The sequence below is a fragment of the Bufo bufo genome, chromosome 5 (genome assembly GCF_905171765.1).
Source record: "Bufo bufo chromosome 5, aBufBuf1.1, whole genome shotgun sequence".
Classification (NCBI taxonomy): Eukaryota; Metazoa; Chordata; class Amphibia; order Anura; family Bufonidae; genus Bufo; species Bufo bufo.
The window spans coordinates 446929145-447073323 of NC_053393.1; the positions used below are offsets into that span (position 1 = coordinate 446929145).

Below are 144179 nucleotides of genomic sequence, written 5' to 3' on the forward strand. Positions count from 1 at the left end.
ACAAGCTAAGGAAAAAAGAATTGAATATAGAGAAAGCATGGGCAGTTATGTACAGGAGCTGATTCAACTGAGGGATAAACTAAGGAGAGACATAGTCTACATTAAACAACTTCCCCTTCAGGATGTCTTTCCCGTCATATATGATCAAGAGGACCCAGATGATACAGACCTTCCTAGTGAGGAACAGATAGATGAATTAAAGGGCATTTTGGGAGGAGAGTGTGGCAGAACCAGAGCTGCAACTAACAAAAAAAAAAACAGCTGCTGACCGAGATAGGAAAACTAAGACAGGAGTACTGGAGGGTGAAGAAGGACTGGGAAACCAGGGCTCAGGAAGAGTACGATAGGAGGACAACAGGAATTGAAACACAGATAGAAGCGGACAGTTTAGAACAGGGAATTCCCCTGGCAACCTCCAGTCCTAGAATACCTGGAATAATCCAACCCCTAGCAGATGAATTTTCCAAACTCACTCTAATACCTGAGGAAGGGGATAGAGAAGTCACACAACTGCGGCTTCCCATGATTACTGTGGGTAGCACAGAAGTCCATATCCCTCTTCCTTTAGGATTAATGAAGGAACTGAAAGATATGTGCCCCAATCCAAAAAATGACCCTAGAGCAGTAGCTATGTTTCTGCAGAAATATACCGCAGGGAGCCATTTAACTTTGGAGGATATTCAGATAATACTCTCAGCCATAGACCCAGACACTGGCTCTCAAATTGATCCAGGAAAGATAATGAAGGCATCAGAAAAAGAAGTTAGGGATGCAGGAGACAGAGATAGCCCCAAGGTTTGGAAGAAGTTTTGGGATAAGATAGGAGTAGAATGGATGAAAAGATACAAAGGGGATTCAGGTTTACACACAATGCTAAATACAAAACAAGAGCCGAAAGAGGATTTTTATAGTTTCTGTAAGAGACTGTTGGATCTCTACAGTAGTACAGGAATGAATTCACCTGAATTGTTCAAGACTACATGTATGACAAATGGGGACCCTAAGACGACACAGCTAATAAAATTAGTCAATAACGAATGGCTTACTCAAACAGTGACAGAATTTATGGATGACATAGCAAAACGCTCGGCTTCTGGTGTTTTCAATCAAAAGGGAGGAGTATTTCCATTGTTAGTGCAGCAGGACATACAACAGGAGTCTATATTATCAGGTGGGGAAAGCAATTACATGATGATGTCAAGTTTCCCCCGGGGAAGGAATAATAGAAGAGGTCCGAGAAGTAGGGGCCAGGCAGATTACCTGGGAAGAGTAGAAAGAAATCAGAGACAGGGCTGTTTCATTTGTGGGAGTCTAGGTCACTGGAGGCGAGAATGTCCAAAGGTAAGAGATGAAGATAGGAGAGAATACAGAGGGAGAGGCGCCTCTGACTACCGAGGGGAGCCCAGACAACAGGAAAGACAGCAAGATATGACAAGAAGACAATCCCAGGGAGATCGTGTTAACATACACTGGCCAGCAAAGGATGGGGGGAGTAGACAACCCAATTTGCAATCAGACTTACAGAGGTGGTCTGAGCATGAACAGTACCCGTCCCCACGGGGGAACAATTACTACTAGGGGTGCCCAGAACAAGTCCCATCCTTCATTATGCATTTTGTTCCAACTGATTGGCAAGTCTTACCACAAGTACTACTGCAAATTGATGGTATTAAAGTTAAGTTATTGCTTGACACCGGAGCAACGACTTCAAGTGTAAACAAAATAGACTTCATTAATGATAAATGCACCGAAGGAAGTTCTATGGGTATAAATGGGACGACAGTGATACATAAGGTGACAGCACCGCTCCCGGTTTGTACTCTTACGGGGGAACTAGTGACGCACATGTCTTTTGCAGTCCTACTAGAGTGCCCCATTTGCCTATTAGGAAGGGATTTAATGGCAGCATTACAGATTTCATTGGTCTTTGACAAAAAGGGCAGACTGACAGCAACCTCAATGAAATGTGACCTGACAAACCCAAAGAGACGTGACATGAATGGGTTCTTTTTAAGCATACCAATGTCCCTGGAAAATCATCCAATTTGGGCAAAATGTAAAGACTCGGCAGGGAGGATTAACTGTGAGCCCTACCGGCCCTGTTTGAAGGAGGGGGTCATGCCAACCTTTCAAAAACAATACCCATTGAGTGAGGAAAAGTTAGAGGGTATAAAGCCACAAATTGAGAAATACTTGCAGATGGGAATTCTTAGGAAAATTGTCAGTCCCTGGAATTCCCCGATAAATCCCGTAAAAAAGGCTAATGGCACATGGCGGCTGGTACAGGATCTAAGGAAGGTAAACAAGGCAATTATCCCACTTCCCCCCTTGGTGGCAGATCTTACAGCTGTGTTCGGGGCCATTCCTGCGGGATCCAGATATTACACTGTAGTTGACCTCAGTAATGCGTTCTTTTCCATACCAGTGGCTTGGGATGCACAAAATCTTTTTGCTTTTCAGTGGGCTGATAATGGTCAGGTGACGTGGACCCGTCTCCCTCAAGGTTTTGGGGATAGCCCAGCAGCCTTTTCTATTGTATTAAAGGCTACATTGGAAGATTGGGAACCAAAGAGGGGATCCACCTTAATACAGTACACAGACGACCTTTTACTCTCCAATTCGGAGTTAGAAGCCTGCGAAAAAGATTCAGGGAGTTTATTAGACCACTTGGCAAGCAAAGGACACCTGGCCTCGAAGAAGAAAATCCAATATGCAAGTACCCAGGTAGAGTATCTGGGGTGCATAATAGAGGCAGGAGAGAGAAAGATCTCACCCGCTAGAGTCAAGGCAGTGACCTCCCTAAGCAGGCCAAGGGACAAAGCTACAATGCTGTCCTTTTTAGGGTCAATAGTGTATTGTAGGCAGTGGATTCCCGATTGCTCCCATTGGGATTCGATCCTAAGAAAAACTACACTCACAGAAGCACCAAAGATAGTGGAGTGGACAGAGGACAGAGTAGAAGCCTTTGAGAGATTGATTCGGTCCCTGACCCAAGCCCCAGCCTTGGCCCTGGCAGATTATGGAAAGCCATTCCAATTATATTGCGTGGTATCTGGAGAAACCTATGCAGCGGTTTTGACACAGACACATGGGGGGAGAAACAGGCCAGTTTCATACTTATCGAAAAAATTACCTCCTGTAGTTCTTGGAATGCCTCACTGTCTCCAAGCATTAGCAGCCGCGGCTATGTCAGTAAAGGATGCTACTAAGATGGTCCATGGAAATACAATGGAACTTTTCACCACTCATACAGTCTTGTCCCTCCTTCAAAACATGACCACACAACACATGACAGCTCAGAGACTGTCCGGATATGAGACCATATTACTCAGTACGGCAAACCTGTTGATAAAGACATGTCCAGACACCTCACCAGTGATAAGATTGTTGCATACACTTTTGAGACTTAAGCGTGAAGGTTCTGACGAACAAGTAGACCCAATACCTGAACACAGATGTGATGAAATAATCTTGTCATGCACAACACCTAGGGAGGATTTAAAGGACACACCACAGACTGGCAGTATAGATGTTTTTGTGGATGGATCATGCACAAGACCAGATGACAGGACATACCAAACAGGTTACGCAGTAGTCATGCTCCCAAATCAAGTGATAGAAGCTGAACCAATTGTCACAACTTCAGCACAACAAGCTGAGTTGGTAGCGCTCACAAGAGCCTGTGAAATATTCGCAGGACACAAGGTGAATATTTATACTGATAGTAGCTATGCATTTGGAACAGTGCATGATTATGCATTAATATGGAAAAATAGGGGGTATATCTCAGCAGACGGGAAGAAGGTAGCAAATCAGAAATACATAGATCACTTGCTACATGCAATTCAATTACCGGAAGCCATAAGTGTGATAAAAGTGAAAGGACACTCTGCAAAGGGAGATTATCAAGCTATGGGAAACAACCTAGCAGACAGAGCAGCAAAAATGGCAGCCAAGAGAGACACGAGAAGGGAAAGTAAGTTATTATTCATGACAGACTTTGAAAGTGAAAACTGGGAGTCAGTAGTATATCAACTTCAGAAACAGTCTACCAGTGAGGACATCAAGTACTGGAGATCTCAGGGACTGCAGACGACAGGTACAGATATGTGGATGAGGATACTGACAGTAACATTTTTGCCTTGCAGGAACAGTACGTGAAACACTTGGTAAGTATACTTTCAGAAAACTATGATAAGGTTGCTGTCACCTTTCCTCCTCTTTCCACAGATCCAACTCATCCATTCTTGCCCGGAGACAAAGTTCTGGTGAAACAACTAGCTGCCCGCCACAAGACTGGTCCAATTTACCAAGGTCCATTTGAGGTTCTAAGAGTGGCTCGAACGGCTGTCCTTACTGACCAGAGTCCACAGTGGATACACGCCAGCCGGCTCAAGAAGACGCCAGAAGGAGTCCTCAGGAATTCCCCGGACAAACATGAGTCCTTCGGACAAGATGCCTACAAAGGAAATGTCTTTGATCATACCCCCAAGCCTGCAAAGTAGATATGAGCGATGGCTAAGAGGCTATCCAAAACCACTTAGTCCAAAGGATCCAAAGACTATGCAGGACTTGTATGAGGAAGAATTTATGTTCAGGGAGTATACCAATGAACTAGAAACTGAGGACTTGAAAGATCAAAACTTTCCTGAACCGTTTAGTAAGCAGAAGATTCAGGTGAATATGTCACCCTTAAAAAAGGAAGTACTCTGAGAAAAATACCGAGAATTGGTGTGTGGTATAAGGAGTGATCACATGGAATGGGAATTCCATATGATCAAAGAGGGGATTGTAAGGAAATTATGTCTATATCCACACACGTTCACATATATATGGAATAATTCAGCCTTATATGCTTGTATTAAATATGCAAAGTTCTTCTTTAAAGGAAATATTTTATACTCTTATAACAGCAAAGTCTAGCAACACAGCTAACAGGAAATAGAGGTCGGTAGCTTAAAACCGCATGGCTAGAAAGAGATATGCAGGCTTTAGCAAACAGATAGATTTTACATTGATACCGGTTATGTATATAAGCAGTTTTGTATCTTGACGTTCACCTCTGGTTTAGATTAGTGAAGGACATTTTTTTATCAGGTATATGTTGGTACAAAATAAACGAAGATAATTCCGCGAAATATCTGAACAAAGCTAAAGTCAACAAAGATTATGGTTAGATATCTTAATTCCAAGAATTATAAATGCATCACATATGTATCTTGTTTCTAGGAAATTATCATGACTTTTTCACTAAGGTTGTATAGAGGTGAGATTAATAAATTCGTTACCTGATTGGATTAAGCTTAGGGGAGGTATATGATAATCTTGTGGTTTACATCTATAAATTGTCCACGATGTCTAATAAACAGACAACCATTTTAAACCTATCAACGTGTATTGGTCTTTAGTGGTTGCCCGGCCGGAGGTTCACCCACAGACAAACCAGGGGCCCTTTCAGGTATATGTAAAAAGACACCCCAAAACACATTCCTCAACTTCTCCTGAATACAGAGATACCAGATGTGTGACACTTTTTTGCAGCCTAGGTGGGCAAAGGGGCCCATATTCCAAACAGCACCTTTCGGATTTCACAGGTCATTTTTTACAGAATTTGATTTCAAACTCCTTACCACACATTTGGGCCCCTAGAATGCCAGGGCAGTATAACTACCCCACAATTGACCCCATTTTGGAAAGAAGACACCCCAAGGTATTCCGTGAGGGGCATGGCGAGTTCCTAGAATTTTTTATTTTTTGTCGCAAGTTAGTGGAAAATGCTGATTTATTTTTTATTTTATTTTTTTCATACAAAGTCTCATATTCCACTAACTTATGACAAAAAATAAAAACTTCCATGAACTCACTATGCCCATCAGCGAATACCTTGGGGTCTCTTCTTTCCAAAATGGGGTCACTTGTGGGGTAGTTATACTGCCCTGGCATTCTAGGGGCCCAAATGTGTGGTAAGGAGTTTGAAATCAAATTCTGTAAAAAATGACGAGTGAAATCCGAAAGGTGCTCTTTGGAATGTGGGCCCCTTTGCCCACCTAGGCTGCAAAAAAGTGTCACACATCTGGTATCTCCGTATTCAGTAGAAGTTGGGGAATGTGTTTTGGGGTGTCTTTTTACATATACCCATGCTGGGTGAGATAAATATCTTGGTCAAATGCCAACTTTGTATAAAAAAATGGGAAAAGTTGTCTTTTGCCAAGATATTTCTCTCACCCAGCATGGGTATATGTAAAATGACACCCCAAAACACATTCCCCACCTTCTCCTGAGTACGGAGATACCAGATGTGTGACACTTTTTTGCAGCCTAGGTGGGCAAAGGGGCCCATATTCCAAAGAGCACCTTTCGGATTTCACTCGTCATTTTTTACAGAATTTGATTTCAAACTCCTTACCACACATTTGGGCCCCTAGAATGCCAGGGCAGTATAACTACCCCACAAGTGACCCCATTTTGGAAAGAAGAGACCCCAAGGTATTCGCTGATGGGCATAGTGAGTTCATGGAAGTTTTTATTTTTTGTCACAAGTTAGTGGAATATGAGACTTTGTATGAAAAAAAAAAAAAAAAAAAAAATCATCATTTTCCACTAACTTGTGACAAAAAATAAAAAATTCTAGGAACTCGCCATGCCCCTCACGGAATACCTTGGGGTGTCTTCTTTCCAAAATGGGGTCACTTGTGGGGTAGTTATACTGCCCTGGCATTTTCCAGGGGCCCTAATGTGTGGTAAGTAGGTAAATGACCAGTGAAATCCGAAAGGTGCTCTTTGGAATGTGGGCCCCTTTGCCCACCTAGGCTGCAAAAAAGTGTCACACATCTGGTATCGCCGTATTCAGGAGACGTTGGGGAATGTGTTTTGGGGTGTCTTTTTACATATACCCATGCTGGGTGAGAGAAATATCTTGGCAAAAGACAACTTTTTCCATTTTTTTTATACAAAGTTGGCATTTGACCAAGATATTTATCTCACCCAGCATGGGTATATGTAAAATGACACCCCAAAACACATTGCCCAACTTCTCCTGAGTACGGCGATACCAGATGTGTGACACTTTTTTGCAGCCTAGATGCGCAAAGGGGCCCAAATTCCTTTTAGGAGGGCATTTTTAGACATTTGGATACCAGACTTCTTCTCACGCTTTGGGGCCCCTAGAATGCCAGGGCAGTATAAATACCCCACATGTGACCCCATTTTGGAAAGAAGACACCCCAAGGTATTCAATGAGGGGCATGGCGAGTTCATAGAAATTATTTTTTTTTGGCACAAGTTAGCGGAAATTGATATTTTTTATTTTTTTCTCACAAAGTCTCCCGTTCCGCTAACTTGGGACAAAAATTTCAATCTTTCATGGACTCAATATGCCCCTCACGGAATACCTGGGGGTGTCTTCTTTCCGAAATGGGGTCACATGTGGGGTATTTATACTGCCCTGGCATTCTAGGGGCCCTAAAGCGTGAGAAGAAGTCTGGAATATAAATGTCTAAAAAATTTTACGCATTTGGATTCCGTGAGGGGTATGGTGAGTTCATGTGAGATTTTATTTTTTGTCACAAGTTAGTGGAATATGTGACTTTGTAAGAAAAAAAAAAAAATTCCGCTAACTTGGGCCAAAAAAAAGACTGAATGCAGCCTTACAGGGGGGGGGGGGGATCAATGACAGGGGGGTGATCAATGACAGGGGGGTGATCAGGGAGTCTATATGGGGTGATCACCTCCGTCATTGATCACTCCCCTGTAAGGCTCTATTCAGACGTCCGTATGATTTTTACGGATCCGATCAGTCTATCAGTGGATCCGTAAAAATCATGCGGACATCTGAATGGAGCTTTACAGGGGGGTAATCAATGACAGAGGGGTAATCAATGACAGGGGGGTGATCAGGGAGTCTATATGGGGTGATCACCACAGTCATTGATCATGCCCCTGTAAGGCTTCATTCAGACGTCCGGATGATTTTTACGGATCCGATCAGTCTATCAGTGGATCCGTAAAAATCATGCGGACATCTGAATGGAGCTTTACAGGGGTGTGATCAATGACAGGGGGGTAATCAATGACAGGGGGGTGATCAATGACAGGGGTGTGATCAGGGAGTCTATATGGGGTGATCACCACAGTCATTGATCACTCCCCTGTAAGGCTGCATTCAGACGTCCGTATGATTTTTACGGATCCGATCAGTCTATCAGTGGATCCGTAAAAATCATGCGGACATCTGAATGGAGCTTTACAGGGGGGTGATCAATGACAGAGGGGTAATCAATGACAGGGGGGTGATCAGGGAGTCTATATGGGGTGATCACCACAGTCATTGATCACGCCCCTGTAAGGCTGCATTCAGACGTCCGTATGATTTTTACGGATCCGATCAGTCTATCAGTGGATCCGTAAAAATCATGCGGACATCTGAATGGAGCTTTACAGGGGGGTGATCAATGACAGAGGGGTAATCAATGACAGGGGGGTGATCAGGGAGTCTATATGGGGTGATCACCACAGTCATTGATCACTCCCCTGTAAGGCTGCATTCAGACGTCCGTATGATTTTTACGGATCCGATCAGTCTATCAGTGGATCCGTAAAAATCATGCGGATGTCTGAATGGAGCTTTACAGGGGGTTGATCAATGACAGGGGTGTAATCAATGACAGGGGGGTGATCAGGGAGTCTATATGGGGTGATCACCACAGTCATTGATCACTCCCCTGTAAGGCTGCATTCAGACGTCCGTATGATTTTTACGGAACCGATCAGTCTATCAGTGGATCCGTAAAAATCATGCGGACATCTGAATGGAGCTTTACAGGGGGGTGATCAATGACAGGGGGGTAATCAATGACAGGGGGGTGATCAGGGAGTCTATATGGGGTGATCAGGGGTGATCAAGGGCTAATAAGGGGTTAATAAGTGACAGGGGGGGGTGTAGTGTAGTGGTGCTTGGTGCAACATATTACTGAGCTGCCTGTGTCCTCTGGTGGTCGATCCAAACAAAGGGGACCACCAGAGGACCAGGTAGCAGGTATATTAGACGCTGTTATCAAAACAGCGTCTAATATACCTGTTAGGGGTTAAAAAAATCACATCTCCAGCCTGCCAGCGAACGATCGCCGCTGGCAGGCTGGAGATCCACTCGCTTACCTTCCGATCCTGTGAACGCGCGCGCCTGTGTGCGCGCGTTCACAGGAAATCTCACGTCTCGCGAGAGGACGCACCGGCGCGTCCACCCAGAACAACAGGACCGCCGCAAAGACGCAATCCTGCGTACGGCGGTCCTGAGGAGGTTAAAGAGACAGCGCACCTTAAATCAAAATGGCCGAAAAGGACCTCGTACAGTTCCCCAGTGATGAAACAAAACAAATGCTACCTGATACTGATCATTATGAAGAGCTGGAGGTAGAACCCACACTTCCAGCAGACCAAGTCACGCGACCAAGGCGCTCTCTCAAACCAACTATAAAGGTCACGGAAAACTATCACACCAGGAAAGATGAGCTATGTGACAACCTGGAAGAGCTATGGGAACGAGTTTCCTCCCTCATATCAGGACTTAAGTCCTCCTCAGGCGATGCCACCAGCTTACAAGTTGCTGTCGGGCGGCTGAACGCAGCCCATGAAAGATACAAGAGACTGTCCACAAGGTACAGTCATGTGAAAAAATTAGGACACCCTTTGAAAGCATGTGGTTTTTTGTAACATTTTTAATAAATGGTTATTTCATCTCCGTTTCAACAATACAGAGAGATTAAAGTAATCCAACTAAACAAAGAAAACTGAAGAAAAGTCTTTTCAAGATCTTCTGTAAATGTCATTCTACAAAAATGCCTATTCTAACTGAGGAAAAAGATAGGACACCCTCACATGTATTCCCTCTTAAATTGGCTCAGATCTCACACAGGTATATCACACCAGGTGCACATTATTAGTAGATCGTTACTCTGCATGTTGAATGAGGCTTGCCCTATTTAAACCTCAGACATTTAGTTTGGTGTGCTCCTGACTGTTGAAGTGAGAGTGAGCACCATGGTGAGAGCAAAAGAGCTGTCAGAGGACTTCAGAAAAAAGATTGTAGCAGCCTATGAGTCTGGGAAGGGATTTAAAAAGATCTCAAAAGATTTTGAAATCAGCCATTCCACTGTCCGGAAGATAGTCTACAAGTGGAGGGCTTTCAAAACAACTGCCAACATGCCCAGGACTGGTCGCCCCAGCAAGTTCACCCCAAGAGCAGACCGCAAGATGCTAAAAGAGGTATCCAAAAACCCTAAAGTGTCATCTCGAGAACTACAGCAGGCTCTGGCTACTGTTGATGTAGAAGTACATGCCTCTACAATCAGAAAGAGACTGTACAAGTTTAACTTGCATGGGAGGTGTGCAAGGAGGAAACCTTTGCTTTCCAAGAGAAACATCAAGGCCAGACTGACATTTCCCAGCGATAAAGTTGACAAAGACCAGGACTTCTGGAATAATGTTCTTTGGACAGATGAGTCCAAAATTGAATTATTTGGACACAACAGCAGAGGACATGTTTGGCGTAAACCAAACACAGCATTCCAAGAAAAGAACCTCATACCAACTGTGAAGCATGGAGGTGGAAGTGTCATGGTTTGGGGCTGCTTTGCTGCAGCAGGACCTGGTCAGCTCACCATCATAGAATCCACGATGAATTCTACTGTGTATCAGAAGGTGTTTGAAGAACATGTGAGACCATCAGTTAGAAAATTAAAGCTGAAGCGGAACTGGACCATGCAACATGACAATGACCCAAAACATACTAGTAAATCAACCAAAGATTGGCTGAAAAAGAAGAAATGGAGAGTCCTGGAATGGCCAAGTCAAAGTCCAGATTTGAATCCCATTGAGATGCTGTGGGGTGACTTGAAAAGGGCTGTACGTGCAAGAAACCCCTCAAACATCTCACAGCTGAAAAAGTTCTGCATTGAGGAGTGGGGTAAAATTTCCTCAGACCGATGTCGAAGACTGGTAGATGGCTACAAGAACCGTCTCACTGCAGTTATTTCAGCCAAAGGAGGTAACACTCGCTATTAGGGGCAAGGGTGTCCTATCTTTTTCCTCAGTTAGAATAGGCATTTTTGTAGAATGACATTTACAGAAGATCTTGAAAAGACTTTTCTTCAGTTTTCTTTGTTTAGTCGGATTACTTTAATCTCTCTGTATTGTTGAAACGGAGATGAAATAACCATTTATTAAAAATGTTACAAAAAACCACATGCTTTCAAAGGGTGTCCTAATTTTTTCACAAGACTGTATATAACCTTTCTAAAAGACTCTAATATTGAAGAAGCCCCGTCAGAATTGTGCAAGGCAGAATCAATAGACAGACAAAGAGACGCCATGGTGCTGGATGGTAAAGATAAAGTGGAACTCCGCATCTCTCATTTGCAAGAAACTAGATCACACAGATCACATTCGTCTAAACATTCCTCACGGTCCTACAGATCATCATGCTCTAGAAGCTCCAACCTGAGCGACAGATTACTAGAGGCCCGCATAAATGCAAAGCTATCCAAAGTAAGGCGTTCCTTCACCGAAAAAGAAGTCCTTGCGAGAACAGAAGCACAGACGGCGGCGGCCAAGAGGGCAGAAGCGGAGGCAGAAGCCAAGAGGGCAGAAGCGGAGGCAGAAGCCAAGAGGGCGGAGGCAGAAGCCAAGAGGGCAGAAGCAGAGGCTCGAATAAAGATCCTTGAATCAGAGAGGGAAGAGGAAATCGCATTAGCAAGAGTAAGACTACTTGAGCAAGCATTGAGCCAAGGCCTTGATTCAGTCTGCTTACCACCAGAGGAGATAGACGATCCAGTTGATCGCACCAGCGACTACGTACTGAAACAGTTATCTGCAACACCCCCAGTGTGCAGTACTGTCCAAGCCAACAACACTGAAACCTCCAAGTCAGCTCTACCTGCAGTGGCAGCGATACCCACAGCACCCGAGCAATCCAATAACAGTTGCCCAGACGCGCCCTCTCAAGGACAGTTATTACAGCAAGATGGCTACCAGGTGTTTCCTAGCCTACCTCCACAGCTCAAGCAGCATTCATCAGAATCTACAGAGGCTAGACCACAGCTCAACCCTGCAGCAACATCATTCTACCCGGAAGCATCTCACCCTTTCACGCCACGCAGCCTATACGCCCCAGGGGCATCACAAGTTGTCATGGCAACAAGCAGTGAGAAATCAGATATGTCTGAGTTTGCCAGGTTTATGGTGAGCAGAGAGCTAATTAACACCAGTCTCTCAAAATTTGATGACCGTGCGGAGAGCTACAGAGCCTGGAAGGCAACCTTCAAAGCTGCCATCGCCAACCTCAACCTAACCGCAGAGCAGGAGCTCGACCTCTTGATCAAATGGCTGGGCCCAGGCTCCACAAATCGCATCAAGAGCCTTAGAACTGTCTATGTGGGACAAGCAGAAGCAGGTCTCGCTGCAGCCTGGCAGAGACTCGAACGCACCTTTGGCAGTGCAGAAGCAATAGAGAAGGCACTATTCAGGAGACTGCAGAACGTCCCCAAGATCAGTCTCAAGGATGTCCACAAGCTTCAGGATTTAAGTGATTTGCTCATGGAACTGGAGCTCGCCAAAAGAGACCCTCGTCTGTCCGGGCTGTGCTACCTGGATACAGCCCATGGGGTGAACCCAATCGTCGTGAAGTTACCATACAGCCTGCAAGAGAAGTGGGCGGCATCAGTCTCAAGGTACAAAAGAGTGCATGACGTCACTTTTCCCCCATTTATTCATTTCTGCAGATTCATCGATGAACAGTCCCAGATGAGGAATGACCCCAGCCTTGACTTCCTGGAGTTCAATACTACAGCCTCAGTGACACCATCATCAAGGTATGAAAGTATTGTACATAAACACAGAGACTTTAAGAGCAGCGTGAATGTTAGAAAGACTAACCTACCATCATCTGCAGTACCCACTGGTAGACAGTACACTACCTCATCAGGAGACAAGGCCTTCAATCGTGAATGTCCCATTCATAAAAAACCACACTCACTGAACAAATGCAGAGGATTTAGATCCAAAACCATACAGGAGCGCAAGAAAGTCCTCACCGAGCTTGGGGTATGTTTCAAGTGCTGCGCTTCATTGGAGCACATGGCTAAGGACTGTAAATCCATTATCAAATGTGAGGAGTGTCATAGTGATAGACATGCCTCAGCTATGCACCCAACTCCACTCACAAGGGATTCACCGGCTGCTGTCACCACCAGTCCTGCTCAAAGTCATGGCGGGGAGCCCCAGAACCACGCTAACACAGCCACTGCTGTTTCCTGCTCATGCTTGGACGTATGTGGGGAGGGCCAGAGTGAGAAATGTTGTGCCCGCATATGCCTAATCAAGGTCTACCCGGAGGGGCTACCAGAAAAGGCAGTAAAAATGTATGCCATCATTGACGACCAAAGCAACCGCTCCCTAGCAGGACCTAAATTCTTTGAAGCCTTTGGAATAAAGGGACCATCAGAACCCTACATCTTAAACACCTGCTCGGGTCGCATAGAGACTAGCGGCAGGAGGGCACAAGGATTCATTGCTTGTTCCGTCAGTGGAGATACGGAAATACCTCTACCGACGCTGATCGAATGCGATCAAATACCCAACCATAGGGATGAAATTCCTACCCCGGAAGCTGCATTTCACCATCCACACCTAAGGCACCTAGCCAACGTTATCCCACCTATGGACAACAACGCTGAGATTCTACTCCTGCTTGGCAGAGACAATCTAAGGGTACACAAGGTGCGTCAACAGTGTAATGGTCCCGACTATGCACCATATGCCCAGAGACTGGACTTGGGATGGGTAGTCATAGGAAATGTATGCTTGGATCAACCAAGAATCCGCTCTTTCAAAACGTACGTGCGTGGAGATGGACGCACAACTTGCATTAAGCCTTGCCCTCATCACCAATAGGTGAAAGAGAAGCCTCCAGACCTCATACAACCACCTGACGACATTCCTCCCTTTGCCGACAACTTGGGAAGATCAGTCTTTCATACCAGCAAGGACGATGATAAAGTAGCTTTGTCAGTAAAGGACAGAGAATTTATCAAGATAATGGACAATGAGTTCCTTAAAGACGAAACCAATCACTGGGTTTCTCCATTACCCTTCCGAGCTACCAGGGTGAGACTCCCAAACAATAGGGAACAAGCTCTGTCTAGATTTAACTCTCTTCAGCGTACCATGAACAGTAAGCCTGAGATGAGAGAACACATCGTTGCCTTTATCGACAAAATATTCCGCAACAACCATGCAGAACCAGCTCCATCCTTAGGGAAGAACGACGAGTGCTGGTACTTGCCTTCATTTGGAGTGTATCACCCACGGAAACCTAATCAAATTAGGGTTGTTTTCGACTCAAGTGCCAAACATCAAGGTGTATCGCTTAATGATGTCCTTCTCACAGGTCCTAATCTGACGAATAACCTAGTTGGAGTGCTGATGAGGTTCAGAAAAGAGCTCGTTGCCATCACCGCCGACATTGAACAGATGTTCCACTGTTTCGTAGTCAGAGAGGACCACCGGAATTTCCTCAGGTTTCTGTGGTACAAGAATAATGACACCAACGCAGAGATGGCAGAATATCGTATGAGGGTACACGTATTTGGAAACAGCCCTTCACCTGCCGTGGCAACTTACGGCTTTCGGCACACTGCATTAGAGGGAGAATCCAAGTACGGTAAAGATGCCAGAGACTTTGTAGAAAAGGACTTCTACGTAGACGATGGACTCAAATCACTACCGACTGAAGAAGCGGCTATCGATCTGCTCAAAAGGACTCAAAGTATGTTGTACCAAGCTAAACTTGGACTACACAAAATTGCTTCAAACAGCCTGGCCGTTATGAGGGCCTTCGAATTAGGCGATCATGCACCAGGATTCAAGGACATTAACTTGGGACTGGACAGTCCACCTGTGCAGAGGAGCTTGGGCCTCAGATGGGATCTCTCAGCTGACTCCTTCGGTTTTCAGATAAGTTGTGCAGACAAGCCATTCACAAAGCGAGGCGTCCTATCAGTGGTAAACAGCCTATTTGATCCGCTGGGATTTGTAGCGCCCATTACCATACAAGGTAAATCTTTACTGAGACAGTTTTCTGAAACAGTCAAGGATTGGGATACCCCACTTCCCCCCGAGAAAGAGCAAAAATGGGAAACCTGGAAGCGATCCTTGTGTGTCTTGGATGAGATCCACATCCCGAGATGCTATATTAAAACTTCACTTTCCTCTAGCATAAAGAAAGAACTCCACGTGTTCTCGGACGCCTCCACGGAGGCCATCGCAGCGGTTGCCTATCTGAAAGTCACAGAACCCAACAACCAAAATCACGTTGGATTCGTCTTTGGTAAGGCTAAGTTAGCCCCCAAGCCAGATCATACTATTCCCAGACTGGAACTCTGTGGGACTGTGTTGGCAGTGGAGATTGCGGATTTCGTACAACAAGAACTGGGTGTCGACATCGCCGAAGTCCAGTATTACAGTAAGGTCGTTTTAGGATACATCCACAATCGGACCAAGCAAATTTATGTGTACGTTAGTAACCGCATAGAGAGGATCAGGAGGTCCTCCAAACCTGTACCATCCGAACTTAATCCAGCAGATCATGCCACTAGACCTATGTCTATAGGTTCCCTTACTAACTCTACTTGGCTTACAGGTCCAGAGTTTCTACTTGGAGAGGCGGACGAATGTGTACAGGAAGTTTTCAGCATCCAGGATCCGGATAATGATCCAGAAATCCGCACTGAAGTTAGTGCACTAGTCACTGGAACTACGCAAACCGCCAGTTTCGGTTGTCAGCGCTTTGAACGTTTCTCCAGTTGGATGAGACCCATCGAGAACGTCCCTGATGGGTGAACAGGACTGTATCTAGCTTCGCAGATCTTCTCCATTTCAAGTTGGAAAACAGGACTATCTATGTTTGCATTCTAACATGTTTTCTTTTACAGGTTGTTTATATTTTATGGACATTCGTCATAGTGAAATCCCCAAAGTGAATTTCAGACGGGGAGTGTGCTGTTCCTTTCATATTGAATTTCTGCACTGTATTATTTCTTGTTTTACCTATGTTGTTTAAGTCTACTGTTCTCTGCTGCCATCTGCTGGCCGGAATTTGTATGCTGCACGCCTTCGTTCTTGTTAAATAAAGTTTTATCTCTGGGCGTGGTTTTAGCAGCCTTGGGCCTGGTCACTTCCTGTAGCCTTTTTCAGTGCTGCATCCTTTGTGACTGGAGACACGCACCTCGGCTTGTGAAGGCATCAGTTTTTGACCAGCAGTTGCCTCAGCAGTTAGCCTCAGAAAAGACATCCACATGACAGCATCTACTGTATTCCATCACTGTATGTCACTGCTCTGGATCAAATAAACCCACGTTTGATTGCATCCTCATGTCTATGTCTGGATCCATCTAACCTGAGCATCTGCCGGTCCGGTCTGCTCCACTGCTTGGATACGAAGGTAGGCCAGTCACAAAGCCATTATCAGTTACACCTTCATTCGCCTTCATGTGGGGACAGAACAGGTTATGATATACCTGCTTCAACTAACAACTGATTGAGGCCTGCAATATATCAGCTTCCACAAATACTGCTCTTCTCTAGGGACTTTGTCACAGGGTCATTTTGAAAATGACAGGCAGAGGAAGAGGCAGGCCGTTCCGCAGGGGTGGTAGGGGTTGGGCAGGTGCGCCAGGCCGGAGCCTAAGTTGGAAGTTGGAGAAGGAGCGTTCGATTATGTCAAAGGACGCACCAGAGTTGGCTGAGTGGCTCACTCAGCCTTCCGCTTCTGCACCCTCCTCATCCTCTGTATCTGCACCCTCCTCACTCTCCGCTGTGTGCACCCCCAAAGACACCACCACTACCACCATAGCCCCTCCACTCGAGTCAGAGGAATTATTTTCCCATCCATACCCAGACCTTACCGATGCGCAGCCATTCTTGGTAACGGCCGCCACCCAGATCAGCCCAAGTAGGGTGGTCCCCGCTGTTGCTGCCTACTCCTAGATCTGGTGGTGAAGGTGATGATGATGACGTGTTGATGGATGTCACATGGGTGCCCACAAGAGAGGAAGAGGAGGGGAGTTCAGAGGGAGAGACGGAGCACCAGATAGGGAAGAGAAGCAGGCAGAACTCGCAGTGCAGAGGAGGCAAAAAGCAGACTGCAAAAGTATGTGGAGCGAGCCATCCACCATGCACGGTCACATCTTGCGCTCCCAGGACGCCGGCACATGGCTCCACAGTGTGGGCTTTTTTTAACGTGTCAGCTGCTGACAATAGTGTTGCCATCTGCAGCCCGTGCTGTCAACGCATAAGTCATGGTAAGCCCAACACTCACCTAGGGACGACTGCCTTAAGAAGGCACCTGGCCTCCCATCACCGAGCACAGTGGGAGCAACGCCGTCAGAACCCACAAAGCCACACTCCCGGCGATCCGCGTCCTGCCTCTTCTCCTTCTCCTCTCTCCTCCCATTTGTCCTCCACCTTCCACCATTGCGTTCATCTGGCACAAGCCAGGCTTCCGTGGCCCAAATGTTTGTGAGACGTTGCCATGCTGTGCTGCGGCTGTTGTGCCTTGAAGCCAAGAGCCACACCGATCCTGCACTGCTTTCAGCTCTGCGGTCACAGGCCTATCAGTGGCTAACCCTGCTTAATTTGACAGTTGGTAAAGTGGTGTACGACAACGGTGACAATCTGCTGAGCGCGCTGAAACAGGGCAAAATTACACACGTGCCGTGCATGGCACACCTCCTGAACATAGTCGTGCAGCCATTCGTTGCCAAATACCCCGGGGTCCAGCATGTATTGCGGCAGGCCAGGAAAATCTCTGGCCATTTTAGAAGATCTTACACGGCCATGGACCACCTTGCTGACGTTCAGCAGCGACACCACTTGCCAGTCAGACGTCTGATTTGTGACTGCCCAACGCGCTGGAACTCCACCTTGTATATGCTTGATAGGCTGCTCCAGTAGCAATGTGCCGTTAACGACTACCTGTACGAACTCTGCAGCAGAACAGGTTCTGGGGAGCTTGGTTTCTTTTCACCGCACCAGTGTCTGCTCATGTGCGACGCATGCAGACTTCTGCAGCCATTTGATAAGATCACCAAACTGGTCAGTCGCAGCCAGGGCGCCATTAGTGACATCGTACCTTACTCCTTCTGTCTGGAGCGTGCATTGCATTGTGTCATTGATCAAGCCGTCAAGGAGCAGGAGCTGGAAGATGAGGAAGTCGCAATGCTGAATGAATTCCCAGGGGGGGTTACTCCATCTGAGACAAGTCAACAGGAGTCTGAAGAGGAGTCAGAGGAGGATGGTGGCTGGGGGGAGGAGGAGCAAGAAGAGCAGGCTTTAAACTTTTCGGGGATCCCTGGTGTTGTTCGTGGCTGGGGGGAGGAGACCGAGGATGACATTCTCCTGGGCGATAAGCAGAAGCCAGGGTCGCTCCACCACTTCCAATTTAGTGCAAATGGGAGCCTTCATGCTCCAGTGTTTAAAGAGGGACCCCTATATAAAAAGCATAAAGGTCAAGGACCTGTACTGGGTGGTAACGTACTTAGACCCCGGTACAAACACAAAATGGCGGACATGTTACCAGCGTCACAGAGGGCTGTCAGAATGCAGAATTTCCAGGCCTTGCTGCGAGAGATGCTGCATTCTGCTGTTGCGGGCACTGGCAGAGGAATTTCCACCCATAGCGAAACAGGTGCGGGTACCAATCCTACCACACCTGCAAAAAGAGGGCGGTTTGAAGATGTGTTGGTCACTTTGGATATGAGATAATTCTTGCAGCCAACCCATCGACAGCCGCCCGCCGGATCCAGCCTCAGGGAATGCCTAGACCGACAGGTGTCCAACTACATTGGGTTAATGGCCGATGTGGACGCTCTGAGAAGCCAGGAACCCTATGACTACTGGGTGTGCGGGCTTGACCTGTGCCTAGAGCTGGCACAATTTGCCATGGAACTCTTGGCTTGCCCCTCATCGAGTGTCCTGTCCGAAAGGACATTCAGAACAGCAGGGGGGATTGTGACCAATAAGCGCACTCGCCTAGCTGACGACAGTGTGGACTACCTCACATGAAAATTAATGAGGGATGGATCTCGGAGGAATTCAACACCTGTGATGACCACGTGTAATTGAATTTCCTCATGCCAGCCCACACATATCCACCACCACACAGAACAAAGAATGGTCCTTGCCTTATGTACTGTATATACAGCAGCATAAAAGGCCTTTTATGTCAGGTGAATGCCTAATTTGTGGGGCTTGTACTGGCCGACAGTTACATATTTATCCTGTGACCGCTTAATGTACCTCCAGCCACAGAATCCAAAGTTCTTTGCTATCAGGTGAATGCCTTTTGCCTAATTTTTGGGGCCTGTACTGGCCAACAGTAACATTTTTTATCTCTAGCCACATAATCACACCCTTGTCTCACTCCTCTGCCTCTCATTATGGTGTCGTATGAACCGCATTCACCATAAGGACCTTCTAATGTCACAGGGTCATGTGACTGTGCCCCCCACCCCGTACTGTGCCCCCTTAAACCCTGCATTGTGCCCTCTTACCACACCCTGTGCAGTGCCCCTAGTCATTCCCTGTACTGTGCCCTCTTATACCCTTTTATCCGGTCACAGTATGGCGGTGTTATCCGGTCACTGTACAGAGGTGTTATCCGGTCAATGTATGACGGTGGTATCCAATAACTGGATGGCAATAACTGTATCCCTTTCCCTGCCCACACCATCCTTTTTTAGACCTGGCATGGGCGTGAAAAATATGCAGATTGCGGTGCTAAGGACCTTTGCGCCACAATCTGTGTCAGAAATACGCCTAATTTTCCTTTAAGATGCATAAAAATGGCCCCTGATTAAAATACATATTTTTTGTGGGAGTTTTTACCAATGATCCCCCTCTGATATTATCACTGTCCATGTTGTGGGACTATTTGTCTACTTTCAATATGTGTGTTTGCTAGCTGCAAATATGACCTGAAGGTTTTTCAGGTTCGCCTGCCATATTAAAGTGAATGTGGTCCGCCGCAAACGCGCGGTTCACGAACATTTGATCGCAAACGTGCATTCGTGAATTGTCCCGGCCGATGTTCGTCCATCACTACTGGCTGCCCTTATGACCATCTAGATGAACTGATGATTGCTGCACCCTGGGTGAACTTTTTTAGTTTTTTGTTTTGGATGAACTGTTTTGTTTTGATTCTTATTCCTTCTCCTGGCAACTAGTATAAATAAGATAAAAGAGGAGGGAGAGGAGAAATCCAGAAATTAAAGAGAGAAAAGAAAGATAAGGGGGGAACAGAAAAGAAAAAAAAGGGGGGAAAAAATATTTAAAAATAAATAAATAAATAAAATATATATATATATATATGAGAAATAAATACACCGCAGCACATCCGTATGGTGAAAAAATGGTGGGATCCTTTATTCACCCAAGCAGCGACGTTTCGGTCCGCTTGCTGGGACCATTTTCAAGCCTTGAAAATGTTCCCAGCAAGCGGACCGAAACATCGCTGCTTGGGTGAATAAAGGATCCCACCATTTTTTCACCATGCGGATGTGCTGCGGTGTGTTTATTTCTCCTGTTATTTGACACTTTGGTCGAGTGTCGACATCGCTGGCACCCATCACTTGCTACAAGGTGTGCTGCCCTGAACTTCCATCATTTATATATATATATATATATATATATATATATATATATTGTATGTATATATATATATATATTATATATTATAAAATTTAAAAAAGGGGAAAGTACAAAGGGAAAAAAGAGGAGGAGTGGAAAGCAGGGGAAAAAATGGCCCCCAAGCAAAATAGGCGTTCTGCTGAGCATACAGGCCAAAAAACTACAGAATCGCCTAAAATTGATCCGTTTTTGAAATCCCCAAAGGTTGTCACCACAAGAGCAGGACATAAAGGGTCGCAAGATGCAGATGTAGTTTAAAAAAAGTGGAACCAATATCGATGAAGCCTCTTATTACTACATTAAGGAGGTGGGGGTGGAGAGAGATGATTATACTGTCTGTCCATTAAATTAAATTTTAGGTGTGGTCAAAAAAAATTGAGAATTAATTAAAGGCATCTCTATTCAACTTGGGTTAATTCAGATCGATGTGGCCCTGATAAGAGATGAGGTTTCTAAAATACGAGACAGAGTATCCACCATAGAAAAATCCGTAGAGGTCCTGGAGAAGGAAGTGAAAATGGCCAAAATGGAAATCCCTATGTTGAGATCCAAAGCCAACACTCTTAAAATAAAGATAGTGGATCTCGAAGACAGCTCTAGGCGAAGCAATGTGAAAATAATGGGCCTACCAGAAGGTATGGAGGGGGACAATCCGGCTGATATGATTCAAAACGTAATTTTGGAAATGTTTGGAAAAGACCACTTCTCTCCACTGTTTTTAGTGGAGAGGGCCCATGGAGTCCCAGAAGGCAAATCAATTCCGGGAAGGCAACCGCAGATGCTTCTTGCGAAGATACTTGTCTCATGAGATAGGGACATGATCCTTAGAAGGGCAAGGGAGTGTCTTCCTATTTTCTACAATGGAAGCAGACTGTCTTTTTTTCCTGATTTTTCTAAGGATATCCAAGATAAAAAACGTAGCTACATCGAGGTTAAGAGACGGCTTCGTGAAAATAACATTAAATATTCATTTGTGTACCCGGCTAAACTGCGGATAATTTTCAACAGTGGGACTCTTATTTTTTTACACTCCTGACCTTGTGGTGGATTGGCTTGAGCAGAATAATATCTGAACCATTTCCTTATTTTTTTTATCATGGTGGCGGATGGGGGGGGGGGGGGGGGTGAGAGGTGGTCTTAGTGGAGAGATCTGTCCAGGATGGTGGCGGATTAAAAGATGGAGGGGGGTAGTTTGTAGGTTCTGGGGTGGGTCGCGATGCGTCTCCCAGGATGGGGGGAGGAGATGTAGGAATTGGGTACTTTTTATTTTTTATTTTTTTTATTGATGTTGGTTAGAATCTTAACCTGGAATGTTTGTAGGCTTGGTAATAAAGTAAAAATACAGGCAGTTTGTGATCAGGTTCGAAGACACCTTCCAGCTATTGTTAGCTTAGTAGAGACCCACTTTGCTGAGGGGGAGATCCCTAGACTCGGTGGGAGATGGGCCACACAGACTTATCACTCAACTTTTTCAAGTTATTCAAGAGGAGTAACAGTATTAATTCATAAACGGATTGATTTTGTCTGCCGGGCCTCCTCCATAGACCAACCGGAGGAGATTTGTTTTTCTCCATGGGAATCTATTTGGAAAAGTATGCATTCTGGCTTTTATTTATATTCCTCTCCCCTTTTCTCTTCATGTACTTAATTGTCTATTAACCTTTATGGATCGGTGGCCTGAATGCCCTGTCATAGTTATGGGGGATTTTAACTGTGTTATTGATCCAGAAAAGGATGGGGTCTCGACGGATAGAGATTCGTACTGTATGTAGCACGTCAAGGGTCTCCCTTGGCCTGCTCTTGCCAAGAATCCGGCTTTGTGGATATATGGGGATATTTAGGAAAGGGGAAACGAGTATATTCTTGTGTTAGTAAATCTGGGAGGTCGATGTCCAGAATAGATCTGGCTTTGAAAAATAAAAATTACTTGAAGTACATAAAACATATAAAATATGAAGATAGGTCCCTGTCCGACCATTTACCTCTTGTTGTTGAATTATGCTTGGTCCAGAATAAATATAATGCTAGGCCTCCATTTAGATTGAATCCTCATTGGATCTCTATAATGGATAACCATGATTTGATCAAACAGAAGATAGAACTCTTTTGGGATACTAATTATAATTCAGCAGGGACTCACTTGGTGTGGGACGCATTTAAAGGGATTCTGTCATCAGAAATTACTCCTATAACCTAAACATATGGCGATGTCCCTAGTAATTCAGTGAATCCTAAAGTGACTTTATCAAATGATCCTGTGGCTCTATAATCATAAAAAAGACGTTTATATCACCTGTCATTTACTTCAAAATGTGTCCAAGGGGACGTCTCATGCTGAAAGGTGCCCAGCTGCAGCCATCTCGTTTATGTGCCCAGCGCCGCCTCCTCAAGTGAAATCGCCGTACTCCCTTTTATTATATCCGCCTACTTCAGTTTGTGGCCGCCTCTGTAACCTCCGCTCGCTTCAGCCAGATCCCGCGCGTGCGCACTAGGTATAACCTGATGCACTCGTGCGGACAACTGGCATCGGCCTCGTTTAGCGAAGTGCGCATGCGCCGGCCGGCGCACTTCGCTCGAACCTCCACAGACCGCCCTATTACAGCCCATCCCAGCCATCCAACCTCCTATAGCCGGCTTCAAAGGTGTTCGGAGGTTTGGATCGCACAGGCTGGATTTTTGAGAGGCTCCCTTTAGATTCTATTCAATAATATAAGGTATATAGGAAAAAATATATAGAACATTGTTGAATAGGAGTTCAGGAGATTGTCTTGACCAGGACCACCCCCCTAAATGCATTGAAGCAACTGCCATGTGATTGGTTGACTAGATAATTGCATTAATGAGAAATAGAACAGGTGTTCCTAATAATTCTTTAGGTGAGTGTATATGTATAGGCTTCCTTATAATTACTATGCCCCTGGTGAACTGAATATAATAATATAAATTGATAGAATATATAATACAAATTGTCCCCTTGGTGCTGTGTTTATACATATTTATAGTTGTGCCAATATCTTTTTAACCTCCACTATTCCTTATTGTGAATAGCCTCCCCATTGTGTCCATTATATTTATATAACTATCTTTGTAATTTTGATAGTATTGCCATCCTAACTAGATATATATATATAGATAGATATTTATAAAGTATAATTATTCAACAATGTTCTATATATTTTTTCCTATATACCTTATATTATTGAATAGAATCTAAAGGGAGCCTCTCAAAAATCCAGCCTGTGCGATCCAAACCTCCGAACACCTTTGAAGCCGGCTATAGGAGGTTGGATGGCTGGGATGGGCTGTAATAGGGCGGTCTGTGGAGGTTCGAGCGAAGTGCGCCGGCCGGCGCATGCGCACTTCGCTAAACGAGGCCGATGCCAATAGTCCGCACGGACGCATCAGGTTATACCTAGTGCGCACGCGCGGGATCTGGCTGAAGCGAGCGGAGGTTACAGAGGCGGCCACAAACTGAAGTAGGCGGATATAACAAAAGGGAGGGCGGCGATTTCACTTGAGGAGGCGGCGCTGGGCACATAAACGAGATGGCTGCAGCTGGGCACCTTTCAGCATGAGACGTCCCCTTGGACACATTTTGAATTGATTGACAGGTGATATAAACGTCTTTTTTATGATTATAGAGCCACAGGATCATTTGATAAAGTCACTTTAGGATTCACTGAATTACTAGGGACATCGCCATATGTTTAGGTTATAGGAGTAATTTCTGATGACAGAATCCCTTTAAGGCCTACATGAGAGGGGTGTTTTTTAGTAATATATCTAACCTGAGAAAGAGATATGCTAAGAAAGAGAGAAAGCTGCAAGAAGCAGTGACTGCTGCTATGGATGACTTTTCCACTAAGAATACAGAACAAGCTAGGGAAAATATGCAGAGGAAAAGTCAGGCCTTTTCCGATTTTCTTTTGGATAAGGCTCAGCAAAGGCTTTTTTTCAAGGGACAGATATTTTTCTCTGAATCAGGTCCCCCAGGGAAGATGTTGGCTAGAGTGATCTCTAATCAGGATCCAAAAAAAGAGATAGGTTACATCTCCTGATGGCATAAGTATCCGGGATCAAGAATCCATTAAAGAAGCATTTGGGAAATATTTTTCGGAATTATATAAATCAGAAAATAGTCTCCCATATGAAATGATTGATTCATATTTGGACTCTATCTCTCTCCCAGTTCTTACAGATGCTCAAAGAGAATCCCTAGACGCGAACCTTTCCCTCCTAGAACTAGAGGCTGCTCTGAAGGCCTGCGCGGGAAACTCTTCTCCGGGATCTGATGGACTCCCATATGAATTTTATCGTAAATATAGCGAGGTGGTTTTTCCCCGTCTTCTGAAGGTATTTACTGAGGCAATAGAGGATGGTAGTCTACCGGAATCAATGACAGAGGCTGTAGTAGTATTAATATTGAAAAAAGGTAAAGATCCCTTAGATATGGGCTCATATAGGCCGATCTCTTTATTAAATACTGATGTGAAGCTTCTCTCAAGGATTCTTTCTACTAGGCTGTCTAGGGTTATTTCACATATTATACATCCCGACCAAAATAGGTTTATTCCTAATAAGGGTACTCATTATAACTTGCACCACCTTTTTACCAACGTTTAGTCCTCGGGGAAGGGGGTGTTCTCGCTCCATCCTGTCTTTGGATGCCTCTAAAGCCTTTGACAGGGTGGAGTGGAGATTCCTCTGGAGGTTTTTAGAGAGGTGGAATATCAATAAGATGCTTACAAGGTGTATCCTTTTGGGGAGGGGCACTCGTCAAGGATGTCCACTATCTCCCTTACGTTTTGATATTTATATCGAGCCCCTTGCTGCTAGAGTCAGACAAGACCCTATAATTGAAGGCTTTGGGATAATGGGAATAGAAGATCGTATTTCCCTATATGCTGATGATGTTTTATTTTATCTACGACAAACTATAACTACACTTCTGAGGCTAATTCGAGTTACTAATTCCTTTGGTGAAGTTTCTGGTCTTGATATCATTGGTGAAGATGGTTGTGGCAAAACCAACCTTGCCACTGGGTGCTGGAGAAGCCTGGTTGCCAGCCTCTTGCCCCAGGATTATGGGCCTTCTCATCAGCCCATGCTAAACTTAAACTCTATGGCAATTGAACTGTATTCGGGTAGTCTGAGTGCCATTCACCTAATAATTGAATGCACTCAGACCGAAGCTATCTGGGGATATGTTAAATGTCTATGTTTACTGTAATGGTTGTGACATTGTATATTTAAATAGCGATTTCTGTCCTATTGTCCCCACGTGTGTATTGGCGATTTCCCTTTGTCCTGAGAGATAATTTAATTACTCCCAATTGTCTCCAGGACAGAAGACATTGTGTAACACTGTGTATTCTCCTGCCTGTGATAATTACATTAACCCATTGTGTAAGGTAATTGTATCACAGGCAGAGGGGAGGATTTTGTGTGGGAGTGTCTGAGTGTATTGTACGTGTTTACTGGTTGTTTTACAAAACCCTGTGGGTGGTACTAATGTGTAAGAATGTGTATAAGAACAATAAACACACAGCTCTGGTTGTCCACTGCTTTACCCTCAACACAGAGCTTGGTCTCGTTTTTGGGGGGATTCACTATATGCTGTTAGAGACTAATTGCTAGGAGTCTAAGCCACTTGGGTGTGTTTCCTATTCGTCTGCTAGCAGCTATTCGTGAGGTTCCGTTCGGGAGTTTGGAGCATTCCCTTGTATGCCGTTCGGGAGTTTGGTGTTCTGTAAGTAGCTGTGCCTGTAGCTCTGGAAGGGGAATATCGCCTAAACTGTTTTAACCCCTTTTATGCCTGGGGTGCCGTTACAATGGTGATATTACCCCAATTATTGTACACCTTTAGGAATTCTCCAGTGTGGACTGAAGATAAGTTTTTCAAGTTAATTGAGAGAATTATCAATGATCTACTCTGGGGGAGGAAGCGAGTCAGGCTTAAATTGGAGCATTTTTATAAGGCAATGGAACAGGGAGGATTAAATCTCCCCTATTTCAAAGGCTACTTTATAGCATCACAGCTATGGTTGTACCATGAATGGGATAAAAGTCCACTATGTAGAATTTGGGTGAACAGGTCGCTACATGATAATATCTTTTCTTTGCTGGAATCTGGTCAATTAATCAATTCTCAACAGGACTATATAGTCGCCTCGAAGCTACTGATTAAGTCCTGGAGTACTATCAGAGATTGGCCACTCTTGCATAATTATCATCTACAGGCCCTAAACGAACTTGTTGGGGATCAATATTGGCAAAAGAATAACATTCGGTATCTTACAAAGGTGGTTGGAAATGGATGTATTCTTTCTTTTCTAGAGTTAGCACAAAGTGAAATTATTTCTAACTTATCTTGGTTTCGGTATTTTCAGTTACGTTCGCCACTTTTTACTATAAAAGAAAAATCGCTGTTTGATATTGACACTTCCACATTTTTGCATGATTTGATAGTAAACCCGACACAGAGGATTAAGATTTCTCACTGTTATAGATATTTACTTAAGGCACGATTTATTAATTTGCAGTCCCCTGGGCAAAAAGCTTGGAGAAGGGACTGCCCAATGATTCAATTGGCTGATTGGGATAGTATACTGGAGAAAGTGGCATTAGTTTTTCACAATTTCAGTCACACATTGGTTCAATTTAATATTCTACACAGAATTTATATTACACCCTTTTGGCTTAATAAATGGGGTTTGAGAAACACTTCCAACTGTCTACGGTGTGATACACCTGAGGCTGATCATCTACATATGTTTTGGATCTGTAGAGAACTACAAGAATATTGGAGGGCAATACACAATCATATTACTCAAAAATAGAAAGTGGCGATTCCATTTATGGCAGAGACCTGTATCTTGAGTGATTTATCTAAAGTAGGTTACCATAAATATAAAAGGATCCTTTTGCTAAAGATAATGTTTTTAGCAAGACTCTTGATTGCACGGGCTTGGTTTTCATCTAATGCTCCTAGTATTGATACATGGATAGGTCCCATTAACAAGATTAAAAGTTATGAAAAAATCTTATATAAACAAAGAAATGCTGGGGCGAATGGAAATTTTAATGACTCCTGCCTCAACCTTCCTATTGTCCCCGTTCCGCCTTTGTCGGCGGGGATGAGAAAGGGAGGGGGGTGTGGGGTTTGGGAAGGATTTGGGGGAGTAAGATTTAAGAAATAAGAAAATGGAAATGATTATATTGATGTTTTATTTTTTGTATGATTATTCTTTAATAAAAAAATAATAATAATTACATGCAAATACAAAAGTATTCAGATCCAGGTGCTGGTTTGAAAACTGTAGAATATTTTTTGTGGGTTATACCCTTTAATTTAAACCTTAAAGAGGATGTCCAGGATTTTTTAAACTCCTCCCCCAGTGGTATCTGTAAATAGATCTATACTTACCCGCTCCCCACTGCTCCATTCCAGCTCCGTGGCTCCCGGGCTGTCTTTACTGCACTTCCAGTCCCCACCTGCCAACCCTCATGGACGGGATCACATGCACCACTGCAGCAAATGAATGGACTCAGCGGTAACGTTTCACCAAGTGCCACGTCACTGTTGGTTTGACCCCATCCATGTGGAAGTTGGCAGACAAGGACTGGAAAACCAGTCAAAAGAGGCAGGAACCTACGGAGCTGGACTTTATTACTTTTTAAGGATTACTTAGGCCATTTATTACCTCGAAAAGGCCATACAGTGAGAAATATCACTGTCTATGGGGCAAAAGTGGTGCACTACTGCTAATTTCTAGGAGATGTCAGCAGGAGGAAAGGTTGTGGTTTGGAAAAGGTAGGAAGGATTCTGGAAAAGTGAGGAGCCAAACATGTCTCTGTTGAAAACTCTGCAGACACAAGTCATAGATGATAGGAGCTGTCATGGTGGAAAAGATGGAAAAGATGGGAAAAGAGAACAAATCAACTCAAAGAATACATACGTCAACTGTAAGTCATTGACTTTTACTATACTGCGTTCATTTATATGGTCTGCAGAACAACTATGTAACGCAAATGTCTACCACTGTGTAAGGGTTTTATTGGTTTTTGTATAGTGGATTTTATTTAGTACCAGTATTGTGGTAACATTCAGTCATCACGTGGTGGTGGTTTAATAGTGATAGTATTGGTAACATTGGTCTTTGTACAGTTGTTGTTTTTGGGTATTGGTCCAACTGCGTGAGCCACACTTGCGGTAAGCTCTCAGGGAGACTGTTCTGGCAGAGAACAACCTGTTGGAGCTCTCTGGATCTGGCATTGCTGGATGTTACTGCAATGCCGGCCATCCCCATTGACTATATTGGGGTCCAGCGGAGATCCGGCTGCTACCCGCCAAATATTATCTCTGTTGGAACTATAACGTTAATGTAAAACTCGCCTTAGTAAATATTCCCCACTTTTCTCAAATGCAATGTCAGAATTGTTCATTTGAAGTTTCATGCAGAATTCCAAGCTCAAGCGCTTAATGCACAACACCCACGTACTTTCTGCGCAAGCTCTAAAAACAGTGGAGGAAGAATTGCTGTATGAGGCTGTTTTACATGGCTTCAAATTCACACTTTAGTTCCAGTCAAAGGAAATCTTAAATGGAACATACATTAATATGATAGAAATCTCTACAAATGACACTAATACAAATCACGTAAAAACAAGAGCTGCAGAGCGTATAACAGAGCCAGGATGTTACCAGAAATTCATATTCCCTGCAGCTGCCCTACTGCTTTATCAGCAGGCAGGATATTATTATTTTTTTACGGTATGGCCTGTTGCTATTAGAGTATATTCACACAGTGCTGTCAAATTTTGCAGTTTGCCACAATTCTGTCCTGCTCTTTTACCGTATGACTGATATCTGTACCGGGAACAGCTTTGATTATAAATACATGGTGGAGAATTGTGGTTCATGCATTTAAATGCGATTTGTAGGTTTACTGAAAGTTTTATTCTTTTACATCAATGCTGTGCTATTGTACGTGGAAAGAAAAAAAAAACTGTAATACTCTACAAGACAAGGAACAATAAGTTCACTCATTGGAAAAAAAAGCAAAAACATCATGAAAAGAAAAAAAAAAAGCTGTTTGTTAATGCAGGTAAAGCACTTTATTGACTTGTGGTATCTTTAATCATAAGACACAATGGAGGCTGCTCCTAGAGATCCCAGAGCAGAGACCTTTATAATTAATGCAATGTTAGGTTTAAATAGGCTTTACTACCTCTATGTCCTGGGAAACAGTATCTATGTGTATTCCACTACAGAGCCCTAGGGAAACAGTTTCCCGGACTACACACATGGTGTCAGAATAAGAATGTCAGCGGGAGGGAGAGCGTCTCTTTCACTGGTATGTCAGCCTCCAGATCATTAGTGTGCGTCTACAGGATAATGAGGGCAAGTGCTCTTTAAAGAGCAATCCCTAGTGAATATATGTATGTGTATTATGAACGTATTGTAGGGTGGTAGAAGCCTGCTCTAAGGGTGCAGGCACATAGCCACATTACATATGAGCGCTCCTTCAATGTTTGCATGCAAGGTCCGCCAGCATTGGAAAGAGGGAAGGAAATATTTGGAAAGCCTCTATGAATAGGAGGGCTAATGTATATAAAAGCATACAGCCCACAAAACCGCTATAAGAAACCGAACAGAACAGCAGTTCATCTGCTGGTGGTTTGTCTGCTCCATTTTAGATGAGAACAAACCAAGGCTAGTTGGAGGCCCCGTTCAAAAAGCAGGGTAAAAACGCAGCTTGCGTACTATTTTGTCTAATAAAACACCAGGTCATGGATTCCATTTTGCCTTAGATCTTGGTCTTCCTTTATTCTCGTTGTTTTGCTTCTATGAAACAGAAATATTTAGTGGAGATGTCAACGAAGTCTAAGGGCATTCGTGTTCGTTTTTTTCTATCTCCTACAGAAGACAGAAGGACGGGGAAGGTTGTTGCTGTAGCAAGTCACCATTTCAACACTGGTCTTTATTTTTCTTTCCTTTAAAACACCCTTTTCATCCCCAAAATCTGCTAAGAAACAGTCTAAACAGTATAAAACTGACCATGTTAACTACCATGGTAAACAAAGTAACCCCATACCACATGAGTTACAGCAGGTATAGTCATTCATAAATAAAGTGGTTGCCTCAGAAGACAAAGCTTTTTAGGGTAGAGGGGTTTTCCACGAAGAAATTTTTGTTTAAAAAAAAGGACATACAATATTAAAAATAGCAAAGACAACTCACTCAATCAACTCACGGATACCCTGCAGGTGCACTGCTTAGGTCCCTGCTGCTTTCCACTTTCTTACGTATCTCGGAAAGCCAGAATTACCTGTTCATCCAATCACTGGTGGTTAGGCCACCGATAAGGCCAGGGCACCAAAATTTGTGACTTTCTTCCAGCAGAATAATGGCACAAATGGAACAATTAATTCCTCGAAATGCCTCCTTATTATGGCATCTGATGGAAGCTGGAACACTGTTCTTTTTTTACTAAATCAAACAGAAAACAAACCTCTGTATTAGGCCTTATTCACATGTCTGTGTTCGTGATGAAATCCTTATGATGGTCGGGATTCATCCGTGAAGAATCTGTGGTTGGTCCGTGTGTCTTTATTTTTTGCTCTCCATGTGTCATCCTTGTTCCATAGACACCGCACAGCGGAAAATTTATTTTCAGAGCATCTACTGTAAATGGTCCGCGAAACACGGATGGCATTCGCGTTTTTCATGGAATCATAGACTATAATGAACACGAAGGGTCTGTAAACACAGACAAAATAGAGCATGCTTCCGTGATAAAACCACAGACCAACGGACCGAATACACCCATTAAAATGTGTAAGATGGGTATGTGTGCTGCCCGTTTAGAACTCAGACGGCACACGTCCATGAATCACCGACGTGTGAATAAGGTCTTACACATTTGGAGGTTCAGTACTGGCTGCATTGCAAATCTGTACCACTTAGAACTTGTACAGAGTCGTAATATGGCTGTATGCAGGAGACCTATATATTGTATGTGCTGCGTGTGTGTTATATGTGTGGTACATGTGCATCATGTGTGCTGCGTGTGTGCGCCATATGTCCTGCCTATGTGTGGTTTGTGTCCATTGTGTGAGACTTGAACAGAGCTAGTGGTTCATGTGTGCTCCCTGTGAATGGCACGTGTGCCAAATGTGTATGCAGCATGCACATTACATGTGCTGTTGTGACCTGACACATGTGCGGCATGTGTCCTATACATGTGTGACTTTAGTAATATGTAAATGGTGCATGTGCCATGTGTGTCCCTTGTGTGTATGGTGCATGTGCCATGCGTGTCCCTTGTGTGAGTGGTGCATGCGCCATATTTTTGGTGAAAAAGTCAAAAGTTAGCCCATGTGCTTTCAAATAGCAATGCTGAAATGTAGTCCTGGTCTGGCACTGAATGCACCGAGATGCATTGTCTCCTCACAGCTATGACATGTAATGCTATCTTGCAATCATCAAAGTTTCAGCAAGTGACAAATCAGACCAGTGTAGGCGTACAGTGCGGTAACCTGGAGCCTCTGCTGTTCTGTTGGTGTATGTTTCAGTAGGTGTTCCCAGCCTGGAAACAAATCTGATTACTATGTTCTTCTGAGGAACCTGCTGAAACATGAAGGATGGCAGTGCAGTGCGACCTATCTTATTACTACAGGCAGAATGAGGGTGCACAGGAGCTTTCCCCAACCCTACAGTCATCTGAACTGTGGACCCCCCAACAGATTCCTCAGCGCCCCACCACATCCCCAGAAAGGTAAGAACCACAATGCTGGGTGCAGGAATTTTCTTATATTCACATATAAAACTTTTTTGTGAAACCTTTAATTTGTATGATAAAAAGATAGATAGATAGATAGATAGACAGACATATTAGAGATGAATATTAGATAGATGACAGATAGATGATGGATAGATAGATGCCAAATAAAATAAAAAAATTCTGGACAGCCAACATTTTTACGGACAAACTGGAAAACCATAATAAATGATAAAGATGATAAGTGATACATGTCTATAGCTCAATATACTGATAGAAACTCATTACCACTTTACCAGCATTTACTGCGAGCTCTAGAATGATAATTACCACCAAAATAATCTAGTCAAGTATCTGCAGCCTCCAAAAAAATCACTGACACAGGAAAAAAAAAGTCACCTATTTTTATGGACTGTCCAGAAATTTCTGGACGGTTGCCAATCCCGATGTCTGTCTATCTATACACTCTGACAAAAGAAATTTTAAAATAATGCACCAAGAAGGAGATGTTGGAATCAAATGAAACTTTCTATGTGTGAATGTAATGAAGATTTATGTAAGTGATTACAATATTAGAGCAAAATGATGAGTTTATTGGGAAACTGTACAATAGAAAGGAGGCTCTGGGACCCTGCTGGGCCACCACTAGCCTGGATACAAGATGAGATACGGTTGGGCATGGAGGCATATAGGTTCTATATGGTATCCTGCCACAGATTTCCCACAGATGTTGTAGCTGGGCCTGTAGATCCTGCACACTACCATGAAAGGCAACGCATGTGGCCACAGGATGTCCTGCACATATCGCTGAGTTGAGTGTCCCATGACACCAAACTTCCTTGTGCTAAGTGCCTGGTCCGGACAGGGGTGTGTAATGAAGGTGTCACCTATGTCTGGATGGTGGACAACAAAACTGTGGGAACTGCTCGTGCTTGTTGGCAGATCAAACAATCTTCTACTGGTGATGTGTTTGGGCTGTCTGGTGCCCTCACACAACCACTGCTCCCAAAACCTCCTAACTAGGTAAGAACGATCTAGATGGCGTACAGTTTGTCAAAACAACCATCCTGCTTCCCTCATTCCAATGATGTGCTCCCGCTCAAAATGTGTCCGCTGGGCAAAATGTCTTCAACTGCATTGCAGAGGCATGTCTAGCAGTCAATGATATTTTACCAAGAGGTACGCTACCCAAAAGTAGCCTCTGAAAGCCTGCCTCTAATCAGACCACACCTGTAATTGTTTATTTATCTGCCTGAGACATAACTGCAAGCCAAATTTTGCATCAATCCAGCATTTCTATCTAGCTGTGTTATTGTTATCAACAATCTATGTATAAGACTCTCCAGTTAGGAGCGATTCAGGTAACGCTACTTTCTCACTCGCGTTTGATGCGGATCCGTCTTGTATCTGCACAGACGGATCCGCACCAATAATGCAAACGCTTGTATCCGTTAATAACAGATCCGTTTTCATTATTCATTCAAAAAAAAGTCTAAGTCAAAACGGATCCGTCTTGACTTACATTGAAAGTCAATGGGCGACGGATTCGTTTTCAATTGCACATTATTGTGTCAGTAAAAAAAACGGATCCGTCCCTATTGACTTACATTGTAAGTCAGGACGGATCCGTTTGGCTCCGCATAGTCAGACGGACATCAAAACGCTGCAAGCTTCGTTTTAGTGACCGTCTAAAAACGCAACGGAGACCAAACGCAGCCAAACTGATACATTCTGAACGTATCCTTATCCATTCAGAATGCATTGGGGCTGAACTGATCCGTTTTGGGCCGCTTGTGAGAGCTCTGAAACGGATCTCACAAGCGGACCCAGAAACGCCAGTGTGAAAATAGCCTAAAATAACAACTAATAAAAGCAAATGAACAAGGAATGAGTCCAAAGGTCCCTGTCTATAAGAGCTTACAATCTAAATTGAATGGAAGGATTGACACAACAGTTACAAGGTGCTAACTTTTGTCCAGGGGACCAGCATCTTGTGCTATCCTTCCCCACTATGAATATAAGTGCCCCTGGTAACCCTTGTATTCTTTCACTGGAGAAGGATGTAGGGGAGTCCATGACAAAAGTCCCTTTCCATAACCATGAGACAGGTTCTCCACACAAGGCATGTAGTCGATGTACCAGAGTCGATGGCATGTAGTCGATGTACCAGAGTCGATGGCATGTAGTCGATGTACCAGAGTCGATGGCATGTAGTCGATGTGCCCTTGGTCACGTAGTATTCTGGGAGGTTCAGATTACTGTACTGCACCTTTTCTAAGAAAATACCTAACAGACTGTACGTTGCAAGAGTAGTACAGATACTGAACAAGTAAGGAATGCTCCAGAATTGTGAGTGCAGCTCTGGATGGCCTATAAGACATAATGGATACTGTTGTGAACTGCACGAAAATCGGACAGAAATTGGCGCAACCTGCACGTCATTGGTGCAATTTGGCCTACTTGTTCTTGAGAGATCCTCTGTACCTAGCTCGAGAAGGGCTAGTGGCCTACCAGAAAGCAGCACGGCGTCATATGATGGGGATGTGGCCTAATATGCAACATTTAGCACCAAAATTGCACCATAATGCTAGAGTAAAATTAAGACAACCAATAGTTAGTAAAGCGTTAGGCAAATGTGTGTGGCCATGCACCAACTGTATCCTGCAGCCTGAGTGATAAATCTGGTGCAGGTCCAGACGGCCGGTCTAAGCTTACACCATCTGTAGGATTAGCAAATCTGCACCACTGTATTTTAGGGTCAAGAAAGGCAAAAATTTACCTGTAGGCACTCTGTGCTGCTGTGTAGTGGGAGAATATGCCATTTAATATGGTGCATCACAGAGCATGTCCTTTTTCTCTCACTACCTACATACGTACATTTTCCTTTAACGGGGTTGTCTCACTTCTGAAAATAGCATTTATTATGTAGAGAAAGTAAATACAAGGCACTTACTAATGTATTGTGACTGTCCATATTGCCTCCTTTGCTGGCTGGATGAATTTTTCCATCACATGATACGCTGCTTGTTTCCATGGTTACGACCACCATGAAATCCATCAGTGATGGTCGTTCTAGCACACTATAGGAAAAAGCACCAGCCTATGTGAGCTCCCACGGTCCCGGCCATCACAGAGGCTGACGCTTTTCCCTAAAGTGTGCAAGCACGACCACCGCTGCTGGATTGCAGGATGGTCATAACCATGGAAACCAGCAGTGTATCATGTGATGGAAACCTGAATCCAGCCAGCAAAGGAGGCAAAATGGATTAGACCAATACATTAGTAAGTGCCTTGTATTAACTTTCTCTACATGATAAATGCCACTTGCTGAAGTGACACTACCCCTTTAAGAAGGTTTTTGTTCTTCCCTGTGCTGGCAGCCTCCAGTAACACCAGAATGGATTCAGCCTGGAATCTGCAAAGTGTCTTTCTCCATTTGTTTGCCTCAATGATACAGTTTAAACCCCACATGGAAATCCCTAATCCAAGGATTACTGTGTCTGAGTAGCTGAGCAAATGAAAATCATGTAACCGAATCGATTATTATACTAGCGACTATTGTTATAATGATGGAGGCGTGGAGGGGATTAAGGGTCCTTTGAACCTCAGAGTCGTGACCACTTGCTCTTAGCCGAGGCATTGCACAGTCATTGAGCACAATGCCGGGGCCCGTCACTGTGAATGATTTATAAGTGAAGCCTGGCGGCTCAGTTGTCACCCAACAAACCTGTGATTTGATACGACTGGAAAACACATTAGTATTAGATGAAGCATGAATGCCGGTAACAACGCCGCTGTCTACAGCAGACATACCGCGCAGTGCAGTGTTACTGAATGCTAGTTCATGAATTCTTACTGAGGCTGGGTTCACATCTGCGCTGTGAACTCCGGTAGTCTGTCCCGGCGGAGGAACAGACCGCCAGAGTCCACCATATCCGGCATGATGCTTTAATCCATGCTTGAGGAAGACTAAGGTTTAGTCGAAACGTTGCACTTCTGGGTTGCTTGTACTGCTCTTCTTGGATTAAAGCATCATTTTCCATAGCATCATCACGACGGCATACAAGGAGATTGACCCCTGACCTCTGTAGGGGCAGGAACAGAGAAAGGTTAAATACCCTCCTCCCACCACCAACACCAGTGTTTCCTGTCCCTACAGAGGACAGGGCAGAGAAAGGTCTCCCTGTATGCAGGGAGATGAAGCTAAGGAAATGGAACCTGTTTATTTTTTATTTTCCGTTACCTTTGGAAAACGCCGGCATCCAGCATGGCGCCCCCCTGCCCTCCCGCGGTCCAAGTACTAACGCTGGGCAGGGGGTTCAGGGCTATCTCGTCCTGGTTATTCCGGGGCCTGTCCCTGGCGCAGACTCCCTCCTAGCCTAAGGAAAGGGCGATAGCTGGGTGCGCGCCGGCGCATGGAGCGCATGTTTCTGACGTCACGGCCGGCGACCCGGAAGTGACGTCGCGGCGGCAGCGTGGAGCCCAGTTTAAAACCGAGGCATAAACGCTGGTTACCGCCCGTGTCAGAACGCTCCCAGGATCGGTCCCCACTGGTGCGGAACCCTTGCCTACAGAGAGGAGGATGTCAGCATCTGAGCGATCCCCCAGAGCTGAGCCACCGGCGCTGCTACCAACTGTGAGTCCCCTTCGGTGGTATTGTTTGTGCAGGTCAGGGAGTCTGTTGATCCCCCTCTCCTGCTGTAATGGGTGGAAGGGGGAAAAAAGAGAGAGAGGAAGTTATTTCCAGGGGCAGCTAGCTCGCCTCTGCTGTCCCCCTCTTGCTCTCACTCTCTCTCCCTCTAGTGGTCATACCCTGATGCCCTGCCTTCTCCTCTCTTTTAGGCTAAAGAAGCCCCGAAAAAAATCAAAAAGACACTCAAATGTATCTCCTGCAATAGCAGACTTCCTGACTGCTACCCTAAAAAGTTGTGCAAGTCTTGTATTTCTAATATTGTACGGGATGAAGCACCCTCCTTAAAAGAGGAATTGAAAACCATGATTCAGGAAGAGATCCGTTCATCCCTGGCCCACCTGTCCACTAATCCCCCCGACTTGCCGCAACCTAAGAGGAAGCGGGCTAGGTCTCCGTCCCCTTCGGACCTAGAAGTTATGGCGGATGAAAGTGCCCACTCCGTTAAGTCATGGGAAGAGGGGGAGAGAGTCTCTGATACAGACTCAGTGGATGACAGTCGTAGATATTACTTTTCTACAGAAGAAATGTCCGACCTATTAAAGGCAGTAAGGTCGACCATGGGCGTGGAGGAAGTGCAACGTACCCATTCAGTACAAGAAGAAATGTTTGGGGGCCTAAGAGTCAAGAAAACTCGTGTGTTCCCCATTAACGAGAGTATTAGGGATATGGTCCTTGATGAGTGGGCAGATCCAGAAAGACGTCTGGGAGTCCCGGCTGCGTTCAAAAATAGGTTGCTTTTTGATCCAGAGGAATCTAAAATTTTCAATGAAATTCCCAAGATCGATGTACAGGTGGCCAAAGTGAACAAAAAAACATCTCTCCCATTTGAAGATACCTCCCAACTTAAAGATTCAATGGATCGTAAAGCGGACAGTCTTCTCAGGAAATCCTGGGAGGCGTCCATGTTCAATATTAAAACCAATATTGCGGCTACCTCAGTCGCCCGATCCATGTATCTTTGGTTGGGAGAATTGGAAACTCATATTAAGGATAGAACATCTAGGGAACAAATTCTTAGTTCTCTCCCTCTTTTAAAATCCGCCACGGCCTTCCTGGCGGATGCCTCTGCCGAATCAGTCCGATTCTCAGCCAGAGACGCGGCACTTTCCAATGCAGCCAGAAGAGCCCTCTGGATGAAGTGCTGGTCAGGGGACAAGACGTCTAAATTGAAGCTCTGTTCCATACCCTTTTCTGGAGAATATGTGTTTGGCCCGGTGCTAGATAAGATTCTAGAGAAGGCCGCGGACAGAAAGAAGGGGTTTCCGGAAAATCGCCCCTCCAGACGCCGGTATCCTTTTCGCCCCTCCTCGGGTCAAGAAAAAAGCTACAGGGGGAAAGGGAAATCAGGACGTTGGAGCTATCCAAAAGGGGGAAGAGGAAGAGGCCAATCCTTCTCCCACCCAAAATCCTCCGATAAGCAATGACGTCGGGGTGGGGGGAAGACTCTCAAGATTCCTGGGGTCATGGGAATCCATCTCCCAGAACCCCTGGATTTCCAAGGTAGTCGGGGCAGGCTACCAAATAGAGTGGTCTTCAAGACCCCCAAACAAATTTTCACTGACACGGTTCCAAATGAACCTTTGGCAAGGAGTCCAGAAACTTCACTTAATGAATGTAATCTCACCGGTCCCGCCTCCAGAAAGAGGCAGGGGTTTCTATTCAACCCTATTTCTAATCAGGAAGAAAGAAGGCGCTTTTCGGACTATCATAAACCTGAAACCACTAAACAGATTCATCCGTTATCAAAAATTCAGGATGGAGACCCTAGCATCTACAATCCCTCTGCTAAGCAAAGACGTCTTCATGTGCACAATAGACCTACAAGACGCTTATTACCACATTCCCATTCACACCGACTCACAAAAGTTTCTCCGGTTTGCAATCCAGGATATATCAGGAAACGTCCATCACTACCAGTTCAGGGCCCTTCCCTTCGGGATTTCATCTGCGCCAAGAATATTTACCAAAGTAGTGGTAGAGATGGTCGCCTTTGCCCGAAGACAGGGACTTATGATAATCCCTTATTTGGACGATTTCCTTCTAGTCAGCGAAAGTCTCAGCCAAATCAGTTCGAACCTGAAGCTTTTTCTCTCCATCCTAGACGATCTGGGGTGGATCGTGAACAAAGGAAAGTCCGTCCTCACCCCCTCAAGGGAAGTTCGTTTCTTAGGGATGATCCTAGACTCCCGAAGGCAAGCGGTATTCCTACCTCGAGACAAAATATCAGTTCTCCAACAAAAGATCAGGTCCTTTCAAAAAAGAAGATCCTGCTCTATCAGAGAGGCGATGAGTCTGCTGGGCCTGCTAACATCCTGTATTCAGGCAGTTCCCTGGTGTCAAATACACTTCAGACCCCTACAGTCCTGGATCCTGAGTGTCTGGGACAAGTGCCAATCCTCTCTAGATCATCAAGTAAGTCCACCAACTCAGATTCTGCAGTCCCTAAATTGGTGGAAAGACCACGGAAACTTATCTCGGGGAAATCCGTGGCAGAAAACTCCCCAGGTCCAGGTAATAACAGACGCAAGTCTGTCCGGCTGGGGTGCAAAGGTGGGGGATCGTATGTTCCAGGGCACTTGGCCAGATTCGATCAGATCCCAGTCATCGAACTTCAGGGAACTGAGAGCAGTCTGGGAGGTGTTAAAGGTAGCAGAGGAAATGTTGTGTCATCATCACATAAAAGTGCTGTCGGACAACACTACGGCCATTGCCTACCTCTCCCATCTAGGGGGAACGCGGTCCGTAACCCTACAAGCACTGTCAACAAAAATCTTTGCTTGGGCAGAACAGAATGTGGCCTCGATATCGGCAGTTCATCTGAAGGGAATACTAAATCAGGAAGCGGATTTTCTCAGTCGCCACAGAATCGACCATACAGAATGGTCTCTAAGTCCAGACATATTCGGGCTAGTAGTAAGGAAATGGGGTATGCCCGACGTGGATCTGTTTGCCACCAGGGCAAACTCAAAGGTGGAAACATTCTGTTCCCTAAACCCCAGGGACAGACCTCATGCCTTAGACGCCTTCGCCATTCGTTGGCATTGGAATCTGTGCTATGCCTTCCCTCCACTTCCTCTAATTCCGAAGGTGGTACAAAAAATTCTTCAAGACAAGGCCACGGTGATTGTGATCGCTCCCCTATGGCCAAAGAGAAGCTGGTTCTCATCCCTCCAAAAATTTTCCCTACAAGATCCATGGCTCCTTCCTGTGCGGGGGAATCTACTCCAGCAGGGTCCAGTTCTACACCCAAACCCACAGTTTCTGAAATTGGCGGCTTGGATCCTGAGTCCCAAACCCTGAAGCTTCAGGGCCTGTCAGACGGAGTTATTGCTACTTTGAAAGCCTCCAGAAAGAAGGTAACGTCAGCAATTTACCTTAAGATATGGAAACGTTTTTGTTCCTGGAGTGGGGACAAATCGCCACATTTGCGTAAACCCAACATCCAAAGAATACTGGATTTCCTACAGCAGGGTCTGGACCTGGGACTTAGACCCTCTACCTTGAAAGTCCAAATTTCAGCCCTAGGTTGTTTCTTTGACCAAGATATAGCCGGCCATCGTTGGATCAAAAGATTCATTAAGGCGGCGACGAGGCTCCGCCCAACGATCACCGCCCGTGTCCCTTCCTGGGATCTGAACGTCGTTCTTACAGGCCTTACTTTACCACCCTTTGAACCCATGTCTGACTGTCCAATAAAATTATGGTCCTTGAAAACGGCCTTCTTAATTGCGATAACTTCGGCCCGCAGAGTAGGGGAATTACAAGCCCTATCAATCAGGGAACCCTACCTCCGTATTCTAGATGATAGGATTATTCTCCGTTTGGATCCTGGATTTCTCCCCAAAGTCGTATCCAATTTTCATCGGAGCCAGGAGGTTACCCTACCTTCTTTTTGCCAGCACCCCTCTAATGATAAAGAATCGGCGTTTCACTCTCTGGACGTTAGACGGGCAGTCCTAAACTATATCACGGTGACTGAGAAGTTTAGAAAATCTGACAATCTTCTAGTCCTGTTTGGAGGAAGATTTAAGGGCCAAAAAGCCTCCCGGTCCTCTATAGCTAGATGGCTCAAAGAAGCCATTTGTCTTTGTTACCAGATACAAAACCTTACATGTCCAGTCAACATTAGGGCCCATTCCACTCGAGCCATGTCTTCCTCTCAGGCGGAGAGAGCTGGGGCTTCTCTGGAGGAAATCTGTCGTGCTGCCACTTGGTCCAGCATTCATACATTTATAAAGCACTATCGCCTGGATCTTTCCAGATCTTCTGATCTGTCCTTCGGGCGGAAAGTCCTCCAGGCTGTAGCCCCCCCTTAACTGATATATTTTTTATATCTCCTTGTATGCCGTCGTGATGATGCTATGGAAAAACCGGAATTAGTCTTACCGGTAATTCTGTTTCCATGAGATCATCACGACGGCACGTTATTCCCTCCCTATGATTTTAATCATTTTGACCTAGTAGGTCTCTAGAAGGTATGAAGTAATACCTTTGTTTCACTATTTTCCACCACCGGGTTGCTCTGTGTGATTTTGGAAACACTGGTGTTGGTGGTGGGAGGAGGGTATTTAACCTTTCTCTGTTCCTGCCCCTACAGAGGTCAGGGGTCAATCTCCTTGTATGCCGTTGTGATGATCTCATGGAAACAGAATTACCGGTAAGACTAATTCCGGTTTTTTCAAATTGCTGGATGCTGCCTCTTCTTCTATATTGGAATTAATGGAGAAGCTTTTGGATACAGCTCTGGAGACGCGCATTTAGATTTCAGGACTTCATCTGTTGGCGGGGGCTGTATTTATTTTCTTTCTACCTGAATGGTAGGGCTACAGTCAGACGACCCACTAATCATTGCTACCCAAGCACTGTGGTTATGGCTGCGTCTGGTATTGGGAATCAGTCCCATTCACCTGACTAGGACTGAGCTGCAGCACCAGGCAAAGCCATAACCAAATATATAGCACTCTATCTGGGTTAAGGGCTCATTCACACGACCGTGTAGGGACCCTTTCATTTTAATGCGGCCGCAAAAGATGCGGACAGCACTCCGTGTGCTGTTCGCATCCATTGCTCCGTTCCATGGCCCCGCAAAAAGAGATAGAACATGTCCTATTCTTGTCCGTTTTGCAGACAAGAATAGGCATTTCTATAATGGCCCCCCCCCCCCCCCCCCCGATCCGTTCCGCAATTTACGGACCGGAAAACATGGCGTGGTCGTCTGAATGCGCCCTAAGCAATGGAGGGTCCTGGCCTGTTTATTCAGCTGGTGTGGGTGTCGGGAGTCAGACCAAATCTAATCGTCCTATCCTAAGGATACCCCATCGATAATACAGTGTCCAAAAACTCAGAAGACAACCGATGTTTAAAAAGAAGTCAGGTTTGGTTTCTCTAAGCCCCATCTATCACTAAGCCCCATGGCTCACTTCCAAAACCATTGGCCTTAAAGGATTCCCCCGGCAATGGCCTTAATGCAGGATTAAGACTTTTGAATTCGGTAAGGATCCCTCTAAAATTTTGACATTTCCTTTCATGGTGAGCAATATGTGAGGGAGAACTTGAAATACAAGAACTACATGAATGGTTTGTCCCCGAGAGGAGTGCATCAATGTCAAGCATGGAACACTTCCTGCTACAGGCGGGCAAAGGGGCGTCCATCACTATGGGCAGGCCTAGACTCTCCAGGTGAAGTTATCCAGAATAGGTATATGGATCAGAAACATTGGTCAGATGTTACATAGGGGTGATAGGTAGTGGTATGGTGTAGTTGTGTGTATACGACGATGAGGGGAAGGCTCCTGTGTCATAAAGTGGTGTGGGGTAGTGACACGGGGTAGTAGTGTGCATAGGGTATATTGATAAGGTGCAGGTATGAGATATGAATAGGTGGGGAGTAAGGAGACAGTTCGGAAGCTTGTACTGTACATTATACAGTAGCTGAATGATGAAAGGTTAAGCTTTGTCATATGTGTCTGTAGGAAATGAAGATTTGGGATACCGATACCTTTCTATTGTGGATGCACTACTGCCTGGGACTCTATGTCTATTCACCAAGGAACTTACTTAGGCTTCTTTCACAACTGCAATAGGTCTCCAGCAGTCTGTTCTGGCCGAGAACAGCTTACCGGAGCTCTCTGGATCTGGCATTGACTATAATGGGATCCTATGGTGATCTGGCCTCTACCCAGACAAAAAAGCACTGTGTGCAACACTTTTTATCAGGCTGGATCTCCACCAGATACCGTTATACCGTAGTTGATGGGGTCGGCGGGCATTGCAGTAACATCCAGCTATGCCAAATCCAGAGAGCTACGGCAGGCTGATCTTAACTCTAGTGTGAAACTAGCTTTATTCTTTCGAGGATGGGCGTGATAATCCTATACTGCTTGTCTATTATTAAATCTGGAGGCATATTTCATTTTTAGTTTCTTAGGCCCCTTTCACACAAGCATGACGGATTAGGTCCGGATGCGTTCAGGGTGCGTTCAGTGAAACTCGCACCATTTTGAAAGCAAGTTCAGTCAGTTTTGTCTGCAATTTCGTTCAGTTGTCCGGTTTTTTCCACGCGGGTGCAACGCGTTTTGATGCGTTTTTCAGGCGCGTGATAAAAAACTGAAGGTTTACAAACATATTCTAGCAACCATCAGTGAAAAACGCATTGCATCTGACTTCCGGATGCAATGCGTTTTTCACTGAAGCCCCATTCACTTCTATGGGGCCTGTGTTTTCACGCAACACAGAACTGATACGTGAAAAAAAATGCTCATGTACACAGACCTATTGAAATGAATGGGTCAGGATTCAGTGCGGAAAACCCGCTCGTGTGAAAGGGGCCTCAAAAAATTACATGTACATGTAAATCATGTACTTAGCAAACCTCGTAGCTACCATTTGTGCATTTGCAGCTTTTCTCAACCAAGCTCGATGCCCAGACTAATGGCCCTTTTACACTGACCGATTTCCAGGCAACTATCGGTAACAAACCGTTCATTCCCTAAGGTCCCTTTCACCTGAGCGAGTTTTCCGTGCGGGTGCAATGCGTGACGTGAACGCATTGCACCCGCACTGAATCCTGACCCATTCATTTCAATGGGGCTGTGTACATGAGCGTTGTTTTTCACGCATCAGTTCTGCGTTGCGTGAAAATCGCAGCATGTTCTATATTCTGCGTTTTTCACTAGAAGTGAATGGGGCTGTGTGAAAAACGCATTGCATCCGCAAGCAAGTGCGGGTGCGATGCGTTTTTCACTGATGGTTGCTAAGAGATGTTGTTTGTAAACATTCAGTTTTTTATCACGCGGGTGCAAAACACATCAAAACGCATTGCACCCGTGCGGAAAAAATGAACAACAAAAACTGGCTGAACTTGCTTGCAAAATAGTGCGAGTTTCACTGAACGCACCCTGAACGCATCCGGACCTAATCCGTCACGCTCGTGTGAAAGGGGCCTAATTGGTTTATCGGTGAGCAGAGGGGAGAGCTGCCTTTACATGAGGCAATCATGCCCTCTATATGGGGGATAAGTGATCACTACTGCTATCGCTCATCTCCGCGCAGATTCTTTTCAATTTTCTTTTTATTGATTTTTATAGTAAAGTCCGTAACAAATTCAGAAAAAACAATTGAACAATTGTGATACAAGATACAGAGTCAGAGATAGACTATGATCTCCGCACAGATTCATTGTTTGTGGGTAACAGATCGCAGTTTACACAGGGCGATGTGCCACACACAAACAATGATCACCTAAAGGAAGAGCTCTTGCTTGTTCGTCAGGTGATCAGTGGAGCCTCTACACAGGACAATTATCGGGAATTAGTGTTTCTACAAATGCACAAATTGTCTTGATGATTAGTCCATTTAAAAGAACCTTAAAGGGACACTGACAGGCGAAATCAGCATATATAGTTAGATATATCACATTACAGGTCTTATAGAGTCTTTTAAAAGCATATAACTATCCCCCCTGTCCACCTTATAAAGAGCGAAATATAAAGTTTTATAACCTGCATCTGCGGTCAGCAATCTGCCCAAGGGGCGGCGTTTCATGTGAAAATGCGCCCAGCCAGCCTTCCCAACTGCCGTTCTTAAGCCCCGCCCAGCTCATCATTATTCACTTCGCTGGGCGGGGCTAGAACTCTCCCCAGTCCCGATCCTGCGCCTGCGCAATTCAATCCTCCCGGCATCGCTCATGCCCAATCTTCTGCGCCTGCGCCCCGCCGTGCCGTCGGACGCACTATAATTAACCCCTTATATGATGTGAGTGAGCAGCGCTCTGAAGCGCTGCTCTGAACAGTGCATGGCTGAGGCTGCAGCTGCCTCAGCCATGCACTGTTCAGAGCAGCGCTTCAGAGCGCTGCTCACTCACATCATATAAGGGGTTAATTATAGTGCGTCCGACGGCACGGCGGGGCGCAGAATATTGGGCATGAACGATGCCCGGAGGATTGAATTGCGCAGGCGCAGGATCGGGACTGGGGAGAGTTCTAGCCCCGCCCAGCGAAGTGAATAATGATGAGCTGGGCGGGGCTTAAGAACGGCAGTTGGGAAGGCTGGCTGGGCGCATTTTCACATGAAACGTCGTCCCTTGGGCAGATTGCTGACCGCAGATGCAGGTTATAAAACTTTATATTTCGCTCTTTATAAGGTGGACAGGGGGGATAGTTATATGCTTTTAAAAGACTCTATAAGACCTGTAATGTGATATATCTAACTATATATGCTGATTTCGCCTGTCAGTGTCCCTTTAAAGGGACCTGTTATCATGAAAATACAATGCAATCGGTAGACAGCATGTTGTAAAGCAGAAGGAGCTGAGCAGATTACTGTATTGTTTTATGGGAAAAGATTCAGTAGAATTATTCATAAAAATCTCTTCTCTTTCTGAGTTCAGTTGTACACAAGGGGTGTCTTATCAGTGACCTACAGTTATTTATGTCTACAGACCGATTGTAATAAACGTACCTGTCCGGGCTCCAGCAGCGTGATCATCAGCCTCGGCACGGCTGCATCAGGAGAGACGCCCCCTGGTGACACGACTGCATCCTTAGTAACAGGACGCCATGGTCTGTTTCTCCCGGGAGCGGGCCTGGGCTGGGAGAGATTAGCAGTCGGCTGTTTAGCTCAGCTTCTCTATTTCTGTATACTAGTGTGTCTGACTAATGGAGCGCCGAGTCATAGACCTATGAGGTTCTGATCCAGGGACTCATTTCTATTAAAATCCCTTCCTGGCTATACACAATTGCCAGTGATAGTCTTGTTTGGCTCACTAGCTAAGTTTTTGTTCCTCGTTCCTGTTTTGCTTTCTGATATCCTGTGTTTCTGACCTCAGCTTGTGTTCTGACCACTCTCCGGCTCGCGCTCTAGTACTCTATAGCCCGTCTGTTTCAGACCCATTTCTGACAACTCTGGTATTGTGTTTGTCTGTTTGTGTTTGTTTGTCTGTCTCTGCACTTAAGTAACGTAGGGACCATCGACCAGTTGTGGTCTCGCCGTCTAGGGACAGTGGGGGGTTGCAGTCCAGGGCCTCACTGTCCTTGTCCATATCTACTCTACTGACGTGACACTGATATAGGTTATACTATCAATCACTGATAAGATGTCTCCTCAGCGGCAGAATGGCAGCAGCAGGGGATTGGTGAGGGTGAGTATGGCTAATGGTTTTTTTTTTACTTTTAAGTACATGTATGACAGTTTTTTTTTTTTTTTATAAAACTAAAGCCTGCTTTACATGGCAATAATATAGTCACAATACTTAAGTTTTATAGTGATATAAATTCTGGTCAGTAGAACTATGAAGAGCCAGGTAAAAATGTGGCTTTATTAAAGGGGTTGAACGGTTTCTGGCTGCTTTTGATAAATGTGTATGTTAGATGATTATATGGCATTTACTAATATAGTCTTTGTTGATATTCTGCACAATTTTCTATATTTCATAAGGTATTCTCCCTTGTTGGTAGAGTCTATTGGCCTGAGGTTCTGTCCATAAAATGGCTGCTAATGGAGCGTCATGTGACAAGGCAAATCACCCAGCCTCCTCCATTAAAATACCCACATGAACTAAACTCTCAACATTGCAAGTGCAGATGGCAGATGTGGTGTATGTGAGTGACGTGTCTGGAGTTACTTCTGCCTGGTCACATGACCCTCCTTCAGCCACCATTTTATGGACAGGACACTATGTGGACAGCACAAAAGATTTGCCCAACAAGGGAACATGACTTTTGCACATATAGTAATTTTTTCTATACATTGGTCAAAAGTAACCAGAAAGTGGCCAACCCCTTTAAGGCAATGTAAAATAGACCCAAGGGAAGGGATGGGAATGTTCCAGAAAAAAAACAATATGTTCTGGTTGTATACATTTGGCCTGTGCTAAGGCTGAGTACAAAACTAGACAGAGCCACAGACATGGGGTAACTGAAAACCTTTTTTTTTTTCAGCTGACCACTAAAATCAGTGTTTCTCCTATGTGCATATATTTCTTTGAAGTCTAAGACCCCTAGCAACAGTTATCTCTGGAAAAAATAATATATGCATTTTGTGGTCCGCAAACCGCAGATACGCAAAAGTATGGATACCGGACATGTGCATGCCGCACTTTGCTGGGCCCTCATTGTAGAAATACCTATTCTTGTCCAAAAAACTGACAAGAATAGGACATGTTCTATAGTTTGCGGCATCCGTGTGCTGTCCACACTATTTGCATCCAGGAAAAAATGTGGATCAGACGCGGACCAAAGGACCAAGTCTTTTGACGGCGGGAGGTGCAGGTCCTCAGTCAGCAGCAAATTTAATTATCAGCTTATTTTGTGTGAAACACGAACAGTGTAAGAAACAAAGAAGAAGAAAAAAATGCCCAAAATCTTTTTTTTACTATTTTTTTCTGCAGCAAAGTAACAATAATAATAATAATAATTGCACAGTAATTTATATGTACCCCAAAACAAAACCAAAATATGATAACATTTCTCCCGCATAAAACAAGACATGCACCGTAACTGAAAAAATAAAAATGTTATGGCTGCTGAAAGGCAGAGAGGAAAAAAAATGATTCTGCTGGTCATTAAAGAGTCACTAACATTTCAAAAAAACGTATGCTATATCATAGATTTTGGATCGGTGGAGGTCTGAGTGCTGAGAACCCCACCTATCTCTAGAATGAGAGGAGAGAAGTGCAATGCACGAGACAGGCTTCATAGAAGTCTATGGGCCCATCTCAGTTCCGTTCTCTGCAGCAAGGAGAGAGCGTGATATGCGTGCTTTCTTATCTCATTCTGGACATTGGTGGAGGTCTCAGCAATCAGACCCCCACTGATCTAAACATTTGATATGTCTCTAGTACATATCAAAAGTTTTTTGAAAAGTTAGTGATGGGTTAAGGTCAAGCCTGGTCTCTAAGGGGTTAAGCTTTGAAATCAGTAACATTTGTAATTGGGTAGTTTAGTAACTAGGCTGCAGAATGTACATAACTTTACAATATATCCTGAAAAATAGCCAGTAGCTTTACAGATAAATATGCTGAACTGACGTATTTTTTTATGAAAGTTCCTGACTCCCCGTTTTATTGGTACGTTCCTTCACGCTTTCCTGCATGCTGGAATGCTACTCCCCATATGTAGAAGAGTTAAGTTTGCATATCTGTTGCTAGACCTTTAGCAACTCATAGAAACAGCTATGGTATAGAACTCATGACTGCTCAAGTCTATAAATGTAGGAAAATTGATATTAACATTTTGAGCCACTTAAAGAGACAGAACTACATCAAAATTAAAATGGTCATTGGTTTAAATTCAGAACAATCAACTTTACAAATTAAAGATAACAATGCATTAAAGGTTACTTGCTGCAATGTGCAGATCTTGGGGTCTACCTCTTGCTTGATTTTCCCCAAATCATGATACCCCCGGGCCTCTGTATAAATAAATACTTCTGCAGTGAGCAGAAGGAGAGAATGGGAGTGGTAATGGCCCTGATGTCACGGCATACTTCCTCAGGCCGTTGCTCCCTTGGGTTGGTGCAGTGGCGGAGGTCACCTTGTGTCCCCTTGGGGCACAACCTGTAGCTAGGACTCCTGTCTGATAGTAGTTTGGAGGTTCCCTTGATTTTAATTGTCCATGTGGGTGCATAGCAGGGCTTGAAATGATGCAATGGCAAGCTTGTGGTGTTACGAGAGTCAGTAACCAGGCCAGATTAAACTTAACAAAAGTCTCTCTTTACTGTGTGCACAATAGGAGTTGTAGTATATCCAGCAATTATCTATACACAGTGAAAATTCCACCCAGATGTCCAAGCATGAGTTAAGCAAGTAGTTTACATCAATGGCCCTCTTCCACTTGCTACTAGTATCACTGGCTAACAACTGCAATCTGTCACAATGTCAGCAATTCGCACAGCGGCGTGCGGTTCCAATAATACAACTGAAAAAATGCTGTGCATTGATCGCCTTGCTGACTAGAACATTGTCGCCTCCTAACATGTTTCACCTTTGCAGCAGCAAAATCTGTAATGCTCTACACTGGTTACCTTGCTGACTCTCACACTGTAGACAATACTCCAATTATTCTCTCTCTATGGCCTCATGCACACGACCGTTGTTCTGGTCCGCATCAGAGCCGCAGTTTTATATGGCTCAGGTGCGGACCCATTCACTTCAATGGGGCCGCAAAAGATGCAGACAGCACTCCGTGTGCTGTCCACATCCGTTGCTTCGTTATGTAGCCCTGCAAAAAAAATATAACCTGTCCTATTCTTATCCGTTGTGCGGACAAGAATAGGCATTTCTAGAATGGGCCGCCTGTTCCGTTCCGCAAATTGCGGAAGGCACACAGGCGGCTTCCGTGTTTTGCCGTCCGCAAAAAACGGAACGGTCATGTGCATGAGGCCTATCTCTGTAGAAGTGGCGGAGGACACACAGGGATCTGTTAGCCACCAGAAGTGTTGTAGCTGAATACTTGGGGAAAGGTGCGCCTATTGTCTCCAGGCCCATCTTCACACAATGCCTACTCCTAGAACACTTGATTATTCTGGAACTAGGAGGAGGGACCAGCCCACACCCTGTGCTCCAGAGATGGCTGGGTCAGGACAGATACAGATGTAGCAGGGGTAACACACACACACTCTTAACTCAAATTTCTTAACTCATCGCGTTATCTTGAAACAAAAGCCATTTAAAAGCAATTGCTTAACGCATTTAGTTGCATTTAGTTTAGATAACATGTCTCATAAAGCATGTGTGTTAACCCTGCTACATCCGTAACTCTGATCATGCCTGACTCATGCTGGAACATGCTGAGTGTTTCATATACTATAGTAGTGTATCACATAACATTAAATGCAGAACATTACCTCAACAGCACATTATCAGACAACTGTAGATACTAGAGATGAGCAAATTTCTCATAAAGTTCAATTCGACTGGTTTGCCAAATTTCCCCCCAAAATTAACTTCATGACGAATTACTTTATCGCGGGGGTGCAATAACAGGGAGCTGCAATCGCGCCGCCACAGTCATTGTACCCCTCAGATGCCACGTTCATACATGATCACAGAATCTGAGTGTAAAATTACCAATAACATTTTTCTTTATCAAACTTACCGCCTCCATTTGCTCGCAACGGGCCAGCCACCGCCATCTTGCTTGAAGATCTCAGCCGAAATCCTGTGCGGCACGAGATTACATTGGAAGTTGGCGGCCCATCGCGAGCAAATGGAGGAGATAAGTTTTAATTTTTTTTTTTTATACTATTTCAGGTTAAAACGATTCGCTGACACGAAGCACGAGGAAATTCGGCTTTTAGGCTAATCGAATTTATCCTCAAATTCGGATCGGATTCCACTTTGTGGGATCCGATTCGCTCATCTGTAGTAGATACCCCATCTGGGATACTGCACTTCCCCTGCTGGGCCTTGAAATATCTTGCATAGGGAGCGTTCATTTATACCAGGGGTGGCCAACCCACGGCTCTCGAGCCGCATGCGGCTCTTTGCCTCTTCAAGTGCAGCTCTAGCGGTGGAGCTGGGAAGCAGCTGCGCAGCCTAGTATCAGTTAGAGAACATGGCACGCACCGCTCTCAGCGCGTGCCATGTTCTCTTCATTAGCACAGTGGAGAAGGAGGGAGTCCCTCCTTCCCTCTTCAGTGGGACACGGCTGCCGTTGCCACCAATGGGTAGATAGCAGGGAGGAGAAGGCGAGGGGCTGTGGCCACTGCGCCACCAATGATTATAATTAACATATTAATTCAAGTATAGGAGGCAGCGGGTGCCGGTGGCGGTATCACATACCTGGCACTCGGCCTCAATAACAGGGCATGCGATCCGCCGAACCACGGAAATTAACGCCTCAGGTGCCACACCTGAGGGGTTAATTGCCGCGGTTCGGCAGATCGCATGCCCTGTTATTGAGGCCGGTTATGTGATACCGCCTCCGGCACCCGCTGCCTCCTATACTTGAATTAATGCATTCATTACATTCATTGGTGGAGCAGTGCCCCCCAGTATTTTAAATTCTAACCATTGGTGGCGCAGTGCCCCCCCAGAATTAGTATCATTGGTGACAGGGCCCCTCCCCTCCTCTTCATTGGTGGCAGTTCCGATCGGAGCCCCAGCAGTGTAATTTCGGGGCTCCGATCTGTTACCATGGCAGGCAGGACGCTACTGAAGCCCTGGCTACCCTGGTAAGCTCCCTGCTGCCGTGTACACTATGCACACGGCAGCAGGGAGAGTGTGAAGTCCTATTCACCCTGATAGAGCTCTATTAGAGTGAATAAGACAAGGGTTCTAGCCCCTAAGGGGGCTAATAGTAAATAAAAAGTAAAAAAAAAATTTTTTAAAGTTTAAATCGCTCCCTTTCCCAATTTTACATATAAAATTTACAAACAATAAAAAATAAACATATTACATATCACCATGCCCGAAAAAGTGTGAACTACTAAAATATTTTAAAAAAATCACAACCAAGTGATTTGCCATTTTTAGTCACCTTGTCCCCCCCAAAAATAGGATAGGACCGCTCTGATATGGGCCGGACATTCCATAAAATATGGAATGAACACAGCTTTTTTGGCGTTTTATTTTTTTCGCGTGGTATCGAATGGCATCGAGTATCGCAATAATTTTTTATGATATCGAAATCGAATCAAAATTTTGGTATCGTGACAACCCTAATAGGTGGAGATGCGCACTATGACCTGACGCTGTCCGCATCAGGTCACAGTGGAGACCGTGTCAGACCTGCAGAGTGCCTGATCAGGAGAAGTAGGCGATTTCTTTAAATTATAGTACTGAGCATGGGGGTCTGATCTGAGCATGGGGGGGGTCCTGATCTCAGCATGGAGGGTCTGATCTGAGCATTGGGGGGATCTTATCTGAGCATGGGGCGGATCTTATCTGAGCAATGGGGGTCTGATCTGAGCATGGGGGGTCAAATTTGAGCATGGGGGGGTCTGATCCGAGCATGGGGGGGTCTGATCTGAGCATGGAAGGGGTCTGATCTGAGTACGGGGGGTCTGATCTGAGTACGGGGGGGTCTGATCTGAGTACGGGGGGGTCTGATCTGAGCACGGGGGGGTCTGATCTGAGCACGGGGGGGGTCTGATCTGAGCACGGGGGGTCTGATCTGAGCACAGGGGGGGGTCTGATCTGAGCACTGGGGGGGTCTGAGCTGAGCACAGGGGGGATCTGATCTGAGCACGGGGGGGGTCTGATCTGAGCACGCGGGGGTCTGATCTGAGCACAGGGGGTGTGATCTGAGCACGGGGGGTCTGACACTGGGAGTTTGATTTGTGTTGTCTGATCTGAGCATTGGGGGTCTTATTTTGGGGGTCTGATTTGGAGTTCTGATGAGGATTGGGGATCTTATCTTAGGTTAGATGAGCATTGGGGGTTTGATGAACAATAATTTTTTTCTTATTTTTCTCCGCTAAAACTTGTGCATCTTATAGGGCGAAAAATACGGTGACTTGTGTTTAAATGTATAGCCTGTGGCTCCTGGTAGTCATACGTTTTTTTTGTCTGGCTCTTTGTGTCTGTAAGGTTGGCCACCCTTGATTTATACACAGACGTATGTTCCTATAGTCTGGCACTGGCAGTGGCAGTGCTACATTTTCAGGAGGAATAACTGAGGAACAGAACAATGCAGAGTTATAAAAAGATGCTGGACAATTGTTGTTTTGTAAATAATACAAGCATTTACTTAGAGCACAAATGTCAAGATGAGAGATCTTCTTTAAATCAATGGGATCCATTGCAAAATGAATCAAAACTTATCTGTCATCCTTCATAGATCCTTTAAAACTGAACCAATGATGCCAGTGTGAACAGAGTCTAAGGCTACTTTCACACTTGCGGTAGCCTTTTCTGCCAGGCTGTTCCGGCGGGGGAACAGCCTGCCGGATCCATGCTATCACTAATCCACCATGCCGCCGGAAGCCCAATCCGGCCCCATTCACTGTAATGGGAGCGTGCCGACATGCTGAGAGGTGGCCGGATAAAAACTAAAACATGCTGCGGTTTTTGTCAGTCTGCCTCTCGGCTTGTTTGCCGTGCTGCGGCCGGACCTCTGGCCCGCCCCCATTATAGTGAATGGGGCTGGAGCAGACTTCTGGTGGCACAGTGGACTAATCTCAAATATTATAGGGGTTGGAATCATATCAAATATTTTACGTACTGAATTAAAAAAATATTACCGGAGATGGTTAGCAAAAATCCTCCTATAATTTCATGCCATTCTAATGCTTTCATGCACCTCAATTTAATCACTAGAAATGAGAAAATAATCCATGATTCTCTCTATCATACAGATATCATGAGTATCGCTCATCAACACCTGTTACCTTTCGGCTTCCATGGGGCAGGGAAAGAGAATATGGAGGAATAGGAGCCGTGTCTCTTCCAGCTGACCATCGACCAAAGACCGAACCTCCACCGCAAGAGGCAAAAGGACATAAGCACTATGGCTATGGAGGAGACCCCTGGCCCAGGTATGCTATGACGGCTCACTCTGTAGTGGCTTTGGCTAAAAACTTTAATCTTAGGAGGTCATCTATTAACCTGAAATACGCCTATTGTGTATTTCAGGCACAGATGCCCCGAAATTATGTAGAGGCTGGCACCTCTTCATAACATCGGCGATTCACCGACAGAGCAGGCGTCTAAAACGTCGGTCTTAATAAATGACCCCTAGTCTTTATTATTACTCTCTGGACATATATAGGCCATGTTCTTTGGTAGCTGCTGTGCCAATGAATTGCTAGCCATTCCCAGGCTCCGTTTTGCATGTAAACAGTACCAGTCCTATCTTCTATACCGGCTGCAGCACCATATCAACTAAAAGAAATCCAACCAACGTGCTGCATAATAATATATTGAAATTAAGTTTGTGGTGTTGACCACATGTGGAAATGAACAGCAAGTGCCATATGGCTCTGGTCACAATTCAGTTCAGCCGGGCTTTTATGCTGCCATGTTCCATCCACTGTAACACGTCAGTTTCTGCCCTACACAGTGCCTGAGTAGAGACTGAAGCTGGTTCAAACCATACCTCCCAATTATCTAAATGAACAAAGAGGGACACACTGTGCGGCAAATTTTTTCTTCACTAGGCCACGCCTCTAACTCCCAGTTATGTGCCCCCAGTAATATGGCCAGCTGTGCCCCCAGTAATATGCCCAGCTGTGCCCCCAGTAATATGCCCAGCTGTGCCCCCAGTAATATGCCCAGCTGTGCCCCCAGTAATATGCCCAGCTGTGCCCCCAGTAATATGTATAGCTGTGCCCCCAGTAATATGCCCAGCTATGTGCCCCCCAGTAATATGTCCAGCTGTGCCCCCCAGTAATATGTCCAGCTGTGCCCCCAGTAATATGCCCAGCTGTTCCCCCAGTAATATGTACAGCTGTGCCCCCAGTAATATGCCCAGCTATGTGCCCCCCCAGTAATATGTCCAGCTGTGCCCCCCAGTAATATGCCCAGCTGTGCCCCCAGTAATATGTACAGCTGAGCCCCCAGTAATATGCCCAGCTATGTGCCCCCCAGTAATATGTCCAGCTGTGCCCCGCAGTAATATGTCCAGCTGTGCCCCCAGTAATATGCCCAGCTGTGCCCCCCAGTAGTATGTCCGGTTATGTGCCCCCAGTAATATGCCCAGCGGTGCCCCCAGTAATATGTATAGCTGTGCCCCCAGTAATATGCCCAATTATGTGCCCCCCCAGTAATATATCCAGCTGTGCCCCCAAGTAGTATGTCCGGTTATGTGCCCCTCACAGAAAGTTTAAAAAAATAAGCACCACATACGTACCTCATTCCTAGCAGCAGAACATTGGCTGCTCTGGTCTGTGGAGGAGGCGGAGCCGAGGCTGACGGCCGGCCCCACCCCCTGCACAGACCAGAGGTACGGAGAGTCGGCAGGGGGGAGGAATGATGAAGCAGGGAGCCGATGCTTCATCATAATACACAGGCAACTGTCCAGAGACAGCTGCCAGAAAGCTAGACATATCGCCACTGAAATCCGGGACTGTCCCGCTGGATCTGGGACGGTTGGGAGGTATATTCAAACATCTGCAATTTTAATCTAGGCAGCCATTTAAAAAGTATCACGTTACCACAGTGTCTGACTGAGGTGCCTAGGGCCCACAAGTAAAATTCATTTTGGGGGTCCACTGTAAAACTACATGTAAATACTACCTGCTCACACAGTGGCAGCAGTAGCAAGACACTACAAGATGATGGATGATGGGGGTCCTTGTAGTGGCCTGCGTCTGTGCCTAGAAGTCTTCCCCACCACCGATGTAATAATAAGAGATGAGCAAAGTATTCAAAAAATCGATTCGACTGCTACGCCGAATTTTACAAAAGAAATTTGCTTTGTGACAAATTACTTCATCACGAAGCACATATCTTTTTAAGTAGCAGGTGCAATGACAGGTAGCCGCCATCTTGATTGAAGATCTAGTGAGAATCTCGTTGGCTGGCGTGGTGACGTCATACATCACCGCGCACAGGATTTCGTGTGAGATCTTCAATCAAGATGGCGGCGGCCAGCGCGAGCAAATTGATGAGGCAAGTATGATTTTTTTATTTTTTTTTACCACCATTAATGCAAAATCAATTCGCTACCACGAAGCACAAGAAAATTCGGCTTTGCAGCCAATCAAATTTTTCCTGAAATCCCACTAATAATAATAAACTGGCTAGTGTTAACTGGTATGTGTATGTAGTACAGTCAGTCTACTGTGCATGTGCCACTTGTGCAGGGTTGGCGGACTAAATGCCCACCTGGCTCAAGGGCCACCCGGGGGATTCAACAGTCCGAGCCTGCATGACCGCATTCCTTGTCTGTGAATAATAATTTCACATATGACCACAAGAGGTCAGTATTTCACAATTAAAAATCACTTTAATGACCATAGAAGGTAACCATGGTTGCTATATTCCAATTCTACCACTAGATGTCACTAGGTAGGAGGCATCTGGACTACACAAAGAAGTCATCATCCATATGATATACAGTAATACACACTGTATATTGCTGTGTATTTGCTGTTTCTCACATACTGTAAAATTCCACTCTGAAGCATCTAATAATGCAGAACACCTGAGACTGATTTATCATATGAAATCTTAGGGTACTTTCACACTAGCGTTTTTGTTTTCCGGTATTGAGTTCCGTCCTCGGGGCTCAATACCGGAAAAAAACTCAGTTTTATCCTAATACATTCTGAATGGAGAGCATTCTGTTCAGGATGCATCAGTTCAGTCCCTCTTACGTTTTTTGGACAGAGAAAATACCGCAGCATGCTGCAGTTTTCTCTCCGGCCAAAAATACTGATCACTTGCCGGAATGCCGGATCCGGCATTAATTTACATTGAAGTGTATTAGTGCCGACATTAGGTGTTCCGGGAAAAAAGGATCCGGCTTTCCGATCTGTGCATGCGCAGACCTTTAAAAATGCAAAAATAATAATACCGGATCTGTTTTTCCAGATGACACCGGAGAGACGGATCTGTCTGACAAATGCCAACAGTTTGCGCCCGGATTGCCGGATCCGGCGACGGAACTGCCTGCCGGAATCCTGTGCCGCAAGTGTGAAAGTAGCCTAAGGCCCCTTGCAGACGAGTGTGTCCGGATTAGGTCCGGATGCGTCCCAGTGCATTGCGGCAAACCCGCGCGAGTAGGTACGCAATTGCAGTCAGTTTTGACTGCGATTTCGTTCCGATGTTCAGTTTTTATCGCGCGGGTGCAATGCGTTTTGCACGCGCGTTATAAAAAACCGACTGTGGTACCCAGACCCGAACTTCTTCACAGAAGTTCAGGTTTGGGTTAGTTGTAGTGTAGATTGTATTATTTCCCCTTATAACATGGTTATAAGGGAAAATAATAGCATTCTGAATACAGAATGCATAGTAGAATAGGGCTGGAGGGGTTAAAAAAAAAATTATAATAATTTAACTCACTTGTTCGCGCAGCCGGCATCTCTTCTGTCTTCATCTGTGAGCAATAGGACCTTTGATGACGTAACTGCGTTCATCACATGGTCCATCACATGATCCATCACCATGGTGATGGATCATGTGATAAGCAGCAGTGACAAGTGGAATAAGGTGAGTTAAATTATTTTTAATTTTTTTTTAACCCCTCCAGCCCTATTTTACTAAGCATTCTGTATTCAGAATGCTATAATTTTCCCTTATAACCATGTTATAAGGGGAAATAATAATGATCGGGTCCCCATCCCGATCGTCTCTTAGCAACCGTGCGTGAAAATCGCACCGCATCCGCACTTGCTTGCGGATGCTTGCGATTTTCACGCAACCCCATTCATTTCTATGGGGCCTGCGTTACGTGAAAAACGCACAAAGAGGAGCATGCTGCGATTTTCACGCAACGCACAAGTGATGCGTGAAAATCACCGCTCGTGTGCACAGCCCCATAGAAATGAATGGGTTAGGATTCAGTGCGGGTGCAATGCGTTCAACTCACGCATCGCATCCGCGCGGAATACTCGCTCGTGTGAAAGGGGCCTTAGATTGTGAATCCATAACTTTCTAAAGTTGCTGAATAAAGCAAAGAGCGGTATATTATCCACATACTGTATGGTAGATAAGAACGCTTTATAGCGTATTCCTCCCTTCTTCGTTATCCATTTAAAAAATGCGGAGTCTGAACACACTTTGTACACATGGGAAAGATAAAGTGGAGCTCCGATCTCTGCACTGGTTGTAACTACTGGTGCTAGTTCACAGGCCGCCTAGGGCCCCAGCAGTTTAATTATTAGCAGCAGGATAGGCAGGATCTGGTTTCCAGCAGCGCTGACGACTCAGCAGAGAAAACCCAATGGCTGCGGAGTGCACCATGCTAGTTATGTGACTGCACTTGGATTGCTTGTTGCAGCATTTCTTCTAAGGAACACGATAAAAAGTGTTTCCTAGAAGAAATGCCTTCTGAGGCTGGAATAAAACACTGCCATATGTAGAATCCCCCTAACAGCGTTCTCTATCTTCCAGGGGGCTACCAATAGAGCAGTACTACGAGCTGACCAAGCTGAAGAAAAGCGCTGTCCGTGTGAGTGATGACCTGTGAGTATCTTAAGTTGTTTGATCCATTGATGAAGTAAAGCAGCGGACGCTATGTTGGGGTGTAGTACAGTAAACCATTCAGTCAAGCTTTAAAGGGCCCAGTGCTCACCTATTTCTAGAACTTCCATAAAGATAAATGGAGCAGAAGTGTGCAAGCCTGACCAGCCACTCCATTCATTTCAGGGGGTCCCTGAGGCATACAGTGTCCCTGTTTTCATGATTAGTGGGGGTCCCAGCGGTGGGCCCCCCACCAGACTGTAGATGGGGGATAACTAGTCACCACTCAAATACTCCTTTAAAGGGGTTGTGCACTTTTTACTATTGATGACCTATCCTCAATGACCTATGCTCACCAGAGTCGGACCCCCGCCGATCTGATATTGATGACCTATCCTCAATGACCTATGCTCACCAGGAGTCGGACCCCCGCCAATCTGATATTGATGACCTATCCTTAATGACCTATGCTCACCAGAAGTCGGACCCCCACCGATCTGATATTGATGACCTATTCTCAATGACCTATGCTTACCAGGAGTCGGACCCCCGCCGATCTGATATTGATGACCTATCCTCAATGACCTATGCTCACCAGGAGTCGAACCCCCGCTGATCTGATATTGATGACCTATCCTCAATGACCTATGCTCACCAGGAGTCGGACCCCCGCCGATCTGATATTGATGACCTATCCTCAATGACCTATGCTCAACAGGAGTCGGACCCCCGCCGATCTGATATTGATGACCTATCCTCAATGACCTATGCTCACCAGGAGTCGGACCCCCACCGATCTGATATTGATGACCTATCCTCAATGACCTATGCTCACCAGGAGTCGGACCCCCGCCGATCTGATATTGATGACCTATCCTCAATGACCTATGATCACCAGGAATCGGACCCCCAACGATCTGATATTGATGACCTATCCTCAATGACCTATGCTCACCAGGAGTCGGACCCCCGCCGATCTGATATTGATGACCTATCCTCAATGACGTATGCTCACCAGGAGTCGGACTCCCGCCGATCTGATATTGATGACCTATCCTCAATGACCTATGATCACCAGGAGTCAGACCCCCGCCGATCTGATATTGATGACCTATCCTCAATGACCTATGCTCACCAGGAGTCGGACCCCCGAAGATCTGATATTGATGACCTATCCTCAATGACCTATGCTCCCCAGGAGTCGGACCCCCGCCGATCTGATATTGATGATCTATCCTCAATGACCTATGCTCACCAGGAGTCGGACCCCCGCCGATCTGATATTGATGACCTATCCTCAATGACCTATGATCACCAGGAATCGGACCCCCACCGATCTGATATTGATGACCTATCCTCAATGACCTATGCTCACCAGGATTCAGACCCCCGCCGATCTGATATTGATGACCTATCCTCAATGACCTATGCTCACCAGGAGTCGGACCCCGCTGATCTGATATTGATGACCTATCCTCAATGACCTATGCTCCCCAGGAGTCGGACCCCCGCCGATCTGATATTGATGACGTATCCTCAATGACCTATGATCACCAGGAATCGGACCCCCGCCGATCTGATATTGATGACCTATCCTCAATGACCTATGCTCACCAGGAGTCGGACCCCCGCCGATCTGATATTGATGACCTATCCTCAATGACCTATGCTCACCAGGAGTCGGACCCCCGCCGATCTGATATTGATGACCTATCCTCAATGACCTATGCTCACCAGGAGTCGGACCCCCGCCGATCTGATATTGATGACCTATCCTCAATGACCTATGCTCCCTAGGAGTCGGACCCCCGCCGATCTGATATTGATGACCTATCCTCAATGACCTATGCTCACCAGGAGTCGGACCCCCGAAGATCTGATATTGATGACCTATCCTCAATGACCTATGCTCACCAGGAGTCGGACCCCCGCCGATCTGATATTGATGACCTATCCTCAATGACCTATGCTCACCAGGAGTCGGACCCCCGCCGATCTGATATTGATGACCTATCCTCAATGACCTATGCTCACCTATGCTCACCAGGAGTCGGACCCCCGCCGATCTGATATTGATGACCTATCCTCAATGACCTATGCTCAACACTGCAATTGCTGTGGCGAGCAGGTAAACTAAGCAGAGAAGGCAGTGCTACCTTCTCTTCAAACAGCTGATCGGCAGGGGTGCCAGGAGTCGGACCCCCGTCAATCTAAAATTGATAACCTATCTTGAGGATAGGTCATCAATATAGATAAAGCGGACAATCCCTTTAATGCCTTGTTCAGACATTTTGTCATGTCCCCATTTCTATACCCCATGGGCTGGGACTCCCAGCACCCCCCTCCACACACACACACACTCGTCATGAAGGAATGATGGTGAACGCCTTCTCCATTTATTGCTCACCAGGCTGGGCCTGTTATAGCAGCTCAGTCCTACTGAAGGGAATGAGAATGAGCTGTAATACCAGGCAAACAATGAAGGAGATGCAGGGCTTTTTTTAAGCACGGCAGTCGGGGGTCTCAAGAATCTGACCCCACTTATTCAAAATTGTGGGCCTATCCTAAGGAGGGGGACATAAATTTTATGGTCCCAAAGAATCTCTCTAAGGCTACTTTAACACCAGCATTTTTGCTGGATCCGTCATGGATCAGCAAAAAAGCTTCCGTTCTGGTAATACAACCTTCTGCATCCGTTCTGAACGGATCCGGTTGTATTATCTTTAAAATAGCCATGATGGATCCGTCATGAACTCCACTGAAAGTCAATGGGGGACGGATCCGTTTTCTTTTGTGTCCGAGAAAACTGATCCGTCCCCATTGACTTACATTGTGAGTCATGACTGATCCGCCTTGCTCCGCACCGCATCGCGGACAGAAAAACGCTGCTTGCAGTGTTATTCTGTCCGCGATGGGGACGCAACGTAACGGAATGTATTCTGGTTCATTCCATTTCGTTCAGTTCAGTTTTGTCCCCATTGACAATGAATGGGGACAAAATGGAAGCGTTTTCCCCCGCTATTGAGATCCTATGATGGATCTCATTAGCGGAATGGAAAAGTAGCCTCAGCTTTCACTGTCACATGTCAGCAAAGCAGTTGGACTGTATATTCACATGTGAGCTCTGCAGCACGGAGCGAGAGGCTGCTCTGTACAGATCACTATGTGCGGAATCCTATCTCCTTGTATTCTCATGTCCACACTTATCTTTCCAGTTCCTCACACCCCCATGACATAGAACTTTGTGTATATAATTTGAGAGTGATTTGTTGGATGGTTACATTGTTTTTAGTGGCGTTTTTCTGCACTTTTGTGTTTTGTTTTCTAGGTGATTTTTGCAGCCTTTTTTTGCTGTATAAATGGCAACTTTAGATTTCAGATAAAGATCTATGGTAAATATGCGATCAGCAGCAGGGGTGGTGTGGAGGATGGAAGTAGTTGTACTTACAGTCCCTGGGCAGGACAGTGATGAGACGGGCGCATCTTTTAATTCCTCTGAGGCACTCTCTGGTTTTTACGCTCTCCTGCCTGATGTAGGTTGAGTTGCCCTTGATGTTGATGTATTTAAAGGGCATCTGTCAGCAGATTTGTACCTATATAACTGGCATGTGCACTTGGCAGCTAAAGGCATCTGTGTTGGTCCCATGTTCATATGTGTCCGCATTGCTGAGAAAAATTATGTTTTAATATATGCAAATGAGCCTCTAGGAGCAACGGGGGAGTTGACGTTACTCCTAGAGGCTCTGCTCTCTCTGCAACTGCCGTGTCCTCTGCACTTTGATTAATAGGGCCAGGCAGTGTAAAAGTGATGCAGTTGCAGAGAGAGCAGAGCATCTAGGTGTAACATCAACGCCCCCGTTGCTCCTAGAGGCTCGTTTGTATAGATTAAAACATCATTTTTCTCAGCAATGGGCAACGGGCACATATGATCATGGGACCAAAACAGATGCCTTCAGTTGCCAAGCGCACATGCAACAGATCAGCCAGTTTCATAGGTACAGATCTGCTGACAGATGCCCTTCAAAGAGCAAGGCAGGGTCCCTTGATGTAGCTGCGGATGTCAGTGCAGTATAAGGGCTCGTTCACACGAACGTTTTATGCGTTCATTATACGGGCCGTTTTTTTAGGGGCCGTATACGGAACCATTTATTTAAAAAAAAAACTGAATGTACTCCGTATGCATTCCGTTTCCGTATTTCCGTTCAAGGATAGAACATGTCCTACTATCGCAAACCGCAAAAAAAACTGAACACATACGGAATGTACTCCGTATGTCTTCCGTATCCGTTCCGTTTTTGCGGAACCATCTATTGAAAATTTTATGCCCAGCCCAATTTTTTCTATGTTATTACTGTATGCTGTATATGCCATATGGAATAACGAAATGGAAAAACGGAATGGAACCGGAAACACTACTGAAACAAAAAACGGAACAAAAACTGATCCGTTAAAAATGGCCCGCAAAACACTGAAAAAGCCTAAGTTTGTGTGAACAAGCCCTAAAGGTGTAATATTTTTTAACTGTAGATTCAAGTTCAATCACATCAGTTACAGTTCTCAACATGCATGGACTGGCAGGTGTTACAGGAGTGCATTTTGCACAGTTCTTCCAGGTTGCATTGCTGAAGTTAGAGTTAACAGCCACAATTGTCGTCTTGAGTAACTTTCTTGAATCTACTACAAGCATCCAGGAACAAGCGATGCAACACTCTTTATGAAATGCAATGTCCTGCAACCACCAGACTAAGTTCTGCACCTTTCGGACATGTTGCTGTACTCGCAATATACACTTCCACAAATGTCCTCTGCGGGATGTAGATCATTTTCCTATACAGATGGCCAATCTGCTCCACTGAACTACTCTATACACCATCGGCTTGTTTATGGCATGCTCCTAGGATATATCTTTTGATCTGTATCCACATTGCTGTCTGTTTTGCTTGTCTCTTGCTGGTTCAATCCAGAGCTGCCATCAATGCCTACATTCAGACTCCCTCCAGAGTAATCTAACTGCTCCTCGGTATGGGGAGAGAATACGAACTCACCTCATAATAAAGACCTCTTAACTGCTAACTGCCTATTATACAGGAAAATGCATAAACACACAGTGAACACACATTTTTGACCTTCTGGTAGCATACATACAGGAAATATACATCAAAGCCCTTTTGCAGTGGGACACTGCTATATTTTTATTTTATTTTTTTCGACTGGCGTTTTAGGCCCCACAGAATTTACAATTTTCAGAATCTGTCAAGAGAATCTTGTGGCGGTTTGGCATCTGCACAAAGGGAAACTTACATAAACTCCATCAGTCCTGATGAGATTGGCTTGCTCTCTTCTCCTTATATACTTACCCCTGTATACATTCCTGCAACCAAATACAATGGACCACGTCCGTAGATATCCTGGACATCGGTGGGGCTGGACGCCTGTCAGCGGGACATATATATGTATCATTCCTTGAGTGGATCAATCCCACTACAGGTATATATGTATCCACCAGCCCCACATCTATTCACTAGCCCACTTTTGTGTTGTGTGTGAGCAACCGTCTTATGTGCCCCCTGATGAACCTTATGAATGGGGGAAACGCGTTGGGGTGACAGGGTACTTCTTTTAGGGCTAATTAGGGTAATCCAGGATAGGTACGGGGACGAAGGGTCACCACCATCAGGTGATGCCTCTGGGCTGAGGATTAATCAGGAACCTAACAGGGATAGTATTGTCCCTGGGCACGATTGACTCCCCATCATCTACCAAATCCTGGACCAATTTCTATCTCATCTAGGGTTATATGTGTATTGTTTGACCAGTATAGGTCTTTTTAAAGGTATTAATAAAATTCATAGTTTTAAGGGTTCTCGATTATTTTTCTAAATATTTTTGCTTAAAGAACGGGACCCATTTATTGACTTATATCTGTACGCAGCTTTGTCACATTCTTTACCAGTCTTAACTTCATATGTCCGTGAGGATGTGCACATTTAGAAAGCCATAACCTGAATATCCCTGATATTGCATTTCTGGATCTTTGGAATCCATTCACGGACGAAAACATTCTTGAAGGACATATTGTAGGGTAATATATGTTTGGTCACCATGGGAATGTCTACATGTTCTTCCTAAGCAATCTTGCTTCCGTTTCCTTCCACACCACAAAAAAGTACTTGTAAATTATTTGGCTTCCTTTGAAACTGGTATTTGTGTGAACTCATGAACACGTCAGAGTGCTGCTCAAGGACCCATAGGCACTTTATGTGGTGCTGTATGGCACTTTCATTTAAAGGTATAGTTCTCCACATATAGTGTAATATGAAAGCCTTTATTGTCTAACTTCTACAAAAAGTTAGAGACTGGTAAGACTTAAATGGGTTCTCTGGTTTCATAATTGAATTTTTATCTGTCTAGCGTACACTGCATCTTTTTGTCCCATATACCTATTTTTTCATGTCACCGCTTTCCTTCCCCTGCACCAAGACTGGGAGATACAGCACAGACACAAGATCACAGGCTTCGGCTCTAGGAGAGCAGTAAGAGACCCACTGGGCAAGCACCGAGACAGGTCTCAGCGCTTGGAGAGCAGCAGGCACAAAGACAGGACTAGATGTCTAGCCCTGTCAATCCAGGAGAGGAGGGAGGAGCTAAAGCTGAAAGGGTGTAAAATAACTGGTGCTCTGAGGGCTCTGGCCAGCTCCTAGGTGCTCCAGTAAGGTCATTTGCATATGAATAAATATGCAGGTTTCTCTGCAATGGGGCCACAGATAGTCATAGGGTATTGTTTTTATCAGCATGACCAACCCTACCACACAGTATGCCTGGTTTAATAGGGTTGATCATGCTGACAGATGTTCTTTAGATTCAGTCTTTTTCCACCACTGACTTCATATCAAGGCATATTACGAGTTAACCCTTCAGAATCTAGTAATTACATAATATGTTCAGTTAATATTTTCCTAGTACTGACAAATATGCAAGTGATTTTGTATCCACCTGACAACTATATATAAATACAACTATAATTTAAGCCAGACTGAATTTTAACTGCAATAGTACGTTATGTAAAACCTTGTATCACTATAGTAACGTATAGCAGGTCTCTTTGTACAACAGTGGAAGATCATACAATATGAACACATTTTATTCCTACAGGTATCCAAAACCGCCGGCTGCTTCTATTAGGTAAGCAAAAAATATAATATAAGCCAGTCTGTAAAGTTTTATAAAAATGACTGAGAACTGAGCTTATGTAATGTCTTATAACACAGTGACAAACAAATCTGTGAGGACTTCCCAGCAGAACATCCATATCATTCCCACATATCCAAGTATGCTGTGTTCCCCAGCTGCACACCATCAGAAGAACCTTCACGGTGTCCCACTCCACTGCATCCACAAACGGCAGCAAGTGGTTACCCCACCGTCGTCTTGCGTAAAACTAAAGGTACTGTATGTTCAACCAGTGCTGGATACATTGGACCTTATACAAGAAAAATGGTGCAAAGACTGGTGGCCCATAGCAACCACCAGTCTGACTACTGGTTGAATTTTCAGATCTGCTTTCACTCAGGAGCGTAACTAAAGGCTTACTGGCCTCAGTGCAAAAGTTCATCTTGGGCCCCCTCCCCTCCATGAAACTTCTCCTCATGTTTGCCAGCAGCAGCCCATCCATACCTTTTCAGCAGTATCGCTGTGTCTCTTAATTGACCATTGATGCAGCACTAGTAGCCAGGATCGTACTGTACTCCTTTGGAGGTTGCATAGAGAATGAATGGAGCAGCAGGGCACATACTTGGCCTGCCACACCATCAGAACGGGAACATGGGATCCCCATTCATGGGATATGTGGGGGTCCCTGCAGTCAGAACCCACATGATCAGTTAGTTATCCCTTATTCTGTAGACAGGGGATGACTTCACCAGTTTCCCCAGCCTCCATCTCTAATTGTAAATTTTCCCAGACTTCTATGGGATGCATAAAACCTGATCCCTCAGTCAGCAATAGTCCATTTCTCAAGATGGATTTTAGCAGTGAATTGAGAGAGCATTGTCAGTGCAGGAGGGGAGAAGAAGTTGGAGAAAAGGGCATCTTTTTGTGATAAGATATATTACAAAGTTTCTTATATTCACTTGTACCATTGATTTATACAAAGTTTGTTGAAACAATATTAGTTATTCAAATGGGATCTCCAAGCGTCCGATATTTATGACCTATCCTCAGGGTAAGTCATTTATATTTGATTGGTGAGGGTCCAGCGCCCTGCATCCTTACAATCAGCTGTTCTTTGCAGCCTCTGGCACTGGAACTAGCACTTTGAACAGAGCTGTGCTCCCTGCTCCACTCAAAGTGTAGTAGCTGCTGTAGTGCCAGGTTACTGCACGTCGTTCAAAATGCAAGCTCCAGCACCACAGGCTGCAGGGAACAGCTAGTCGGTGCGGTGTTGAACCTTCACTGACCAGATAGTAATGACATATCCTGAGGATAGGTTGTCAATATCAGAAGCCTTGAAAACCCCTTGAAAGCCTCATACACAGGACCATATGTAATTTGTGGTCTGCAAAACACAGAAATAATTAATCCAACAAAATACATATGGCTGTGTGCATAAGAAGCAATCCCATAACAAGCAGCCGAACCTTCTTGTGCTGCAAAAAACACAAGAACTGTTTACTGCAGACTCTATATCATTTCCATGTCAATCAAGCTGTAGACTACACATGGATACAGAGGAAAACCACAGGGATTGTGGATTTTATGGCATAAAGAACAGTATATACAGCCAGGTCCATAAATATTGGGACATTGACACAATTCTAACATTTTGGCTCTATACACCACCACAATGGATTTGAAATGAAACGAACAAGATGTGCTTTAACTGCAGACTGTCAGCTTTAATTTGAGGGTATTTACATCCAAATCAGGTGAACGGTGTAGGAATTACAACAGTTTGCATATGTGCCGCCCATTTGTTAAGGGACCAAAAGTAATGGGACAATTGGCTTCTCAGCTGTTCCATGGCCAGGTGTGTGTTATTCCCTTATTATCCCAATCATTTGAGGTGTGCTATTTGCATTTGGAATCTGTTGCGGTCAACTCTCAAGATGAGATCCAAATTGCTGTCACTATCAGTGAAGCAAGCCATCATTAGGCTGAAAAAACAAAACAAACCCATCAGAGAGATAGCAAAAACATTAGTCGTGGCCAAAACAACTGTTTGGAACATTCTTAAAAAGAAGGAACGCATCGGTGAGCTTAGCAACACCAAAAGACCCGGAAGACCACGGAAAACAACTGTGGTGGATGACCGAAGAATTCTTTCCCTGGTGAAGAAAACACCCTTCACAACAGTTGGCCAGATCAAGAACACTCTCCAGGAGTTAGGTGTATGTGTGTCAAAGTCAACAATCAAGAGAATACTTCACCAGAGTGAATACAGAGGGTTCACCATAAGATGTAAACCATTGGTGAGCCTCAAAAACAGGAAGGCCAGATTAGAGTTTGCCAAACGACATCTAAAAAAAGCTTCACAGTTTTGGAACAACATCCTATGGACAGATGAGACCAAGATCAACTTGTACCAGAGTGATGGGAAGAGAAGAGTATGGAGAAGGAAAGGAACTGCTCATGATCCTAAGCATACCACCTCATCAGTGAAGCATGGTGGTGGTAGTGTCATGGCGTGGGCATGTATGGCTGCCAATGGAACAGGTTCTATTGTATTTATTGATGATGTAACTGCTGACAAAAGCAGCAGGATGAATTCTGAAGTGTTTCGGGCAATATTATCTGCTCATATTCAGCCAAATGCTTCAGAACTCATTGGACGACTCTTCACAGTGCAGATGGACAATGACCCAAAGCATACTGCAAAAGCAACCGAAGAGTTTTTTTAAGGGAAAGAAGTGGAATGTTATGCAATGGCCAAGTCAATCACCTGACCTGAATCCGATTGAGCATGCATTTCACTTGCTGAAGACAAAACTGAAGGGGAAATGCCCCAAGAACAAGCAGGAACTGAAGACAGTTGCAGTAGAGGCCTGGCAGAGCATCACCAGGGATGAAACCCAGCATCTGGTGATGTCTGTGCGTTCCAGACTTCAGGCTGTAATTGACTGCAAAGGATTTGCAACCAAGAATTAAAAAGTGAAAGTTTGATTTATGATTATTATTATGTCCCATTACTTTTGGGAGGCACATATGCAAACTGTTGCAATTCTTACACCGTTCACCTGATTTGGATGTAAATACCCTCAAATTAAAGCTGAAAGTCTGCAGTTAAAGCACATCTAGTTTGTTTCATTTCAAATCCATTGTGGTGGTGTATAGAGCCAAAAATGTTAGAATTGTGTCGATGTCCCAATATTTATGGACCTGACTGTATATATCAGCTCCATGCTCAAATGTTACACTGACTGGCAGAAAGCCCAACTTCCTTCTTCCATGTGCCGCTGGGGAGATACCTTCTAATTTGCAGCAGTTATTGCTTTGCTGGGCACCCCAGGAACATACCATACCAGGCACATACTGTATGAGGCCAGCTGTCCCATATATGACAGAGCAGCTGTCAGGGCACCCCTCATTATAGGGCCTATATGCCCTAATGGGCCACACAGTTAATGCTATTATCATTATCTGTGGTTTGGAGCCCAATGGCCGGGTTCAGGAGCAATAAAATGTACAGTCGTGGCCAAAAGTTTTGAGAATTACATAAATATTGGAAATTGGAAAAGTTGCTGCTTAAGTTTTTATAATAGCAATTTGCATATACTCCAGAATGTTATGAAGAGTGATCAGATGAATTGCATAGTCCTTCTTTGCCATGAAAATTAACTTAATCCCGAAAAAAACTTTCCACTGCATTTCATTGCTGTCATTAAAGGACCTGCTTAGATCATTTCAGTAATCGTCTTGTTAACTCAGGTGAGAATGTTGAGGAGCACAAGGCTGGAGATCATTATGTCAGGCTGATTGGGTTAAAATGGCAGACTTGACATGTTAAAAGGAGGGTGATGCTTGAAATCATTGTTCTTCCATTGTTAACCATGGTGACCTGCAAAGAAACGCGTGCAGCCATCATTGCGTTGCATAAAAATGGCTTCACAGGCAAGGATATTGTGGCTACTAAGATTGCACCTCAATCAACAATTTATAGGATCATCAAGAACTTCAAGGAAAGATGTTCAATTCTTGTTAAGAAGGCTTCAGGGCGTCCAAGAAAGTCCAGCAAGCGCCAGGATCGTCTCCTAAAGAGGATTCAGCTGCGGGATCGGAGTGCCACCAGTGCAGAGATTGCTCAGGAATGGCAGCAGGCAGGTGTGAGCGCATCTGCACGCACAGTGAGGCAAAGACTTTTGGAAGATGGCCTGGTGTCAAGAAGGGCAGCAAAGAAGCCACTTCTCTCCAAAAAAAACATCAGGGATAGATTGATCTTCTGCAGAAAGTATGGTGAATGGACTGCTGAGGACTGGGGCAAAGTCATATTCTCCGATGAAGCCTCTTTCCGATTGTTTGGGGAATCTGGAAAAAGGCTTGTCCGGAGAAGAAAAGGTGAGCGCTACCATCAGTCCTGTGTCATGCCAACAGTAAAGCATCCTGAGACCATTCATGTGTGGGGTTGCTTCTCATCCAAGGGAGTGGGCTCACTCACAATTTTGCCCAAAAACACAGCCATGAATAAAGAATGGTACCAAAACACCCTCCAACAGCAACTTCTTCCAACAATCCAACAACAGTTTGGTGAAGAACAATGCATTTTCCAGCGCGATGGAGCACCGTGCCATAAGGCAAAAGTGATAACTAAGTGGCTCGGGGACCAAAACGTTCACATTTTGGGTCCATGGCCTGGAAACTCCCCAGATCTTAATCCCATTGAGAACTTGTGGTCAATCCTCAGGAGGCGGGTGGACAAACAAAAACCCACTAATTCTGACAAACTCCAAGAAGTGATTATGAAAGAATGGGTTGCTATCAGTCAGGAATTGGCCCAGAAGTTGATTGAGAGCATGCCCAGTCGAATTGCAGAGGTCCTGAAAAAGAAGGGCCAACACTGCAAATACTGACTCTTTGCATAAATGTCATGTAATTGTCGATAAAAGCCTTTGAAACGTATGAAGTGCGTGTAATTATATTTCACTACATCACAGAAACAACTGAAACAAAGATCTAAAAGCAGATTAGCAGCAAACTTTGTGAAAACTAATATTTGTGTCATTCTCAAAACTTTTGGCCACGACTGTAGGACACCGCCTGTAGCTGGAGGAGAGAATGCAGCTTAGAGATTTTGAAATTTTTCTGCTGGCAGGTCTGTTCTTGCTCATTGTTATCTATATACCAGTGTGATTTTAAATACTTGGGGTATTTTCTATAATATGACTAAACTGAGATACAGTAAATTGTGATTATTTATCAGGTAATCCATACAGGCATGAGATAGTCACCATTACTTCTGAAGCTCAAAAGTTGCCACTCACATGGCCAGGACAGGACGGATACTATCATGTAAGTAGCAATGGATATCATGTGTGAATCTATTAGGATTGATTACAAGGGCGTCAAAAAATGACAACCAATTCGATCTCAGCTGTCACTTTCTAATGTACAGAGTGGGCCATTTATATGGATACACCTTAATAAAATGGGAATGGTTGGTGATATTAACTTCCTGTTTGTGGCACATTAGTATATGTGAGGGGGGAAACTTTTCAAGATGGGTGGTGACCATGGCGGCCATTTTGAAGTCGGCCATTTTGAATCCAACTTTTGTTTTTTCAATAGGAAGAGGGTCATGTGACACATCAAACTTATCGGGAATTTCACAAGAAAAACAATGGTGTGCTTGGTTTTAACGTAACTTTATTCTTTCATGAGCTATTCACAAGTTTCTGACCACTTATAAAATGTGTTCAATGTGCTGCCCATTGTGTTGGATTGTCAATGCAACCCTCTTCCCCCACTCTTCACATACTGATAGCAACACCGCAGGAGAAATGCTAGCACAGGCTTCCAGTATCCGTAGTTTCAGGTACTGCACATCTCGTATCTTCACAGCATAGACAATTGCCTTCAGATGACCCCAAAGATAAAAGTCTAAGGGGGTCAGATCGGGAGACCTTGGGGGCCATTCAACTGGCCCACGACGACCAATCCACTTTCCAGGAAACTGTTCATCTAGGAATGCTCGGACCTGACACTCATATTGTGGTGGTGCACCATCTTGCTGGAAAAACTCAGGGAACGTGCCAGCTTCAGTGCATAAAGAGGGAAACACATCATCATGTAGCAATTTCGCATATCCAGTAGCCTTGAGGTTTCCATTGATGAAGAATGGCCCCACTATCTTTGTACCCCATATACCACACCATACCATCAATTTTTTTGTTCCAACAGTCTTGGAGGGATCTATCCAATGTGGGTTAGTGTCAGACCAATAGCGGTGGTTTTGTTTGTTAACTTCACCATTCACATAAAAGTTTGCCTCATCACTGAACAGAATCTTCTGCGTAAACTGAGGGTCCTGTTCCAATTTTTGTTTTGCCCATTCTGCAAATTCAGTGCGCCGATCTGGGTCATCCTCGTTGAGATGCTGCAGTAGCTGGAGTTTGTAAGGGTGCCATTTGTGAGTAGCTAATATCCGCCGAAGGGATGTTCGACTAATGCCACTCTCCAGTGACATGTGGAGAGTGCTACGCTGTGGGCTCTTGCTGAATGAAGCTAGGACAGCCACTGATGTTTCTTCATTAGAGACAGATTTCATGCGTCTACATTTTGGCAAATCCAACACTGAACCAGTTTCACGAAACTTAGCAAGCAGTTTGCTAACTGTAGCATGGGAGATGGGTGGTCTCGTAGGGTGTCTTGCATTGAAATCTGCTGCAATGACCCGGTTACTGCGTTCACCAGACATCAACACAATTTGTATCTGCACCTGACGTGTTAACCTCCGCAACATGTCAATGGCTGTAAACAAAGAGAAACTTGTAAATAACTCATGAAAGAATAAAGTTACGTTAAAACCAAGCACACCTTTGTTTTTCTTGTGAAATTCCCAATAAGTTTGATGTGTCACATGACCTTCTTCCTATTGAAAAAACAAAATTTGGATTAAAAATGGCCGACTTCAAAATGCCCCCCATGGTCACCACCCATCTTGAAAAGTTTCCCCCCTCACATATACTAATGTGCCACAAACAGGAAGTTAATATCACCAACCATTCCCATTTTATTAAGGTGTATCCATATAAATGGCCCACCCTGTAGTTTAAAGGGGTATTCCAGTCATTTCAAGTTAGGGGATAGAAGACGACCATTAGATTGGTGGGGTTCCCACCACTGGGATCTCCACCGATCACGAGAATGGGGCCCCCGTCTACTCATGCTTGCTTGCTGCGGCCGATCCATACCTTTTCAGCATTTGCAAAGTGAAATCTGCAGCTAAATCCGCAAACATAATTTACATGCTGAGGATTTGGAAATCTGCGCAGCAGGTTGATTTCCGTGCAGAACAAATCCACAAAGACCACATGAGGTTTGTCCACATGGGAATCCACGTCCTGTGAAGGTGCCTTCACACTCAGCAGATTGATTTGAAAATCGGTTCCACTCATTTGAATGGGGTTGTTTTGGCGCAAATCATGTGAATTTCTGGATTTCTTCAGTGAATGGAACTGTTGTGGGTGAAGGGCCCCGTAAACTGCAAAAATGCACAAAAACGCCACCAAAAAACTGTGTGTGTACTGACCCTAAATGTGACAGCCTGTAAGGACTCATGCACACAGCGGTGTCACGGATCGGCAAAATACAGATACCTTCCATTGCATTCCATATTTTTCTCACATCCATCAACAGAAAGAGCTATTCTCGTGAAGAAGAAGGACATGTTCTATAATTTAGGCTACTTTCACACTCGCATTTCGGCTTTCTGTTTGTGAGATTGGTTCAGCGGTCCAAAACGGATCAGTTTTGCCCTAATGCATTCTGAATGGAAAAGGATCAGTTTGCCTCCGATCAGTCTCCATTCCGCTCTGGAGGCGGACATCAAAACGCTGCCTGCAGCGTTCTGCTATCCGCCTGACGAAGCGGAGCCAAACGGATCCGTCCTGGCACACAATGTAAGTCAGTGGGGATGGATCCGTTTTCTCTTACACAATCTGGCACAATAGAAAACGGATCCGTCCCCCATTGACTTTCATTAGTGTTCAAGACGGATCCGTCATGGCTATAGAAGACGTAACGCAGGCCCCATAGAAATGAATGGAGTTGCGTGGAAATCTCAAGCATCCGCAAGCAAGTTCGGATGCGGTGCGATTTTCACGCACAGTTGCTGGTGACGATCGGGATGGGGACCCGATCATTATTATTTCCCCTTATAACATGGTTATAAGGGAAAATAATAGCATTCTGAATACAGAATGCATAGTAAAATAGAGCTGGAGGGGTTAAAAAAAAATTAAAAAAAATTTAACTCACCTTAATCCACTTGTTCGCGCAGCCGTCATCTGTTTTATCTTTAACTGTGAGCAATAGGACCTTTGATGACGTCACTACGCTCATCACATGATCCATCACCATGGTGATGGATCATGTGATGGACCATGTGATGAACGCAGTGACGTCATCAAAGGTCCTATTGCTCACAGTTAAAGATAAAATAGATGCCGGCTGCGCGAGCAAGTGGATTAAGGTGAGTTATATTTTTATTTATTTTTTTAACCCCTCCAGCCCTATTGTACTATGCATTCTGTATTCTGTAACCATGTTAGGCTCCATTCACACGTCCGCAAAATGGGTCCGCATCCGGTCCGCAATTTTGCGGAACGGGTGCAGACCCATTCGTTCTTTATGGGGACGGAATGGATGCGGACAGCACACAGTGTGCTGTCCGCATTTGCGGTGCGCGGCCCTGATCTTTGGGTCCGCAGCTCCGCAAAAAGATAGAGCATGTCCTATTCTTGTCCGCAGCTTGCGGACAAGAATAGGCATTTCTGTGAAGGTGCCGGGCTGGTGTGTTGTGGACCCGCAATTTGCGGGTCCGCAACACACCACGGACATGTGAATGCAGCCCTGTAAGGGGAAATAATACAATCTACACTACAACTAACCCAAACCTGAACTTCTGTGAAGAAGTTCGGGTCTGGGTACCACAGTCAGTTTTTTATCACGCGCGTGCAAAACACATTGCACCCGCGAGATAAAAACTGAACATCGGAACGCAATCGCAGTCAAAACTGACTGCAATTGCGTTCCTACTCGCGCAGGTTTGCCGCAATGCCCCGGGACGCATCCGGACCTAATCCGGACACGCCCGTGTGAAAGAGGCCTAATGGTCAGGTTTTTTTCAGTAGTGGTTTTTAGGGCCGCAGTTTTGGTCTGCATCCGATCTGCGTTTTTTTTTTCTGATCGGATGCGAACCCATTCATCGCAATAGGGCAGCAAAAGACGCGGACAGCAATACTGTGTGCTGTCCACATCCGTAAGTCCGTTCTGCAGCCCTGTAAAAAAAAATAGAACATAACCTATTGCAGACGGGGGGGGGGGGGGGGGGCAACATGCTAACAGCAGGGATCCGTGTTGTGCGGATCTGCGGATTGCAGTGTGCATGAGGCATTATGTGAGGCCCGTTTTTCTCCTGTAATTAGATGCAATTGACCTTTCTCTACCAATTTCACTATATGCAGCAGAACATGTGTCTCTGAGAATTGTCTGTAGCTCCAAAGTGCATGCAGCAGATAATAAGACATAAGTGGAAGTGCCGAAAGTTCCCCCTTCCTTCCTGCCTCCAGTTACTATAGAGATCACACGTCAGCTGTACATTTTATGGTGCTGGTGTCATGTTTCCTTATAGCCCCAACCAGTATTGGTGGACCAGCAACATTCTTCAGTTTCATGGATCGCCTGCAGTGCGCCTTGTGAATCATACCGTGGGGCACATTTACTATAGTGTCTGCGCCTGTTTTTAGGCAGAAAAATGCAGTTTTAGACAGTCTTATTTTTTTAATCGCATTTACTATTGAAATTGTGCCTGTTGTGGATGCATTTACGCCTCATTCGCCAATTATAATTTTTTTAGACTACAGTAATTCAGACGTTTCTAACTTTTGCAACTATTTTATTTAGGTGCGTCTTTGTTGCAAAAGCAGTCTCAGGCCTCATGCACACGGCCGTTGTTTTGGTCCGCATCCGAGCCACAGTTTTTGCGGCTCAGATGCGGACCCATTCACTTCAATGGGGCCGCAAAAGATGCGGACAGCACTCCGTGTGCTGTCCGCATCCGTTGCTCCGTTCCGTGGTCCGCAAAAAAAATATAACCTGTCCTATTCTTGACCGTTTTTTGCGGGCAAGAATAGGCAGTTATATCAATGGCTGTCCGTGCTGTTCCTCAAATTGTGGAACGCACACGGACGCCATCCGTGCTTTGCGGATCCGCAATTTGCGGACCGCAAAACACACAACGGTCGTGTGCATGATGCCTACTTTGTACTCCATTCCAGGGCTGCTGTACTTTTCTTAGTCAGTTTTGAGCGGTGAAGTGCGCAGAAATTGCATTAAAAGTCGCACTTTCATGGAGACATGCACCTAATCAAAGCTCATTTGTACAAATTTTTCATGCGCATACTAATTTGGGCCGCATCCGATACGTATTTTTTGCGAGTTGGATACGAACCCATTCACTTCCGCGGGGCCCTAAAAGATGCGGACAGCACACCATATCCTCTCCGCATCCGTATGTCAGTTCCATGGCCCCGCAAAAAAAAAAGAACATGTCCTATTCTTGTCCATTTTACAGACAAGGATAGGACTGTTCTATAGAGGGCAGGATGTTCTGTTCCACAAAATGCGGAACACACATGGCCGGGATCCGCAATTGCAGACCGCTAAAATGACAATGACTGTGTGCATGAGCCCTGAAAGCAATACACCTAGTCTAATTCATGAAGTGCTGTGCGACTTTTAATAAATACTAGGCAAAAGACCAACAGATGAAGCAAATATGGCTCTCTAAGCTTACGCCTAAAAGCAGACATGCCCTATTATTGTCTGCATTACCGACAAGGATAAGTCTGTTCAATTAGGGGCCGGCCCTTCCGTTCCGCAAAATGCGGAATGCGCACAGCCAGTATTTTGCAGACTGCAAAACACCCAATGGTCATGTGCATGAGCCCTTATATAGGAATCAAGTAGGCTAGCTGTCAGCTGAACTAGTTATGGGGCCAGCCTCAGCAGTGCACTGAAAAGGCCAGTCATTGGCTGCAGCAGTCACATGTTGTTGACATGTTGTCACCACTGCAGCCAAGAAAACAGCAGCCTGCCAGGAGAACCGGCAGTACAGGATCTATCAGATAATCTAGGGGGACATTTGTCATGTCTGCTACGCCAGTTTTGTGGCCTAAAAATGACACAAGAGATGCCAACATGTGATATTTGGTTCCCTTTTTTTCTGACATTTAGTCAAATTTTGCAACATTTGGTGAGCTTCACAATTTTTACAGGTGGAGTGAAAAGTAGGTCAGGATTTCAGATTAGAACACCTTTAGACATTGTTGGCATATCACTAGTATATGCCACCAATGTTAGGATATGTGCGGGTCCCACCTCTGTAACCTACACCTATCTCCATAACGGGCCCCCGAAATCGATGTAAAGTGCACCGATTATCCATATAGATCCATAGTGGGTAATATTGATAAAAGCCTTTTAAAACATAGGATATGCCAAACATTAGAGGCTTTGTATCAATTCCCAGGGGTGTTTTAATGCATCTCCTACTTTAAAGTTTATGCAAAACATCTGGTTGGCCATTGGAAACCTCTGGGAAAATACCAGATTCAATCAAGACACCCTGATATGGAATAATATTTATCTTAATGAGTTTGAAAACTTGGAAAAAAAGATCTGGGTAAACTACGGAATATTTACATTCAGGACAGATAATCCAGAATAATCAAATAATAAGCTTTCAGGAATTAAAGCAAAAAATTTATTTCCAAGACAGAGATTTTTTTTTTACTATATCCAACTCACACATGTGGTAAAATCAAGTATAAGAAATATCCAGGGTATAGGGAAACTCCCAGCCTCATTAAAAAAGATCTTAGGGTTACCTATTGAAAAGTGTAAAATATCGACAATATATAATATAATTGCGATACAAAATCGGATAAGATATGGTACTTTTATTAAAGGAAAAATCTGGGAAGGGACGGTAATACAGTTAGATCAGGAAGATTTGGAATATTTATATCAAGAGATTAGAGGAACTTCCCTAAATCCCGCACATCGTTTAACTCAGTTTAATCTGGCTGATAGGTTATACTATACTCCAGCTAAATTAATGAAATTCTACAAGACCAAGGTATTTAAATGTAATAAGTGCAATGAGGTGGGAGCCGATGATATCCACTTAATGTGGGGCTGCCCGTATATATACATTTTTGGGGAGAGGTGATAATACAAATTAAGAATATGCACCAGATTGAGATACCAAAAAGATTTGAAGTGTTGGTACTAGGATTGGTAAGGGATATAGGGCAGAGAAAGACCCAAGAACTGGTTGTTAAACTACTTTTCCAGGCCAGAAGAAGCATTGTAAAAAAAATGGATCGAGAAGAAAGCCCCTTCAGTAAAAAACTGGGAGAGAAATGTTAAAAACATGGTGGCATGCGAAAAAAGTAATATAAAATCTCAAAAGAAACTATCCATATATGAGGAAATATTGGGAGCATGGTTAGTGTAGGGGGTAGAGGGGTAAAGAGGATTCAGGGGCTGGGAGTGGACAACGGGATTTTTTTTGGGGGGGGGGATTGGTTAAGGTTTGGGGGGAGGGGGTAAAAGGGTTACAGGGAAAGGAAACGGAAAAGGGGAAAAAAAGAAAAAAAAAATCTGTGTAAGAGTTCAGACAGTGATAGGTTGAAGAAGTTATAATACAAGGACGATAACAATTTTAGGTAGCAACATGTTAATTGAGAATGTAATGAGTTGGAAAATGTTAGTCTGAAGCTACAATTGTAATTAAATCTGTCAACTGTATACAATGTCTGAAAGATCATGTTTTTTCTCTTTTATATATTTAATAAAGATTATTTAAAAAAAAAAAAGAAAAAAAAGTGCGCCGCGCATGTGCGGTGTGCTCTCCATTCATTTCTACAGGAGTTCCAAAAACAGCCGAGCAATTGAGCTTGGCTATTTACAGAAGTCCCACAGAAATAAATGGAGAGCGCAAGCGAGGCCACTGCGCCATTCAATTTTATGAGACTGCTGTAGATGGCCAAGCCAGCTCTTGGCTCTTTTCAGTAGTCCTATAGAAATGAATGGCGGCTTCTTTCTGCTCACTTCAGAGGTCCCGTTCTGCAGGTGCGGGTCCCAGAGGTGATATGCCACCAATGTCTCAGATGAAACCACTCCTTTAAGTCTCATTTATGATTTCCAACATTTCAAAAAGTCACAAAAAGGTTGCATCTCCGCGCCAGGCACCTTCCCTGGTGTACTTTTACAGACATAGGCATAAGCCACATTGCACTTGGGCCAAATCTATTATTACTGTGCGCCATTTCATAAATTTGGTGCAACCTCACAAAGCGAAGACAGACTTAAAACTGACCCCAAAACCACAGCAAATGATAAACAAGCATTTCTACAAACACTCATCATCATCGATACCTGACCTAATGATTGGTCCATGCAAAATAATCTAAACAGCTCATGCACATGGCCGTATTACAGATCTACGATCTACTTTGCCCAAAGCCATATAGCATCATGAATAGTGCTGAGCGAACTTCTGTTTCCAGGTTCGGAGTACAAGGTGTCACTACCAGAGCTTTGGGACGTTCTCACAGCTCTGTTTCTCCACCCCTGTGATGATGTCACTACTAGAGCTGGGAGGAGTTCTCACTACTCTGTTTACTTTTGGTTTCTTTCACCACAGCTGTCCTTCATGTGTTTGATTTTCCTCTCTTTATATCACCCCTCCTCCTATGATAGGATGTGGATTATAGTTCTCACTTCAGTTGTAGCTCTGGCTTTAGTTTCTTCACTTGTAGCTATCAGTTCACTGGACCTGTGTTCTGCTGCAGCTAGCACTCCGGATATTGCCAGCCTGTCCTTGGATCCGTCTTCTCTGCGGCTGCAACACCGTCAGCTAAGTGTGCAGACATTGTTGTGTTCCTGTTTATTTTCTGACTGGATCTGAGGTGGCCACGGTTCCCTCCATATACTGAGTAGGGCACTGGTGGCCGTGCCCCTTCCACTATTGTAGGGGTTACAGTGGTCATTAGTCTTAGGCACGTGGGCATGCCTCTTTCCGCCATTTGGATCCGGGCATGTGCTTTAGCAGAATAGGGAGAGCGTTGAGGGTCGGACAGGGGTCACCCGTTATCCTCCCTAGTTCTGGGTCCAGTCAGTAGCTCTGTACTGTGTATTACTATTGTTGCCCACATACAGCCGTGACATTATAATCCACCAAAACCGTCCTTTTTTGACATGGATCCGCTTTCTGGCCTGGTTGACCGCATGCAGGGTCTTTCTTTGGAAGTAGCGGATCTCCGTCAATCTATGACTCAGCTTCAAGCATTGGGCCCTGCTCCGGCTCATGGAGTCTGTTGCGAGCCAAAGGTCTCACTTCCGGAGACGTTCTCCGGGGGCAGTGAGAATTTTGTTCGTTTCAGAGAGGCATGCAAACTCCATTTTTGCTTGTGTCCTCACTCTTCTGGTAATCAAGAGCAGAGGGTGAGGATTGTCATCTCCCTGCTCAGGGGTAATGCTCAGACTTGGGCTTTTTCGCTGCCATCAGGGGATCCCTCCCTTCGATCCGTGGAGGGATTTTTTGTGGCCCTGGGGCAGATTTATGATGACCCGGATCGTGTTGCTCTGGCCGAATCTAACCTACGTGTTTTATGCCAGAACAAACGGTCTGCGGAGCTTTATTGTTCTGAATTTCGGAGATGGGCAGCTGATTCGGGTTGGAATGATGCTGCACTCCGGAGTCAGTTCTGTCATGGTCTCTCAGAGAGATTGAAAGATGCGTTTGCTTTCCATGAGAGACCAACGTCCTTAGAGTCTGCCATGTCATTGGCGGTACGCCTTGACAGGCGTCTAAGAGAAAGAAATGAGACCTCTCTGTCCAGCCATTGTCAGTCTAGGGGAAGTGGTGCGGACTCATTCAGGGTGCAGGGGCCTCATCCTGTCTCGCTCCCCTCTGAGGAGGAGCCCATGCAGCTAGCTCGACTTGCCCCTGATAAAAGAGGATTTAGTCCTCAGAGTATGGTCTGTTTTTGTTGTGGGGGCATAGGTCATTTGGCAAATGTTTGTCCATCTAGGAGATTCTTGAACCGTACTAAGAGCGATAATAAGAGAAAAATCTCAAAAGGTAAATCATCAAGTTCTGCTTCATCTGCTACTTTGGGCAAAGTTGATGTAGGATTTGATGCTTTTCCTCTGACCTGCAGTTCCCGTTTTCTCCTGTCTGCCAGGGTGGCGCTAGAGAGCAAAGTCATTTCTTGTGAGATTTTTGTCGATAGTGGAGCGGCCGTCAATCTTATTGACACTCAATTTGTAGCCATGCATGGTTTTCAGGTTTGCACATTAGATAAAGATATACCTGTTTTTGCTATTGACTCTGCTCCACTCTCACAGAGATCTCTGAAAGGCATTGTTCACAATATCCGGCTAGCTGTAGGTGACACTCATGTGGAGGATATATCTTGTTTTGTCCTTAACGGATTGCCGTCTCCTCTAGTTTTGGGGTTACCCTGGCTCACTAGACATAACCCCACTATTGATTGGCAAGGAAGGCAAATAAATGAGTGGAGTGACTTTTGTAGAGAGAATTGTCTCACAGCGACTTTTGCAGAGGTGTCTACTAAAACGGTGCCATCATTTCTCTCTGATTTCTCGGACGTGTTTTCCGAGAGCGGTGTTCAGGAGCTACCTCCTCACCGGGAGTTTGACTGTCCCATTAACCTCATTCCCGGCGCCAAGCTGCCAAAAGCACGCCTCTACAATCTCTCACAACCGGAAAGAATCGCTATGCGAACTTACATCTCCGAGAGTCTCGAAAAGGGGCATATTCGTCCCTCAAAGTCACCTGTGGCCGCGGGTTTTTTTTTTGTTAAAAAGAAAGATGGCTCTCTGAGACCTTGCCTAGATTTTAGGGAGCTGAACCGTATCACGATTCGCGATCCCTATCCCCTTCCTCTGATCCCGGACCTCTTCAATCAAATTGTTGGGGCCAAGGTGTTTTCCAAATTGGATTTGAGAGGCGCGTACAACCTGGTCAGGGTCAGAGAGGGGGATGAATGGAAAACGGCCTTTAATACCCCTGACGGGCATTTCGAGAATCTCGTTATGCCTTTCGGCCTGATGAATGCTCCGGCCGTCTTTCAGCATTTTGTTAATAGTATTTTCTATCATTTAATGGGGAAATTTGTATTGGTGTATCTTGATGATATTTTGATTTTTTCCCCTGATGTTCAGACCCATCAGGATCATCTTTTTCAGGTTCTGCAGATTCTGCGGGAAAATAAATTGTACGCCAAGCTGGAGAAATGTCTTTTTATGGTATCGGAGATTCAATTTCTGGGTTTTCTCCTCTCTGCTTCTGGTTTTCGCATGGATCCCGAGAAGGTCCGTGCTGTACTTGAGTGGGAGCTTCCTGAGAATCAGAAGGCATTGATGCGCTTTCTGGGTTTTGCGAACTATTACAGAAAGTTCATTTTGAATTATTCCTCTGTTGTCAAACCCCTCACTGACATGACAAAAAAGGGGGCGGATTTTTCCTCTTGGTCGGAGGAGGCGCTTGCAGCCTTTTCTAAGATTAAAGAGAATTTTGCGTCTGCTCCCGTCTTGGTGCATCCCGATGTTTCCTTACCTTTTATTGTTGAGGTGGATGCTTCCGAGGTGGGTGTGGGTGCGGTTTTGTCCCAGGGCCCTTCCCCTGCCAAGTGGCGACCCTGTGCCTTTTTCTCTAAAAAAACTCTCCCCGGCAGAGAGAAACTATGATGTGGGCGATAGGGAGTTGTTGGCCATCAAGTTGGCTTTCGAGGAATGGCGCCATTGGTTGGAGGGGGCCAGGCACCCTATCACCGTTTTTACCGACCATAAGAATCTGGCATACTTGGAGTCGGCCAGGCGTATGAATCCGAGACAGGCCAGATGGTCTCTGTTCTTCTCCAGATTCAATTTTGTTGTTACATTCCGACCTGGGATAAAAAATGTGAAGGCTGATGCTCTCTCTCGCTGTTTTCCGGGAGGAGGAAACTCCGAGGACCCGGGTCCCATTTTGGCGGAGGGGGTAGTTGTTTCTGCTCTATATTCCGATTTGGAGGCCGAGGTCCAGGCTGCCCAGACTGAGACACCTGCCCGTTGTCCTTCTGGGAAGTTGTTCGTGCCTCCTGAGCTACGTCACAAACTCTTTAAGGAGCATCATGATACGGTTCTTGCTGGTCACCCCGGGAGTAGAGCCACGGTGGATCTCATTGCTCGGAGATTTTGGTGGCCGGCTCTTCGTAAGTCGGTGGAGGGTTTTGTGGCTGCTTGTGAGACGTGCGCTCGCGCTAAGGTCCCTCGTTCACGGCCTTCAGGTTCCCTTCTCCCGTTACCCATTCCTTCCCGTCCTTGGACACACCTGTCCATGGACTTTATCACGGATCTTCCTCGTTCCTCGGGGAAGTCGGTGATCCTGGTGGTGGTGGACCGTTTTAGCAAGATGGCTCATTTCGTACCTTTCCCTGGTTTACCTAATGCTAAAACGTTGGCGCAAGCTTTTGTCGACCATATTGTTAAATTGCACGGCATTCCCTCTGATATTGTTTCCGATAGAGGCACGCAGTTTGTGTCCAGGTTCTGGAAGGCTTTCTGTTCTCGCCTGGGGGTTCGGCTGTCCTTCTCTTCTGCTTTTCATCCGCAGTCGAATGGTCAGACTGAGCGCCTCAATCAGAATCTGGAGACATATTTGCGCTGTTTTGTTTCAGAGAACCAGGAGGATTGGTGTTCATTTCTCCCTCTTGCTGAGTTTGCTCTGAACAACCGTCGTCAGGAATCTTCTGATAAGTCACCATTCTTTGGTGCATATGGGTTCCATCCACAGTTTGGGACATTCTCGGGAGGGGCTCTTTCTGGTTTACCTGAGGAGGAGAGATTTTCCTCGTCTTTGTCTACCATTTGGCAAAAGATTCAGGGTAATCTTAAAAAGATGAGTGAGAGGTATAAGCGTGTGGCTGATAAGAGACGTGTGCCTGGTCCGGACCTGAATGTGGGTGATCTGGTGTGGTTGTCTACTAGAAACATTAAGTTGAAGGTTCCCTCCTGGAAATTGGGTCCCAAGTTTATTGGGCCTTATAAAATCTTGTCAGTCATCAATCCTGTTGCCTTCCGTCTTGATCTTCCACGGGTTTGGAAGATACATAATGTATTTCACAGATCTCTCTTAAAACCATATGTCCAGCCCACGGTACCCTCCTCTTTGCCTCCTCCTCCGATTTTGGTTGATGGCAATCTGGAGTTTGAGGTTTCCAGAATTGTGGACTCTCGCATGGTCCGCGGTTCTCTTCAGTACCTCGTTCATTGGAAGGGTTATGGTCCTGAGGAGAGGATGTGGGTTCCGGTGTCGGACATTAAAGCCACTCGCCTCATCAGGGCATTTCATAGGGCTCATCCTGAGAAGGTGGGTCCTGGGTGTCCGGAGTCCACCCGTAGAGGGGGGGGGTACTGTCACTACCAGAGCTTTGGGACGTTCTCACAGCTCTGTTTCTCCACCCCTGTGATGATGTCACTACTAGAGCTGGGAGGAGTTCTCACTACTCTGTTTACTTTTGGTTTCTTTCACCACAGCTGTCCTTCATGTGTTTGATTTTCCTCTCTTTATATCACCCCTCCTCCTATGATAGGATGTGGATTATAGTTCTCACTTCAGTTGTAGCTCTGGCTTTAGTTTCTTCACTTGTAGCTATCAGTTCACTGGACCTGTGTTCTGCTGCAGCTAGCACTCCGGATATTGCCAGCCTGTCCTTGGATCCGTCTTCTCTGCGGCTGCAACACCGTCAGCTAAGTGTGCAGACATTGTTGTGTTCCTGTTTATTTTCTGACTGGATCTGAGGTGGCCACGGTTCCCTCCATATACTGAGTAGGGCACTGGTGGCCGTGCCCCTTCCACTATTGTAGGGGTTACAGTGGTCATTAGTCTTAGGCACGTGGGCATGCCTCTTTCCGCCATTTGGATCCGGGCATGTGCTTTAGCAGAATAGGGAGAGCGTTGAGGGTCGGACAGGGGTCACCCGTTATCCTCCCTAGTTCTGGGTCCAGTCAGTAGCTCTGTACTGTGTATTACTATTGTTGCCCACATACAGCCGTGACACAAGGTTCTGGATATCTGAATAAAACTTATGGTTTGTGATAGCGGAATCCATAACTGAATTCTTAGATAACCCAAACCTTGTACGCCGAACTTGAAAACAGAAGTTCGCTCAACACAAGTTATGAAGCCTCAACTCTACCTCCCTATCCCTCTGGTGGCTTTCATGCTAATCTAACAAGAGTGATGGAATCTGATGATTCATGTTCCATTGGAGTCCATATGTATGCCAGTGCATCTGGGGCATATGGGGGGAATTTATCATAGACCAGCGTTTTACTCCGGTGTGTGATATTCCCCGGCGCTACCGGATGATGCGCCTAATTTATAACAAAGTGCAGGCCTCATCATAAATTATGCAAATCCTCTGGCAGCCCGCGTGCAATTGAAATCCACTCCAGCTCGGAGCTGCCAAAGATTTCCGTCTTCTTTTACTCCACACCGTCGCTATGCCCCCTTTTCTGGAAAGTAGCAAGGACAGCATTGGAATGCCACTTGCCCCTAGATTTAGGTGTCACAAGATTTGTGACTCTTTTATATCAAAAATTTGCCGGGAACGATAAATTCCCACCATGGAGTCCAAAAGAGCCTTTATGGCAGGGCACAGAGGCCATGGGGTTCTGTGTGAGGGAGCGATACGACCTCCGTGCATTGCCGTACAAGCTCCATGTGCATGATCCCCAAAGTGTACAAACCCCAGTCTTCCCTTTCCTAATCTGTTTTTAGCTTCCTAAATTCTCTAATGAAAATGGCCAGATCTACTACCCGATTCCTCCCAAGACCGTGGCTCCCAATGCGCTGCAGAAGCCGTATGAAGAGACAGTCTCTGACAGGACGCTAAATTTACAAAGAAATCTGATAAAATCCCAGTGGTTAACAACTTATAACCGCAGCTTTACAGGTAAGTGAAATGTTTCATGATGGTTTTAATTTTTTAAATTAAAGGGGTTATCTGCTCTGGGCACTCGGTTCTTGTTTTATCATAAATTACTACAGGTAGTCCTGCTCTTAGGAACCGAAGCGATAATCTGTAATCTGCACGAGTTCAGTGCTGCGATGCAGACCATTCAGAACTCAGACATTTTTAGTACCTGACACACAGCAGAAGTGATAGTGAAAATTACAGCAATGAACTATTAGATTTCGGTGGGGTATCTACATTTTTGTTCCTCTGATGACATTTTTGTTCCCAAGCCTAAAAATCCAGGGAAAATTTAATATGCTGAATAGGGTCATATATGGTGACAACACAGTAACAGAAGTATGACAAGTAACATTCAGACCAAGGAACTTATATATATTCAGCTATTTGTGAGCCAAAACCAGTAGTGAAGCCTACTCAGAGATCAGATGTAATGATTTGATTTGCACCTGTTCTGTGCTTTTGGCACAGTAAGGCCCCTTTCACGCGGGCGAGAATTCCACGCGGGTGCAATGCGTGAGGTGAACGCATTGCACCCGCACTGAATCCGGACCCATTCACTTCAATGGGGCTGTTCAGATGAGCGGTGATTTTCACGCCTCACTTGTGCGTTGCATGAAAATCGCTGCATGTTCTATATTCTGCGTTTTTCACGCAACGCAGGCCCCATAGAAATGAATGGGCATGCGTGAAAATCGCAAGCATCCGCAAGCAAGTGCGGATGCGATGCGATTTTCATGCATGGTTGCTAAGGAGATGAGGGATGAGTTTCCCAGGACCCCATTTACTTTATTATTTTCCATTATAACATGGTTATAATGGAAAATAATAGCATTCTTTAATTTAGAATGCAAAGTAAAAGGTCCATTGTTGGGTTAAAATATATATATTTTTTAACTCACCTCATCCACTTGATCGCGCAGCCGGGCCCTTCTTCTTTCTTCTTCTTCTTGCAGGACCTCACTGGAAAAGGACCTTTGGTGACGTCATCGCGCTCACCACGTCACCAAAGGTCCTTTTCCAGCCAGGTCCTGCAAGAAGAAGAAGAAAGAAGACGAGCCCGGCTGCGCGATCAAGTGGATGAGGTGAGTTAAAAAATATATATATTTTAACCCAACAATGGACCTTTTACTTAGCATTCTGAATTAAAGAATGCTATTATTTTCCATTATAACCATGTTATAATGAAAAATAATAAAATATACAGAACAATGATCCCAAACCCGAACTTCAGTGAAGAAGTCCGGGTTCAGGTCTGGGTACCACAATCAGTTTTTTATCATGCGCGTGCAAAACGCATTGCACCCGCGCGATAAAAACTGAACATCGGAACGCAATCGCAGTCAAAACTGACTGCAATTGCGTACCTACTCGCACGATTTTCCCTGATCGCAGACGCAATGCATCCGGACCTAATCCGGACACGCTTGTCTGCAAGGAGCCTAAGGCCCCTTGCAGACGAGCGTGAGTGGGTAAGGTCCAGATGCGTTGAGTGAAAAATGCACGATTTTGCAAGCAAGTTCATTCAGTTTTTCAGTTTTTATCGTGCGGGTGCAATGCAATTTAATGCGTTTTGCACGCACATGATAAAAAACCTGAAGGTATACAAACAACATCTCTTAGCAACCATCCATGAAAAACGCATCCACAAGCAAGTGCGGATGCAATTTTCACGCATCCCCATTCACTTCTATGGGGCCAGCGTTGAGTGAAAAACGCAGAATATAGAACATGCTGCAATTTACACGCAACGCACAAGTGATGCGTGAAAAACAACGCTCCTGTATACAGCCCCTTTGAAATTAATGGGCCCGGATTCAGTGCGGGCGCAATGCGTTCGTATCACGCATTGCACCCGCACGGAATACTCACTTGTGTGAAAGGGGCCTAAAGCCTCATTCACATGTCCGTGTCTGTGCTCAAATCCGTGAAAAGGTGGTCTGTGAAGCTGTCCGTGATGGATCCGTGTTGGGTCAGTGTGTCATCCGTGTTTCACTGACACCAAACAGGTGAAAAATAATTTTCAAAGCATCTCTTCCTAATGATCCGTGAAACACGGATGGCATCCGTGTTGCATCTGTGGTTTTCACGGACCCTAGACTATAATGGGCGTGATGGATCCATGAACACTGACGAAATAGAGTATACATCCGTGCTAAAAACACTGACCCACGATCCGGGCTAAAACACTGATGTGTGAATACACACTACACAGGCCTCATGCACACGACCGTTTTTTTTTGCGGTCCGCAAAAACGGTTTCCGTTGTTCCGTGATCCGTGTCCGTTTTTTCATCCGTGGGTCTTCCTTGATTTTTGGAGGATCCACGGACATGAAAAGTGAAAAAAAATAACTAAGTCAAGTTTGCATTGAAAATGATAGGAAAAACGGACACGGATCACGGACACGGATCACGGACGCGGACGACTATCTTGTGTGCATCCGTGATTTTTCACGGACCCATTGACTTGAATGGGTCGGTGAACCGTTGTCCGTGAAAAAAATAGAACAGGTCATATTTTTTTCACGGACTGGAAAAATGGATCACGGACGCGGAAGCCAAACGGTGCATTTTCCGATTTTTCCACGGACCCAGAAAACGGAACAACGGCCGCGGATGCACACAACGGTCGTGTGCATGAGGCCTTAAATGAATGGGGACATGTGCTGTCCGTGGAGAACACGTACAGCACATGTCCGTGGAACACTGATGTGTAAATGAGGCTTAACTGATCAAAATAATTAACCAAATAACTGAAGTGTCAACTCAGCCTTGCGGCAAATTGCGGATCCGCAAAACACAGATGCCAGCCGTGTGTTCTGCAGCTTGCAGAACGGAACGTGCAGCCCATGATAGAAATTCCTATTCTTGTCTGCAAACCCAGTTGCATTTTTATTCATACACTTCTGGCAGGAATAACAGAGTCACAGGATGCTCCAGAATTCTTATTATATGGGAAATGCAAGTAGTTATAAAAAAAAAAAAAAAAGACATGACAGCATGACAGTGTTTTCACAAAAGAAAAAAAAACCTGCAACCTCTCATCATTTGTATCGTTTTGCCAATTACGGTGTATGTTTGAGAAATACCTGTATAAAGGATCTTATTTCTAATTAGGTAATGGGGAAATGAACCCACTGCAGCTTGACGATTTTCATGAGAAGGTCATTGGCAAGATAACAGGCAGAATGGATGAAAATACAGAGATGGTAAGCTACAGTCACACAGCAACATACTGGGCACTTTTATGGCAAAGCGTTGTCCGCGTGTTCGACCTGATGCACAGGTCTAAGAACAGATACTATAGCCACCTCTAGGCGATAAAATCCTAAACAGCCATAGATCATGTATCCCAGCAGGTCTCACACTGAGGCCTCATGCACACGACCGTATGTATTTTGCAGTCTGCAAAAAACGGATCCATGTGCATGCTGTATTTTGCGGAACGGAACAGCTGGCCCCTAATAGAACAGTCCTATCCTTGTCCGTAATGCGGACAATAATAGGACATGTTCTATTTTTTTGCGGAACGGAAATACGGACATACGGAAACGGAATGCACACGCAGTACCTTCCGCATTTTTTGCGGACACATTGAAATTAATTGTTCCGTATACAGTCCGCAAAAAAACGAAATGGAACGGACACGGAATGAAAATACGTTTGTGTGCATGAGGCCTAAAAATGTAGAAACTCGTAAAATGCACTGATAGCGGAATGCAGGTTGATCCTCTCCCAATGGACTGTTGACTACAGAACTGTGGTCAGTTACGATTTTATTTCTATTACACAAGGTTGCAACATTTTATACCGCTGTACCAATAAATGTGAGCAATTGTGAAGATAATGTTGAAGTATGTGTGAATCATATTCAAGGGAATATCATAACAGTGTGATAAAGCCTAGATAGGCGTCGGTGGAGACTCTGTTTGTCTTTCACGGTGACAGCCACGTGTTTCTTACTGATGGCAGTTCACCAAGATTACAAGAGGAACTGTGTCCTTTTTAGAGGGGTTGTTCAACCAATAAAAATGATATAAAAGGGACAGAATGCTGTAAAAATGTAAAAAAAAAAAAAAAAAAGCCATACTCACCTCATCGATCCCCCACTACTCTAATTCCAAACTTTCTGGAACCACTGGTCTCTACTTCCTGACCCATCTTGACACAGAAAATGTGACCAAAAGTGGTCTACCTGCCAGGGAGGAAGACCATGCAACTGCTATGGGGCCTGGAGGGGCTGACGCTGTACTTCTTCCTCTGTTTCTGACCACAGAAATCTCCTAAAATTTCTACCAGCTGCCAATAAGGGGAGCTCAGTGCATGGAGACTTTTACAGCTTCTATTAAAGGGTGGTCCAGTCTTTACTAAGTGATGGTCTATTCAAAGGACAGGCTATCACTAGCTGTTCTGCGAGGGTCTACATAGCATTGTCAACCTTGTGGTGGAGGGAGTTCATTACTTCAATGGAAGCAGTGCTGGAGTAACAAGCTTCCTCCACTACAAGGTTGACGAAACGGTGTAGTTCCATCACTGACTTCCAGGGATGAAGCAACACCCAAACGGCCGAGTTAGCAGGGTGTGGTTGGTGACGGCCTATCTTGAGGATCGGCCATCACTTGGTGAAGGCTGGACAACCACTTTAGCAAATGGCATTTATCATGTAGACGAAGTTAAAGAGGTTATCCACAAGTCAGACAGACCTCCCAGAGTGGCCAACCTGCGGTGGAGATCATACTCACCTAGTCCCCACCGCTCTTCATCTGACTGCCGCTCTGAAATCAACATCCATCGATGGGGGGGGGGGGGGGGGGGGGTACACATAACCACTGCAACCAATCACAGGCCGCAGCTGTGAACTGCTCCCCTTGAGTCACGTGACCAGTTGTATGAATTTCTATGTACTGAGCTCCCCCTAGTGGTGGCTGCAGTCAGGTAGTTTTGTCATGTACTCTATGAAGGGAATCAGAGGATTAGGGGCTGTAAGTGGAAGGCTCATCAATATATTTATGTCAGTCTTCTGGTGTTATACAATGAGCAACATAGTGTTCAGAAAAAGTACCATAACCCCCTCCTCTGTCCTTTCCTCACTCAATAATGCAGCAGAGCCTGAATGCACTCAGCCTCTGCCTATCCCCCACATTATGAGCAGCAACAGGGCCTCAGTATACAAAAGAAGCTCTGGCCAGCCAGCCACCATTGACTGTACTTGTCAGCCTCCCTTCTTCCTCCATCTACCTCCCATAATGAGGCTCTCTGTTGCTGCAATCTCGGATATGGCTGTGTGGCCGATCCACTAAACAGCCAGCAGGAGAACAAACTGTATGGGATGGGGAGGGGGGGCAGTCTGAAAGGTAAAGATCACATGATACTGATTCGGGTAGGGCAGCCATTTTATTAAAGATCTCAGTACTCCCTCTGCTGTTACCCTCAGGAGCTCTCTTGATAATTTTGGGGACCCACTGTACAGCTACATGCAGATATTATCTGCTTACACAACAGCAGCATTACACCAAAAATGACTGATTATGGGGGTCTCTATAGAGACTTGAAGAAGGCAGGTCCCCGGGAAAACAGGATGCTGGCCGGACTCTATACCAAGATGTAATCTCAGCCACCTGATGCATCTGTATTAATAAACTGGGTAGTTTGTTAAAGGGGTTCTCCAGGAGTTAAGAAAATTAAAATACTTAAATATTACTTCATTATAAATATATTCCCAAATACCTTTCATTAGTTATAATGGCTTGTTTTGTCTGGGGAGCAATCATCAGGAGAAACAAAATAGCCGCTGTCCTATTAGTACACACAAAACCTGTCCTAATCACACAGCAGGACAAGTTACTTCACAACACTGAGGTAAAGGGCTGCCTCATCCTCCTCTCCTACTTGTCAGGGATTATGATCCTGGATACAGCTGATAAGAACTTTAGCTGAATCTCTTTAGGAATGGAGTTCATGAGCAGATGTGTCTAATGAGCAGCAGGACTTGTATTCATCCTCTTTACCACAGTCTGTCCTGTCCGTCCGCTCTGTACTTCATGTCTCCTTATGAACTTTATTACTACAGAGATTCAGCTGAAGATCATATTAAACTGTAGTCAGGATTATAATCCCTGACAAGCAGAGCAGAGAGGAGGATGAGGCAGCTCTTTACCTCAGTGTTCTGAAGTAACCTGTCCTCCTGTGTGATTAGGACAGGTTTTGTATGTACTAATAGGACGGCGGCCATTTTGTTTCTCCTAATGATTGCTCCCTAGACAAAATGAGCCATTATATCTAATGAAAGGTATTTGGGAATATATTTATAATGAAGTAATATTTAAGTATTTTCATTTTCTTAAAGGGGTTGTCCGATTTATGAAAAAAAATAATATAGCACTGAAAATCTGATATATAACTGAGCTAAGCAAGTTTTATGCCAAAAAAATATATATTTTTCCTAATTTACCTGGTTTTTTTCTGGCCCTTTGTTTACTTGTAATAAAAACAATCTCTGCCCCTCCCCCTGCACTACTAAGGGAGTGAATACAAGAGCTGCCCTGAGTGACATGTCTGCCTGCTGGGAGACTCTGCAGCATATTGTATGTGTAGGACTACAAGTCCCAGCTGTATAATGACACTGCTAAGGGAGTGAATACAAGAGCTGCCCTGAGTGACATGTCTGCCTGCTGGGAGACTCTGCAGCATGTTGTATGTGTAGAACTACAAGTCCCAGCTGTATAATGACACTGCTAAGGGAGTGAATACAAGAGCTGCCCTGAGTGCTGGGAGACTCTGCAGCATGTTGTATGTGTAGAACTATAAGTCCCAGCTGTATAATGACACTGCTAAGGGAGTGAATACAAGAGCTGCCCTGAGTGCTGGGAGACTCTGCAGCATGTTGTATGTGTAGGACTACATGTCCCAGCTGTATAATGACACTGCTAAGGGAGTGAATACAAGTGCTGCCCTGAGTGACATGTCTGCCTGTTGGGAGACTCTGCAGCATGTTGTATGTGTAGGACTACAAGTCCCAGCTGTATAATGACACTGCTAAGGGAGTGAATTCAAGAGCTGCCCTGAGTGCTGGGAGACTCTGCAGCATGTTGTATGTGTAGGACTACATGTCCCAGCTGTATAATGACACTGCTAAGGGAGTGAATACAAGAGCTGTCCTGAGTGACATGTCTGCCTGCTGGGAGACTCTGCAGCATGTTATATGTGTAGGACTACATGTCCCACCTGTATAATGACACTGCTAATACACACAGGATCGTCCCCCTACCTTCTTGTGCAATGCTCTCTAGTCTGTCATTTCCCAGTCTCCTCACTGTCTGCAGAGTTGTGCAGCTGAAGGGGTTAAGATTCCTAGGATAGAGCACACAGCCGGCAGTGAAGGGGGCGTGGCCAGCACAGTGACGCTTCGTTTACAGGCTTGTAAACGACCTTTATCAGAGCAGGGAGAGAAGCTGACATCACAGGTCATGTGACCCTCAGTGAAATCTGAGAAACCAGCCACCGGAGATAAAGTGAGTGAATTGGAAAGCTGTTACATTTGCTTAGTTAGGAACATAGAGAGAACAAGAAAATAACTCGGACAACCCCTTTAATTCCCGGAGAACCCCTTTAAATCTGCCCAGTTTTATATGCAGTGCAGTTAGTCTACTGTATCATGTACCGCCTTTGCAGGTTGTGGGCGACTAAGGGCCCACCTTGCTTAGGGCCCAACAAGAGATTTATCTGTTCCTTTGTGTTCCACTCAAAGCCTGGTGATTTATACAGGAGCTCTACAAGGCATCAATTTAAAGGGAGCCTGTCATGTTGTGTCTTGAAATCAAGAGACAGTCATATCAGTGATTGACAGCCTTCCCTCTATGACTGTGCATACAGAGAGAGCCTTCAATCACTGACAGGACCACCTCCTTGATGTCAAAGCCCAGAATGAGATGGAATTTATATGAATTAAATACACGTTTTACTGAATTTTTTCACCTAAAACTATACAGTAATCTGCTCAGCTCCTCCTGCTCTATAACATGCTGCCATCAGTTTCAAGGTGACAGGTTCCCTTTAATGGAGGTTACCACACAGTGCCTAGCTGGATATGGCCATTCGCTGCTGCAGGCCACAGACTATAATGGGAACCGGTGGAGATCCAGCCACTCCCCGGCATAAATGCCCGGATTTAGGCAGACAAAAACCGTTGCGTGCAGCAATTTTTGTAAGGCCAAATCTCGGCATTTATGCTGGGGAGTGTACAGAATACTGCTGTATCCTATTATAGTCTATGGCAGGCATCCTCAAACTGCGGCCCTCCAGCTGTTGCAAAACTACAACTCCCAGCATGCCCGAACAGCCTACAGGTATCAGCCTACAGCAGGGCATTGTGGGAGTTGTAGTTTTACAACAGCTGGAGGGCCGCAGTTTGAGGATGCCTGGTCTATGGGCTCCAGCGGGCACGCAGCACTATCCAGCTATGCTGGATCCAGGGAACTTGCTTTAGTGCTAGTGTGAAACAACTAAATCAGGTAAAATGGGTGAGGTGGAGTGCAACTTTTTGTTTATTATTATTAATAAAAATGTCTTCCATTTAATAAAGAAAATTATAATTTGCCATACAAGTCACTGGTGGAATGTGAGGGGGCAAATTAAAGGGGTTTGCCAAGATTTTGATACAGTTCATGGCCCCCGACAATCTGACATTTGAACAGGTACGGCCTTCTCTCTGCTTCATGTGGCCTAGGACCAGCTCGGCCCCATTCAAATGAATGGGGCTGAGTGCAATACCAAGCACAGCCGCTATACTAAGTACAGCACTGTGCTAGGTAAGCTGAAATATGGCAGCGGTGCTCACAGGAGCACCGATGCCTTTTCAAAACAGCTGATTGGTGGGGGTCCCGGGAGTCGGACCCCCACCAATCAGATACTGATAACCTATCCAGAGGATAGGTCCTCAGTAAAAAGAAATCTCAGAAAACCCTTTTAAGTTTTGCTATGGGACACAGATTGGCTGAGCAATTATATTTTTCATGTCAAGGGGGACCATAGAATAGAGACCAGACGGGGACTCAGGAAGCATGGGGTCTGAAGTTGCTGGAGATTAGTGAGTATGACTTAGGCCTCATGCACACGACCGTTGTTGTGTTCCGTTCCGCAAAATGGGGTTCCGTTGTTCCGTTTTTGTTTCCGTGTGTCTTCCTTTATTTTTGGAGGATCACCAGACATGAATGAAAGTAAAAAAAAGTCTAAGTCAAGTTTGCCATGCAAATGATAGGAAAAAAAAACGAACACGGACGCGGATGAAAATCTTGTGTGCCTCCGCGTTTTTTCACGGTCCCATTGACTTGAATGGGTACGCAAACCGTTTTCCGTGAAAAAAATAGGACAGGTTATATTTTTTTGACGGACTGGAACCACGGATCACGGACGCGAATGACAAACGGTGCATTAGCCGAGTTTTCAACAGACCCATTGAAAGTCAATGGGTCCGCATAAAATCACGAAAAACGGAACAAAGGACACGGAATAAAACAACGGTCGTGTGCATGAGGCCATAAAATGTAATTTTTTACTGCATTCTGGCCTGAACAAAGAGGTTCTTCGCAGAAAATCTTATGTAGGTGTGAAAAACATACAGAATAAGGTAAAGTAGATGCTTATTAGGATGAACTTGAAATCCTAGAGAGAAAACGATATTCATGGCGTTGAATCCAGGGAATTTGCACAAGTAGAGAAGCCATGTAAATTCTTTGGAGTAAGGCTGCGTTCACACGGGCGAGATTTCCGCGCGGGTGCAATGCGGTAGGTGAACGTATTGCACCCGCACTGAATCCCGACCCATTCATTTCAATGGGGCTGTTCAGATGAGCGGTGATTTTCACGCATCACTTTTGCGTTGCGTGAAAATCGCAGCATGCTCTATATTCTGCGTTTTTCACGCAACGCAGGCCCCATAGAAGTGAATGGAGTTGCGTTAAAATCGCAAGCATCCGCAAGCAAGTGCGGATGCGGTGCGATTTTCACGCACGATTGCTAGGAGACGATCGGGATGGAGACCCGATCATTATTATTTTCCCTTATAACATGGTTATAAGGGAAAATAATAGCATTCTGAATACAGAATGCATAGTAAACTAGCACTGGAGGGGTTAAAAAAAATTAATAATAATTTAACTCACCTTAGTCCACTTGATCGCGTAGCCCGCCATCTCCTTCTGTCTCCTTTGCTGAACAGGACCTGTGGTGAACATTAATTACAGGTAAAGGACCTTTGGTGATGTCACTCCGGTCATCACATGATCCATCACATGATCTTTTACCATGGTGATGGATCATGTGATGACCGGAGTGACGTCACCAAAGGTCCTTTACCTGTAATTAATGTTCACCACAGGTCCTGTTCAGTAAAGGAGACAGAAGGAGATGCCGGGCTACGCGATCAAGTGGACTAAGGTGAGTTAAATTTTATTTTTATTTTTTTAACCCCTCCAGCACTAGTTTACTATGCATTCTGTATTCAGAATGCTATTATTTTCCCTTATAACCATGTTATAAGGGAAAATAATAATGATCGGGTCTCCATCCCGATCGTCTCCTAGCAACCGTGCGTGAAAATCGCACCGCATCCGCACTTGCTTGCGGATGCTTGCGATTTTCACGCAACCCCATTCACTTCTATGGGGCCTGCGTTGCGTGAAAAACGCTGAATATAGAGCATGCTGCGATTTTCACGCAACGCAAAAGTGATGCGTGAAAATCACTGCTCATCTGAACAGCCCCATTGAAATGAATGGGTCGGGATTCAGTGCGGGTGCAATACGTTCACCTACCGCATTGCACCCGCGCGGAAATCTCGCCGTGTGAACGCAGCCTAAGAACATGAAAGATCTTACCTAATCATTAGCAGGAACATTTTACAGCACTAGCACAAGCCCTGAAGCCCTGCAGCTACAGCACAGATTCAGACAGATATGACGATGCACTAAGGGCAGGGAGGTGGTCTTACAGTGATTGGTTGCCAGGGAGTGTTGACAAAAGGAGGGGGAAGAAGCCAGGAGTGATTACATGAAAACAAGGCTTGTAGGCTCTGTCACTGTGGGTGACAGGTAGTAGTTTATTTTTGTGTATTCTTGTGTGTGCACTTTAGGCTAGTTTCACACTAGTGCTAGGGATCCAGCAGGCTGTTCTGGCAGGGAACAGCCTGCCATGTCCCTCTGCATTCCGGCATTGCCAGAAGCTTGAAAGTCTCTGTCCAGCCCCATTAACCATAACGGGGAGATCTGGACGCAATCCGGCAATCATGCCTAGAAACGATCAGAAAAAGAATTGCTGCAGTTTTTTTCCGGAATACAGAGAGATCCAGCAGGATGTTACCTGCCTGATCCCTAGCGCTAACCTAAGGGTTCCAAAGATTTGTTTTTACATAATGGTAAGCTTTAAGAAACTCAAAATTACAGTTCATTTTTGTTTTTTTCAGAAACCAACATTTTTATCTACTGTTCTTCATGCACGGCCACTAGAAGGACGTATTGCACGCATACGAGATGGTAGACGTCCCCTTGTGAAGGAGAATGGATATGTAGATCTAGAAAGTGAAATTGCGGACTGTGCAGTAGAATCAGATAAAACGTGTGTGACAGACTTACCGTCGCCTTCTATCCATGATGTTTATTCTAACAACTCTGATCCCTGCAACACTATTGGAAAGGAGCATTCCCATCAACTGCAGGCAAAGTCTCGACATAAGGAACCAGATATGCACAAAATTACCGATACCGAACAGTCAGAGGCTTTATACAGAAGGCAGCTGTCGTCAGTGCCTTGTGTTCTAGAATCCAAGCCGGTCTACAATGACAAATGTCCTCCAGTCACACAAGACAAATATACGAGTTTGGAAAGCCCATGTAATCTTAGTAAACATGTACAACAAAACACCTATACTATCAAGACCACTGGCTGCGGGAAAACGCTAAATAATCCAAGTTTTAGCCATTATAACAACCTAAACACCTTACAATCACAGGGTACAACAAACAACCATCGAAGGACATTATCACGCCCATCTCTCCAAGAACTTCAGGACTCTTTCTCTAGGTCTCAAGCACATAAAGCTTTCCACAAGCACTTCCCAGAAAAAGCAAGAGATCTGAGAGAGAATGACAATTGTGGGAAAAAGCGCAATTTTTATGGCTTCCATTCTTTCTATTTCCACAATTAAAGCTAGAGAGATAGTTTTCAAGGGCTTAAAAAATGTATGACCCCTTAAAGGGGTTGTGCAGGCAACATATATTGATGAGCTATCCTCAGCATAGGTCATCAATATCTGATCAGCGGATGTCCGACAGGCGGCACCCTCATAGATCAGCTGTTTGAAGAGGAGGCAGCGCTCCATATGAGCGCCGCTTCCTCTTCGCTACACTGCAGATCATCTCCTGTGCAGCGGCGGCACAGTGTAATTACAAGTACTCATTCCATTCAAGTAAATGGAGCACGTAACTGCACTTCCGAGACGACGGGCAGAGTAATGAAGAGAAAGCAGCGCTTGTCCTTTTACAGGGACAGATGATCAGGCAGGTTATTGGGAACCAAGCAGATGTTCCTGATCATCAGCAGAGATGAAAGCTGCTTTTACATGGAGCAATCACCTCCAGTGTAGTGGAGCGATAGCTTGTCACCATAGGAAATCATTGTTGATCAGGTAATTGCTGGGACATTTTACACTGGCAAATTTTGGAAACAAGTATTTCTACAAATGTTTATCCTCAATAATCTGCAAGATCAGGGATCAGCAACCTCTGGTACTCCAGCTGTTTTGAAACTACAACTCCTGGAATACTACTCTCACTTCTGTGAGAGTTACAAGAACAGCCAAGTTAAGTGTGCATGCTGGGAGTTGTAGTTTCACAGCAGCTGGAGTGCCAAAGGTTGCTGATCCCTGTGTTAGATCATTGGTCTGTTTAAAGAGACCCCAAAGATTAATCATCAATGTTTTAGTGCTGGAAAACCCTTTAAAAGTATATGTCCACCATTCAACGTAAGTTTACATGTACGTGTAATCTACATAAAAATTAGCATAACTTTATAAATGCAATGTATTACTTATACAGATTCAGAGTTAGAGGCAATATTATAGCATAGTGTTGTATAGTAATATAGTATATTTTTGAAAGCCTTTGTTGCAGATTATGGCAAAAATGCAAGGCAAAATTCTTCAGCATATTGTGATGGACACCATAACGTAAACCCAATGGTCCCCAGTGTAGTCAGTGGGGTTCATCAGGCGCCATTGGTGTCCGTCATTGGAAAGACAAATCTGGTGTTTCATAAACACAGGAACAGAAAAAATGAAATTATTTCCAGATCTTTTAGAATGGCGGGACCCGCGTTAATGATCATACTTACCTGATCCCGATGCTAGGTCCCAGATCGCTCACTCCCCGGCCTCTGATGCTTGTCTTAGGTCCCTCCATGTAAATTTCTGCTTTGACACTGCTGCAGCCAATCACTGACCCAGCACTGATCTGCTCCTCTTGCATCCTGTAACCGTTTGACATGATGCCGCCAAGTGGTGCTAAAGCACAAGACCATTGAGGCCAGTGATGGGCTTCAGTGGTCACATTAGTGGATGGGCATGCAATTGTTGTAGCACAAATAACAAAGACTGGCAAAGACCAACAGAGAGGCAGCACCAAAATGGTGGGAGATTTATCAGTTCCATAATAAACCTTATTATTTTATATCATTTTTAACCTTGGCCTAAATAATTGCTGATCTCGGAAAAAACATTTAATGATGGGTCTCACAGCAAGGTTGTTGATTGTTTTCAACAGCAACCAACAGAAAAGTCTATAAAGTTCTGCACTAACCTATCCTGTGCCTCAGGATGAGTGGACAATAAAAGTAATGCAATATATTTATAAAGTAGAACACACTTTATATATATATACACACTCACCTAAATAATTATTAGGAACACCATACTAATACGGTGTTGGACCCCCTTTTGCCTTCAGAACTGCCTTAATTCTACGTGGCATTGATTCAACAAGGTGCTGATAGCATTCTTTAGAAATGTTGGCCCATATTGATAGGATAGCATCTTGCAGTTGATGGAGATTTGAGGGATGCACATCCAGGGCACGAAGCTCCCGTTCCACCACATCCCAAAGATGCTCTATTGGGTTGAGATCTGGTGACTGTGGGGGCCATTTTAGTACAGTGAACTCATTGTCATGTTCAAGAAACCAATTTGAAATTATTCGAGCTTTGTGACATGGTGCATTATCCTGCTGGAAGTAGCCATCAAAGGATGGATACATGTTCTCATTCTGTTTACGCCAAATTCGGACTCTACCATTTTAATAAAAAGGGAGATATGAGATCTGCACACCCTAAGTGGTGGGTGCTCGTAGAGGACATGCGTCAATTGATTCCTAGGAGAAATCCACGGCACACCATATGTTCTTCATCAGATAGTGTTTTTAATACATAGTAGTTTTTACATCATTTTTGTTCCATCCAGAGCAAATAATAAAGCAATACAATTGGACTAGCAGTACAACCCCAACGTTTCGGTCGATTGTCGACCTTTATCAAGGGATCTGAAAAGAATATACAGCAAATTTATAGTAAGTATTATTGACCAAATAGTGATGTAAAGCTTAATACTATAATCTAGGTAGAAAATGCTAACTACTGCTGGATAATGTCATCCTACAAGAGTATAGGAATCTAAATCTGAGACGTCACGCAACATCCGCTCTGCAGTCCAGAACAGAATGGCAAAAAAATAGGGAAACAAGAATCAAAACTTAGCTAAAAAAAAAAGAGAAATATCCAATGTATACAATGACAAAATATAAAACATGCTAGTAGCACCTTGGTATATGAATCAATAAATGCACGTGATCACTTCATTTAAATGGAAAATGTTGCTATTGGGTATAGAAGAGATATATGTAGTCAAGGGTAATATTAGAAGATAAGAGGCACTAGGTGGTGGGAGAGGGATAAGAATAATTGACACAGCACAAAATAATTGCTATATAGGAAAATATTATGTGGAGAAGTTAGAGGATACATTCAACAGAGGAATATAGAGACAATGTAGGTAAGTATGGGTGATGTCCCTATAATAGGATAGAATAAGTGGGCCCCAGGAGGGCCTTACCTGTAGCTTAAGTCCTTCCAAAGTGCGCTCTGGAGGTGAGCGCGTGTGCGGGGATACGGCCGTGGATTATAGTATTAAGCTTTACATCACTATTTGGTCCATAATACTTACTATAACTTTACTGTATATTCTTTTCAGATCCCTTGATAAAGGTCGACAATCGACTGAAACGTTGGGGTTGTACTGCTAGTCCAATTGTATTGCTTTATTATTTACTCTGGATGGAACAAAAATGATGTAAAAACTACTATGTATTAAAAACACTATCTGATGAAGAACATATGGTGTGCCGTGGATTTCTTCTACCATTTGAATGTCTCAACAGAAATCCAGACTCATCAGACCAGGCAACATTTTTCCAGTCTTCAACAGTCCAATTTTGGTGAGCTCGTGCAAATTGTAGCCTCTTTTTCCTATTTGTAGTGGAGATGAGTGGTACCCGGTGGGGTCTTCTGCTGTTGTAGCCCATCCGCTCAAGGTTGTGCGTGTTGTGGCTTCACGAAATGCTTTGCTGCATACCTCGGTTGTAACGAGTGGTTATTTCAGTCAACGTTGCTCTTCTATCAGCTTGAATCAGTCGGCCCATTCTCCTCTGACCTCTAGCATCCACAAGGCATTTTTGCCCACAGGACTGCCGCATACTGGATGTTTTTCCCTTTTCACACCATTCTTTGTAAACCCTAGAAATGGTTGTGCGTGAAAATCCCAGTAACTGAGCAGATTGTGAAATATTCAGACCGGCCAGTCTGGCACCAACAACCATGCCACGCTCAAAATTGCTTAAATCACCTTTCTTTCCCATTCTGACATTCAGTTTGGAGTTCAGGAGATTGTCTTGACCAGGACCACCCCCCTAAATGCATTAAAGCAACTGCCATGTGATTGGTTGACTAGATAATTGCATTAATGAGAAATAGAACAGGTGTTCCTAATAATTCTTTAGGTGAGTGTATATATACAGTACAGATGCAATAAAAAATACCTGGACTTGCACTAATTACCAAAAAAGTGGTCTAATTGTTATGCAAAATTACACAGCAGACTATACTGATAAACACACAAACTAATAAAACACAAACAGTTGTACCGTTCATTCTGTCTTTTATTGAACACATTGAGTAAACTTCCACAATGCAGAGAGAAAAGTAAGTGAACCCCTAGTAATCTTTAAATTTCCCTATAGCAAGAATCACCTCCAACAAATGTTTCTTGTAGCTACAAATAAAATTTGCACAATGCTGAGGAGGAATTTTGGACTATTCCTCCTGGAAATGTGTTTCAGTTACTTAGTATCTCCGGGATGCTGCCACAGCATCCACATAGGGTTAATGTCAGAAATCTGATTTGGCCATTCCAAGACTTCAGATTTTCTTCATTTTCAACCATTCTTTGGTTAATTTAGGTCATTGTCATTGGGTCATCCCACAACATCTGTTGAACTTGTGGTCTCAATGACCTGAGGCAGCAAAGCAACCCAAACCATGATGCTTCCTCCAGTATGTTTCACAGTAGTGATGAGGTTTTAGTGTTGGTGTGCAGTGTTCTTTTTCCTTTAAACATAGCATTGTGTGCATTTATGTTAAAAAGTTCCACTTTGTCTCATTTGTTTATTGAACATTTTCCTAGAAGTATTGTAGAACATCCAGGTCATCTCGGTCAGAGATGGACCACAATGTGTTTTCTTTGGTTGGCAGTGTGCACCTTCGTCTTAAAGCAATGCTTTTGCAGCCTTATGCATCTCTAAACCTGTTTTTTAACCCTTTCATGACCAAGGGTCATTGATGCCCCCATGACCACGTCTAATTTAGCAAATCTGACATGTCACTTTATGCGGTAATAACTTTGGAACGCTTTTACGTATCCAAGCCATTCTGAGATAGTTTTCTGGTGACACATTGTACTTCATGGTAGTCATAAATTTGAGTCAATATATTTCCCGTTTATTTATGAAAAAATCACAATTTTCTAAATTTCTATTTCTCTGCTTTTAAAACAGAAAGTGATACCTCACCTCTGGTTTTTAGATGCCACAGGGAATACCGATAACACCAAGGAGCAGAGATAGCTCTCTTCCCCGATTTTGTACAGCCACTCGTTATGTGACATATGGAGGGCTAAACACCCAGAGGGTAGGGAGTTCACCCATTATTCAAACGCTCATGATTCCTGGTCCAGATTGGACTATATTTTGCTTTTAGCTAATCTGTTAAACAGAGCTGAGAAAGTAAAGATAGAAGAGATGGTGATTTCAGATCACGCTCCAGTCCTCCTTAAACTAACAGACACAATGATGAGAGGATCTGATTTTATATGAAGATTTCCTAACACACTAATCGGTTCTGTTGAATTCCAAAATCTTTTAAAAGAATGGTGGAAAGAATATATCAGGTACAATAGTAGTGCTGGAAACAATCAGTTATTATGGGAAGCGGGAAAAGCTTTTATGAGGGGTAAAATAATAGCACATACATCTCATATTAAAAAGAAAACGGCAGAAGCTCGACAGATGCAGTCGCTCACTCAGAGATGCCTACACTAACTTTCAAAATCTACCAAACCATCAAAATAAGGAAAAGTGGTCCAAAGCTAAATTTGAATATTATCAGTGGGTAGCAAAAAGGAATCCATTTATATGTCACAAACTGAAGCTCAGTTGTTAAAATTTGGGAACAAGGCAGGGAAGTTATTGGCGAGATTGGCAAAGGGAAAGAACACCACAACCCCAATTCTAGCCCTAAAAGATAAATTAGGGAATGTACAGAAGACCCCTTCCAAGATTATGGGAATTCTGAGAGATTTTTACTCTGATCTATATACGGGACAGGCTGATAATCCAGAAGAAGCAAATAAATGGCTTCAGCAAAATGCAATGCCCAAATTGACATAATTGGAACTGTCTACATTAAACTCACCAATTTCCATAGAAGAGGTGAGAGAGGTGGTGGGTGGTTTATCCTCAGGTAAAGCACCAGGCCCTGATGGTATTCAGGGGAGTTTTACAAAACGCTAAGAGATGACATTTCACCTATATTCACATCAATGTTCAATGATTACATGATAGGACACAAACTCTCAGATCTAGCGTGTATGGCGTTTATTAAAGTACTTCCTAAAACTGGAAAAGATCCCCTTCAGGCAGCATCATATCGACCAATCTCCCTAATAAATGTAGACATAAAAATAGCCTCCAAAATACTGGCAAATAGGCTAGCAAATCTGATGCCTAGACTCCTTCTGCCAGAACAGGCAGGTTTTACACAAAATAGGGCTGCGGTAAAGAATATTAGAAAAGTGTTGGCGGTTCTGGATAACATTAAAATAAGACCATCTGTGGAGCGAAATACAGCCATAGTGACTATCGATGCTGAGAAAGCGTTAGATAACGTGACATGGAAATGGTTGGGCAAAGTGTTGGACTCGGTGGGGATAGAGGGTCCATTTCGTCAATATCTTACAGGGTTATATGACAACCCAATAGCACAAGTATACATACCTGGCCATTTGTATCCTAGAATCTATCTACAAAAGGGTACAAGACAGGGGTGCCCTCTGTCCCCACTGCTCTTTAACCTAGCTATAGAACCTTTGTCTAGAGCTATTGCTAACAGTAAGGATATTAAAGGAATTAAGATTGGGAACAAATCTGTCAAACACGCACTTTTTGCGGATGACCTCAGTAAGAGCTGACAAAACTATTCGATATGCTTACCCTGCTCGGCTCTTTTTCGGGCTTTAAGGTGCACATATCCAAATGTGAATTACTATACCTTACTCATGCAAAAAAAAAAAAAGTCTTGGGAGTCAATGCCTGTTCAAGTAGTTCAACACTCCATTAAATACTTGGGTATACATATAGGCAAGACCCCTGAGTCCATATATCATCTAAACTACCCACGTCTAATAAAAGGTATTTTGTCGGATCTAAATAGGTGGTCAACGCTCCCTCTATCACTAATGGGCAGATGTCATTTAATTAAAATGATCTGCTTCCCCAAACTACTATACCAGTTACAGACTATTCCACTACTTTAAAAACACTATAAATACCCTCCAAACAGCTTTCCAACATTTTATATGGTCAGGGAATCGACCCAGAATTGCACTAAAGATGCTAATGTTGAGAAGGGATGAGGGAGGACCTAAAGGGGTTATCCCATCTTAGACAATGGGGGCATATCGCTAGGATATGCCCCCATTGTCTGATAGGTGCGGGTCCCACCTCTGGGACTCGCACCTACAACGAGAACGGAGATGGGGAGAGTTGTGGCTGGAGGACCCTGGGTTTCACAGGATCCGTCCACCACCAGGCGCAGCTCCCCGCCTCTCCCATTGAAGTGAATGGGAGCGCACCAGCGGCCTCGCTCCCATTCATTTCTATGGGGCCGACGGAAATAGCCGAGCCAGCGCTCGGCTATTTTCGGCAGCTCCATAGAAATGAATGGAGGGCGGCTGCGCATGCGCAGTGCGCCCTCCTCCACTTTCTCCGCTCCGTTCTCCTTGTAGGCGCGGGTCCCACCTCTGGGACCCGCACCTATCAGACAATGGGGGCATATCCTCGCGATATGCCCCCATTGTCTAAGATGGGATAACCCCTTTAACTTTCCGGATCTAAGACTATACAATCTAGCTAGTCTATTAAGACATAGTGTCGATTGGATCCAGGAAAAATCCAGTTACTCCAACTTTGAACTAGAAACACAACTAGCACGTCCATGGCCCCTAAATGCATTATTGCACACAAGATATTCTGCCTTGTGTTCAGAACTTAAAAAGAGCGTACTACTTAAAGATACGATGGCAGCTTGGAAAACGTCAAGGAAACTTTATAGGTTACCTTTTTTGACGACTAAATATCTCTCCCCTTGGAAGCACCCTGAGTTCCAAGCTGAATCGTCAAACCCACAGTTCCAAGAATGGAAATTAAAGGGAATTCTATCCATTAAAGATCTATGGGACCCTGACAAACAATCTTATCACACTTTCCCTGATCTATGTAATTTGTACAAACTAAAGACTATTTAGCCTATCACCAAATAATAGGCTTTTTAAAAGAAAGATTAACAAACACTGCTGTAGAATTCTCACGCAATGAGTTTGACAATATTCTATCTCGCAAAAACGACAAAACTTTAATAACATACCTATACAGTGAACTTAGAAAAAACTGTGCTCACTCAGTGAGGAACTCCATTTTTAAGAGTTGGTCCAAAATGACAGAAAAAAACAAATATACACCAAAGACATATTGAATGGATGGAGTAAGGTGCAAAAAGCCGTATCAAGTGAAATCTGGAGAGAAACGCACTTTAAGCTCATGCATACTGCAATATACGTTTTTAACATAAAACCACAGAAAAATAATCCACTAATTCAAGACAGACAGCTTGCCCTAAATGCAAATTCCCCGGTGCGGATCTCTTTCACTGCATATGGGAATGTGCACAGATAGCGAAACTGTAGGAAAATATGATAAAAGAATTAAATAACAAAATAGGGACGAAACTACAAAAGACACCTGAGGAAATGCTCCTTCACATGACTCCCTCACATACGCCATTGGTGACACATGTGACATTAATGGCAATCAAAAGGTGTATACTGAAATATTGCCTACTATGTACCTATAATCCCCACCCAGAAAGAAATTATAGAAAACACCAAAAAATGTCTCTTAGCAGATAAGTGGGCATCAGAAGGAAATGGAGGGAAGGCAAATAAGACATATCACGCAAAATAGTTAAACTACATTCAGGCGTTTTATTCCATTGAAGAAGCAAATCTCCTAGGTGTAGATGTGTAATCTCACTAATACTTTGAAAAGAGCCATCCTACTTACCCATATACCTCAGAATTGGAAAATGTGGTTCGTCTATTTTTGAGTATCCTATTATTACATCACACTTGTGTTAAAGGGGGGAGGGAAAAGAGTTGATTTTGTGATGTTCGTGTATACTATATATACATGTGTTCCTTATAAGTGCATCAGATGAATGTCTTGTACTGTAAACAATCTGCATATTTCTGTATCTGATATTACTAAATATATTAAAAACCCAATAAAATATGCTTAAAAAATAAAATAAAAATCATACAATGTGATTTCCTGAATTTTTTTATTTATTCTGTCTCTCAGAGTGGGAATGCACCTACAATGTGAATTTCAGACCCCTCCATGATTTCTAAGTGGGAGAACTTGCAAAATTGAAGGGTGTTCAAATACTTCTGTTCCTCACTGTAGGAAAAGGCAATTTATTTTATTTTTATTTATTTTCACACTTTTTTTTTATCAAGTCCCTCTTGGATCTTGAAGATCCAGTGGGGCTGATGGCTGTACTATACTTTGCAATGCTCTTGCATTGCAAAGTATAGTACTATCAGGTTTACTGATAGATGGCAAAACCGGACGCCTTTGCATGGCCGCAGCAGCCCGATGGTTGAGAGAGGGAGCCCCCTCCTTCTATTAACCCCATGGATGCCGCGGCATCTAAGGAGTTGTAGTATAGTGTCAGCATATAGCTGACACTCTCTGTTGATGGCTGCAGCTTTCCTGAGCCACCGCCATCACATTCAGCAGGACCGCAACAGAGGGGGAGAGGGGGCTCAGATGTGGGCAGGGTTGTTAATGCCAGGGGCTAGCACGGACGGCAAAGTTAAAAGCAGAGGGCACAGATGGGCAGCTGGCGCTGATCGGGCAGAGGGCACGGAAGGGGCTGGCAGGACACATTACAGGGGACAGATGGGGGCTCAGATTGGGGGCACAGATTGGGGGCAGTGGCCACAGGATTGCACAGATTGCGCTCCAATTGGTTAGTCTGCATAGACTAACCAATCGGAGTGATCGCCGACAAGGGACCACTCATTACTGGACTCTGCACTGTCCCTGACATCGGCAGTGCAGAGGCAGAAGCTTTGCAGCGCTTGGATTAAAGAGCTGCCATGATGTCTATACACGTGTTAGCTGCACGGGGCATTTGTAATTAGCACGTATATAGCCGTATGGCAGTCGGGAAGGGGTTAAGGTCTTCTGAAAATAATTTGCATTGAGGCACCATTCACACTATCAGTAGTGCCACACGTTCAGGTGTTTTAATGAAGTCTTTGAAGTTTTAAAATCTGATCAAAACCTGATGGTGGGCCGCCTAACACAGATTCATTTTTTCCCCTGCACTGTGATGTTTACACACTGTGCTCAATAAGGCCTTGTGCACACGACTGTGTTTTGCAGCTGCATCTGCTCTATATTTTTTGCAGATTGTACACGGACCCATTCATTTCTATGGGTCCACAAAAAAGAAAAAAAACGGACAGATGTCCTCATCCATATGTCCGTTCCACGAAGTATAGAACATGTCCAATTCTTGTCTGTACTGAAGACAAGGATAGTCCTCTCTGTTGAGTGAAGAAAGATATAATGTGGACGGCACATGGAAGGTACATGTATGTTACAGATCCATGGTTGCGGACCGAAATAAGGACAAGGCCGTGTACATGAGGCCTAAAAGACATAAACGGCACAACTGTTTGTGTTATTACTTTATTTAGATTGTGTTTTTCTATAACTATGACTTTTAATAAGTCAGACCACATTTTATTAGTAATCAAAGCAGAAATCCAGGTAACTCCAAAAGGTTCACTGATGTTTTCTTACAACTATATAAGCTATAAATTGGTGCTCAAAGGCGAACACACCCTTTAACTGCCTAAGGCCTCTTGCACACAAACATATTTTCTTTCCGTGTCCGTTTTTTTGCGGACCGTATGCGGAACCATTCACTTTAAGGCTCCATTCACACGTCCGCAGAATGGGTCCGCATCCTTTCCGCAATTTTGCGGAATGGGTGCGGACCCATTCATTCTCTATGGGGACGGAATGGATGCGGACAGCACACAGTGTGCTGTCTGCAGCCGCAATTGCGGAGCGCAGCCCCGATTTTGGGTCCGCAGCTCCGCAAAAAGATAGAGCATGTCCTATTCTTGTCCGCAGCTTGCGGACAAGAATAGGCATTTCTATGGGGGTGACGGGCTGGTGTGTTGCGGACCCGCAATTTGCGGGTCCGCAACACACCACGGCCGTGTGAATGCAGCCTTATGGGTCCGCAAAAAAAACGGAAGGTACTCCGTGTGCATTCCGTTTCCGTATGTCCGTATTTCCGTTCAGCAAAAAAATAGAACATGTCCTATTATTGTCCGCATTACGGACAAGGATAGTACTGTTCTATTAGGGGCCAGCTGTTCCGTTCCACAAAATACGGAATGCACACGAACGTCATCCGTATTTTTTGCAGACCGCAAAATACATACGGCCATGTGCAAGAGTCCTAAAATGGACACTTTTTCCAGTTTCAACCAATGATTGGGTGAAATTATAAAAAGAAAGTAGGGATCGACCAATTATCGGTTTTACCGATATTATCAGCCGATATTCAGTATTTTGACCGTTATCGGCATCTATTTTGCAGATATTCCGATAACGTATTGGGAACACAGATCGCTCTGCTCTCAGGGCTCTCCGTGTTCCCTCAGCAGCACAGGGGAGAAGGAAGCAGTGTCTCCCCCTGTGCTGTTGCTGCCGCTGCCGCCAGTGAGAGGAAGGAGGACAAGAGAAGGGGAGGGGCTGTGGCCGCTGCGCCACCACTGAAGAGAAATCTCTCATTCATTCATATACAGGAGGCGGGAGCTAGCTGCAGAATCACATAGCCGGCTCCCGACCTCTATGAGCAATAGCTGCGATCTGCGGTAGTTAACCCCTCAGGTGCCGCGGATCGCAGCTACCGCTCATAGAGGTCGGGAGCCGGCTATGTGATTCTGCAGCTAGCTCCCGCCTCCTGTATATGAATTAATGAGAGATTTCTCTTCATTAGTGGCGCAGTGCGCCCCCCCCCAAGCCCCCCAGTATTAGTCATTGGTGGCGCAGTGCGCCCCCACCCCCACCCCAGTATTAAAAACATTGGTGGCGCAGTGCGCCCCCCCCCCCCACCCCCCCCCCAGTATTAATCATTGGTGGCAGTGGCCACAGGATCCCCTCTCCCCTGCTCCTCCGATCGGAGCCCCAGCTGTGTAATCCTGGGGCTCCGATCGGTTACCATGGCAGCCAGGACGCTATTGAAGCCCTGGCTGCCATGATAAGCTCCATGCTGCTGTGTGCACAAAGCATCTATCAGGGTGAATAGGACAAGGGTTCTAGTTCCTAAGTGGGCTAAAAGTTAGTAAAAAAAAAAAAAAAAGGAGAAAAAAAACAAACACCAAGTATAAATGAAAGAAAGATTTAAAAAAAAAATAATTCAAATACACGTTAACAATAAACATATTAATTTTCAGCAGATTTGTGTAGGAATTTTTTTTTTTTCAAAAATGAAAATTACCAGAATATCAGTATAAATAATCGGCTATCGGCCTGAAAGTTCACAAATTATCGGTATCGGCCCTAAAAAATCAATATCGGTCGATCCCTAAAAGAAAGGTGCAACATGTAAGAAATTCCCACAAAATGATTATCTAACCTAGGAAAACTTTGTGACGTTATGTCCTTAAATGAAAATGTGTCACCAAAAATTGAATCTGCCAGTTAAAACCACATAGCGACACACATCCTTTTTTACTAATCAGTTTTTATTTTCTGATTGCAGATTTTTTTATTCCACTTCTGAACATGATTATAGGGGTGGCCATTTTGCCTGAGCTGTTCTTAAAACTTAAACAGCATTAAAAACAATTGCTTTCTGGCAGCCCCATGGACCATAGACACAATGGTCTAGAGGGGACTCCACTGACTTCTATGGGACAGTCTTCTAGGCATGCTCTGTGACCTGTGCAGAGGTCATCGTACAAGGAAAGAATAGATAATCTTTAACAATCGCATACTGTGAATAGAGAATCCTGTCTTATCTATACACAGAGGTGATATCATTACAGGCAGGATTGAAAAAATCCTGCCTGTAATGATCTGTACATACAAAGAAGTGTCGCCTATTATTAGACTTAGTGGCCAGTGCGAAAACTGCAGGATTTTATGGTTGTTTTTTTAATATAGATGTTGACATGGAAATTTAAAAGTAACATCATTAAAAATATGTTAAGCATAAAAACGTGATTTAAACAATAGGTCATTTTCTGATGACCCATTCCCTTTAAGAGCTCTATCCTCTATTGTCTATGGCCAACATATCACTGTCTATGCTAAGGAAACAAAACAAAGTCACCAGATCATCTAATTGAATATCTAAGAATATCGGTGAATTCTGAATATTTTTTTGAATCACTTATGTTACTGCCAGGACCTACAACTGTCTTTGTTCTCATGTTCAGTACTGGGTCCAGGAATTACACCATACTGATACCCAGACAAGTCAAGCCATTTATATAGTTCAATCATAAGAAAGTTCATGTACGGCATAATGGTGGAAGGGGAGTGTGGAGCTGGCTCAGGAATTGCCACCCACAGCGACAGGGGTTGAAGATAACGTCGATCCCAGTCATTTAACCCCCCAGATGTCACGGTTTATGCCATTTTAAAGACCTAATATAGTCTACTGAGTGGTGATATTAAAAAAATACAACTTGTCCCGCAAAAAAACAACAGTAAAACAGTTATGGATGGTAGGGAGGAAAAGATGAAACACGCAAAAAATGTTTATGGAGGGAAGGGATAAAAGTTGACTTGCACTGACTTCCCAACCTATTTTCCACAATCACATTTCATGCATAATATTAGTTGCATGTGAGCTGCTGTAATATACAGTATGAATCACATTTCTGCACCTTGTATTTCTTTAGATTGTTGCTTAGGTTCACATTTAACAGCCACAAGCAGTACCAGTATGATGTTTTCCCCATTTTACCTTGATTTGACGTGAAGTGACGTGGTAAAGTTTTGCAACCTACCACAAGCTGCTTCTGCATATCCCACTTTGTCATAGAAAAGTTAGATTTTTTTATGTTGACGCACCATGATTTGTTGTCCGCTCATTAGCTATTAGTAACCTTTTTACCACTGAATGCCATTGAACACATGTATTGCCCAATACAGGTCAAATTATTCTTCACAATCAACAGTTTTTTTTTACATAGTGTATGTATTTAGGACTCGGATTAAATGCGCTGTTTTTGGTCAGTTATGATATGCACCATGGGCATCCTCAAGGGGGACAGCATATGAGGTTAGCCCCCATTTTCTTAAAGTGACCTTCTGGTTCATGAAAAAAAAAAAGCACATTAAATGGGAACACCAACATTGTGACCCCTTTTTCATAGTTTCAACTAAACAAATCTTCCAAGTCCTGGGCTCCTCTTTTCTCATCCAAGATGGCCAAACTGCTACTGGTATTCCAAGACACTTCCTGCCGCTGTTGGACTGGTCAGCACTTGGGCTGGCCAACACAAGATCAGGTGTGGTTAAGCAGGACGTGTCTTGGACTACCAAATGCACACTGTGGCGTAGACATCTTGGATGAGCCTGGAAATCAGCGGATCTACAGCTGAAAAGAGGGGCACCATGTACATGTTCTGTTCGTTCCTCAGTTAATGCAAATCTTTTTTTTTTCTTCACCTGGAGGGTTGCTTTAACAGCACTAGGCTTATGATGTATGTCCTTTTGGAGGAAAAAAAAGACAATGCACGCCAAACCAAAATCCCATCCCAACTGTGAAGCATTGTGAAGATTGTTGCCTCAGGACCTGAACATCTTGCAATCATTGAGAGAACATTGAATTCTAAGGTGTATCAAAACAGCCGTCCATGACCTGAAGCTGAGACATTGGATGATGTAACAAGACAATGTCCCAAAACACAAGTAAATCAACTAAAGAATGGTTGCAAATGAAGAAAATTCTTTTTTTCTCATGACCTGAAGAGGACACAAGGCATTCGAGAAAAACTGATGAACTGAAACACATTTGCAGAGAAGAAAAAAACTAAGTCCAAAATTTCTCCTCAATGTTGTATAAATCTTATTTGCAGCTTAGTGGAGGTGATTGCTGCTAAAAGGGGATCTACAGGGGTTCACTTAGTTTTTCTCCCTGCACTGTGTATACTTAATGTGCTCAATAAAAGACATGAACAGTACAACTGTCTGAGTGTTATTAGGTTAGATGGTGTTCACATCAATGCTACTCATTTCTGTTGTTCTGTTCCAAGTGCTGGATTCAGCACATAGCTAAGGCTACTTTCACACTAGCGTTTCTATTTTCCGGTATTGAGATCCGTCATAGGGTCTCAATACCGGGAGGAAAAAAACGCTTCAGTTTTGTCCGCATTCATTGTCAATGGGGACAAAACGTAACTGAACAGAACGGAATGCTTTAAAATGCATTCCGTTCTGTCCTCATACCGGAAAGTAAACCGCAGCATGCTGCGGTTTGCTTTCCATCCTGGGATGCGGAGTGAGAACTGTTTTCTTTGACACAATCTGCCACAATAGAAAACTGATCTGTCCCCTATTGACTTTTAAAGGAGTTCATGACGGATCCGTCTTGGCTATGTTAAAGATAATACAACCGGATCCGTTCATAACGGATGCAGACGGTTGTATTATCAGTAACGGAAGCGTTTTTGCTGAACCGTGCTGGATCCAGCAAAAACTCTAGTGTGAAAGTGGCCATGGAAAAAAGTGACTTTCAAGTTATAGGCAGATCCAAATTGACAAAAGACAGGGCAAATGAGGACAAAAAGATGTGGTCAGCAATACCAGCACAAATTACCACCCCAGCAGAACCAAATACCACATACTACCCCAGAAGGTGTCCTTGTGTGGTGGCCAGCTGCCATGTTTTGTCTTATTCCTTCTCCAGTTTACTCTTATTAAGATATAGAGCAGGGGCCTTAGGAGGTGAGATGTGGGCCACAGCAACAACCCAGCCCTACTTTCACCATGCTGCCTGGACTTTCCCTAGTAATGACCACTATAGTGCCCCAAGTAGTATACTTCCAAGTGGCCAAGGAAAGAAAAAAAAATACCTGAGCCCTGTTCCAAGCTGCCATCTACAGTGCAGGCCACAAGCTTCTTCCAGCCAGTATAGTGGTCTGTGGCCTATGAGGGTGAACATTTACATAGTAACATAGTTTATAAGGCTGAAAAAAGACATCGTCCATCCAGTTCAGCCTGTTATCCTGCAGGTTGATCCAAAAGAAGGCAAAAAAAAACTGTGAGGTAGAAGCCAATTTTTCGCACTTTCCAACTCCAGTCAGGCAATCAGACTAACTCCCTGGAACATTGGGGCAGTGAGCCATGGACTCCCTTACTCTGTTGTAGTATTCAATTGAACAATTAAAGGGTTTCTGTCATCAGAAAAATCGTTATGTAGGTGGCTAACATTAGTGATGTGCTAATGTCAGCAGAACATAACTGTATGACTTATATCTCCCTGTGTGCCACCGTCTACACAAAATAATGACTTTTATAATATGCAAATGAGCCTCTAGGTGCTAGTGGGGCGTTGCTGCAGCACCTAGAGGCTCCGTCCTCTCACCGTTTGGCACGCCCTTGTAAAGGTGATTGACATCCTTGGTCTCCTATGTGCCCCGCAATTCCCACGCCTGCGCCGTCCATTTTAGTATTAGGCGCAGGCGCAGTGAGTGAAGGACGCTCGCCTGCTGCCGTCCTTCACTCACTGCGCCTGCACCTAATACTAAAATGGACGCACAGGCGCGGGATTTGCGGGGCACGGAGGAGACCGAGGATGTCAATCACCTTTACAAGGGTGTGCCAAATGGTGAGAGGACGGAGCCTCTAGGTGCTGCAGCAACGCCCCACTAGCACCTAGAGGCTCATTTGCATATTATAAAAGTCATTATTTAGCACGAACGGCGGCAGTCATACAGTTATGTTCTGCTGGCATTAGCAGATCGCTAATGTCAGCCAAGCCACATAACGATTTTTCTGATGACAGAAACCCTTTAAATTTAGGATGGATTTGGGCCGGATAAGATGCAGGTACGTCGTGGGAAAATGCGTGATTTTTCCGTGCGAGTGCAAAACATTTTAATGCGTTTTGCACGCGCATGAGAAAAATCAACATGTTTGGTACCCAAACCCGAACTTCTTCACAGAAGTTCGGGTTTGGGTTAGGTGTTGTGTAGATTGTATTATTGTCCCTTATAACATGGTTATAAGGGAAAATAATAGCATTCTTAGTACAGAATGAATAGTACAATAGGGCTGGAGGGCTTAAAAAAAAATAAAAAATAATTTAACTCACCTTAATCCACTTGTTCGCGCACGGCTTCTCTTCTTTCTTCAGGACCTAAGTAAAGGACCTTTGATGACATCACTGCGCTAATCACATGGTCCATCACATGATCCATCACCATGGTGACGGGCCATGTGATGAGCGCAGTGACATCACCACAGGTCCTTTTCCTCCTGCACAGCAAAGAAGAAAGAAGAGATGCCGGGCTGCGCGAACAAGTGGATTAAGGTGAGTTAAATTTTATTTTATTTTTTTAACCCCTCCATCCCTATTTTACTAAGCATTCTGTATTAATGATCGATGTTATAAGGGAAAATAATAATGATCGGGTCCCCATCCCAATCATCTCCTAGCAACCATGCGTGAAAATCACACTGCATCCGCACTTGCTTGCGGATGCTTGTGATTTTCACGCAGCCCCATTCACTTCTATAGGGCCTGCGTTGCGTGAAAATCACCCTCATGTGCACAGCCCCATTACAATGAATGGGTCCGGATTCAGTGCAGGTGCAATGCGTTCACCTCACGCATTGCACCCACGCTGAAATCTCGCCCGTGTGAAAGAGGCCTAAGGCCCCTTTCACACGGGCGTTGCGGGAAAAGATGCGGGTGCGTTGCGGGAACATGCGCGATTTTTCCGTGCGAGTGCAAAACATTGTAATGCGTTTTGCACGCGCGTGAGAAAAATCGGCATGTTTGGTATCCAAACATGCCCAGAAGTTCGGGTTTGGGTTAGGTGTTCTGTAGATTGTATTATTTTCCCTTATAACATGGTTATAAGGGAAAATAATGGCATTCTGAATACAGAATGCATAGTACAATAGGGCTGGAGGGGTTAAAAAAATAATAATAATAATTTAACTCACCTTAATCCACTTGATCGCGCAGCCCGGCTTCTCTTCTGTCTTCTTCTTTGCTGTGCACAGGAATAGGACCTTTGATGACATCACTGTGCTCATCACATGGTCCAATCACATGGTTCATCACCATGGTGAGGGACCATGTGATTGGATCATGTGATGTTACGTCACCACAGGTCCTTAGCCGGCAGCTCAACATTACAGAAGAAGACAGAGATACGCAACTACGCGATCAAGTGGACTCAGTGAGTTAATTTTTTTTAATTTTTAACCCCTCCATCACTATTTTACTTTGCATTCTGTATTCAGAATGCTATTATTTTCCCTTATAACCATGTTATAAGGGAAAATAATACAGATCGGGTCCCCAGCCCGATCATCACCTAGCAACCATGCGTGAAAATCGCACCGCATCCGCACTTGCTTGCGGATGCTTGCGATTTTCACGCGGCCCCATTCACTTTGGGGTCTGCGTTGCGTGAAAAACGCACAATATAGAGCATGCAGCGATTTTCACGCAACGCACAAGTGATGCGTGAAAATCAGAGCTCATGTGCACAGCCCCATAGAAATGAATGGGTCGGTATTCAGTGCGGGTGCAATGCGCTCAACTCACGCATTGCACCCGCGCGGAATACTCACCCGTGTGAAAGAGGCCTAAGGCCTCTTTCACACGAACAATACGGATTAGGTCCGGATGCGTTCAGTGAAACTCGCACCATTTTGCAAGCAAGTTCAGTCAGTTCTGTCTGCGATTGTGTTCAGTTGTTCAGTTTTTTCCGCGCGGGTGCAATGCGTTTTGATGATAAAAAACTGAAGGTTTAGGGTCCATTCACACGTCCGTGTGTGTTTTGCGGATCCACCGATCTGCAAAACACGGACATCGGTGATGTGCGTTCCGCATTTTGCGGACCGCACATCGCCGGCACTTAATAGAAAATGCCTATTCTTGTCCGCGATTGCGGACAAGAATAGGACATGTTCTATTTTTTTCGGGAACGGAATTGCGGACCTGGAAGTGCGGCTCCGCAATTCCGGATCCGGGCAGCACATCGTGCTGCCGCATAAAAATGTATGGGTCCGCAATTCCGTTCCGCAAAATGTGGAATGAAATTGCGGACGTGTGAATGGACCTTTACAAACAACATCTCTTAGCAACTATCAGTGAAAAACGCATTGCATCCGCACCTTCTTGCGGATGCAATGTGTTTTTCAGTGAAGCCCCATTCACTTCTATGGGTCCAGGGCTGCGTGAAAAACGCAGAATATAGAACATGCTGCGTTTTTCACGCAATGCAGAACTGATGCGTGAAAAAACGCTCATGTACACAGACCCATTGAAATTTAAGAATGATGCGCATCACGTCATGTGTAACATCCCACCAGCATGCTGCCATAGGTGGAATAAAAGGGAGGAATATTGAATTTAGAGCAATGTGATTGGTGCCCCTATGTTGGGTGTACACAGTCATGGTATGTGTTCTCAGCAGATTGGACCATTCGAATGTCAATCAGGATTAGTAGGTCATTTATACCTTGGATGCAACGATCTTCCTCATTGCTGCCCAATACCTATGATGAAGCCAGCTTTGCTGGTGAAACATGTCGGGGGCAGTTAGCAGGTTTTCAGGTGTCTGTATCCAGTCCTGTGCAGTTCTCTTGAATTCATGTAACCAGTTTATGGTGTTACATTGTCTCTCAAATAATCATGTAACCAGTTTAAGGCGTTGCATCATTATCGGTGAGATACCAATTGCCAGTGAATGTATCAGCACATATCGGTATATACAGAGCCAGACAACTATTGGCAACACTGATCTAAGGCTAGGTCTACACGACGACATTTGTCGCGCGTCAATTTTTATAATGGTAGTCTATGGTGTTGGAGATGGATTTTTCTGCGACTGTCGCGTCGCAGTCGCAGCTTGTCACATGTCACAGTGCGACACCATAGACTACCATTATAAAAATTGTCACGCGACATTGGTGCAACAAAATGTCGCGCAACAAATGTTGCAGTGTAGTTGTGCCCTATCCGTCGCGCGACATATTGTCGTGCAGACCTAGCCTAAGGCCTCTTTCACACGGGTGAGTATTCCGCGCGGATGCGATGCGTGAGGTGAACGCATTGCACCCGCACTGAATACCGACCCATTCATTTCTATGGGGCTGTTCACATGAGCGGTGATTTTCACGCATCACTTGTGCGTTGCGTGAAAATCGCAGCATGCTCTATATTCTGCGTTTTTCATGCAACGCAGGCCCCGTAGAAGTGAATGGGGTTGCGTGAAAATCGCAAGCATCCGCAAGCAAGTGCGGATGCGGTGCGATTTTCACGCATGGTTGCTAGGAGACAGTCTATTCACTGTATTATTTTCCCTTATAACATGGTTATAAGGGAAAATAATAGCATTCTGAATACAGAATGCTTAGTAGGTGATCAATTGAGGGTTAAAAAAAAATAAAAAAATTAACTCACCTTCTCCTCTTGTTCACGTAGTTCACGGTCTCTTCTTTACTTCTTTAATGATGAGCTGTGGGCTAAAGGACCTTTGGTGACGTCAGATCACATGCTCCAATCACATGCTCCATCACCACGGTGATGGACCATGTGATTGGAGCATGTGATCTGACGTCACCAAAGGTCCGTGATGGACCATGTGATTGGAGCATGTGATCTGACGTCACCAAAGGTCCGTTAGCCCACAGCTCATCATTAAAGAAGTAAAGAAGAGACCGGGAACTACGCGAACAACCATGTTATAAGGGGAAATAATACAATCTACACAACACCTAACCCAAACTTGAACTTCTGTGAAGAAGTTCGGGTTTGGGTACCAAACATGCGTGATTTTTCTCACGCGCGTGCAAAACGCATTACAATGTTTTGCACTCGCGTGGAAAAATCGCGGGTGTTCCCGCAACGCACCCGCACATTTTCCCGCAACGCCCGTGTGAAAGAGGCCTAATAGTTTAGCAGGAATAGTGCACGTCCCTAACATCTATAATTTCAGTATTAGGCCTCATGCACACGAACATATTTTGTTTCCGTGTCTGTTCCGTTTTTTTTTGCGGATAGGATGCGGACCCATTCATTTCACCGTGTGCTGTCTGCATCAGTATGTACGTTCCCCGCAAATAAAATAGAACATGTCCTATTCTTGTCCGTTTTAGGCATTGTTACAATGGATCCTTCAAAAAAAAAAATAGCATACGGATGTCATCCGTTTTTTTTGCGGACCACAAAACGCATACGATCGTGTGCATGTAGCTTTATACAAACACACTTTACACACGGACTGGACACCAGTTTTTAACCTATTTTTTTATGCTCAATGAGCCATTATAATTGTTATCATTAAAAGTTTTATTGGGAAAAATTATCTGGGTCAGGTTTGGGTATTCGGCCTCTAGGCTTTTTGTTGATTTATTTAAGTATACCCATACCCAGATAGGGTCCACCAGGGTTTTGTTTTGGAGTTTCCATTCAAGGGTACAAAACTAAAGCAGAGAAAAAAGTCCTGCATGCAGGACTTCTTTCTCCGCTATTGTAAACGGAATCAGTGTCTCTGACACAGATGTTAACTGAGCCTTAGGCCTCATGCACACAACCGTTTTTGTGGTCCGCATCCAAGCTGCATTTTTTGCAGCTCTGGAGCGGACCCATTCACTTCAATGGGGCCGCAAAAGATGCAGACAGCACTCCGTGTGCTGTCCGCATCCTTGCACCGTTCCGTGGCACCGCAAAAAAATATAGCATGTCCTATTCTTGTCCGTGACAAGAATAGGCATTTCTACAATGGTCTGCCTGTTCCGTTCCACAAATTGCAAAAGGCACACGGGTGGCTTCCATGTTTTGCGAATCTGCGGTTTGCGGACCGCAAAAAACGGCACGGTCGTGTGCATGAGGCCTTATTTAGATTGTGTTTGTCATCTGAATGCAATTATTTTCAATCAGAACACATTTTATTAGTATTAATGAAGGAATCCAGGTCATTCCACAAGGTTCACTGACTTTTTCCTGTCACCTGGACCTTTAGAGGCACCGTTGTTGTGCTGTTAATGGGCAAAATGGCTTACATCTTTACAGGAACTTTTTCTATACTGTACTGTCAGATAGTCATGTGGCTACATCTTTAATGGGCCACTATGGCAATCACTGTTATAGAGGCATTGTCACGGGCACTGATATGATGCTACTGTAGCAACAAAATGTGATTCGGAACCACTCCAGGACCATCACCTCTCCACTTCACCAACATGTCTCAAGTATAACACTGGAGGCTGTTTGAACCTCTGCCGCTACGAGACTGCCTAAAACTGCATGTGTCTACTCCTGACACAAAGACATATCCAAATGGCTAGTCAAAACTTCATGCATAAGGGCTCATACACACTGATTCCCTAAAAATGGTAAATGGCCCAAACACAAGTTCCAGGAATGTCCAATTTCACAAAATTCTCTGTGAGAGTGCTAGAGACAGTCAAGCCCTGCACTCGGCTATCTGCGGCGCTCCCATAGAGAATAAATAAAGAGGCACTGCGCATGCACAACCTGCCGCTCCATCAGAACAGGGGAGCAGGACCCCCATTCTTGTGATTAGTGGGCGGCCCCAGAAGTCGGGCCCTCCAGCATTCAGCTAATTATCCCCTAACTGAAAAACTTGGTTTTCTGAGATTTAAAGGGGTTGTCTGCTTTTTACTATTGATGACTTTTCTTCAGGATAGGTCATCAATATCAGATCAGCGGGGGTCCAACACCCAGCACCTCCGCTAATCAGCTGTTTGAAGAGAAGTTAGAACTCATACTCGTATGAGTGCTGCCTTTTCTTCAAACAGCTGATTGGTGGGGGTGCCGTGTGTCGGACCCCCGCTGATCTGATATTGATGACCTATCCTGAGGATAGTATCAAACACAAATTGATTTTAACTTGTCACATTTTTAGGCCTCCTGCAAACGACCGTAGGTGTCCCGTTGCCGTATTGCGGACAGCATTTGTGGATCTGCAATACACGGGCACCGTTCCATGTGCATTTCGCATCACGGATGCGGACCCATTCACTTCAATGGGTCCACAAATCCGGAGATGCGGAATGGAACCCTACGGGAGCACTACGGAGTGCTTCCGTGGGGTTTCGTCCCGTACTTCCGTTCCGCAAAAAGATAGCTGTCCTATCTTTTTGCGGAATGCCTGGATCGCTTACCCATTAAAGTGAATGGGTCCGCGATCCGCTGCAAACGGTGTTCGTGCATTGCGGCCCGCATGTTGCAGGCCGCAGCATGACCACGGGGCGCACACTTTCGTGTGCAGGAGGCCTTATGTTAATTTTCTATAGGTGATGTTCGGAGCATAGTGGTCCAATCGAGACACCTTGATTCTACTTTTAATTACATCTGCGGTAGGACAACATATATCTTTTTGGCAGTAATTTATCCCCATCATCCCTGTGAGTGTGTGTGATATTCCCATATTGATTTTTACATACGGGCATAGAGGATTCATTCTGTTTATATGAATGCGTCTCCATGGTGAGTAGGATGCTCTTCAGCGGATTATATCAGCCTGGATAGGCGGAAGTTGAGTAGCGATCATGTGATTATCACATGATCGTCATGTGATGGGGTTTGATGATGTGGTACTGCGCGCCGCCTGGGACTTGGGCGCTGAGTAATGTGATTGCTGACATGCACAGTTGAGATGTAGAGACGCGGATGTGGAACCCAGGTCTCTCGACATGTGCACCACTGCATGCTACCGCCTCTGATAAGGTAAACACATGCTTTAATTATACACAACTGTGATTGATATGGTACTTTATGATGGTTCACTATGGATTGGTGATTTTTAAAAAGTGGGGGTAGTGACACCTGTGACGGTATCATCTGTGTCACCGTCTAGTATTCCCTTCTTCCCATGTAATAGCACAGCCAAATAATCCACAGAGCAATAAATCGCTATTATCGCTAGTATCGCTGGCATCGCCGGTATCGCCAAATAAGTCCATACATGAGCCAAAGCTGAATGCTGGAACAAGACTTTACTGGAAGCAACACAGGCACTCAAACATACAATTTCTTTTATCCCCTGCTCCCATGCAAGGGAGAAACCCACAATAAACATACATTAACCCATAACACAAAGGTTACAACCCACATAACATCCTCCCCTCTGCCTGTGAGTGATAATAATTATGGTACACAATGGTTAACATAATTATCCCAGGCAGGACAATACACAATGTCTTCTGTCCTGGAGACAATTGAGAAGTGATCCACTTATCTCCCAAGGACAGGGGCAAGACTCCAATAGCCACATGGTAGCAAAAGACAGCAAAATACATGAACTTATATAACTATGCAGCTATTGCATAAAACCGGTGCATTCAACATGGGACCGTAATCACATGGTAAGAGGCTGGCAAGTAGTCCTCTCCAAGTACTCGTGGCAAACTCAAAAGAGGGGAGTTTGTCACATATTTCCCTTTGGGGTTAAGACTAAACAGGTATCTGACCTCCTGTCGGTCAGTACCTAGATTAGTCGGGAAGTCCACCCACAAACAAACAGTAGCAGAGTTGCCCACCCACGGTAAATAGTTAACAGGGTAGCTCACCCACAAGAGACAGTACTGGTCTGTAGGTCCCAGGTTGTGGTGAAACAGTTCAGCATCCTCAGTCTCCCTGGTGCAGCTAGGCAAACCGCTGGGGCTACTTGGGGGACAGTGGCCAGCGGCGCTCTGCCCGGATGCCAGCTCTTCCGCTGGGAAGGGATCAGTGGGTATCGCAGGCTCATCCCCTGCCCCCAGAACTCAGTTGGAGGGATCAGTGGGTATCGCAGGCTTATCCCCTGCCCCCAGAACTCGGTTGGGAAGTAGCTGGGAAGGGGAGGGCTCGCTTACCTCCTTCTCCTGGTATCCCTGCGGAAATGGCTGGGGATCTGGACCGACCATCCAGCATCCCTTTAGGACTGGCACAGAGCCCGCGGTCTCATCTGCGCCCGTGTAGTGGGGTTTGTGTTCCCCTTTTCCCGGTATCGCCGGCTGCTGTTGGAAGGTGAGGCCGGTTGCCTCTCCCCCCTAGGACTCTGGTTGCTGTAGGGCAGAGGGACCCAGCATCTCCTCCCCCTGGAACTCAGGTTGCCGCTGGGGAGAGAGACCGGCTGTCTCCTCTCCCTGTGATATGCACTGCCGCTGGAGATCTGGGCAGGCGGCCCAGCATCCCTGTAGGGCCGGTAGAGAGACCTCGGTCCCATCTCCACCTGCCATCTGTGGGTCCTCCCAGGACAAGTCTATGAGGTTGCTCACCTCTGAGGTTGGTTGGGCAAAAGAGGGTATAATTTCCAGGCAATCCTCTGGGCCGAGGGAGGGTGGTTGAGCTACGTTGAACAGTTGACGGTAGCTCTGCTCCAGCTCCCACTCCATGGTGACTAGATGAATCAGGTCTGGTCCAAGGTCGTCCGCTCGGGGAAGGTCCAGCATGGTTTCCCTGATGTCGTGGATGTCCCAGAACCGACATTCTGTGGGGCATCCAAAGTCATCGCCCCCCTCAAAGGCTTCCCACAGTAAGCCCGGACCATCATAATCCTTTCCCTCCGGCAGATAGTGGTTAGTCATCCATGGGTTGCGCTGGGTGGCATACCACTTTAGTGCCCGGTACGCTTTGTCCAGCCACAACTCCTTCCAAATCAGGTTCCACAGTTCCGTCACCCACTCAGCCAAGGGTTGCTTTCCTAGGAAGGGTGACCGCAGGGCCACGAGTACCTGGAACCTCTGTTCCTCACCGGGAAGGCTCTCTCTCCGCCGCCGCTGTACCTCCTCTAAGGCGTCATACCACAGCCCCTTTCGAGTGGCATCTCTCAAGTCCAGTATGCCCTCCTCTTATACAGGCCCATCCTGTTGGGCCAAGTGCTGCTGCAACCTCCAGCGAAACTCCTCTTCCATGTTGCTGTGGATAGGAACGCTGCCCGGTAGCTAGCTCTGTCCCTTGAGCTCCTTCAAAGCCAGGGTCGCTGCACGAGTGCCAGCGTTGCCCTCCATGCACCATACATTAGTGCCTTCCTTGAATCCTCTGTGCAGGGAAAAAGAATGGAAAATCCCGCAGCTTGCCTCCAGTTGTGATGGTATCATCTGTGTCACCGTCTCTAGTATTCCCTTCTTCCCATGTAATAGCACAGCCAAATAATCCACAGAGCAATAAATCGCTATTATCGCTAGTATCGCCGGTATCGCCAAATAAGTCCATACATAAGCCAAAGCTGAATGCTGGAACAAGACTTTACTGGAAGCAACACAGGCACTCAAACATACAATTTCTTTTATCCCCTGCTCCCATGCAAGGGAGACAACCACAATAAACATACATTAACCCATAACACAAAGGTTACAACCCACATAACATCCTCCCCTCTGCCTGTGATATAATTATGTAGTGTCCCACTAGGTAAATGTAGGCACTACACAAGGGTCAATTGGGCCACGTTGTTCTCCACCTCCTGTGGAACAGGGCCATTGTATTTTATATGTCCTTTTAATGTACATGTTATTTAATGTTATCTCCAGTTGACCAGGCCTGTAGGGGTGTAATTCCTCCTCCTAGACAGTAGAGGGAGCTAGGGGGTCCCTAGTATATATAGCCAGGTCTAGACCAGAGGGAGAGGTCAGTCAGAGTTGTGGATTCCTGAAGTCAGTGTGCACCCTAGGCAGAGGGTAGCTGGGATCCAGCCTCTGATATGCAGCAAGATAGCCCAGGCTTCTAGTTGCAGCCAGGAGAAGGGTTTACCTCCTGAGAAACAAGTTCCCACAACAGAGCAAAGCAGAGCCAGTATTCCAGCCAGACAAGAGAGCTGAAGGGCAGAAGGATTTTATAGGAAAGCAAGGATATATACCTGAGGAAGTTTCCCTAACCAAGGATAAAGCCAACAATAGGGCGTACGGGCCTTGGGATAAAGACAGACAGGATTTCTGAGGAAAAGTGCAGCCTGCTCTGTAAGTGTGTTAACCCTCTGAGTATCTTGCAAGAACATTGTGCCTGCCATTATTGCATAAGCCTGCTTGTGACTGCTGCTGACATGTGGAGCTGAACAAAAGACTGTAAATAGTTAATTGTTTCCAGTAAAAGGAAGTTCTGGTTCACCACAACATCGTGTTCCTCAATTATTCCTATTATAAATCGGTGTGCCACCGTTACCGGCACTGGCGTCACGAACTTAAAGGGATCTTGCCACCGGCACATTAAACCTGCAACACCCAGGGCACCTCACCTACCACCGGCCTGGTCCTTATACACTGAGAGTGCCCCAGAGGACTTCTGTGCCAGCCTCTCCATCACTGCTGTACGCCTGCCCAGGGTCTTCCTATAAACTGTGAGTAACCAAGAGCAACCCTCGATTGCCTAGTAACCGTGACCTCACCATCGCAATACCCTGCAGGGCTGCGCACTGCAATTATGTGACACAATGGTTAATATAATTATCCCAGGCAGGACAATACACGATGTCTTCTGTCCTGGAAACAATTGAGAAGTGATCCACTTATCTCCCAAGGACAGAGGCAAGACTCCAATAGCCACATGGTAGCAAAAGACAGCAAAATACATGAACTTATATAACTATGCAGCTATTGCATAAAACCGGTGCATTCAACATGGGACCGTAATCACATGGTAAGAGGCTGGCAAGTAGTCCTCTCCAAGTACTCGTGGCAAACTCAAAAGAGGGGAGTTTGTCACAACACCCGTTTGATTGGCTCACCATCTAAAAGAGAGGGGCTACATATACTATATCATAGTTGTGAATATCACTTGTTATTTAGCTTGATAAAGGCTACCATGTAGCCGAAACGTTGCTGTCTGACTTTTTGTGTACACATTATTTGAAGTACGATTAATAAAGGAAGAACTGGAGATGCTGCCATTACCTTCTGTTGGTTGCTATCCTGAGGATAGGTCATCAATAGTGTGACACCGTGAAGGGTATTGTCTGGGAAAACAGGTATTTTCCTCCCAGTGTGTGCTGCTGGACTGATTGGCAGCCAGGTGGGGATCTCAGGTGCCAGTCCGGGGTTTTGGCCTTTAAAAGACAGCTGGGATCAGCAGAAGGGATCGCTCTGTGTTGGGATCTGAGGCTTGTGCCGAGTTGGAGGGCTGAGACCCGGGTGTAGGGGAAACAGGCCTCCTAAAGCCTGCTTATGGACTTGACAAGGCAGAACTGCCAGCAGGGTGTGAACTTACACCCAGGAGATAAGGTGACTTTCTTGCTTTATGAACTTTTCGTGTGTGTGAACAAACACCAAGACTGCAAGGTGACTTGCGTTTCGTGCTATACCTTATGTGTGAATAAACACTGAAGTTTTGATTTACAAACTGGTTTTTGCCTCTGTACTGCGTTCGCTTACCCTGCCTACCAGAGCGAATCCCTACAATAGTAAAAAGCAGACAATCCCTTTAAATACTGATGACCTATCCTCTGGATAGGTCATCAGTATGTGATCGATGGGGGTCTGACAACTGGGAACTTTACGATCAGCTGTTTGAAAAGGCAGCGGCACTCCTGTGTGCCGCTTCATTAATAAAGTGGAGTGTGACTGACGTCCTCTGCCGGCCTGACCGCTGCGTCCATAGTGAGTACTGCTTACAGATAAGTGATTACTGGTAGTTTAGCAAAGCAGCACCGCTAGGGGCTGAACTGCATACTCTTTACATGTGATGGCTGCTCTGACCAGGGCCTGGCTTAATGAAGTTCAGGGACTGCGCCGGGCCCCGTCGCCAGTGCAGCAGCTACTACCCTGATCTACATGTCACTGGTACATTGCAGGCTGCTATGCCTATGTAGCACAACACGGCCTGCGTGCCGGCCATGTAATATTGCTCTAGTCACTTTATAAGACGCACAGTCATTTTTCCCCAACTTTTGGGAGAAAAAAAAGGCATCTTATAAAGTGGAGAATACGGTAATCTGTGGTATGCTCAAACACATGCCAAATTATGTTCTTCGTACTAAAACGGTCATCAGAGGCACCAGATAACGTCTGCACGGTACAGTCCCAAATAGTGCACTTCATATGTGTGAACACTTAGATCTTGCTAGACCAAAGTAAAGATCACGACTGATCCGTGTATCCATCGTACAGCTGATTTTCTTCTATACACATCATGGTTATCTCTCCAGTGCAGCCATATTGATTGAAATACTGCTATCTGTCCAGCATTAGTCATCGCGTCTGGGTCTCCAGTCAATGTAATAGTCTGCAGGATTATTACAGAAAAGAAAAAACATATTTATTTAGCCTTTAACCTTGTAATCTGCTCAGTTAGCGGGATGAAGGAAACCTCAATCTTTCTTGAGATATTACATGGGGGAAGGAACAACATGCAGAAACCTTCCATATCTGATCATAAGAGTTCTGGAGCCTCTAATCTTATAACTCTATATTGTGCCATTCCTCTATTATTCCTTCTAGTCGTTATGAATGAATTGCTAGCAGTTTGTAATGAAGACCCAGATGAGTGCTACCAGTTGGGATTGTGTCCCTGCACAGTCTGGCACCGGCAGCACTGATTGGATAATGTCACACTGCTAGTAATTCATTCGCAACTTCTAGAAGGAATAATAAATGAATGGTACAACTTACAGCCGTTAAAACAGCATTGAAGGGGTTATCCAATTTCTGAAGCAGCCCCTCCATGTGCCGGGCCCCTCACAGGTAATTTACTTACCCCGCTCCTGGTCCCCCGACTGCCGCTTCTCCCTGTGCACGCATGAAAACATCCGGTGTCGGGGGGAGCAGCCAATGGCAAGCGGTATCGACCCTCCCTAGCATCGCGGGTGACGCTAGGGAGGCTCGTCCCCATCTGCCATTGGCTGCTCCCCCCGACACCAGATATTTCCATGCGTGTACAGGGAGAAGCGGCAGTCGGGGGACCAGGAGCGGGGTAAATATATTACCTGTGAGGGGCCCGGCACATGGAGGGGCTGCTTCAGAAATTGGATATCCCACAAATGTAAAACTTACGTATTTGGAGGGCTTACTTGTTTTTTGTGTCACCAAGCACCTGCATCTCCCAGGATGCATTGCAATTAGATCTAGATAACTACTTCTACTGCTGCATACAAAATAGCCCCTCACATATAGCCCCAGAGAAGCATATGGTATGTACCATATTTTGCGCCCCTATAAGACGCACCTAGGTTTTAGAGGAGGACAATAAGAACAAATATTTTTCACTAGAACTCAGATCAGACCACCAATGTTAATCATGTGCCGCCATGCGCCGCCACCATCCGTGCAGCGGCTCGGCTATTACCGTCAATCCCATTTTCGTAAACTCTTATAGCAGTGAATGGAGACAGGAGCGGGTCCCAGAAGTAGGAGCCCTACCAAACACTGATTGCACATCCTTAGCAATATGCACCATTTGGGAATACCCCTTTTACTGCACCTCATCCCCTGTGTGTCAATATGCCCTAACAGGATCAGTCTGCATCCTCCACCTGTAAATACACAGTTATCTTTTTTTATATAACTATAATGTGCACATGCGCAGTGAACAACTTCTCAGGACGTTCTCACAGTCACCCGCATCACCGCTTCCTCAGAAGCCCAGCGTGACCCTCCTCCCTGCCCTTGCTGACGTCACTAAGAGCCGGCAATGCTTTCGTAAGTCGACGCAAGGGGGCTGGGCTTTGTGACTCTCCTTCAGGCACGTCCTGTTCAACCTAACCTGCTGACGACGGGAAAGGGAAACCCTTTACTTTGTTTGGACTAGCCAAACCATTTAGGGGCGGAGCTTGTCCTGACGTCACGCGCAAAACGTAAGGTGCGTTGCGCGAACACCGGTTACAAAGGCTTGGTACAGCGTGTCCTTGGGCTCAGAGCATTCAGTCAGCGCGCGAGTGCAGAGCTGCAGGAGGTCCGCGTACGGTAAGCGGGGGCCGCTGCCATCATGCCTTCTAGTCATTGGGGGCTCAGTTATTGGTTATTTAACCCTTAGCCTTACCTTATGCCCTGACCTTGGGTTTTACTGCATTTATGTTGGCCCAGGTAGACTTCTCCTATGTATTGGCTCGTTATGGGGAGTAATCAGTTCTGTTATCTCTAGATCTGTTGTCATTACACTGTTTGATTAATTGGATGATGGGTGTTGTAGTTATGATGCTTGAACTCCTAAGCTAAAACCTCATCATCTCAAGTGTCCTGGCCAGATGTCTTATGTGCTGTTTCCATGGTATTCTGGGCGCTGCTACTAATTGTCACCTGCTTATGGTCTTTCTCTGTGGACATTTGACCCTTGGAAGGTCAGATAGGTCACCATGGCTTGTTCCTGCTATGGGGGATGGGGTGGGCTGACTTTCCTTCCATGCAGTGGGATGAAGGGCTTTTATCTGAGGTCTGTGCTTTTATTCCTTTCAGGATATAATTAACAATGGGAGATGCTGAAAAGGGAAAGAAGCTCTTCGTGACCAAATGCTCCCAGTGCCATACGTGTGAGAAGGGGGGCAAGCACAAGAACGGACCCAACCTGTATGGCCTGATCGGGCGCAAAACGGGTCAAGCAGAAGGCTTCAGTTACACTGATGCAAACAAGAAGAAGGGTGAGTGGTTCTACCATTAGGGCCATTTAGGTCCTTCCCAATAACTGCTGCCCCTAGTTTCTCAATACTTACTGCTCCTTTAAGACTGCTCACATTTCATGTTGGTGCCGATCGGAGCGCGTCCCTGGAAGGCTCCCAGCACATGCTAAAAATATCAGTAGGGCCTGTTTACCTGGCAGATGCCAAGATTGTCCGTAGGGATGAGCGAATCGACTTTGGATGAAACATCTGATGTCGATTTGCATAAAACTCAGCTTTGATACTGTACGGAGCGAGTTTGGGAAATATTTTTTACAGTATAAATCAATTTCTGAAGTTATTATGCAAAGTCTCGTGAGACTTCGCATAGTAATAACTTTGGCTCATCGGAGCCAATACATTCTAATACTGTATGGAGCACTCGCTCCGTACAGTATTGAAACAAAGCTTTATGCGAATCTACTTCGGATGTTTCATCCGAAGTTGATTCGCTCATCTCTAATTGTCTGTTTTGGCTTCTATTTATTAAAAGGGTATTCCAATCCTAAAGAGGTTGTCCCATCGCACCGTTTCCATGGCGACATGGCATTAAGTGCCAGCCGGGATTACAGAATCAACCGAGGCCATCGCTCAGCTGTTTCCGCGACTCCCATAGTAGTGAATGGGACTTGCACAACAAGCCACACTGCTTCTGTAACTCCCGGAGATGTGAAACTACAGCTCCCAGCATGCACACCTGCTGACCTGTTCTATGAGCTGCCAATGAAATAAATGTGGCATGCTGGGAGTTGTAGCTTCCCGACAGCTGGTGGCTGCTGACCCTTGTGCTATCCTGTTTGTGTAGCTCTCATTCACTGTAATGAGAGTTATGGAAACTGTACTGCTGCCCCGTCCAGCTGTTTCCATGAGCCTGGCACTTAGTCGCGTCTTAGGCTACTCTCTCACTCTCGTTTTGGTTTCCGTTTGAGATCCGTTCAGGGCTCTCACAAGCGGTCCGAAACGGATCAGTTTTGCCCTAATGCATTCTGAATGGAAAAGGATCTGCTTAGTTTGCATCAGTTTAGTCTCCATTCCGCTTTGGAGACTGACACCAATACGCTGTTTGCCGTGTTTTGGTGTCTGTCTGAAACTGAGCCAAACAGATCCGTCCTGGCACACAATTTTAAGTCAATGGGGACTCATCCGTTTTCATTGGCACAATAGAAAACGTATCCGTCCTCCATTGACTTTCAGATAATACAAACAGATCTGTTCTGAACGGATGCAGATGGTTGTATTATCTGAACGGTTCCGTCCGTGATGGATCTGCACAAAACGTGAGTGTGAAAGTAGTCTTGGGGTACTTTCTCACTTGCGGCAGAGGATTCCAGCAGGCAGTCCGGACCCAAACCGATGGCATTTGTCAGATGAATTCGGATGCGGATCGCTCTGACAAATGCATTGGAAAAAAACTGATCCAGTATTTTTTTCACAGATTTAAAGGTCTGCGTATGCACAGATTGGAAGAACAGATCAGTCAATGCGGCAATTTTAATGCCCGGTCCGGCACTAATATATTTCAATCAAATTAATGCCGGATCCGGCATTCCGGCGAGTGTTCAGTATTTTTGGCTGGACAGAAAAATACAGCATGCTGCGGTATTTTCTCTGGCCAAAAAACGTAAGACTGAACTGATGCATCCTGAATGTAATTCTCTCCATTCAGAATGCATTAGGATGAAACAATCCGTTTTTTCCGCTATTGAGCCCCTGTGATGGAACTCGATACTGGAAAAGAGAAAAGCTAGTGTGAAAGTAGCCTTACCCTGTTGATGGACAACTCCTTTAAATATTAAGGGTATATCCATAGGATGTACTGTAAATGGCTGATACATATGGGTGCCAGAAATTGGGCCTCACCTGTCTGTACAGCGTTAGATCAGAGCACTTCTGCTGGAGGTGTATAGTGGGAGATGCTCAGAGCCTTACTTATGGAAGGCTTTGTGTTTGCACCTACATAGAGGTTAGGCAAATCTAGGTGTCGATCATGTTCCCAAAAGGGTTGTCCCATGATAACCTGTCCACAGGATAGGTGTTAAGTGCCTGGCGGGGGTCCGACTGCTGGGGCCCCTGCTGATCATAAAACGGGGAGCAGCAGACATGCATTTGTCTTCAGCTCCATTTAACAGACCCTGTACTGACTGATATAGCCAAACAATTCTAATCATGGAGATGAATAGTGTTGGACACGTACATGTCTGAAGCTGCGTTCAGAGGGACAGCACATCCCTTACGAATCACTAACTGACAGGGGCCCCAGCAGATCCCTAACAATCAGACTTTTGGCCCCCACCCTGTGTAGGGTATATGTGGTCATGGGACAACACCTTCAAAAGGATATTACCAGCTATAGAAACGCATGGCTGCATTCTTCCAAAAATGTTTTGAGCCCCATTTCATCTTGATCTATAGATCACTGTGGCACTATTTAGTCTTCCCTTGGGGGAAAAAATATTCTAATTGTGGAGACCCCTTTAAGCTGCTGCTAAGTGTATTAATTATTCTCTTATCTGCAGGTATTACCTGGAACGAGGAGACCCTGTTTGAATATCTGCATAACCCCAAAAAGTACATCCCTGGCACAAAGATGATCTTTGCTGGTATCAAGAGCAAGACGGAGAGACAAGACTTGATCGCTTATCTGAAGAGCCAATGCTCCTGCTAAGAGCGGTGTCTGCTGCCTTATTTATTTCAGAGGGGTTGCTTGTGATGAGATGCTTCCTAAATTTTATATTTTTATTTGTATTGTCCATGTCTTTTAGATGGTCTCATCTGCCAGCAAACGTAATGTTCATGGGGAAAGGTCATTGAAATGAATTTGCCTCTGTGGTATTTTAGGGTTCTAAAGATAACATGCTATGTTAAAATACTAAAACTGGGTCAACTAATAAAAAAAAATATGATGATCAAATTCTTTATAGTATATTGGGTGTTTTCTCTTAAGGTGGGGAGAGGAGTCATACTACACTCCAATTGTGGAAAAATTTGTGCCTTGCTCACCACTTTTCTTAAACGTGGACACTAGTATAAATAATACCAGACATCTGTCCGTTCCCTTATGTAGATTTTAATTCTGGCGCACTGACATCTTAACAGGATTCTTCAGACTACAGATATTGATGACTCTTATGCATTAAATTGGATGGGAGGAAAATAAGGTCATCAATAGCTGTCGCCTGGAGAACCTATTTTAATCTTTGTCCTGCTGGTGTGATATGTGCCACAATTAAGACTGGCAAAGAAAACAGATCTTCATAAATGCCCCCCCAATGTTTTTTTTTTTTTTTTTTTTCCCCCCCCTTCCTAATGCAGTTGCACCACAAGAGAATGTTTCCCCCTTGACCTCTGGACAGGAAACGGTTTGTAAAGGTTCCTGTCCCTATTGAAGGACATAGAGGTCCCCTGCTTTAAGTAAGAGGAAGACTTATTTTATTTATTTTTTCCCCCCCCCCATCCCCTTGATGGCAGCCTTACCGGTTTCCCTGACCCTGCAGCGGAGTTCACACTACAGTTATTTGGTCAGTTATTGTGAGCCAAAACCAGGTGTGGGTCAAAAACGCAGACTAGGTGCAAATCAAATCATTACACCAGATCTGAGTAGGCTTCACTACTGGTTTTGGCTCACAAAAACAGATTGTAATAACTGACCAACCAACTGAGGTGTGAACTCAACCTAAGCTGGTTGGGTTTGGCCTCTGGTATAATTTTTTTTTTTCCCCTTACGCCTATGACAGCACCCTTGAGACCGCCTCCTTCCAGGACAGGAAACTTTTGTGGAGAGCACTTAAGGAGGGATACCTCCCTATACCACCTGTTTCCTGCCCTATGTATAGGACATCTTGTGGAGAGCTGAATTTAGCTGCAGGAGCCCCGCAGGCACTTTGTTTCAGGGATTACCTGGAGCCGCATGCTAAGTCTGGGGTTCATCCCTCTGGGTCCTGGATTTTCATCGGGCTGGCAGTGCCAGCATAACCGGCAGGGGTAGCTGACATGCTGGATCCTCCTGGCGGTGTTAAGGAGGTCTGGGGCCTTTACTCTGCCTTTCTCCCTGTCTCGACACTTAGAGGCAGGGTTTGAGTTAATCGTGTGCCCTGCATGCGAACCTGAAGTTGTAACGCACAACTTCCAGAATGCACACCGCATGCGTTCCAAATACCGAATGTAGGAAGAGAAACTCCAACTATGGGTGCATCGGCAGGGATCCGACCTCTGGGTATGTAAAACCTTCAGCGCTGGTCAGAGGGCGCCCAGCCAGCCTAAGATCCTCAGTGGCTTCTTCTTGTGAAACTCAATTTTGGTCCACTATCGTGGAAGAGAGTACCCAGCGCGCTGAAATCCAGGAGGGTCATGATCATAGACTGGTGTTCCTGGTGGGGTAAGGGGGTCAGTCCCCAACTTCGATCTGACCAGCTTTAATGGGGGTTATTCTCATTTTATTTGTAGAATATGAGAGGGCCCCAGGAAAGCTACTACTAAATCCAAAGGGAGGGAATGTGCTGTGTACAAGAAAAAGCTCAATCCTTGGTCTAAGTTACTTTGTCAGCATTGCGTGAACAAAGTCGTAGAAGAGGTTTCCCCATCTTTACTTCATAGTATCAAAGATATTGTCAAATCTGAAGTTTCTGATTCAATGAAAATATTTAAGAAATTCATCCCTTCCTCAGGCAAACAGGGTCATGCTAGTATAATATCTGATTCAGATGAGTGAGCAGGGAGAAATCCTGGAAAACTCAAGCTCCTCTTCAGATGAATACTGCACGAGTAGACCTCTATTTTCCCCTGAGGACATGGAATCTCTGCTGAAAGCCATTAGAGCTACTATGAAAGTAGATGTACCTAGAGAGCCAAAGTCTGTCCAGGATATAATGTTTGCTGACCTGGGGCACAAAAAAATAAAAAATCAAGAGTCCTTTAAATGGAAACCTAAAATACTTACTTCAGAGGGAATGGAATAAGCCTGACAAGAAATTCTTTATTCGTAAGAATGTCAAAAGAAAATATCTCTTTGAGGGTGAGTTCTCCTGTTGGGATAGGCCTCCTAAACTAGACGCCCCTGTTGCCAAAATGTCAAATTTAGCCTTACCTTTTGAGGATCTTGGAGTCTAAAGGATCCTATGGACAGGCGTGCAGAGCTATACCTTTAAAAAAGAAAAAGCCTTAACCCAAGCATTTAAACCAGGCATCCTCAAACTGTGGCCCTCCAGTTGTAAAACTACAACTCCCACAATGCCCTGCTGTAGGCTGATACCTGTAGGCTGTTCGGGCATGCTGGGGGTTGTAGTTTTGCAACAGCTGGAGGGCCGCAGTTTGAGGATGCCTGATTTAAACTATTGCTACTACTTCTACTGCCAGATCATTAAAATTATGGCTACTAGAGCTGGAGTCCCATATCAAGATAAAACCCCTAGGGACCAATTACTAGAAGTGTTTCCTACCATTATTAAAGCAGTGGACTTCATTTCCCCGATGCTTTAAAGGGCTTCTGTCACCCCCCACTGTGCAATTTTCATTAGCCAACATTAGCTATTTGCAAATGTCAGCTGAGTGCAATCATACATGTCCTACCTTTGTCTGTGGCTTATTTCTTGTAAAAATCATACTTTTATCATATGCAAATTTCTTCACTACCAGCAAGTTGGGCGTGTACTTGCTGGTAGCCGCTGCATCTGCCGCTTCTAGACACGCCCCATCTCCTCTTGATAGACAGTGCCAGCAAGCGCTCTCCTCCTCCCGTTGGCCCCGTCTGCTGCTGAATTCCCGTGCCTGTGCCGTAACGTTCCTCGATCGGCGCAGGAGTACTGAGTAAAAGGACGCGCGCTTGCCAGCTACTTCCTCGGTGCGCCTGCGCCGATTACGTCACACTACACTCGGAAGAGAAGACTTCCGATTATCGCTGATGCCGGCAGTCTTCTCTTCCGGGTGTAGTGTGATGTAATCGGTGCAGGCGCACTGAGGAAGGAGCTGGCAAGCGCGCGTCCTTCACTCAGTACGCCTGCGCCGATCGAGGAACGTTACGGCGCAGGCGTGGGAAATCAGCAGCAGACTGGGCCAACGGGAGGAGGAGAGCGCTTGCTGGCCCTATCTATTAAGAGGAGATGGGGCGTGTCTAGATGCGGCGGCTACCAGCAAGTACACCCCAGACTTGCTGGTAGTGAAGAAATTTGCATATGATAAAAGTATGATTTTTACAAGAAATAAGACACAGACAAAAGGTAGGACATGTATGATTGCACTCAGCTGACATTAGCAAATAGTTAATGTTGGCTGATGAAAATTGCACAATGGGGGGTGACAGAAGCCCTTTAGGCTGAGTTCACACGCGCGGGTGCAATGCGGGAGGTGAACGCATTGCACCCGCACTGAATCTGGACCCATTCATTTCTATGGGGCTGTGCACATGAGCTGTGATTTTCACGCATCACTTATGCGTTGCGTGAAAATCGCAGCATGCTCTATATTGTGCGTTTTCCACGCAACGCAGGCCCCATAGAAGTGAATGGGGCTGCGTGAAAATCGCAAGCAAGTGCGGATGCGGTGCGATTTTCTCGCACGGTTGCTAGGAGACGATAGCTTATAACATGGTTATAAGGGAAAATAATAGCATTCTAAATACAGAATGCATAGTACAATAGCGCTGGAGGGGTTAAAAAAAAAAATTTAACTCACCTTAATCACTCCGGTCATCACATTATCCATCACCATGGTAAAAGATCATGTGATGACCGGAGTGACGTCACCACAGGTCCTTTTCCTGCACACAGCTAAGATGAAGACAGAAGAGAAGCCGGGCTGCGCGAGCAAGTGGATTAAGGTGAGTTAAAAAAAAATTCTTTTTTTTTTTTTTTAACCCCTTCAGCTCTATTGTACTATGCATTCTGTATTCAGAATGCTATTATTTTCCCTTATAACCATGTTATAAGGGAAAATAATACAATCTACAGAACACCGATCCCAAGCCCCAACTTCTATGAAGAAGTCTGGGTACCAAACATGCAGATTTTTCTCACGCGCGTGCAAAACGCATTATAATGTTTTGCACTCGCGCGGAAAAATCGTGCATATTCCCGCAACGCACCCGCACCTTTTCCCGCAATGCCTGTGTGAACTCAGCCTTAAAGTTAAGTGCCAGGTCAGCTAACCTATCCAATTCGTCGAGAAGAGCTGTTTGGCTTAAAGGATGGTTAAGTGACTCCGGTTCAAAGAATAAACTTTGCTCTATCCCATGTCAAGGAGATTATCTCTATGGCCCTGTATTTGATGACCTTTTAGAAAAGGCTTCTGCTAACAAAAAGCGTTTCCCTGTTTACAGACCTCCAAAAAGACAGCAGTTTTTTTGCGGGAACAAAAAAATCTTACAATACAGACAGAAGGCAGAATTTTTGACAGGAAAACAAAAATAGAAGAAATAAAGGATTCCTCTTTAACTCAGTCTGCCTCTAGACCCAAGGACAGTCAGCAATGACTGTTTCTGTCCAGTGGGGGGGAAGACTTTCTCTATTTTTTCGGGCATGGAAAGAGATCTCGTTTAGCCCGTGGATTTTAGGCATCATAAAAGACGGGTTTCGTCTGGAGTTTGCCTGCTTCCCCCCCACCGGAAAGATTAAGAATTACAGATCTTACTCACAATTCTGCAAGAAACCTGGCTTTAAGACCAAATCTTTTCTCTAATAGAAAAAAGCGTCCTGGTTCCTGTTCCAGATTCGGAAAGGGGCAGGGGGTTTTATTCATCCCTTTTTCTGGTACCCAAACCGGATGGGTCATGCAGGATGATCATAAATCTAAGGGATCTAAATCATTTCCTGAAAAACAAAAAATTCAGAATGCAGTCTGTCCAGTCCACAATAAAGCATCTCTACAAAGACTGCATCATGGCCACCTTAGACATAAAAGACTCCTATTATCAAATTCCAATTCATACAGATTTACAAAAATATCTCGGTGGCGGTATTCATGAAAGGTCAAGTTCATCACTTCCAATACAGAGCGCTTCCATTTGGAATATCTCAGGCCCCCAGACTGTTTACAAAATTAATGGTTATGGCCCATATAAGAGAAAGCAACATCCTGGTGATCCCTTATTTGGACGACCTTCTGTTAGTGGCAGAATCCGAAGATCTAACCGCTCATATTCTGGAAGTAATAATAATCTTAACAAAACTAGGATAGCAGATAAACTGGAGGAAATCAAATCTGATACCTTCCCAAAGATGTATGTTTCCCGGTCTAATCCTGGATTCAGTGAACCGGTGTTGTATCTTTCCTCAACACAAAGTCTCACGAATAGGAGAAAACGTGTGGTCCCTTGTAACGTCAAAGAATCGAACCATCAGACATGGGATAACAGTATTGGGCAGAATGACCTCCACAATACCTGCGGTCAATTGGGCCTTTTTTCATTCCAGGTCTCTTCAGTTTCCTGTCCTGGAGGCGGTCTCTCAAGGGTGCTGTCATGGGCTCATGGAAAAGTAATTACCGGTAAGTAATCTTACTTCTTTTTTTTCCCAGGAATCTCGGGGTTAGGTTCTCTATTGGACTCGACCAATACCTCCTGGGGTGGAGGTCTCTTAGCTTGCTCCTTACCCTCATGAAGTGAGTAATGCAGCTGGTGGCTCCCTCACTTTTGATGGCTTTGGGTTCATAGAGCTCAGTTCCGCTGTAAACTCTCATTCGCACGTCAGTGATTGTGTCAGCTCTTAGCTTAGCGAAGCAGGCACTGGAAGGAGCCCGCTCAGCTAATCCTGGCATAACACATTGTTACAGGGTACCCATGTGCTATGCCAGGAGTTAGTAAACCTCTGGGGGGCACGGGCAGGAGCAGCAATACGCACTCATGCCCATACTCACTGTGCTGCGGCCTCATTTATAAAATGTAAACTCCGTACAATGCTGAGCAGTCAGCGGTGTACAGAGAAGTGAATTTTAAGCGCACAGGGAAAGGTGCGCTTTAGCGGGGTAAAAGTCTATTAAAAATACAAAATACATTAATAAAGTACATTACAAAAACTGTTTTTAGAGCATTAGGGACACATTCACGAAAAATCATACAAAAGTTTAGGTACTCTTTAATTACATGCTGTTACAAAAGTATTCAGATATTATTCCTAGGACAAGCCCTTTAAGGGGATGTGCCAGCGCCTACATGGTTATGGGTGCCCTGATTGCTCCTGACCCTTTGAAGTAGGTAATGTAGGGTTCTAGGAGCTCAAATTAGCTACTCTAGGGTCAAGAGGATCTTTCTCCCACTTTGATTTCTCTTGTAACACCAGTGATTAGCTGACCTATGGTTGAATTCTTAAATGAAGAATGTTTAACCCTTTCATGACCAAGGGTCATTGATGCACTATGTCCAGGTCAAAATCTACAAATCTGACATGCGTCACTTTATGTGGTAATAGCTTTGGAACACTTTTACTTATCCAAGCCATTCTGAGATTGTTTTCTCGTGACATATTGTACTTCATGATAGTTATATATTTGAGTCAATATATTTCACCTTTATTTATGAAAAAATCCAAAATGTACCCAAAATTTAGAAAAATTCACAATTTTCCAAATTTCAATTTCTCTGCTTCTAAAACAGAAAGTCATACCTAATAAAATATTTATTACTTAACATTTCCCATATGTCTACTTTATGTTGGCATCATTTTGTAAATGTCATTTTATTTTTTTAGGAAAAAAAGTAAAAAAAAAGTGAAAATCAAAAACACATTTATCACTGATTAAAAATGAAAAAAATAAAATTCCCTACACATGTTTGGTATCGCCACGTCCGTAACGACCTGATCTATAAAATGGTCATGTTACTTTAACCGAACGGTGAACGCCATAAAAATAAAAAATAAAAAACTATGATGAAATTGAAATTTTGGCCACCTTACTTCCCAAAAAAAGGTAATAAAAGTGATCAAAAAAGTCGCATGTACGGCAAAATTGTAACAATCAAACCGTCATCTCATCCCGCAAAAATCATACCCTACCCAAGATAATCGCCCCAAAACTGAAAAAACTATGGCTCTTAGACTGTGGAAACACTAAAACATGATTTTTTTTGTTTCAAAAAGGAAATCATTGTGTAAAACTTACATAAATTTAAAAAAGTATACATATTAGGTATCACCGCGTCCGTATCGACCGGCTCTATAAAAATATCACATGATCTAACCCCTGAGATGACCACCGTAAAAAAATAAAAACGGTGTAAAAAAAGCAATTTTTTGTCATCTTACGTCACAAAAAGTGTAATAGCAAGCGATCAAAAAGTCATATGCACCCCAAAATAGTGCCAATCAAACCGTCATCTCATCCCTCAAAAACTGAAAAAACTATGACTCTTAGACTATGGAGACAATAAAACATTTTTTTTGTTTACAAAATGAAATCATTGTGTAAAACTTACATAAATAAAAAAAAAGTATACATATTAGGTATCGCTGCGTCCGTGACAACCTGCTCTAGAAAAAATTACCACATGATCTAACCTGTCAGATGAATGTTGTAAATAATACAAAAAAAAACGGTACCAAAAAAGCTATTTTTTGTTACCTTGCCTCACAAAAAGTGTAATATAGCGCAACCAAAAATCATATGTACCCTAAACTAGTACCAACAAAACTGCCACCCTATCCTGTAGTTTCTAAAATGGGGTCACTTTCTTGGAGTTTCTACTCTACATTGTGTCAAAAAAAACAGTCCAGCAAAATCTGCCTTTCAAAAACCGTATGGCATTCCTTTCCTTCTGCGCCCTGCTGTGTGCCCGTACAGCAGTTTACGACCACATATGGGGTGTTTCTGTAAACTACAGAATCAGGGCCATAAATAATGAGTTTTGTTTGGCTGTTAATCCTTGCTTTGTAACTGGAAAAAAAATATTAAAATGGAAAATCTGCCAAAAAAGTGAAATTTTGAAATTGTATCTCTATTTTCCATTAAATCTTGTGCAACACCTAAAGGGTTAACAAAGTTTGTAAAATCAGTTTTGAATACCTTGAGGGGTGTAGTTTCTTAGATGGGGTCACTTTTAGGGAGTTTCTACTCTAGGGGTGCATCAGGGGGGCTTCAAATGGGACATGGTGTAAATAAACCAGTCCAGCAAAATCTGTCTTCCAAAAACCAAACGGCGCACCTTTCACTCTACGCCCCGCTGTGTGGCCGCACAGTAGTTTACGGCCACATATGGGGTGTTTCTGTAAACGGCAGAGTCAGGGCAATAAAGATACAGTCTTGTTTGGCTGTTAACCCTTGCTTTGTTAGTGGAAAAAATGGGTTAAAATGAAAAATTAGGCAAAAAAATGAAATTCTCAAATTTCATCCCCATTTTCCAATAACTCTTGTGCAACACCTAAAGGGTTAACGAAGTTTATAAAATCAGTTTTGAATACCTTGAGGGCTCCAGTTTATAGAATGGGGTCATTTTTGGGTGGTTTCTATTATGTAAGTCTTGTAAAGTGACTTCAGACCTGTAGTGGTCCCTAAAAATTGGATTTCTGAAAAATTTCAAGATTTGCTTCTAAACTTCAAAGCCTTGTAACATCCCCAAAAAATAAAATATCATTCCCAAAATAATTCAAACATGAAGTAGACATATGGGGAATGTAAAGTCATCACAATTTTTGGGGGGTATTACTATGTAATACAGAAGTAGAGAAACTGAAACTTTGAAATTTGCAAATTTTTCCAAATTTTTGGTAAATTAGGTATTTTTTTATGCAAAAAAAATATTTTTTTTACTTCATTTTTCAAGTGTCATGAAGTACAATATGTGACGAAAAAACAATCTCAGAACCGCCTGGATAAGTCAAAGCGTTTTAAAGTTATCACCACTTAAAGTGACACTGGTCAGATTTGCAAAAAATGGCCTGGTCCTTAAGGTGAAATAAGGCTGTGTCCCTAAGGGGTTAAGGACTTAAAAAGTCCTAAAAAGTTGTAATCTGGTATTGCTCCTGTGGAACTATCATGAGGGTTGTACTGGAAAAAGGGAATTAGATTTACCAGTAATTTAATTTCCAGGAGTCCCTCATGACAGCATCCTTACATTCCCATCCTTATTAACTTCTATGTGAATTTATTATACTGTATAAATAGTTTTTATTAAAGAGTTGCCCCCATCTTGGTGTAGTAATGTGGAAAACACTGGAGGGTGATGATAGTCCCTCACGTTGTTAGCTTCTCAGTTTTACTGTCTCAAGAAGGGAAGGGGAAATCCTGTGGTGCTGTCATGAGGGACTCCTGCAAATCGAATTACTGGTCCCTTTTTTTTTATTCCTGTGGAAAGAGCATTCAGATCTTTAATGTTGTATGTATTGTTGAGCGAATCGAAGTATCCAGAGTGGACTTCGATCCAAATTTCAAGGAAAATTTGGTTCACCACAAAGCCGAATTTCCTCATGCTTTGTGGCAAGAAATTATTTTTCACTGAAATGGCGGTAACTCACTTTATCCATTTAAGCGTGAAGAGTCTGCCGCGGCCATCTTGATAGAAGATCCCACACAAAATCTTGTGCGCGGTGACGTATGACATCACCACGCCGGCCAGCATGATGACATCATCAAGCACCACGCGAGATTTAGCGCGGGATCTTCAATCAAGATGGCCGCAGCAGCCTCTTGACGCTCAAATGGATAAGCCCACATTTTGCATCTCAGATGCCGTGATCAGTGATGAACGCGCCATCTGAGGGGTTCAATGACAGGGGGCGGCACAGTTGCCTTTCCCCATCATTGCACCGGCTACAAAGAAACGCACTTCGTGACAAAGTAATTCATCACGAAGCAAATTTCTTTGTGAAATTTGGCGAAGCAGCCGAATCGAATTTTTGTAAACTTCGCTCATCTCTAGTTGTAAGGAATAAATGTTTGATTGGTGTAAAAGGGAGACTCTCCTATTGGGAGAATGCAGGTCCATTGAGACCAGCCACCACACGCTCCATACATTTCTGTTTCAATAGTTTTTATTGAGTTTTTCATTTCAAACGGTTAAAGAAAGTACATTACAGTTTGATTTGTTACAGTGTCAAGCAGAATACCATTATAATCAGGTAATCAAAGCATACATTTCAGTGGACAGGTGGCTGCATTTACTGTACCCACTCCATTCAAATCTAAAGGTGCGCCCTTCTTTGTGGGAAAGGGGGCAGGGCCTAAGATGCTCCATTTTGCACCTAAATTTTGGTGCAATTCTGGTGTAAAATGCTGTCTCAAAGTGAGCCAACCAACAGTTGATACACAGTCAGTGAAAAGTGTATTCCAGTACTACATTTATCATCCGGCCTGAGCCACTGTGATAAATCTGGTGCAGTTCTAGATAGCCGGTCTAAGCTTACGCCATCTACAGAATTTGTAAATCTGGCCCAACGTAAGCTTAGACTGTCTAGACCTGCACTTGATTTATCACAGGGGCTCAGGCTGGTGCACTGACCATATACTAACTATTGGTTGGCTTACTTTGAGACAGATCTTTACACCTAAATTGTACAAAATGGTGCATGTTATACTCTTCCCCTTCCCATGAAGCACTGCACACTTTCTGCTAAACTTTGCCCCCTTGACGGAAAAAAGTTTAGAAAGCGCGGATGCACCGTTTTGCACAGAAATTTTGAGCACATACGTTAGTAAATCTAGGCCATAGTTTTGTCAGTTTAAATTTTGGTGCTTATTCTGCACCCCAATACTATGCTAAAAACTCTTGCAAATTATCTTCATTGATTTCAATAGGAAAACTGCTTGTTAATTTACACCCCGCAGATTTTTTCCACTCGTGGCTTTAAAAACCGCAGCATGGAAAAAAGTCACATGTTCATTCTTGGTGCGCCTTCGACGTCAAATGCATATCCAAACTTCCCATTGAAATGGGCTGGAATAAAAAAATAAAAAAAACACGAGGAATCCACATCAGTGTTTTTTTTTCCAGAACAAAAACTCTGTGTGAACATACCCTAAGGGAGTTGTGGAATGAGACAAACAATGCTTAGTTCTCCCCCTATTCCAATAGACTTTACTTAAATGGTTTTAAAGGGGTTGTCTCACCTCAGACATGGTAGGCATATTGCTAGGATATGCCACCAAAGTGAAAATAGGTGAGGGTCCTACCTCTGGAACCCACCCCAATTTCAAAATTGGGACCCCCAAAGTGAATGGAGAACAACCGTGCATGCATAGCCGCCCTCCATTCATTTCTATGGGAGTTCAGAAATTAGCCGAGCACTGGCTTAGCTATTTCCATCAGCCCCATAGAGGTGAATACAGCAGTGGCCACGCTTGTGTGGTGAACTCTCCATTTCTATGAGAAATGTCTGAGGTGACACAACCCCTTTAACACAGCTTTGTATCACTCAATAGTAC

The 144179-nt window shown here is 44.6% G+C and overlaps 3 protein-coding genes across 5 annotated transcripts; all 3 read left to right on the forward strand.

The window, feature by feature from the left end:
• The first annotated feature begins 1493 nt into the window (after positions 1-1493).
• On the forward strand, positions 1494-21259 carry LOC121002251. The gene is made up of 3 exons (XM_040433625.1): positions 1494-4677; positions 12698-12701; positions 21249-21259. Exon 1 carries the CDS (start codon positions 1609-1611, stop codon positions 4159-4161), a length of 2553 nt encoding a protein of 850 aa, XP_040289559.1. The 5' UTR covers positions 1494-1608; the 3' UTR covers positions 4162-4677; positions 12698-12701; positions 21249-21259.
• Positions 21260-32382: 11123 nt separating this feature from the next.
• On the forward strand, positions 32383-98240 carry C5H7orf31 (chromosome 5 C7orf31 homolog). The gene is made up of 9 exons (XM_040433998.1): positions 32383-32516; positions 54007-54186; positions 58706-58777; positions 65927-65956; positions 66043-66218; positions 71187-71275; positions 85845-86019; positions 89159-89250; positions 97500-98240. Exons 1-9 carry the CDS (start codon positions 32383-32385, stop codon positions 98238-98240), a joined length of 1689 nt encoding a protein of 562 aa, XP_040289932.1.
• Positions 98241-129009: 30769 nt separating this feature from the next.
• Positions 129010-132743, forward strand: LOC121002252 (cytochrome c). 3 transcript variants are annotated; one of them, XM_040433627.1, is made up of 3 exons: positions 129010-129139; positions 129640-129821; positions 132356-132743. In XM_040433627.1, the coding sequence occupies exons 2-3, from the start codon at positions 129653-129655 to the stop codon at positions 132502-132504; spliced, it is 318 nt and encodes a 105-aa protein (XP_040289561.1). In that variant the 5' UTR covers positions 129010-129139; positions 129640-129652; the 3' UTR covers positions 132505-132743. The 3 variants fall into 3 exon arrangements, with proteins under 3 accessions (XP_040289561.1, XP_040289560.1, XP_040289562.1); XM_040433626.1 differs by having other exon boundaries at positions 129022-129150; positions 129617-129821; XM_040433628.1 differs by having other exon boundaries at positions 129082-129150.
• The last annotated feature ends 11436 nt before the right edge of the window (positions 132744-144179 follow it).

What these genes read in the sequence shown, in the direction of transcription:
- LOC121002251 (XM_040433625.1), top strand. Translation starts at nt 1,609, where the DNA reads ATGCATTTTGTTCCAACTGATTGGCAAGTCTTACCACAAGTACTACTG.
- C5H7orf31 (XM_040433998.1), top strand. Translation starts at nt 32,383, where the DNA reads ATGGCAGTGCAGTGCGACCTATCTTATTACTACAGGCAGAATGAGGGT. An exon ending in GGAGGAGACCCCTGGCCCAG is followed by an intron (nt 54,187 to 58,705) that starts GTATGCTATGAC and finishes TCTATCTTCCAG; the next exon opens with GGGGCTACCAATAGAGCAGT. An exon ending in TTATAACCGCAGCTTTACAG is followed by an intron (nt 86,020 to 89,158) that starts GTAAGTGAAATG and finishes ATTTCTAATTAG; the next exon opens with GTAATGGGGAAATGAACCCA.
- LOC121002252 (XM_040433627.1), top strand. Translation starts at nt 129,653, where the DNA reads ATGGGAGATGCTGAAAAGGGAAAGAAGCTCTTCGTGACCAAATGCTCC. An exon ending in TGATGCAAACAAGAAGAAGG is followed by an intron (nt 129,822 to 132,355) that starts GTGAGTGGTTCT and finishes TCTTATCTGCAG; the next exon opens with GTATTACCTGGAACGAGGAG.